General features: G+C 39.7%; 2 protein-coding genes across 2 annotated transcripts; one reads left to right on the top strand and one right to left on the bottom strand.

Annotated features, from left to right (window-relative positions):
- Positions 1–9,860: 9,860 nt before the first annotated feature.
- Positions 9,861–22,732, top strand: elapor2a (endosome-lysosome associated apoptosis and autophagy regulator family member 2a). Its single transcript, XM_031737300.2, has 22 exons — positions 9,861–10,156; positions 11,744–11,864; positions 13,160–13,349; positions 13,429–13,576; positions 14,274–14,363; positions 15,012–15,117; positions 15,220–15,372; positions 17,122–17,210; positions 17,318–17,498; positions 17,597–17,725; positions 18,150–18,240; positions 18,359–18,461; positions 18,548–18,685; positions 19,274–19,537; positions 19,625–19,798; positions 19,892–20,075; positions 20,347–20,443; positions 20,531–20,632; positions 20,741–20,867; positions 21,267–21,445; positions 21,765–21,933; positions 22,022–22,732. Exons 1-22 carry the CDS (start codon positions 10,061–10,063, stop codon positions 22,088–22,090), a joined length of 3,000 nt encoding a protein of 999 aa, XP_031593160.1. The 5' UTR covers positions 9,861–10,060; the 3' UTR covers positions 22,091–22,732.
- A 4,488-nt stretch (positions 22,733–27,220) lies between these two features.
- On the bottom strand, positions 27,221–67,135 carry grm3 (glutamate receptor, metabotropic 3). Its single transcript, XM_039614480.1, has 14 exons — positions 67,079–67,135; positions 63,431–63,496; positions 57,339–57,398; positions 48,004–48,541; positions 46,863–47,006; positions 43,135–43,404; positions 42,041–42,644; positions 33,534–33,776; positions 33,240–33,429; positions 32,613–32,922; positions 32,308–32,501; positions 32,017–32,149; positions 30,154–30,331; positions 27,221–29,241 (listed from the first exon to the last, which is right to left on the bottom strand). The coding sequence occupies exons 4-14, from the start codon at positions 48,313–48,315 to the stop codon at positions 29,165–29,167; spliced, it is 2,655 nt and encodes an 884-aa protein (XP_039470414.1). The 5' UTR covers positions 48,316–48,541; positions 57,339–57,398; positions 63,431–63,496; positions 67,079–67,135; the 3' UTR covers positions 27,221–29,164.
- Positions 67,136–110,790: the final 43,655 nt, after the last annotated feature.

Raw genomic sequence — 110,790 nt, 5'->3', positions numbered from 1 at the left:
TTTGACCTACTTCTGAGTGACTGGGGGTTCATACCAGCAGCACACCCACCATATGCTGAGGCAGTGTCTGTTCAAGAGAACTTGGTCAACTTAGTAAAACACCATTTTCTTCTGTGTTGTACTCACACCAACAGACAAAATGCATTCTTTCCACAGTTTTATCCCTCATGTCTGACACAACTACAATTTAGGGCACATAACCTCAGTGCACTGCTGGAGAAAACCACAAATAAGACTCTGTTCTTAAGTGATATTCCACTTTCATGATTTGTGTTTTGGAAGAATTTTCCAATTAGTTCACTATTTTCAGTTGTTTGGGCTTTTTTTGTTCCCCAATTTGTGTGCATTAAAAAGAGGATGTGTTTGGGCTATTTTGTAACTTATAAACCAGGGTGCCTTTTTTTTTTTTTCTGGGCGACACTCCCACTGTCAGCCTGTCTGTCTCTGAGATGTTTTCTCCAGTTGTTCGGGTAACGTAATGCATTCAGCTTTTGCTGCCTTTCCTTCTTTTCCCTGTGAGTGTTCAGCCAAAGTTCAGCTAATTCAATCACTGATGGATGACTCACACCAGTGTCCCTTTGTGCACAGACACACAAGGGCCAAGCGTATGCGTACACATGCACCACGATGCTTGCCTGGATGAGGTGTGTGAGGTCAGTGCTGCGTCAGCCTCTTGGTACGCTTGTGAAATAATCGTTTCTCGCACAGCTTCACGAGCCGGCTGATGTGCCGTGATGCTGTTATATATATTTCCTGTTTCATGTTGTCTGTCTGGAAACAAACCCAGTTCTTTCACTCTCTCAAATGGAGAAATTAAAACACAATTGATAGCAGTGATCTAATTTTGACGAAGTAGGATATTTTTTGTAACCTTTTTGTGGTCCATTACTTAAAACTAATTATCAGTTTTTTCTTAATTATTTATTACAATTATTTTGGCTCTTTATTATCACACTAGATCGTCACACATTCATTTAAGTGGATAAGATGACACATTCATTACTTTCAAAGAAAAAACAAGTGTAACTCAAGCATAACAAGTGAGCAAATTAGAGACTACATGTCATTTCCCGCATGCCTGCCTGTGTGTCAGTGTTTGCATACATTTGAATGTGATGCAAGGGAGCTCATGCAAAGATCCAGATACAGTTATTTAACTGCGGCCCTTGGATGTTGTCACAGAGGCCATTATTAATGACCAAGCCAGCCAGATTTATTGAGCTTTAGTGTAGAGTTTTCCTCTTTAGCTTAATGACTGCCAAAAGGAATGAGAGCAGATGGCTTCCTTACAGTAAGAGCAATATAGCCACAGAGTTGGACAAAAGTACCCACTAATTATAATGTCTATTTTATCACACAGACCATAGACACACTACATTTATATGTCTTTGGGATATAAATCTCACCCACATATACAGTATAAACATGTGCTAACTGATAGGAAATTTGACAACTTGCATACTTTTACATATACAATTTCAACACACTCTACAAACAAACTCAAATATTCTTTCACAGCACTGACAGAACAGTTCATGTAGATCACTGAAAGGCCTCAATAACTTACAAATCATACAGGTGCAGAAACAAGACTGACAAAGTTCAACTCAACGGTGGGAGCTCAGCAAGTCTGAGTGAGAGAACCCGTATTTGTGCTTCCCATGTGTCCGTGCACTCATCTGTCTGTGTTTGTGTGAAAAAGCTGAATAAGCAGGATTTACAACATAGAGAGCAAGGCCCTTCCAACAACACACACACACAAAGAGTGCAGGAAATCAAGGTCAGTGTGACAATTGTGTGCATGTGTGTGTATCAGAAAGAGACAGAGGAGGTTCTGTACTTACATTACCCCCTGGTGCACCATAATCTCTCCCATTTTATCCTTAGAGGGTGGGGGGGTGGGGGGGTGGGGGGCAAAAGTGTGCTTGTATTGTTTCAGTTTCTCTCACTGGAATAAAACCCCCCAGTTGTTATAGACTTACATGGTACATTGTGTTAACATAGCAACTCTTAGAAAGCCATGTGTAGCAGATGGTCTTTCTTTGTGTGTGTGTGTACGTGTGCTTGTGGCACAGTTAAAGATGTTAATCCTTTAAAAGCATCTAAATCACTGTTCTGGGTTAGTAAAGCACTAAGACCACTAGTGTAGTTTGTTTAATATATTATTACTGCTCTTTACCCTCTGTGCTGGAGAGCTGATTATTTACACATAACCCCAGTGAAATGATGAGCCTATTGCATTATGTAAGCAAGTACTATAAATGCCACTTTAAACTTTCAAAGGTTTGTTTTTGTACTGTTTCTGGAACTTTTATACCGGACTGCATTGTTTTGCGATATATCTTCCAATTCCTGTTCCCAAAACTCCATTCTCTTCCACTCATCCAGTTCACGGGGGAGGGCTGGAGCTTATCCTAGCTGTCATAGGGCAAGAAACAGAGTACATTCTGGACATGTGTGTGTGTGTGTCTGTGTGTGTGCCAGCCAAAGATTAAAACAGTGACTGAAAGTTTGCATGCAAAGATAGGTTACCAATCTGTCCAGGATGGGCACAGGGTTATGATAAATTTAGAATCACCAGTTAACCTAACCTAACCCTATGCATGTCTTTGGACTGTGGGAGGAAGCTGGAGTTCCACACAGGAAGGCCCCAAGTGGGATTTGAACCCAGGACCTGCTTTCTGTGATTTGACAGTGCTAAATGTCACACCACCGTGCAGCCCGGAGCGCTGTTCCTTGAAAGAATATCAATTGGTTGTAGACAAAAAAAGACAAGAGACTGACTGCAGATGGGGCGGCCTTGGTTTGTGCATGCCAAGGCTTTGATACACACTGCAGGTCCACTGGCACGCACTCAAATTCACACTAACATTACAGCAGTTGTATGTAGGCACACAACATACACACTCAATCACATTATTACTCAGCCACTTAACTCCATCCTTTTACCTATTTGTAACCCTCCACCCCTCCCAAAGCTTTGCCCAGGGCCCATCGTCAAGGTAACCGCCAGCACTCAACTCTTCCCAGACATCCTGGCAAGGTGAGTGGACACACACACACACACACACACACACACACACACACACACACACACACACACACACACACACACACACACACACACACACACACACACACACACACACACACACATGCATTCAGAATATCTGCTCTTTATCAGTATTTACTGCAAACAGACAAAGAGAAGTCTCCCTGGTCATTCTGTAACAAACATATTAGGAAACACAAATACTTCCATAATAACACACTGACGCATTGGGGCCACAATTGTGTGAACCAGATCATTTCCTCACACGCAGTAGTAACTCTTTTCACGTATATGCCGTTTCTTTGCCATTCAAAGTTGTTTTTTCCATCAGCAGATGATAGCTCAAGGTAGATACCCCCTCCCAAATCTGTGCCCAAAAAATCAGCAGGGATGATGTGGAGGTGGAGAAGGGAATCAGGAGTAAAAAAGGAGGAAGCTTGTGTTATTTTCCGTACCTGATAACCCTCCATCCTCTGCCTCTCTGTAGTCTGACCTGTCAGACGCTGTTTCCTGGAATTCTGATTCCTGAGGGGAGTGTTTGGAAAAGGGAACACAAAGGGATACTGTCAGTCATTGTCAGGTCTTCACTGAATAACAAACATATTAATCTAATCCACATGGCTACTTTTGGCTGCTCCCTTATTGACAAGGGTTCACCACAGAGGGCAGCTCCAAATGTTAGATTTGGCAAGTACAACAGATACCCTTTCTGACGCAATGCTTATATGTGGCTTGCTATTCTGGCTCAAACTGGTGATCTCTCTCTTGTTAGTCAAATGTGTAAACTAATGCATTATGGAGCTTCTACTCACATGGCTATTAGTACAGGCCTTTAAGGGGCTGACTAAAGTAAAGTGTAGCTGTGCCACAACAAATAAAAATGAATCCAAGATTTTAATGCAATTTGCACACAATAAAGGCAAAATGGGGACTGCAGTTATGCTTATTAACATACTAAACCCTATTTTTAATAGTTGTTTATAGAAAGAACAGTGTGCCAAGCATTTTTGTCATAAAAATTTCAGGCAAACGTAATAGTTATGTGGTTCAAGGAGACTATTTAGAGGCTTTAAGTTTAATCTTATCAGCTTTATTTCTGTGACAACAAAACAAGAAATGCCTGTCTGATATTGCACATGTAAGTTTACTTTCTTTGGCTGTTTGCAGTGGTGTATTGTGAGATCTTTTATGTTCTTTGTTCTCTATTGTCCTCTTCAAACTAACCTCACTATTTGCCTACTAACACCATTCAGTAAACCTTTACTGTAAAGTGTAGTTCTGGACGTATGTGAGTGGTTGTGTGGTAGAGGGTGATACAGAAGAGTTTGCGTGATTGTTTAAAGTGGAAACAAATTTTTTATGAACCATCTAATCATTCTTCCTGTGTGTGTTCATGCACGCACGCGCATGTGTCTGTGTGTGTGTGTATTGTGCAGAATGTGCAGATATGATAGCAGTCGGCTCTGGATAAAGGAAGTGTTCCATAAACATGTCCGGCTTCGCAGGAGGGGTCAGAGATAAATGCTATGACGGATTTATCTCTCACTGATATGGGTCCACACAGACACACAGATGAAGCCTTTTGCTCCAAGAGATCAAAAGCTGCATCTGTTACACTGGAAGTCTTAACAGAAACATTAATGACTAAGTCCAGAGAATTACACCGTGGAATGACTCTACTGGGTGATCACAGTTATTCAAAAGTCACCTTCTGTTGCTCACACACTCCTACTCATTTCTCTTACTTGGTATACTGCACAGTATTCTCATTGCAGTCATAAAAGGTCATATTGTCACATTCCACTCGTTGAACTCTACAACAATGGGGACTTTATTTCATACCTTGATGGTAGGAGTCAGAAAGGCTTCTTGGTGTAAGTAGTTAGTTGTTAACTGATGGAGTAATATAGTACAATAGTGGTGCACATGATCAGATCATACCTATGGTCCGGTGAGCATGAATCTGTTGTCAAGATGAGGAAGTAAGGTGGGTGTTATGCAGACTTGTGAAAGTAAATATTGTGTAACCGCTTTCCTTTTGCCACACAGAATGAGAAATACATGCTGAAATAAAAAAGCTTTCTCATTCTCACTCTGATTCACCATACCATAGTGTATATCAACATTCCTGTGTGCATTCACAACCTTCAAATCCAAACATGCATTGTACTTTTGGCTAGTGTGCAGTTCTACTACAGCTGAATTTCGAGGCTATACAAAATCAAAAAGTGCTTTTATATGATCTGGTGAATAAGGGTGATAGTCAACTCAGCGCTTTAGTGTCGAAAAGAGAAGATTCCCAGCCTTTTGTATCACAATAACTTGCCATGAGATTTGTTTAACATAACTTAAACTTAATAGAAATAACGGCAAAAATGATCTTCAAAGACTGACAGACAGGCCATGCAGTTGGCAGTTTGCGTTTCAGGATTCTTATTAATACACCACCCCTCTTCCTTCTGGAGTTTCCATTGCTATTTGGCATTATTGATCAGAGCCTAAGGCCACAGCTTACATAATTTGCCCTCCTCCTCTTGGAACAAGATGGAAAACCTCGTGCAGTAAGTCTAAACACTGTATAAATAGCAGTTTTAAAAATGCAAAAACATGCATGTACATACACACACACACTCATAGCACGGCACAGATATATGTGTTTGAGGAGCTCAAGATACAGAGATCATGTTGAAAATTAGCTTCGGACACGTTTCACTGACACATTATCTACAGCTGGTGATGGCTCTGGTGGCAAAATACGTGTGTGTGCATGCATGTGTGTGTGGGGGTGGGGGTGTTTGTGTGTGTGTTGTGGTGGGGAGGGTAATTTTTTTAATCTGATTAATAAAAACTGAAACTTTCGTTTCTCCTGATAAGAAAGGCGTTAGTTTGATTGAGCTAGATTACTCTTTGCAAATCCCACACGGGATGAATGAACAGTTTTATTTGAGTTCTATGCCCCCTTGTGGTTATATAATTGATTACATCGATGCAATGCCCCAGCATGAAGGAAAATGAAGCAAGCAGCACGTATTTCAAATATCAAACAGTCAAAGTCTTAATTATGAACTGTGACAGTGTGGCTAGTATTATTTTTCTGTGAGAATGTGTGTGTTTGTGTGTGTGTGTGTGTGTGTGTGTGTGTGTGTGTGTGTGTGTGTGTGTGTGTGTGTGTGTCATCATGGAAAAATATGATCCTGGTGACACCTGTAGCAGAAGATACCACAAAGACGGCTTCAAGTACTTATGTGTGTGAATGTGTGCGTGGTTATATATTTTTAACATGAGAGGTTTAAGCCTACATGCATGGTCTGACCTATGAGTAATGGGGTGTTTGTGAGGGTGGCTATCTTATTCGCCACTAAATTCTTACCTCACTATGTCTGATAACAATGGAGGGTCTGGGAATGTGAGTATATTTGAGCTCCAGCTCTGGACTACACTCAGACTCCAGGTTGTCAATGTCCGAGTGCTCAGACAGGCAACGGGACAGTGGAGGTGACTCAAAGTATGGGTCATCATCTTTATCCTGCGTGTGGCAGACAGAGTTTGAGTTGGTACCATTTATTTTTCTGGTCCTGGAGTAACGGGCAGAGGTACAGCTGCCAGCCCTCTGAAGGTGTTTGTGCTCAAGTTCCTGTGGGCTGTCTGGTAGGGCTTCTGGCTGGGATATAACTGGATCTGCTGCTGGAAGTTCATGGTTATTACTGCTTTGCCTGGAGTTGTTTGCCTCCATAGACGGTGCAGGGTCAGTGTTAACATCAGCTGGATTACCAAAACAATGACCGAGAGATGAGCAAGGTAGTCCATGCATGCCGGCAGATTCAGAAATGACCAAGATAATAAATAAAATAAATCCTGGAGGCTCTAACATCACCAGATATGTAGTTTCCTAACACAGCAATAAATGTGTAGTACTTTCTTGTGGATCATCCAGCACTGGAGTCTGAGCTATTGCCATTTAGGTATTCATATCATTTAAAGGCACAAGAACAAGCCAAGTTACCAAGTTGTGATGTGATGTGTGAAAAAAATCTTCATATCCAGGAAAGGCTTTTGGTTGCATCCATAACAATTATTTCATCAATGCAATAGTGGTCCACTTTTCCTGAAGCAACCAGATCAACAGCTTATCCAAGGCTCGTCTTTAAAAATCCATATTGTGTCAGCCATCTTGGTGAATTGATCAATTTGTTAACACATTATTCTCTCATTGAAAAAAACAAACAAAAAAAGGGGAACCCCCCCCCCAAGCAAACCACAAGCAGTTTTTGACTATAAAGCAATTATTCCTTCTTCTCTTTTCTGCCACCCTGACAACCAGCATGAGTACAACTGTCTCAGGGTTTTATGTGCATATGTGAGTGCCTTGGTGTCTCATTACTCGATCAGGTAGTCCCTGGCTTGTTGTGAATTTGGAGGCTGGGGTTGGTCCACCTTGTTCCAGCTGGACTCTGGTTACCATCTGACTCAGGGTCAGTTACTAATACACTTGCCCTACACTTCACCACTATTAATTAATGAACTCATCTGATCACAGAGCAGCAGCTCAGGGTGTAAAGGTTATTGCAGCGTTACAGATGGTTGAATATGAGAGTTCAGGTTACAGGCAAACACCGTAAGTGATAGGCCTCAGATGAAAAAGAGAAAGGGGGAAAAAAGAGAGAGCTTGAGAGAGATGGATGGATAGATAGACAAATGCACAGAGAGAGAGAGAGAGAGAGAGAGAGAGAGAGAGAAAGAGAGAGAGGGTGGAGGCTGGCATCAGTCCTCACAGAAAAAGTGAGACGGTAGAAAGCCAGCTGCCTTTAGGTGACAGCTACTTGAATATCCATATAATCCCACGAAGAAAAGCTAGCTCAATAGTTTTGTTGGTTAATGATTTTTCATAGGAGATATCAATTTTAGCACTGTGACCCAACACAGGAAGTGTGTGATGTAAGCTTTATAGGCTCAGATTTCATACTCATATTTTAGACCACAAATATGTTGCATATGCCAATACAATATTTCTTATCATCTAGTTGTAATTCTGATTAAAGATAAGCTATAGTCTTCATTTGGTGCCAGCTGTATAGTTTTCTTAGTTGAAACCAAAATACTCTATACACAGGAAAAACAATTTATTGCTAAGTTTCCTGCAGCAGAATTAAATGTCAGAAAGGGTATATTCTGTCAAGCGAGGTAAAATTTCAACCCACGCGAATTTAACAGCAGGAGTCCTGACTCTCAGTGTGTGAACAAAGGGAAGTCCTAGCACTGTGGACAAGCCTTGTGACTCAGTTTAATGCAGCATGTCATAAATTATCCACGTGAGTGCCACAGGAAAGCAAGTTGATTACACAGCCTGCCAGGCATTTTTTCCCCTCTTGAAGCTATTATTATTTTATATGTTTTCTCACATGCTGTAAATTGGGGGGACAGGTTCAGTCTCATGGGAAAGATGGGTCATTTCTAAATTTCAAGTTCTTGGTGGCATTTTGGTCCTAAGTCGGTTGCACTGTTGACTGTAGGAGAAACACCAGACACAACAAATAAACTATTATGTCACCGACATGTTTACCATTTCCAAAGAAAGATTAATGTCTGATGACCAGTCAGTGGAGGTCATAACAATTTTACACACATTTTATATTTTAAACACAATGCTTTGCTTAGATGATTAAACACATTTCAAATTTCTGTCTATTAAATAGAAAATTAATAAGAAAACTGGTTAAAAAAAGAGAAGAGACTCATAATGTGCATTTCTGTTACACCTACAGGCACAGAGTTGTTCTGTCAGTCTGCTCTCCCGTGTTTTTTAATGCGGTTTGGTGCTATGGGTGTAATGCACACCCTGACAAATTGAGCCAGGGTGTTATTATGAAACATGCATGAGCTTTTTTGTGTAGGGATGTAAACAGAGACATACAGGCTTAGAGGGACTTTATAGCCAAGAATAAAAACATGCAACTAACTTATATCCATTCCATTTTGAGGTCGACATTATTTGGAAGCTTTAGAAATCTTCTCTCTGTTAGGCCTCCAGTAGTAACTGGAGTCTGGCAAACTCACACATGTGTTCAAAACCAAAAAAATGAGCACAAACCAGTTTTTCCATGTCAGACAGATCAGCTGGAAGTGCTACACTTACTATGTTAGACTTTCAGAGTTGTTTCTCACTTCAGACACAAAATAAAAAATAGAAATTTTATTGTTATTGCTCAGGCAGTAGATAACATAACACAGCTAACCAGAGCCGTCCCCACAGTAATGTTGCATAGCTTTGTTTCCCTCTGGTGGTCAGTTATGTGCATGACAGTCACTAGTGTTTAATATGAACATCGAATTGAAGCTGCTCGCAAGATCGTGAAAAAATCCTCTCAAAATGTTGTGTGCCCCAAAAATTGCTGCTCGTTCTTTGCCTTTAGCCACCAGTATTATAATTAATATGCTACTAAACATTTCGCTATATTTTGTGTATTTAAATGTTTTTATGATAGCCAGATTTTTTAAATTAAAAAACAATTCTTTATTTTATGTAAGCAACACTTCAGGAGGACCAGGAGGTTAAAAGCATGAATCAAAGCAGAAGAAAGAAAATACAAAAATACAACGACAGCAACAGAAGGCAGCATTACTTCGCCTTCAAATGAAAGGAAAACTGGGGGCTTAACTTCTGCAGTCAATATTTATGCGTTCCTAAACACATCCATATCACAAAAATGACATCATACAAAATGATGCATTTCATTAATCACTACCATCACAAATCATCAACCGTACGCACCAATCTTTATTTTGAAAACCTTAACCGGAAGCCCCATTTTTTTTTAATCCTACACTGCTTGAATCTGATGAGGCATCCCTGGAGCGCGCAGCGTAATTGCAGGTGGAAAGGCTGGGAAGCAAGAGGCGATACAAGCAGGTGTCAAGCCGGGTTCGGGTTCATGATACGTTCCTTTTTTCTCCTGGATTTCGGTTGTTTTTGTGTGTTTGTGTCCCCCCCGCCACCTTCGATGATCTACAATGCAGACCTCAGCTTGGCTCGTCGGTCGTTGCGCTCTCATCCTCTGCGCGCTCCAGCTGATGGACGGGACGAAAGGACAGAAGCAGTGTACTGAGGTGAGGCTACAGTCAATCAGTCTGAGCTGTTTATCGCTATATCAAAATAACTGGCAGTTTATATAGAAAAGAAAGAAAAGGCAGCTGCTGTGTCTGCGCATGCTTGAGCCAGTTTTTAATCTAGTGATCGAACAGTAAACACGATTAAACATTGATGTCACATTTCCGGGTCGATTTACGGTGTAGGATTGGAGTCCCACTATATAATTTGCAGCATGTGTGAAGACGCACACCTTAGCACTGCTTTCTGTTTAAATAACGCGAACAACATGGAGGAGTATGGATCACTCTTCAGGTCTGCTGTTTGTTGAACTTCAGCAGCCTGTGCTATTAAGTTATCAGTTTCCTGCATAAACTGGCTTTTCCTTCCCTCTGGTCTGGCTCAGCTCAACACGTCCTGACACTAGGCTGGCAGCACAACACACACACACACACACACACACACACACACACACACACACACACACACACACACACACACACACACACACACACACACACACAAAAACACAAACACAAACACAAACACAAAGGTGTCCCAAGATAGAGGAGCAACATTCCTCTAAGTCATTCAATGTTTTCACACTGACAAAGAGAATACTGCGGGCCTCCAGTTTGTTCCTATATGGTGGTTAAATCATTGTGCAGCCTTAGCTCTTCTGGGGAGGGTGAGACTTACCAGAGCTGATATTTACGCTGAAAGAAATTTATTCTGAAGAGGACTTTGCTGAGTCATGGTGTGAGATGAATATTGAACAGCTGCCACATCAGTGATTGACCACAGCTCTTATGGGAGTCGCAAGAGATAACGAGGGTTTAGTGTTGCACAGTTCACAATCCTGTATTATTATTTTTTTTTATCACTACAGCAGAAAAAGCAGTTTGTGTACTAATATGCTTGATTTAGCCTCATTTCTTGTGACCTTTATCAGAAAGCGTCACTGAGCTCTACCCTTAGACCCACTTAAAACCAGGAAAAAAATCACTCCGCACACAACAGCTTGCATGTGTCGGGGTGTCAAAATCTGGTTTGGCTCAAGGAATAGCATTATGTAAACTGTCAGAAATTAGGCCACCCGCCTCTGTAGACACAAGATGAGGAGAAGCTCAGTGGAATCAAGAACACTGGGCCAGTGCTTTTCACTTTTCACTCATGGGCCACAGATTAAAACAATTACATGCAATAATCGAATGTCTAAGTGAGCCTACTTGAAATGTTAAAAGCTGCTGGTAAAATGACTCAGCCTCTTTCACCAGCAGCCCACTGCTGCCATCTCCCCTACTCCTATCACCATGGAGATGGTTTGTTGTGACCAGAGGCAGAAGAATGGTTTTAGCTTTAGAGATTACACTGTGACTGGCACTCATGTTTTTCAACCAGTAGCAGCTGGATACTGTAGTAATTCTTTGTTAGTTGCAAGCAGTCTGCTTTGATTTGCTGGTGATTCTTATCTGGAAGAGATGATTCTGTGCTTTGGTTTGGGTGGAGATGTTTGCTGACCTGCCTCTGGCCTATGTTTACTCAAGTTTTATGTCCAAGCCTGCTATGTTGACTGACTTCTTATGTTTTGTGTGTCTCCCTGGCAGACCGATTACTACTTTGAGTACACGGAATGTGACAGCACAGGATCTCGGTGGAGAGTGGCCATCCCACAGATCCCTGGGGCCTGTACTGGACTACCAGCGCCAGTGCAAGGCACAGAATGCAGTGAGTTAAGTGTGCGTGTGGAAAATGACTGAAGCTGATGTGTGTATGTCACCTTCTTATCAGTAGCTGGAATTTTCACCACCACAACCTGACTGTGTTTGGACGTCGACCAACCATAGAGTGAAGCTACAGGCCAATAACCTTGGAGCAAAAACGATGTTACATAATATCTTTCTGTGCTTGCTACGAAACAAGGCACATAATTGATGGCACGTGTTGAGGCCTTCAGTTAGTGGTTGTTTGTCAGTGAGCACAGGTGCTCACTGACAAACACGTATGCTTGAGGATGTCAACTCAAGCGCGTTTGGCGCTTTTCATTGGGCCGTGTAACTAACCTTTCCAGTCGATACTAATGTATTTTTTTTTTCTTAAGTAAAACTGTGAGTCATAGGGAGTGTTACTTTTTTTTTTTTTTTGTAGTTTTTGTTTGACACTCTTATCATAATGGCGCCTAGATGACACCGTTTCATTACATGATGGAATGCTCATGTTGGTGGTCATACAAGTTTGTTCTTTATCATTCACCTGTACAGGTTTGCCCAGTGCTTTTATTCAACACCACCTCACTAATGGATCAAATTCAACTATAGGGTTCATGGATGCTTTCTTTTCTTTTACTGTTTTCAAGCCTCCATGTGTTATGTATGCATAAATTGTTTGGAAAAAATGATTTTATTTATTATTTTAATAATAATAGTGCAGTGAATTTGAATGCACTGAAGACTGAACTAACAAAATGCTTTCCATATCAGCATTGTTTTTCATCTTTTGTTATTTTAAAAACATTTTTGTTTCCTTCTTCCTCCTCAGACCAGTATATATATACACTTGTGTTCTCATAGGTTCGTCATCTAATTCTAACTCGCATATGATATTTCAGTGTCATTCACTGTATTGAAATACAGCAAAGCGCCCACTTACTGAGCTTATCTGTCACCAGTTGTTATGTGTAAGTATCAAAGTGCATGCCAGAGCAAACTATTTTTAAATCTAGCCTTGAAGCAGTTGCATGCTCTCACATTTAGCATAGAGAAGCATCACAATGCCATTAGACCAGAACAGGTATGAGGAAGAACTCTCCTCATACCTGTTCTGGAGAAATGCAGAGACACAATGGCTCAGTGAGGGGAAAACAAGTACAAAGAAACTGTGTAACAGATGTAAGAGTGAAGTTTTTCAATCACTGGGGTTACATTACATGTAATGGCTGATGCGACCATGCTTTTTGCTGTAGAATGTGAAGAAGGTTGGTAAATTCAATAACTGTTTTCTTTCTCTTTCGCTGTGTCCACTAGCCTTCTCGTGTAAGGCTGGAGAGTTCCTGGAGATGTCAGCTCAGGAGTGCACTCAGTGTGCAGCAGGAAGCTACTCCCTCGGTAGCGGTATCCGCTTCGACCAATGGGATTACATGCCTATAGGTTTTAGTAGCCTAGCAACCTCCCTGGAGAACAGCCTACCGGGTTATAACAGCCTCACCTGTAACAGGTAATTGAGTAAGACATTAAAAAAGTGAAAAAGTTGGGGAAAATACTATGCTGGATTTATTTATTTTTTTTTCTTGTAGTTCTTCCTGGGTTCCTCAGGGAAACTATCTGGAGTCCAACAGGGATGAATGCACAGTCTCTCTCATCTATGCTGTGCATCTGAAGAAACAAGGCTCAGTTAGCTTTGAGTACCAGTATCCTGACAGTAACCTGCTATTTGAGTTCTTTGTGAGTATCCGTTGCCTTTCAGTGCTGCCATCAGTTCATTATTATTAGTTGTATATACATCTATCTATGCTATTTTATTTGTAAGGAGCCTGCAAGAGCTAATTAAAAAGTATTATAGATTGTGCTCAAGCTAAAGCATAGTAACATAGTTTTCTTGCAGTTAATTCTAGTACTTCTGTTTTTTGTATTTTCCCCATTACACTTATCCTGACACAGCATTAATGTAGGTATGCATGTGTATGCATGATCATGCACAGTCAAAGTCAAAGTCAGTTTTATTTGTCAATTTCTTCAGATGTACTTGCCATACAAAGGAATTGAAATTACGTTTCACACTGTCCCATGCGTAGACATAGACAACAATAAAGTGCAGATGCACAACATTTAGGTAACATACAGGATATAACAAGACACGACCTACACATAACATATAATAAAGTGTTCCACAGTGCGCCCTGGAAAGTAGTGTACTAGTCTACTTGACGTAGTCCCAGGTTGTGGTTGGTAAGTGTTTTTGTTTTAATGCAGCATAAGACTGTAGCAGCAGTAATAGTAATATAAATAATATAAATAGTGCTAAAGAAAATACTAAAAATACTAAAAATATATAGCAGCAGGTGTGTTGTAATTGAAAATTACTGTGAAGAAAGGGGGAAGGTTTTGATCTGATGGGCACTTTCTGCTTGTGTGTGTTTAGATCCAGAATGACCAGTGTCAAGAAATGGATCAGTCTGATGACAAGAAGTGGCTCAAGCTCACCAAGCATGGCGAATGGGCAACTCATACGGTAAATGTCTCACAGAGCAAGATGCCGAGTAGACAGAAAGGGCAGGTTTTTGGCCTTGTTCTCCCAAAACAAATGTATTGTGTAACATCCACCCAGCGGATAGAAGCAGGAAGCGTGTACACAGAAAGGAGCTGGCATCATTTTATACTGTCTCCAGTAATTTTCCACTCATGCTGAAAATGAGCCTTTGCACGTACATATTTTGGTTTCTGCACTGTGAATTAAAAAATACAATTAAATGTAATATATGGATCTTCGTGAGATAGATTTCTAGTGGTGGTACTGCTCCTTGCTTCTTTTCGCAGGTTAGATTAGACTTGTTTGGTTCAAGAAAATGTTCCACATTGTTCTGCTATTTTAATTCCTTAATAAGAAAAAAAAAATATGAATTTACTTGCATGGCATTATATGCTCTGAAAACAAAACAAACAATTTGTATAAAGTTACGGTTGTCCTGCATACTTTGTAGTTTATGTTTTCTGAACTTGTGCTGTTAAGCTTTATACTTCATAGGTAGATCGCTATAGAGTTACAGCTTAGCTGCTGCAATTAAGCTGATCGCATATAATGACCTTTCTTAATTTTCAGATGGCAAATATTATTAATATTTAAACCCAAACTGATGATGCATTGACATGTGTATTCTAGGTGAACCTGAAATCTGGCACCAACATCCTTTACTGGAGGACCGGAGGTGTTACGATGGGAAAGAAAGTGGTGAATCCTGCACTGCTGAAAAATATTCATATTGAAGGTTGGTGGTTACTTTTGCTTTTTTCTTTTTCTCTTTATAAACAATGACTAAAAAATAGATCAAACAATCACTACTTCTTTCTATCTTTTCTGCTCCGCTCAGGTGTTGCCTACACATCAGAGTGTTTTCCGTGTAAGCCGGGATCTTTCAGTCGAGTCCCTGGCTCCTCCTCATGTGAACCCTGTCCTCGGGACACCTATTCTGGCCATGGTGCCAGTTCCTGCACTCCCTGTAACACCAGCACTCAGTATGCAGGTATGAATAAAAAGCTAGATTTGCCATTTCAAATCTGTTTTGAATCCTAATTGCTATCACTGCTATTCACAGAAGCACATCTAAAGGATATAGATAGAGCTTGTCCTATTTTTATGTCACAGTTGTCAAACTTTAGAAAAAGAAACACAGTGTGCCCGTGTGATCGCAAGGGAATAGCAGGTTTTGGCAACTGGGGCAGCAAAAGTAATGCTTGATTTTTATGTTAGTATATTTGCTAACATATGTAATATGATAGGAAGGCAGCCAGTGCACTAGAATCTTGAACTAGAAGTTTTGATTTTTTTCCCCAGGTGGTATGAACGAGGACTTTTCAGTTAAAGTATTGTGGTTATTTTATTTGTATGATGTATCTTGTAACATACTTTTACATACTGCTACATAATGTTAACATACTTTTTGAAAATGTATTTATTTGGATCTTTCTACTCAAGTGATTTTAAAAAAAAAAAAAAACCCATTATTCACTTTTTTTAAAAAATTGGCCTGTACCATATTAAATAGGCACATCTCAGGATAAACATTAAGGACTGCCAATAAGTTGCACCCCTTTGGATTATGAACTAAATATGACACAACCTACTCCTTGCCTGGGACAATGATTGGCCATTTCTTGTAGGTGCACTGTTGACCGATATGTATTTTGATGTTATTTTTTAATATTTTCTAATTGAGCTGTTCTCAGTGATGTGTTTTATGAAGACCAAAAGGCAAAACCAGCTGATATGGCAATACAGCTCTTCTGTGTACTTCAAACGAGTTGTTCAGACTGTTTAACCATCTAATAAAATTTAAGTTGTAAGCTGAACGAACAGACAATTCCAGAGTTTTTACTGAGGTAAACTTTGCCTTGATAAAGAATCATATAATGCATTTAATTAATTTTCTGTTTAGTAAAGTAATTTAAAAGTGACTGGATACAGCTAGATACGGTAGAGAATTAGGGCCACCGGGAAAAAAAGTGGGCACGTCTTTTTTTTCTTCTTTTCCAGAATTCTGAGAAAAAAAAGTCAGAATTTTGACTTTTTTCTCAGAATTCTGACTTTAATTTAAGAATTCAGAGAAAAAAGTCAGAATTATGAGAAAAAATAATTCTGAGGAAAAAGTCAGAATTCCGAGTTTAACCTCCTAAGACCCGAACTCTTCCACGACATGCATTTTTAATTTCTCTTTGATATTTGGGCATATTGGGGCCCGATGAATGTAAAAACAAAGAATTTCCAGATTTTTTTTTTTTTTTTATTTTTGTTTTTAAGAAAAATGAGAGCCACAAATGAGGATATTCATTTAAAATTTTGATAGAACAGTAGCAGTATAATGTCCTCGTAAGTGGATATCAGGCCCATGTAGAACAAAATTGAGTATTTTGGTCTAAATAACCAAAAATGTGATGTCCACATATGTGGACGGCAGGTCCTAGGAGGTTAATCTCAGAATTCTTTCTTTTTCTCAGAATTCTGGAAAAGAAGACACATGCCCACTTTTTTTTTTTTTTTCCCCAGTGGCCCTAGTCCTCTTCCATAGCTAGATCATTCAGGGAATAAACATATTTAATTTAGTACAGCTGCTTTTAGATATTGTGCGACTGCTGGTTTACTAGTGTTGTATCCATATAAAAGGAAATGATGGGGGGGGAAGAATCGATTCTCCTTAAAATTGTTCCTGTTTTTAAATAATTGTATTTGCATCTCCTATGCTAATATTAATACAATTTATCCCCACTTTTCCAAGCTGAGGGATCTTCCTCATGTAAGGACAGACCTCCCTGTTCCATGAAGGATTATTTCCAGATCCACACAGCTTGTGACCAAGAGCGCAAGGTGAGAGAAAAGAGGCTACCTCTTTACTAAAGAGCCTGTTGAGACTCACTCTATAATCACAGTTTGTCCTTTTTATTCCAACTCACACCTTTTCTATCTGATTTCAGACACAGGTCATATACAAGTGGGTTGAACCTAAGATCTGTCTTGAGAATGTGACTGGAGCTGTGACATTGCCTCCAAGTGGAGAACGAGAGCCCTGCCCCCCCTGTAACCCTGGTTTCTATAACAATGACACGGCCACATGCTCACCATGTCCACCTGGAACCTTTTCCGATGGCATGAAACGTACTGAAAACTTTCTATCTTACAGTCCTCATTTGTCTTTCACTTACCTTTTGTTTCATGCGGTTTCCCAATTGTATTTTTTACTGTTTGTTCCCCAGCATGTCAACAGTGTCCTGCAGGCTCTGAGCCCACCTTGGGGTATGAGTACAAATGGTGGAATGTTCTTCCTTCTAACATGAAGACTTCCTGTTTTAATGTCGGCAATTCCAAGTGTGACAGTATGAATGGTAGGTGTTTATGGCAAGATATGTTCACTTTTGCTCTTTCTCTCAATTCTGGTCTATTTTGTCACTGTATTGTGTGATGACTCCGATGAAATGACTCAAAAAGCATGGCAAATATTTGGCTACCATTAGCAACACAACACTAACCGCAACACCCTCACGACACTAACCGCAACACTGACATGACATTAACTGCAACGCTGACACCAACGCCCCCCCCAAACAACAAAAACATCACCTCCTATGACAACAATGATGCCAACAGCTCTTCCTCCTCCTCCAACAAACTAGCTTATTGTGCTCATGGGGGGAGGGGGGACGGTTTATCTTTATTTTAAGCAAATACACCAGAGTTCATGCAGTTTCCTAAATGTCTATACATTATTATACTATATTTATTTATTTATTTATTTATTTTCGTTTTCAGGTTGGGAGGTTGCAGGTAATCACATCCAGACTGGAGCCGGAAGCTCTGATAATGATTACCTCATCCTCAACCTCCATGTTCCTGGATTCAAGTAAGGATAGTTGCTTTGAGTTTTTTAGCCTCCATCACTTTTGCCACTGAGCTATTTCTTTCAGTTGTGACTAATTCCCTTCTTCTGTCTTCATATGCTTCTGTTTATTTGCCATCAGGCTTCCTACTTCAGTGTCGAGTCATTCAGGGGAAGAATTTGGTCGCATTACATTTGAATTTGAAACTTCTTGCACAGCTGACTGTGAGCTCTACTTCATGATGGTGAGAAGAGTTCCTGACATGATTGCTGCTCTGAAAAATGTTACCATAGATTTTCAAACCAGAAATTTGTCTAATGAATCTTTTAGGATGTAAACAGGAAGAGTACAAAAATAGTGGAGTCTTGGGAGAAAAATAAAACAAGGCAAACCTACACACACATCATGACAAAGAATGCTTCAGTTTCCTACACATGGGCCTTCCAGAGGACTAACCAAGCTTCGGATGTGAGTAGAAGTACACAATTACACACAGATATGAACTAATTTAAACTATATTCACTTCAAAGCTGTCAATGAATGATGTTCATTAATACTTTCCATCCATCCATTCATTTCCTTCCACTTATCTGGGGCTGGGTCATTAGGGCAGCAACCTAAGCAGAGAAGCCCAGACCTCCCACTCCCTGGCCACCTCCTCCAGCTCCCACTCCCACTAAATTATAGTTATATATAAATATATAACTCTAATTTAATTTACCTCAAATGTTTTAGTTATCTCATATCATTGCAAACCTTATTACATATCATAAAGTGCAAAACTGTAAGAGTAACAGTAACCTTTGCTTCTTCCTTTTGGTTTTGAACTTGCTTTGGTTGTTGTTGTCATTGTGTTGTAATTTGTGCAATAGCTAATAAAATCTGAAATGACTGAGTTCTTGAGCTCCGACCACTTTAGGTACACAAAGTACTCCCTTCTTTTTGGTTCTAAAGATAAATTCGGAAGTGTCATTCAGTGTCTTGCACAATATATCAACACTGGAGATTTTATTTCATGTCATCTAGCTGATGTGTATTTATCTCTCTCTACCTAAGGTACGTCAGTATGTCAAAGATGTGGCGCGAATCTACTCCATCACCGTGAGTAACGCGGTTGATGGAGCGTCCTCTGGGTGTCGGGTTTGTGCCCTCGGTGCACAACCGTCCAGCTCCGCGTGTGTGCCGTGCCCACCTGGGCATTACATAGACGCAAGTACGAGCCAGTGCACAGAGTGTCCACCTAACACGTACCTGATGCCTCACGCTGCACCAGGCCCTGATGCCTGCAAATCCTGTGGACCTTCCAGCAAAAGTGATAAGGTTTGTTGGTAAGATTGAGAAAGAAATTAAGAAAATTCTTGTTATCAGTAAGACAGTACACCAGATACCTGTGTATTTGTTTTCCAGGAGCACAGCTTATGCTATAGTGACTGTCACTTCACCTACACAGAAGGCAATGCCACTCTGACTTTTGACTTCAGCTCACTTGGGCCAGTGGGGTCACTGATGAATGGCCCAAGCTTTACCTCAAAAGGAACCAAGTACTTCCATCACTTCAATATCAGTATCTGTGGAGGAAAGGTGCGCAAAGATGAAAATGCGCAGAAAATCCTGCAATTTTAAAGGTGTTGTGCACAAATTGAATGTGATTGCAATTTTCTCTTTTTCTTTAAGGGTCAGTTGGCAGTATGTACAGACAATGTAACAGACCTATCCATCACCGACTCCCAGAGAGAAAAAGAAGGGCCCAATGCTATCACGACCTTCATCTGTCAATCAACAATAATCCCAGCTAGTGGACGAGGATTCCACACAGCCCTCTCCTCGCAGTCCATTAACCTGGCTGACACATTTGTTGGTTAGTGAGCATCAAACACAGACGGTGGCAGTGAAGAGAATTGAATTTAGGATTTCTTTTTTATACCCCTATTTTTATTTTAAAAGAATAAAATAATTAATATGTGATGATAAGTAAAAGGTCCTTTTTTTTTTTGTGGGGATCATTACTCATATAATATGAAAGGTCTTTTTTCCTGGTCTTTAAATGTTAGACTCCTGTCATAGAAAAGATTAAAGACAAATTAAAAGTAAACATATTATTAAGTCATACTTTCTATAAATATTAACAGGGGCAACTGTGGATGACAACCTTGAAGGAATAAGTGTAACACCAGATCTGTTTCCCAAGACCTCCAAGAAAGTCCCTGATGTCAACTTTTACTACAGGTGCCTATCATTACAGGCATTATTTATAGAGTGGAAAAAAAAAATCAGTGCTTTAAGCTTCTTGCTTTCTGTGCTTTGTGGTGTAAGGTCTTTGGAGACAACTTCATCTTGCGAGTTGGGTCGGAGCGTGGTGGTGAGACTTCGCTGTAACCCAGACAAGAGCACTACGGGGGAGCTCTCAGTACCCAGGTCTTTCTTATCTACGTCTCTCTAATTTTCATGTGTTGCATCACAGTTTGTAACTGTTCTGTACTGTGGTCCAGCTTACTGAACAAATTGTGCCTTTGGCTATTTCAGTCAGTGCCCAGCTGGAACGTGTGATGGTTGCACCTTTCAATTCTTATGGGAGAGCTCAGGGGCTTGTCCTACATGCACAGAAAGAGACTACCATCAGATAGAGGGAGTCTGCAAGGGAGGAAATCAGGTGTGTTTGTGGACATATACTTGTCTATGAGTACTAGATTTTTTTTAAAGGCACGTTTAATGTGAATTAAAACAGACTGTTTACTGCAGCTTTCATTTGAAGTGGTTTATATTCACCTCAGATTTTAAAATTCTTATCCAATTTTACAGCCAGTCAAGCAACCAAACGGGTTATAATTCCACAACTGTTCATGCTAACAAGCCTAAAGGTTGTTAGCATCCAAAATATCCATGTATGTAGAAAAATCCCCCAAAGCTTAAAGTCAGCACTATAACAGTCTTTGTTTCACTTAAAATGCAGGTCGCTGGAATGAAGACAAACCTATTAAACACTTCAAATTTCTATTTACACTTACCAGTGTATGCTCTGTCCCATTCATATGTGTATATCCATCCTTAGGACTTGTTGTATGTGTGGAATGAACCAAAGCTGTGCATGGGTGGTGTGACCTTGCCTGCTAAGAAAACACAGGCCTGTGAGGGCATTGAGTTCTGGATCCAGCTTGGTGCAGGACTGGGAGCTTTCACTGCAGTTTTGCTCGTTTTCCTGACCTGCTATTTCTGGAAGAAGAACAAACGGTATCTTTAGCTTCTTGTTCTTTAACTTCCCACATCATTATTTAATTAAATTTTTTCCTCCTTTTTCCCCTTAACTCCCCTTAATAGTCTCCCCTTCTCCATTTCTGACCTTCTTCCTCATCAATGCTGTAAGATTTTAGCTTTGCATGTTTTGTTTTTCTCCTTTTTTCTTTCCTTAACTTTGTCTCTTCTTCTCCATTATTACCGAATCCCATCTCTTGCCATTCTCTCTGTCACATCACAGTATTTATGTGGAGATTCTTCTTCTTCTTCTTGTAAATTTCTGCAGTATTGATTCTGTCACTTGTCTCTGTGCAAGGTTGGAGTATAAGTACTCCCGGCTGGTGATGTCTGCTAATAAGGAATGTGAAATGCCAGTGGCTGACAGCTGTGCTGTGATGGAGGGAGAGAATGAGGCAGACATGGAGGATGAAGTTGTATACACAAAACCTTCCCTATTTGGAAAACTCAAAGCCATAGCATCCAAGGTGAGAGACACAGTATCACTATACTTTTACATATACTTTTAAAACCACATACTGTTGCCATATAATTCTCTTTTCATTTTCATTTTAGAGAAATGGAGATAACTATGAAAATGTGCAGCTAAACTCGGCTCATTCCAAAACACTGGTGTGGAGCTAGAGTGGAAGTACAGTGAAGGGGGCTGAGGGAAGAAATCAGACCCTCAAGAGACTTTTCCCACTTTGTGACCCCTAGCTAACCACCCCCTTTATAAGCTTTGATACCTGGAACACCAACTGTTTGTATGTGCACACACATATAGACACAACATCAGAGCCATGTTCAGACGAGTCACACTAACCTGGTGGCCTTAAAGCTTGGTACGATGGAGCTGTCCAGTTAAAGACTGTGAAGCAGGTGTGTGACTGACACTTCCTGATAATTGTCTGATTCTAATTTATTTCAGGAAAAAATTGATAGAAGAGCTCAGGGTAAGACAAAGACCTATTTAAGATGTCCTGTTTTGCAATTTTTCTCTCTTCAGTTTGTGTATCGTCCAATATTTCGTTGATGCCTGTGGTATAGTTCATCTTCAGGAAAGCTATGATTTGCCTTTCCGTATCCCACAGATGTTAACACAGATTGGTTTATTCTTTTCATGTACAATCATTATCTTCTCATGTTTTTGTTGTTTTTTTTATTTGAAATTATATAATGAGGAGAACTACTGATCAGTTGAAATTTGAATTTGCCATATTCTGTTTGGGTTGTGGTGTGGACTGTCCATGTACATCAAATAAATCATGATGTATTTATGTATAACCTGAATCAGTTTGATTATCTCATTTAAAAAGCTGCTGAGAAATTAAGCAATAACTACATGTGACTTGAGGTCAAGTCAAATGTATTTGTTCAATACTATTTAGACTCAAAGTACTTTTGCATGCTTTGCAGACTGAAAAGGGGAATACAAAGAGACATTTAAAACATCTGTAAACATATGTATATAAGCTTGCACAAACAGTCATTATTAAAATATGAAGAAATTTCACAGATGTCCAGTTATATACATCTGGTGCACTTGCTTCTATTTAAATGGGATCATCACCAAAAATTCAAGTTGTTTCTAATACAGCCTTAGTAAAAGCTACGTCAAATCGTCAGTAACACTATGGGGGGATCCATAAAAAATGGAACTGCCAAACAATAATGTAACTCATGAAGAAATATGCACTCATCAACTACTTTGTTAGGGGATCCTATTGACATGGTCAAGATGACCTGCTGAAGTTCAAACTGAGCATTAGAATACAGAAAAGAGATCTAAGTGACTTTGAATGTGGCGTGGTTGTTGGTACCTGACAGGCTGGTCTGGTTCACACACAACCATCCTCAAGGTTTACATTTCCCCACAGAGGCAGTGCTTTGTGGGGAAATGCCTTGTTGATGTAAGAGAAGAATGGCCAGACTACTTTGACCTGATAGGATAATGAGAGTAACTCAAATAACCACTTATTAAAACCAAGATATGTAGAAGAGCACCTCTGAATGCACAACATGTCACAGCTTAGAACAGATAAGCTGCAGTAGCAGAAGGCCACGTTGGATGTCGCTGTTTTCTTTATCATGACAGTGAGTTCAACATACTCATTTGGCCTCCACAGTTACCAGATCTCAATCCAATAGAGCACCTTTGAGATTTGTGCAATGCCAGATGCAGGAGATAGTGCTACATTGCAGTGGTGATGTGTTTCAAATAAGGTCATTTTGAATTTGATGGGAGCAACATATCTCCAAAAAACTTGGGACGTTAACAGCATCTCATAAATGTGAGCAAAGGAGACCATATGCTGGAATTTTGGGAGAGGTGATAATGGACTCACTAGCTGCTCACCAGTCCTGGGTCTTCTTTTTCGTATTTCTGGTTTTCTGGTGTGAGAAATATTTGACCCATGTTATCCTAAAAAAGAATTTCAAATTTAAAACGACCAAACCACAAATGGGGATTTCTATGTTTTCTTAGTCCAGTTTAAATGAGCCTTGACCCAGAGAAGACACCTGTTTCTGGATTATGTTTGCAGTGGTTTCTGGAAGTGTTCTCAAGCCCATGCAGCGATTTCCATTACAGAATCATATTTGTCTGTTAATGGAGAGCTACCTGATGGCCCAAAGATCACGAGCAATCAGTACTTATTTTTGGCCTTCTGCCTCGCTCAACAAGATTTCTCCAGATTCTCTGAATCTTTTGATGCACTGTAGATGAGGAGTTATTGAACATCTTACATTAAGGAAAATTATTCTGAAATTGTTCCACAATTTGTAGATGCAGATTAGTGAACCTCTGCCTAGCTAAGCTGCTTTTTTTTTTTTTTTTAACAAAAAATACAGAATCTGTTACTCACCTGTTGCACAATTAATTTTGCACAATTGCAAAATGTTCCTCCAGATGTTTCTTTTTAGTAATACTTACATTTCCAGCCTTTTGCTGTTGAAATGTGTGGCTGCTATCAATTTCAAACTAAGCAAATATTGTTCAGGAAATAGTTAAATGTCTCAGTTTAATGTTTATGAGATTTGCAAATGATTGCATTATGTTTTAATTAAATTTTACAAAGTGCCCAACTAGTCATCACAAAACAAGTTTACAAATAGGGCAGAACTTCATTCCCTGGTTTTGGTATTAGGTTGTTAGAGTGGAATGAATGGCATTCATCAATCAGAAGATTTATATCGTGGCCTGAAAGCATTCAGTATTTCCAAACCCCTCTGGCACTTGGCTTCAAAAGTAATATGATATCCTACCAACGGAGGGCACAATATTACCTTAAAATGATATATTACTTTTTAAAGTTACCATTGCACAAATCATCATGCTGGCTCAGAAGTGGCTACCTTTGACTTACTGATATACAAAAATCCCCCTCGCGGTTAGAAATAATACATTCGATGAGACAATTTTTTTCCCACTTTTTTCCTTAGCAACTCACCCAGGTCTTCAATGGCATTCACTATATCGTCCTGCAGAGGTCAGTCAAACATTAAGATTTTAAAAGGTAAACTCATGTCGTTTAATTTAACGTACTCTCTGATTTTTTTCCGGGTTTTTGCTTCCCTACAAACATAATTTTTCAGTACAAGTTTCTGAAAATTTACCTGTACACGATTCCCGAGTGTCTAATGCGGCTGGAAAACTCCTTGCTGTAAACCGCAACACACTAGGGTATGGTGGGCTTAAGTGTAATTACAGAAGCTAACCACTGGAGGGCGACCCCCACTAGTATACAAAAGAAGAGTCCAAATCCTGTTTTACAGAACAGATAACGATAATGTAATCTTGTAAAAAATAATAAAGTAAAATAAGATAAAATGAATAAAATATTAGAAGATTTTCATTTCAACAGTTTCACATGTCCCTGACTTTTCTGAAAGCAAAACAAAACAGCTTCTCTAACGTACGTTGTGTCAAACTACAAGCTACTGACTGCAGTGTAGAATGGAAAATTACCAAAAGACTGCTTCATCTTTATCTCTCTTTTTTTTTTATACACACTTTTAAAGTCTTACTTTCAGAGACTGAACCTTCACACTGCATTTACCAAAAACACTGGGCTCTCTGGTAGATGGTTTAACAAGAGTGCCTTCATTGGGGAACAGATGAGGCAGAGTGTTAGAGCCATCTTTCAACATTTGGCAACACACACGTTGAATAGAGCCCATGTGGATATGAAAGTGATGTTGAGAGGCTGTTAGTGTTGCTGGAGAGACGAATGTATCTGCACTTCGACACACATTTTAGCTGCATTTATTGATATTTTTCTGAGATGAACAGAGAGAAGGATGAGCGGACAAAACCAGCATTTTTTCCTTGTTGTTATTTTATTATGATGTCATCACAGCCTTATTATTGCACATACCATAAACACGGAACTATTGCTTTTGTGGTTGACCAGTTCCAGAGTCCCTTAAACCTCAGCTTCATTTTGCCTGCAGAGATCTCATCTTGTTTCAAAGAGGCCAAGGACACATTCTGCTATATAGCGGGGGCTATAGCACAGAGATCTTTGTGGAGCACACAGCAGTTGGCAGAGGCTGAATAGAGGAACAATGTTTATAATGGATGGCTGCTTGTAAAGGACATTCATGAGTAAAGCCAATTAAAGACGCTTCCCGAGTGAGTTACTTGGTGCATGACATGGTAAAACTCGGAAAGGTGAGGCATTTCAAAGTAAAGCGTTTCCTCTACGTCTCAGTTCCAACAGATTTTCCCATACACCCGTTAAACCCCTTTCAAACCTCCTTATGCCTCGACAGCATGCCTGCAATGGGCTCCCAGATCTAAATGCTTCAGTTCAAGTATGGCCTAGCAGCCTGCTGGTCTTGCTTAGGTGGTCTTGGCTGAGACCCACCATGTAGCAAGTTTCACACATCGAGTGGAGATGAGGTGGACAAATGTGGCAAGGGAAAGGTTGAAGGGGTGAGGCAGACTGTGAGAGACGGGGTCAAAAGAAGAGTGTGAGATTGTTGTCAGAGACTGGTCCCCGGACTAAATGAGTGGAGAACAGGGTTAAGTGCTCTATTTGTGCAACTATTAAAAGCTGGGAGTAGGGTACAGGGACTCGCAGAGCCAAATCTCATCAGTCACTGCCAATTTGAATCAGAACCAGCAACTCGTTTTTCTTTTCCTCCTTTTTCGGCAACTCCTCACCCCTCCTCTTCATGCGGACAAACAGACATTCCAGCAGCGGATGTGATGGTGGTTGTCCATAGCAACGTGCCATGCTGGGTGTATCTTGTGGGAGCAGGACCACTGAGTGAATGGCTAAGCCTTCTTCTAACAAAGACTGCGAATCTCTGAGATGCTTTGAGCTTCCATAGAAGCACTGTGACTTCTGGGCTGTGGGAGTGCTTTACATAATCCAGCAGCAGCTTCCCTCTGCTCTGCCACAGCGCTCTCTCCTGCTGCTCTCTGCACCTAACACACACGCCCCAATGTAGGTCGGCTCATCTTGGCGCATCCTCTGAAATTCTTTCAATCTATCATTCAGTGTGATAATCACAGGGTGCTCTTGGAGACAGGCAGCGCAAAGGTGTAGACCAGTCATGAGATGAATGTTCAACAGTTCTACCCACATCTGCTGTATGAAATTTGAGAGAATAGTTTGAAAATGCTCGACCGGAGGGGAGAAATGAGTGATTCCGATCACATATTTTGCTGGAAACATCAAATATAACAGTCACACTTTATTCTAGACAGCATATTATATGTAAACATTTAAGATCAATTTATTAATAATTTACTACCACCTTAAATGCAATAAATTATTGCATGAGTCACTTGTTTAAAAAGAAAATATGCTAAATTACTCTAATATTTAGATTTTCTCGCAACATTCATTTATTCCACCACCTCAGAACTGTCACCCAGCAGCGAGTCTGCAACATTTCCAGCTTGAAACAGACAGTTTGATGTGTGTGGATGTTTTGATAAATTTGATGTACTTTATGGATATGAGTTCTTCTCTAACATCCTTTTGTTAGCTGGGATCAGCCAGCAGCTGACATTGTGTGCTCTGCTTCCTTTCGTGAGCCTCTCTGGGACTGCCAAAGCCAGCTGCTCCTCTGTGCCTCTCAACATCAACACATTTAACACAGATATCTAAACTGCACACTTCAATAACTCAGTGAGTCAAAGACTCAATCTTAATGGTATATGAGCTCCTCTCCCCCTCCCTCATTTTATTGGAGATGCTATGCTGTAAAAATATATGGGTATATATATCAGAAATACCCTTTCCCTTTTAATAACAGACTGGGAAAGATATGGGTGGTAGGGAAAGCCATTTTAACCCAGGGATTCCTCCGAGTCGCCGTTTCAGTAATTCAGGTACACAATCAGTGGCAGAAGGCTCGCTAGGAAATAAAACTATCTGCATGTTCTCTATAGTTAGCCCACTTTTCCAGTCACCAAACAGGGATTTGCAGCTGGTAATGTAAAATTGATCTTTTACAACTTCTACCTGGAGAACTATCAAACATTACATTAAGGCACATAGCCATATTCAAAACATCACCACATACTGTATCTATGGGGCACAGAAACATCAGCTACCATTCCCCTCTAGCTGGAGAAATTCAGCATGTATTCATGAAAGCAGACCATTTTCCTCCATTAGCGTTTGAGTCATTTGAGTACATAAAGTTCATAATTACAGGGTAAGACACCAGTTTGCTTTTGCCGACACAACTATTGCTGCACTGTCTGTGTTGACAGTTTTGAGGCAGAAAAAAAAGGTGTTTGTTGTACTGTATCTTTTCAGCCCTGCTATTAGTTATTATTAGCAATCCATTACAGAAATCCTCCATAGAAACAGCAGTTTAAGAGTGGGAGTAAAATACTGTTGCTTTGGTGAACACATGTCTGGAACTATGGCCATTAAGATAAAGGGATTCCATGATTAGAAATAGAAAAATGAACATTTGTATCAAAAGCAAAACATACCTTCCCGCAAAAAACAACCACATTAGGTTCTTAAATAGATCTAGGATGCAAAGCACATCTATCAAGATGTGAACGGATGAATTCTCAAACTGAAAGTTGATGAATTTGAGAGATTTTTTTTATGCATGTCCATTCCAGCTGTTCTAACCAGTCCAGGTTATGCTTTAGTCCACATTCACTCTAGGGTTGTAAGACCATCAACATTGTGCTGTTTGAACCATCAGTAGCATAATATACAAATGTACAGATACACAATAGAAATACATACATAATTTGTTATTACAATGAGACCTACAAAAAAGCATGAGAATAAAAAGTCTGTGGGGTATTGCAGGTGAGGCAAGCAGAGCCACAAATGTGCATCCAGACTGAGGGACACAGCCCCTCCTACCATGAGTAAGCGCATGTCTATTTACACTGCATCATAACAAAGCTATCAAAAACAAAGGCTCCAAAAATTCCTCCTAAAAACTTTTTTTGTTCTTTTGTTTCTCTACATACAACAATTTTTGATTTCCATGTATATACATCCCTAGAAAATAATTTCCATATAGTTACACACTTTCTACATATGTGAAACGATACAGTTCTAGTCCACAAGGAAGGTGTCTGCTTGTTTGTGCGTGTATGTGCACATATGTGAATGTTTATCTGTGAGCGTTGTGTGTGTGTGTGAGGTGGGCAAAGAAGAGGATAATGTTCATCAACTGGCTAACAGTCGCAGGGGGCAGATTTGGAGAGTTGACTGGATGTGGTCACAGAGAGGAAGTAGTGGAGTCTACAATTTCTCTCCCATTGCACACAGTGGGAACATAGTGGGCGCTGACAGAAGCTAGAAAAGGAAAAAGGAACAAGGGGGTTAAAAGGGAAAATACAACTACACAGACAGAAAAAAGCATAGTTAAATATTCAATTTTGTTGGTGTCAAACTAGTAAAAGAAAAAAAAAATCTTTGTCATACAGAATGACAAGATACATAAATATTCATATTTTGCAGTAGAAATGACCCTGCAGCAATAAAAAAAACCCACATTTAACATATTTTACATTTTTACTAAGTCTTGAATTACTCACAGGAACTTACTGACATTAGGAGTTGTCAGGTGAAAACAATTCTCAGCTGAATAAGCCCTGTGGAAACACTCACCAACCGGGGTGATCTGGAAATAAGCTAATTGGTTTGGGTATCTACAATTCAAGGGAGTCTATAAATACAAGTTCTTTTAGTTTTAGTTTCCACTATCCAAAATACCATTAAGCAACGTGAGTTTACAGAAACTGTGGAAATCAAGACAGCATCTGAGAGAAAATGTTCAGATAAAACTGCAGGTCTGCTGGGCAGGAAGTCTAATCAAAACCACCCACTACAAAACAGTTGCTGGAAGCTTTAGCTAAAATAGGCGTGGTGGTGCGCTGTTCCACTGTGCAGCACTAATGCACAAACTGGGTCCCTACATCAAAGAGTCATCAGGAATAAAACATTACCTATGACCTCATCACTAAAATCAGTGTCTGATGTTTGCAGAGCAACATCTGGATAGGTCAGAGATGAAGCTTTTTTGGCCACAATCACCAGGGATTTTTCACCAGGGGGAAAAAGAAGCACTATTTCATGAAAACATGCCAATGGCTGCCAACTGTTAAGTAAGTAAGGAGGTTGGGAATATTATAAATAGCAATAGACAGGAAAATATTGGACTTTTTGTTGAGTACAGAATGTTGCGCATATAACCAAATGACCTACCATGAGATGCATATGAGGTGGCAGCCCCGCTGACACTGAAGCGATTAAGGTTAAGCCTATGGCTGGTTACATTCTTTTGGGGCTGAAACATGATGATGTGGACCTTGGGGGCAAACATGCAACCCAGCACCACAAAGCCACTCAAGCTGACTGAGATACACATGGTAGTAGTCTGAACCTGCAGAGGAAACAGAAGAAGACAGTAATTAGTAGCCAGGTTAGCACAAGACCTATCAGTTGCCCATCCATCCATGCATCCATCGATCTAGCTATCAGCCACACTGTGAGCAGTTTGCAAGTCTATCACTGTCACATGGAGTAAATCGTTTTTGCTAACATTTGCAGCTGAGACTTGCCAGTTATCCTAACATGCATGCTTTTGCACTGTTTCAGTTGCTATTACAAGCTAATTTAATGATAACAATCTATAATAATGAAAATACTTCAAAGGCACATTTGAGTGCTTATGACAAAGTGCTTTGAATAGAATTAGAAATGAAAGCAAATGCTGCTAAAGACACTAAAGAAATGGATCCCTGTGTCTGCACACGCTGCAGATAATCATGCATGTAAAGTGAGAGTCTTTGTTAGCATACTTTGTTAGCTTATAACACTTACTAGAATCTATCAATAAAAGACTTAATCAACAGAGACCACAGTGGCCAAACTGAAGTCTCTCACTGGAGGGAAGCTTTAATTTTATTCTCTGTGAAATCAATGCCAAGTAAGTACACTCTTATTCTCTCTTGATTCCTGATCTCCAGCATGCAGCAGTGCGCACTATAAGTTGCTGTATCCCGCCATAATTGTTATCATAAGTGTTACAGATGTTTGAATAACAGCAATTCCCAGTGAGATCACAGTACATTTGAGCATATTAGCAATAAACCCTTCAACGTCTCCTCTGAGTATGTATGTACATACTTATGTGAGTGGGCGGGTATGCATATTGGCGATGTTTTTCCCATATCTGTCTAATCTTACAGTAACATTACGTCAAAAAATACATATTTAGAGGGGTGGAGAGGAGAGATAGAGAGAGTATGAGAGTGAGCGAAAGATGGTCATTTATTTGACATTTTACGGGGATCAAATGAGCAGCCCTGGCATCAGCACTCTATCAGCACTCCTCTCTTGCGCCCTTTGATACAACGTGTGCATTTGTGGAGTGTGTATATAAGGTGTGTGTGTGTATGCCTAAGATTTGTATGGCTCAGGTGAACATTCACTCCCATTTGCTGTTAAATCTGAACATGTGTCAGCAGTTTGACAGAGCTCGTCAAGTGTCACTCCCAGTACTGCACAGCTGGGACATTTGCCAATAGGATTAGGAATTGTTTAAGTTGTGACTACACCTATGTGATTCCTGCTTTGTTAGCTGTGACTCTTTAAAAAAATCATGTTGAGAAGATAAAAACTGCTCACATAACCGCATTACATACTTGAAACACCAAATTGAGTCAGTTGCCATAGACTCCCATGGTAAAACGCTCATCTTTATCACAGAAATAAAAAAAACTTTTAAGGTGGAACATGAAACAGCTTTCTACTCTAACTGAGCACTCAAAGCTCTTTATACAACATATAACATCAAAATGTCTACATATAACTTTTGCAGTCTATGGGAAAAAAACAGTAAATATGAAACTGCCAATGGTTAATTTAGCACAAACAGCCCAGAGTATTTAATTCAGCTTTTTATTTGGACCATAAGCATACCATCACGAGTGTGATATCAGTTGTGCTGCAGCTAGATAGTTTTTAAGGTTAGGCTTGCATCTTGTTGGGCTAGAGTCAGTTCAGTGTCCTCCTTAAATACAGAAACACGCACTCGTGCATGCATGTGTATGTTCAAAACCATACCCTGTAGTCACTGGATGTAACATAGAAGATAGGAAGAAAGGCCAGCCAAATTATACAGGTGGTGTACATGGTGAATCCAATAAATTTGGCCTCATTGAAGTTCTCAGGGCACTTCCTGGTCTTAAAGGCATACCTAGAGGAGAAGAGAATCACTTTTTTAAGTTGACAAAATACTTTTTCATTTCAGCAGTTCCTGATTTGATGTGCTGTAGAACATAAACTACTTTATATTTTATATAGTGCCTTTTGGGTAATAATCAATGTCTGTGAGTTTAGCTGTGACACACTTACACAGTACACAAGATGACCAGGAGCACATCATATCCCAGTGACAGCAGCATGCTGGAGTCACGTACATTACACTTCAAGATGACGGTCTGTCGTCGCTCCGGCAATGTAAACCGACGCGTGCCGGGGACTTCCAGCAGCAGCCATACTGACACCATTACTAACTGGACAGAGATTAGACTCAGACAGATGAACACCTGGAAAAAAAAGGGAAAAGAGGAAGTAAGGTCATCGAGATCTACTGTTTGTCTATCTATCCATCCATCTGACTGATGCAGATGGATAGACATGATGCTGCAATCACTCACCTGAGAGGATGGGCTAATGAAGCGTGGCCTCACGGCTCCCGCTCCGTCTTTCACACCATTGAAAATCCTGGCGATTCTGTTGGTTTTGGTGAGAAGGGCGGAGTAGCAGACAGCAAATGATGTGCCCAGGCCAAGGCGGCGCAGGGCACAGATGGCAGGAGAGGGTTTGGCCAAAAAGAGGAAAGTCATGGCGTAGGACATGAAGACTCCTAAGAGGAGGATATAACACAGTTCTCTACCTGATGCTTTCACCAGTGGTGTGTTGTTGTGTCTGATGAACACCCAAATCACCAGGCCGGTGCACATGAATCTGGGGACAGGGAGGAAGTTGCAGCCAGACAGACAATCAGTGTCATGAAGTCACTGCTTATATGCTGTCACACACATAAAGCATGGCTATAAATATCAAAATTTACTTAAACAATCAACAAAATATTCTGATATCAGTATATGCTCATGTCATTGTCTGTGCATAGCTATGAAAAATTTCTGTATCTGTTTGACGCTGAGCCTAGGCTGACCATATGCTAAGTTCTTCCCCACTTACTTATTGTTGTGAGCTACTTCTGTCCAGTTTTCTGTGTTTGCAACAGCGATTCGTAGATTTTCAAAATCCCTGTCACTTACCCTACACATGCAATGGTAATTGGGCCAATAGCCCAGGCATCTTCCCACATAATATAGTCCTCGGGAAGGTCATAACAGGATGTCAGGTCGTCAGTGGGCCACTGGCCAGGAGCGCAAGGCGAGCAGGTAAACTCATCAGCCAGGTATTCATGAGGCTCACAGGCTGTACAAATCCAGCAGCAGTACTCACCTGGGAAACAGGAATACGAACAGTTTGTGGCAGATTTTCCAAAGGTGCTGCTACCTTGACTGTCACTACAACAAAGACGAAATTAATGAAATTCACCGTCCTACCTGCCTGCATTTTCTTCATCTCATTGCGCTCACAGGGGTCGCTGCACTGCGACGTGGGCACTACTTCTCTGGGCCAGCGAATTAAATCACTGCTCAGAATTAAACTCTCTGCCCATTCACCTACTGGCACGTAACCATAACGATCGCCAGAGTGCTGGTAGCTGAAGATGTTGTATCGGCCCATGCCATCCCCCTGGGTGTCAAACTTCACTACTGTCTCGCTGCCTGAAGGAGAAAATGGGGCTGAAGAGAGAACACAGAGACAAAGAGTGGAAAAAAGGCGATAAACCCAGTGGGAAAGGAGATCAAAGCTTAACAATCACAAACAATCACCTTATTGAGGTCTCATTGATGTCTTTTAAAAGCAGCAGTGAAGAGAGGGACAATAAGCAATGGTCAGTAAGCCTTAGGAGTCCAAAACAGATAGTGAAAGGCACTACAAAAGTGTTTTCATTACTGAAGACCAGCCAGTCACAAAAGTGTTTTCTAAGAGGCTATAAATGCCCAGTATGCTTGGTGATGTGTGTGTCACTGGCCTCCCACCTGTCCATAAGGTCACCTAGGGACAAAATTGCTGTCCTAAAATCAGATCTGACAAAGTTTATTACCAGATGCATCATTAACAAGCTGCCCATAAAGCCATATAGGCATGGAAGCAGAGAATTGAATCCCTTGGTAATGCTATAGCTACCCACACAATGATAGATTTAGCCTCTGGGTCTCTTCTGTGAGTGAGGTACACTGCTGAAACTGCCAAATTGGTTTGTATACATGTTGTTATGAAAGGATTACCATCTACCCTGAGGATGTGGGAACAGAAGAGATTGTAAAATTGGCAGGATGTGCGGTCACCATTAAAAAAACAAATAGAAAAGGGCTATGGACTGGGAAAACAGTAAGTTATTGATGCTTTGCAGGCAGCGCCGGACCTGACAGTGCTGAAACTTGGTTGTTTTGACACAGACAAAGTGTATGCCACTCCTACGGTGCCATCGCTGTCCTTTACAGCAGAGCAGTCAGCTCTGTATTGCTGACACACAGGCTTGCGTGTTATACGGTGGTGCCTTGTCGAAAGATGATGTGACTAGAGAAATCACAGTGTATGCTGGGTTTATAAAGCACCGTTCTTCAATTTGTAACAAGGCTCTCGGTCCTCACCGTGCAGCATGCTTTGATGATGCTATGCCGCCTTCCTCATATCTCTTTGTCTTTGGGTAACTGAATAAATCGTGGGCCAAATTCATTCTCCATACATACAGCCTGGGATCAGTAGAGTGAATCAGGATACAGATTGCGAATAAGCTGTTGGGCTGAAAAGTTTGCATGTGTGTACGGGTAAGGATGTGCACACAAGATTGAAGCTCGATTAGGTTTTGCTTTACAGTTTGATGGCTAAGGTATTGCTCTGAGCGCTGTGGGAGGCAGTGCTGACAGAACCAAAGCTCTGACCCTGCTGTTAGCTGTGTGTGTGTGCGAATGTGTACGTATGTGCACGCAGCACTGACAGGGGCTAAAGCTGTGCTATTGTTGTGATAGTTCAGTGTGCTCAGAAAAGAATGGCGTGTCAGATGGCAGCAGAGGGGGTTAGGGTTTATGAAATCCATAAATCACAGAGACAGCACAACTCTCTATCTTTCTCCTCTCTCATCTCCCTCTGTCACAGGAAATTCTAACTGTCAAGTCTTCTTTGGATTTTGCAGCTAAATGTTTAGGTGACAGCTAAATGAAAATGATTTCAATAAGAAGGTGCTGATAATATCTTGAGATAAAGGAGATATATGAATCCATTATGCTGCACGTCGCCAGATAATAAAGTCTGCTAATATCAGCAAGCAATAAGGCAAGCTGGGCCCTCCTCCTTTTAAACACCCATACACACTGACAGAACACGTTGCCAATGGCTAATTATCATAACTGCACCTTATTAGGACCTTAGATATGTGCTGAGGCCTAATTAGCTGCATGTGGTAATTACGTGTAATACAGACAAAAGAGATAAGAGTATTGGCCTACAGAGCCATTTGAAGGTGCTGTTTTTGTCCTTGACATCCCGCTAACACATCGCATTCAGGCAGCAATAGACTCAGAGGACTGGTGATTCCTCCTTATTTCCAACATCAGTGACCTCGCTGACATGACAGAATGGCTTATCAAGAAAGTGGATGAGGGTGCAAGTTAGAGCTACCGAAGGCCACCAAGACTCAACTGACTGCAGAGAGCGGAGACATGCAGCTCAGGTTATTGACTGATGGACAAAATTCTCTCTCTTCATCACTGTCCTGGATTGAACTAAAAAAAAAACTAAAACTAAAACAACAACAACAAAAGGTTTTTGTTTTGACAGGACTAAGCATCTATGGCCATAGACTCACTGAATCAAACTTCTGAGCATGCTGAAATTTTGAGACTGGCCATTTAAATAGTAGCTAAAACGATTAATAAATATTTGTCAGTCCACATCTGCAGTCTGTTTTGTTGAATTTTTTTGGAAATATATTTAGGATTTCCTGATTTCCCAAATAGTTACAATTATCTCTCTCTCTATATATACTGATCATGTAATTCACTTGCTGGGCCCACGTCCTCATTTGAGGTTTGACAGCATTTTAGTAGATAAAGGTGAATGGCTTGGACATGAATTGAGCCGTGGTTTGGGGAAGGCCTCGAAGGGGACTGGTGGCGGCTCCTGGGCCTGGCAGATCCCCATGCACTAAATAGAAGTGAAAAAATTAAAGAATTGAAAAGGGTAGGTACGGTGGGGCGCGTAAACGAGAACAAATAGCTTGTAGAACTGGGGGAACATATATAGATGAGAACCGGAAGGAGCGTGTTTGGAGGCGTAGTCCTGAGCTTGAAATTCAGATACTATCTCCAATTACAGCAAGTTAGGGCACCACAAATGTGCTTTTACTATCAACAGGTTAGCCATATTATACCAACTAATAGTGGCCATGTCCTTTAAATATAGTCTTGGTAAACATCAACACATGCAACTCTAACGTCAGCGATACTCATCGAGATCTGTTTATCTTATGAAGATGCACGTATTAAATTCAGTTGCACTGATGGACCGAACAGGGAACCAGTCTCTGCCCAGTCTGGTGATGGGCCATATGTCCAATTATGAGCCGGTCTGTTTCATGCATGCGCAACACATGCTACACGCACAGCGGGGCAAGCAAATAGTGCACACTCATAACCACACATTAACATATTGTTAGCATGGAAGCTCTTCAGAGCGCAGTCATCCCTTTGTCTTCAAAGTTTGCCAAAGTAAACCATGTGTGGACAAGTACGAAAACATTTGTAACAACAAACCTAATCAGGCACTTAAATTACCCTCACCCAGCTGAATACAAACATTTTAAGCCACCAAAGTGGCTAAAGCTAAAGCTATCCAGTGCACAGAGTCAGCCACACGCCTGCAGCCTCTAAATGAGCCTCGGTATGAGCAACAGATCAAAGCACTTATGAGGAAAATTATGGAGACAAATGAAAAAGTGGTTGATGTCCTGTTATCTGTTAAAGTTATAAACACACTGGAAAATGATTCAAACACCTTAAATTAACATTGTTGTATGAGTCTGTTACACCCAAATGCCAGCTGAAGATGGGTGTACAGCAACTCATTTTCAGTTAATTATTTGTATCTCTTTCGGGTAGTAGAGCACTTATTTTTCAGTTATTTAATTCAGACAAGGTCCTGTAAGTTACTGCAGTTTTGGGGGAAGTGTAAAGTTTAATTTGATCATTTCTGTATAATTTATTTTATTATAAAATAATATTTTGCAATGAAAAAATGTAATTTTTATTTGCTGTCAGTTATTGTTCTTAGAAAGAAAATCAGAACTGGGAAAATCAGCATAGGCAAGTCACATTTAGGAAAAAAATCAGAATTGACAAAGAAAACTGAAATCTCTAATATCAAATAAAGTTAGACTCATTTAACCAGCTGGAAACCACAACAAAACCTCAGCCTCTTTATAGTAAAGCTGAAGCACTGTGACAAGTCTTTGTGTTCAAGTCTGCAAACATGCAAATGATCTTTTTTGACCTGCAGTGTTTATGAAACAGTGCTGCTTATAAAATGCTTTTTAAAAGCCTGTTCATATCATTTCCTATGTGCACAAAAGCCTGTTTAACCTTCTTAAAAAAATAGGGTATTGGGGTATCCCGTTAGATGACATCTGATTTATTTGGACAGTGTGAAAGTGTGACTCTGAAAAGTTAAAGGGATTTAGATTTCCCAACCCTGAACTGTAACACACTAAGTTACTGTGATTCATCTTCATGAGAATATGAATCTTTGTATGAGATTTCATGGCAAATCACTTAATAGTTGTTGAGATATTGCACTTAGGACCAAACTGTACACTCACAGACAGGCTGACAGACTGACACTGCCATTTGCTAGTGTGGTTGTAACCATAAGTGAGCAGTGTGGCTAAAAGGAACTTGATCTATCAGCTACTTTTCTACAACATGTTTCTGTTACATCAGAGCAACATGCTGAACAATAAACTGACGGAATGATTTGTAGCGATGCTTCCTAACGGCGGCTCTTAGGTTTCCATGTGTAACGGATCTTTTAACGCAACCTAATGCAGTGTTATAGGTGATTCTGTGTCACCTCATCCACACTCCAGGTGACTTTTCATGCCTGTGAAGTGTCATCAGCAAACAAAAGACCAAGCCTCACTCGCTGACATCCCGCAATACTGTCAGCCAATTCATGTTTCATGTGGTACACTACAAGTGCACTAGAAACTGTGGCTCACAGGTTGGGCGAAACATAGAGCATGCTTTGTCCCGACCAAATCTAAATATACAACTATCTTACCGCATCGGCAACAAACTCGTTGATTTTTGTAATTGCACTTGATTAGACAGCTGGGAGAAATTAAAATTAAACAGAAAAAATACAAAAAAAGAGGGAAAAAAAGAAAAAGCAAATCAACTTAAGCAAGACAAACTGTAGTTATAAGGCAGGCTAACCAGAACCCTAATTTTTGTGAAACACTTAGCATTCCCACTAACTTGAGAAACACCTTATTATTCTAGCTTAATTAGAAGCATGGTGAAAACAGGCTTTTCATTCAGAAGCTGAGAAATTAATTATGTTCTCGGCCATGTCGGGCTAAAGCAAAGCCCAAGGGGGATTGTGGGTATTAAAGACAGGGGGAGAGAGCGAGAGGAGGCAAAGGCGGCTTGGGATGAATAAATAGGAATAAGTCATCTAAAAGCGGTGAAAGTGAAGTGTACAGATTCATGTGGAGAGGGTAAATCTTTTTTTTGTTTTTGCTTACGTGACTTCACACATACAAGCACTCATATCCCCTCAGTACATACGGATATGTATGCAGGTATTCACTCACATGTCACAAATTCACACACAGAGGGAGCACATTAGTTATATTTGTTCTCCCTGTGGATTTGGTCCTAGGGGATGGAGGCGCTGACTGGGTCACAGAACAACAGGCCACAGGGGAACAGAGGACAGATAGCGTAGAGAAAAGGGAGTCTAGAGTAAGGGACAGAAATGTATAGGAGGTAAAATGTAGCGGAAGAGAGCTGAGGCTTGACTGAAAGAAAGGTGGTGAGATAGAGGAGACAAAAGAAAGAAATGGCAAGAGAAAAACAGAAGGTGCTGGGATGGAGGATGAGCCAAGAGACAAGATAAGGGCAAAGAAAGGAGGGAAGTGACAAGCGAGTAGAGGGAGAAGAATACAAGAGAAAGAGAAAGGAGATAGCAAAAGTGAAAAGCAAGAAACTGATGTCATGGTAGCTGAGATACAGGTGGATGGAAAGGAGAGCCTTTAGAGAGAGGAATCAACAGAGAATAGGTGAAGGCTGGATGGACAGATGAGCAAAGTGAGGGAGAGGAGTGGAGAAGCAGACTGGCGCAGAGAGGCAGTGGAGGCAGGAGAGCAACCTTGTGAAGTCTGAGTGGGATGTGCTGTTTTTGAATGTAGGAGAGAGTAGGACACTTTCCGGGTGAGAAAAAGAAAGGGGACAAGCATCTAGAAAAGACGGAGTGATGAGGTGGGAGTGAAAGAGTGACGGAAAGACAGACAGCGACAAAGACAGAGAGACAGGAAAAGAGACTGAGGGAAAAACGAGGGAGAGAAAATGAGTGAAGGTTGTTCTCTAGCATCTAAACGTTGCAGCAAGCTCAATATGGCCCTGAAGGCACACCGCCTCTGCTAACACAGACATATCACACACACACACACACACACATAGAGAGAAAGAGAGAAGGGGGAATATCACATCTATCACCACTATTTGAACAGAAGACTGCATGCATGTGTGTATATACTGATCTGTTTGCTGCAGATCGGGGAGGTGGGTGGGTGGGAGTTGAATGATGGCTTTGAGAAGTGTGTGGGTTGGGGGTGTCTGCAATTTCATGCTGGTAGAAAAACAAGCATTTCAAGCCACCTCATTGTAAAAAAGACTGTTAGGAAGGTGTTTATGTGCCTCTTGTGTGTATGTATGTCTACGTTTTGCGTATGAAGCATGTTGTGAGGCCTCATAAAAATGCATAAAAAACGCCTCTGTGTCTGTTACTAGTTGGTAAGGAGCAGTTCCCATGATCTAGCGGATCACTTCAACAATTGGCAATAGTGTCGGCTTCATTACCATAGCAACTAGCAAGACGAGATTAGATGAAGAGAGCCGCATATGAAAACACTGCTTTTAACACAGCATAGTGCATTAGGGCACCACATACAATGTCAGTAAAAGCTAATAAAACAACAGTCTTATTACATTTAAGAACACAGTCCTATGGGACAGTGGGAAGCTATAAGGAAGCTCCGATTTTGATGCAATGCAAAGACTGTGCAATAAACCTGCATGTGTGTATAAGAGAAGGCGAAAGGAGGGAGACAGAGAGCACTGAAGAGCGTTGGTTTTCCGTCTGCTACAGTTCAGACTGAGAGCACTGCGGATGGTGATGCTGCAGTATTCATACCCCACATTCAACCTCAACTCACCTCAGCTTCTTCCTTACATACTGTAGTCGGAAGGATGTATATGTACAGCAGAGAGCGAGAGTGAGTCATTCTGGGCGAACCAATACCTCAAAACAAACACTGCCGCAAGTTCCCAGTTTAACTGTACCGTCTTCCACGTAGTTTGAGCTCTTATCAGCACAGTTTCTCTGAATGGATTTTTACCAATACAGCTGCTTGTCATTCTGTCAGCACTGTCACTGTAAAAGGACTCGGGTTGTTTGTATTTGCTGTTCTTTCTTACCAGCTGAAGAATAAAAACATGCAATTCGCAGACATACATCAGTTAGAGGGAGTGTATTATCAGACATAGAGATGTAGGAAAGTCACAGAGGGATTCACACCTTCTCTCTCATCTGCTGTCCTCTGCTTTTCCCTGCTTTTCTCTCCTCTGCCCCAAAACCCACTCCAGAGCATTTGTCAGCTTCCCGTGTGTGTAAATCTGCATATCTTTCCCATCTCTCACTGTATGTACTCTATAATGGAGTGGGATCATCGGTGCAAAGTGGAGGATGCAACTGCAATTGCTTTGACTGTTTCTTCACTCTCTATCTTATACTCGCTCTTCTTCTCAGACAGAAATGCTCCACTTTGATTTGTAGCAGAAATGAAGATGGGGAATTTCAAAGAGAATTCTCTTCTTCTGCTGACGCATGCCGTCCCACTCCGGAATTGCCTCGGTGCTCACTTGTTCTCTCCCTCCTTCTTTCCCTATCTCTTTTTCTGTCTTACGCTCTCTTACCTTACCCCAAACTCTCTTTTCTCATTTTAGTCTGCCTGTCACTCTTATCTGTAAGCTCCCTCCCCCCCTCCCCTCATAGGTGATGCCATTTTCTCATCCTCCATCCATCCTTGCTGCTCTCTCTCCCCAGCGTCCCATGGCAAATCTGCCGTGTTAGTGTTGTTTGTCTGGCTGTTTTGATGTCTGCTCCTGGTCACGGTTGGTGGAGGAATAAGCACCTCTAAACCTGTGTCAGTCCCTGAGACACAGCAGTTTATTTATAACGCTTCCTTTGTACGCCATCTGTCAGTCAAGCCAATCCTCTGTCTCTTCACTCCCAACTCTACAGAGACTGACAGACAGACAGGCAGCCTGCTATAGGAGCTATTATAACACACACAATCTCATTAGTGCAAGAGAGAAGAATATGGCTGACGGATTAACTGAAGCTCTCATTCCTCAAAGCAACTTTCAAGTGTCGTATCAATTACGCATGGGTAATAGGTGTCAATGGCAAGCTGGCTCTGACAATACATAGCAATTAAGTGGATTTGTTTCAGTACTTTTTATGTTCGCGGCTGTTTTGGCTGAGGAGAAGGACAACATCCCTGTATTGTTTCACAGAGGATTGTTAACTAGGGACTGAAAATTCCCATCGATGTCCTGCTGTCTTTCCACCAGCTTCCTCTCCAACATTTACTTCTTATTCTTCATAAAACCTCAACACCTTATCGCTCTTCATTCTGTTTGCCGTGCTATAGCTCTCTTACCTGCAAAGCTGACATTAAGGATGTAATCCCTGTAGAGTCTGCGCCCATCCAAGGCCTTCATGCTGTCACACAGCTTGGTGGTGTTAAAGCACAAGCTACGTTGCATGTTATGTAGGGCGTAAGCCATTGCATACACGGCATTCACCACAAACATGATCTTGGACTCGGGTTCAAAGTTATTCTTGTCCATCGCCAAGTCCTTGTCACATGGTGGGGGAGGTGTCTCTCCCAAGCCCACTCCGCCTCCTCCCCCAAAAGAGCACTGAAACCGCTGCTCCCAGAACTCCTTGAACCAGGGATTACGATGATTTTTGACAGGGTTCAGACTAAGGAAGTAGCGGTTGAATTCTGGTATGGGATTGGCTGCCAATTCAAGCGTGATGGCTCCTTCAGCTGTGACCTCATTTCCCTTGACAATGCTTTCCTGCGCACCCCAGCCGTCGCTGGCCACCCATATGAAGGAGGTGTTGAGCCTGGCAGCAGCTGCCAGCAGCTCTCTGGCATCGTCACTTCGCAGGAAAAGAACAGCCACGCGGGCGTTTGGCTTCTGGAGGAGCTGACGGATCACAGCTTCATAGGACTTCTTTGCATTAGACCGTCCCACCTGGACAAAGAGGAGACATGCTGCAATTTAATGAGAGACATACTGTACATGCTCCTCCTGCTTATGTTCCCTATTCGTAATTATTTATCACATAAATCATAGGCGGAAACGTGACAAAAAAAGATATATCTCACAGTCTCATACCAACATGCATTTCTGTAGCAAATTAGATGAAAAATGTGACTGTGAAAGCACCCGGAATGAGTTCTTGGAGATAAGCTTTCATTTTCTGGTTCACGACTGATAACACCAGTGTGATATTAAACCCTATTTGGTGTAGGACGAGATAAAACGTAAAGACAAACTTTTATAAGCGGACAAATTTAGCACTTTGCTTATTGTTGCTGGTGCAGCCGTAGGCCATACATCAGGGTGACATTCCACATGGAAGTTTTGGCTTTGTTTGTTTTGTTTAGCTTTTCTTTCTGTTTGCTCCTTATAGCCATGTCGATTTGACAACAGAAATGTGCAAATGAATTCTTTTTCCTACCTTCTCTGAAGTGGCAATACAGATGTTTCTCATGCGTGCCTCTTGTTCAAAAGCCTCGATACCAGTTTCCCCGTAATCACCCTCGGATGCGACGGTGGACACATAGGTCCAGTTGAAGAACCGCAGGATCTCAGCCATGGCTTTGGCCTGGTAGAAATCAGGGGGCACAGTGCGGGCAAAGTAATCGTACCGCGTCTTGTCACTGAGTTTGGCACTCGTTGAAGCGTAGCTTATCTGAGGGATCTGGAAGAGCCTGAGAAGATTGGCAACCTGAGGGAACACATAAATCAGGTGGAATAATTCTGAGCCTGCTGTTGTAAAATTAAGCTATCGCAACTGCTTTAAAATTAGAATCTTGACATTGATTGATATCTTTTTTTTTTTTTGTTGGATTTTCATAGCCCATGCTATGCCCATGATGAAATATATTTTAATATTTTAACTTTAATATTTTGCTGCAGATAACACTGTAAAGTTATTGAGAAGAACCAGGGATAAATGAGCAAAAGGAGATTTCCCATAATTTTTTATAAATTATATTTTTAATGTTATGTATCCAGAGCTGAATTAGAATTGACTGATTATACTCTTATGGATCAGTGTGAATACAATCTAATAACTCTGAATTTTATTAAAATATTTTCTATGAACTTGATGATTTTTTTTCAGGTGATAGTATAAAAAGTATTTTCTTTAGGAATGATTTGACACTTAGACTGAACGTAGTCAATGTCTGAAAGGTAGAGTAAAAAAATTAAGAGCTAAAACATGTAAAACTTAACATTTATAGTAACTTTTATTATTTTCTGTCATGAATATATATATGTGAAAAAAAATCTAGGCAGCACAATCCCATTATTCCAGAACTTGTAGAACCACCTCTAGCACTAATAACGTGAAGTAATCATTTTCTGTTTGACTTCATCAGTCTCTCACACTGTTGTGGAGGAACTCTGGCAAACCTCTTTACAAAGGTGCTTCAGTTCACTGAGGTTTGTGGGCATTCATTCATGCACAGCTCTCTTGAGGTCCCACCAAAGCAATCAGGTTGCAGTTTCAACTTTGACTGGGCCAACGCAGCACATTGATTCTTTTCTTTCAGTCATTCTGTTGTGGATTTGCTGCTGTAGTTGGACTCAATGTCCTGTTGCACGACCCAGTTTCAGTCAAGCTGTCAGTCAGATGGCCTCAAATTTGTCTTTTGAGTATTCTAGTATACAGAGGACCTCATGTTCTACTCAGTGACTATGAGGTGTCCAGGTCCTGTGGCTGTAAAAAAAAAGCCCAAATCATCACTCCTCCACCACCGTGCTTGACAGTTGGTATGAGGATCTTATGCTGATGTGCTGTGTTTGTTATTTCCAGATGTAATTTAGCAAACCTCAGCTGTGTTGCCATATTCATTTTAGAAAGAAAAGGCATAGATTACAGATGTGGTTACATTTGCTGGTACTCAGTTAATCAGGTGTATTTGATAAGCACCACTAGGCTGCTACTTACACGTTTAATTCGTATGGAAGCAGAACTTCCACAGGAAGTTGTGTTTCGCTTTTCACAGGACAAACAGCGGATAAAATGAAGGGCTGTACCAAGGCTTGGCAGAAGAAAGGGAATGGTAAAGTTAAAACAAAGTGGAACTAAAAAGGAACATAATAGGCAAGTTCCCTTTAGGGTTGAAATATATAGAAACAATAGCATCAGTTTGAAACTGCTAAAGCTTCTTGCTCTTAGTTATTTAAAGTTGGTGTAAGTGTTTATCTGTTGCAAGTGATCTTTAACCTTTGACTGCAAGGCAATTAATCAAATATTTTTAATAAAAGCTGAGAAAAGAATTTTTTTTCCATAAGGAAAATGGCAACATCTACTGAAGATCTCTGCTTGTAGAAGTTACTTCTTGCGTAACATGAAGATAAAAGAAAACACAGCAAGTACGTATGCACATGGTGAATCATTTATTAGTGACGGGTGTCTGATCTCTAGTAGCGTCTATATCGCATTCCCTTTTACTATTGATTGGGCTATGGTCATGTTCTGTTTATTGCAGTTTCAATCACAGGTGTCACACAAACAGTAGAGATACGACTGGAAGACATCCTCGCGCTCACGAAGACATGTAAACATACACAATCAAACATGCACAGGCACCCACAAATAAACACAAACTACACAGCCATTCTGTTCCCGCCTCAGTTTAATCCTTTTAGAGCGCATCAGTCTGTGCTTTTCTATATTTCATTCATAGCTCAGCTGATGAGCTGTTTTGACAACATGTCAGAATCTCATTAGACTAATAATGCAGAAGATTAGAGCACACGCTCAAATACATACACCGATGTGCGACGGAACAGGCCGACACTTACGCCAACACCTGCGCTGACATACACTAGCACGCACACACACGCACTGATGGCTGCTTATAGTTCTTCAGGCAGGTTTTATGGGTTTAAGATGGCACTTGACTTAAATGTCACGGAAGGTCATGCTGCAAAATGTAACCGCATTGCTCCATTACCTGCCACTGAACAATGACCAGCTACCTAAGAGGGCTGTGTGTAGGGACACGGAGAGTTTACTGTGTTAGCGAAAGCTGCCTTCTTCCCTTGTGAGAGAGAGAGGGAAGGGAGAAATGCATAGGAATGGGCTGAATGTGGATATGGAAAGAAATGAAAGTAAAGGACAGAAAAATGGTGCAGAGGAGGGGTTCTGTGCGTTTTCTCCTTGGAATGCAAGTCACACACATGCACACACAGAGACACACACACATGCGCATGCAGAGACATATACAGAGACATGAATGAGTAGAGGGGAGGAATCATGCTCGCTAAGTAAATGCCTTCAAGGCACTGGAGTTTAGTTGTGCATGGTTAAACATAAAATAATTCCCTATTACTTCATTTGGAAGCCACAGACAGACTGGCCAAGTACAAAGGCATGAAGGAGTAGCTGGATTAGCTTCACTGGCATTAGATCACAAAACAGCACACAGTTCAGGTCTTGTAAACACGGTTGCTGTTTAGATAAAAACCCCCCAAAACAAAACGATAAAAAAACCCCAGCAACAAAGGCCAACAAAAATGAGCCGCAAGAAAACAAAGCATAATTATGTCTGATGAAGGACAAGAGGCAGTGCAGATGTGTTAACAATGGCTGCCCCAGGAAGGAGGAGGAGGAAAAGAAGGGGGCTGAGGTCAGCATACACTGAGATCTCCCCAAATAGCCGGGAGGGATGCCTCAGAATGCATATAAATATGGAGGGGAAAAAAAGGGAAGCAGGAAGTTATGAGAAGTGAGCGAGCAAAGATTTTGAGGAGAGAAAAAAAGCAATATATAAAATGGAAGAGAGAGAAAAAGACAGGGCAGGGTGAGAAAGAGAAGACAGAGAGACAGTTTCAGAGATTAGGGATTTAAGGACTGATAGGAGGAGGCTTTTGTGCAGTCACAGAGGAGTAAGGGAGAAGGAGGTTTTATGCTAAACTATGCAAATTACATAGTTCTATGACAAGAGCTACAAGGGCTGGGAAAACACACAAGAGCGCACCGATGGAGCTTGATTCTAAGAAATAGACATACACATACATACACAGTCACATAAATATGAAAACAGCAGAAACGGAAAATGTCACTTTAACCCTTGGTCATGGGAGAATAAGCAAAAAGTTAATGAGAAAGTTAAAAGTAGATGATCACAGTGATTGTTGTTTGTATAACTACTTCTGTACTTTTGTTACCTGTATAGAGACGCTGCTAAAGGATCCTCCTATGACTCCTGCGATTGCAAGCGGGCTGTCGTCCTGCAAAGCATATGATCCATCGGGACAGATGAACTCTGTGTCGTCCACCTTGGTGAGTGAGGCTCTTACGAACTCCAGAGCCTGGGCAACACAGAATTATTTTTGCTGTAATGAATGTGCTACATAAATAAAAGTTGAATACTTTGAGGTTATTTTTTAATGCTAAGTTTCTCTCTTTTTGAATGGACAATAAAAATCTATTGCTTCACACATGAGGTTGATTCATTTCAGTACAGGGTCCAAATTGTAAATTAACTCATACAAGACCAAGGCAGATTATACTGTATTTAAACTGCTGTGGAAAACAAGCTATAAATCCACAACCTGTTTAGAGAAACCAGATGTCAACAATTCAAGGTTTATGCAATCAGTCACAGAGCTCATTGCGTAAGATCACTAGATGCATCATACCTAAATAGCTCAGCAATAAGAAGATTTTTTTTGAAGATAACAATCCTTGAGGGGAAAGTGCCATCCTTTCTTTTTATCTGGCTCATTTCCCCCATCGAAAATAGCTTCAATCTATCTTTCTCATCACGGATTTGCTGTTATCATTCGAGGCAATATCCTTTTTCCTTTGTGAATAAAATAGAATTTTGAGGTATATTTACTTCACCTGAATATTACCTTTTAATGAGAGCCTATAGTTTTACTCAATTTAAAATGGAAACGTTGCACATTTAACTTCTGAGGCCACAAATTACTTAGATGAGCAACTTTTTAAAGACAAAATATAGCAAAAGTTCAAGTCGCCCAGGAGCACAAAACAACTAATTAGATTTTAACTGTGCTGTACCTAAAAAGTTAAATCAGCATTCACATGGATTATCCCGATATTTCACCAATGTGCTTTTGTGGGGATTTGATTACTTTCAGTGCTGTCATGTGTTTACTTTAAATGTCCTTTAAACTGAGTTTGACTTACATTTGTAAGATATGATTATGATGCGATCTGATTTTGTGGTAGTGAGACTAAATTTTAGGTGTGCAGGGAAACTACCATATGGCAGAAAATTAAATTTGTACACTGTCTAGATTCATCATCTCCCATTGATGCACAATGGCAATCTCCACCCACCTGTTCAAGTGCATAGGTATCTCTGGAGCAGGTATCAAGAATGTGGACCCCAAGGGAGACCCCTGGTAGCAAAGCTTTGTCCGTGTTGATTCTGTCTATGGCAAACAGCATGGCCTCCAGCCTCTGGATCCCTCTGTCCTCATTCACACGGCCACATTCCTCCATGCCAGCTCCTTTTTCATGCACTGGAAACAGGCCGCCGAGCACCAGGTCACCCTCGATGCGGATCTCCCGACGTGACTGAGGTGGGTCTGAGAGCAAAACGCCTTGACACATCATGACCAAAACAAGAAAGGGAATGCGGGCCACCATGTTGTGCTCAGGGAGGATTGTCAGAACGCAAGAACAGGCGTGACAGAGAGCGAGACGGAGGGAAGCGAAGGGCTAAGGGTTAAGGTTAGGGGTGAGGGGTTACGAGTGAAGTGGACAGTGCTCAGTGGGGTTGAGTCAGGCAGCGGCCGTGGATTCTTGGGTTGTTTTGTGGCCCATGAAACGGTCAGGGAGAACTGAACTGGACCACACCATCTGGGCATCAGTTCTGCTTGCAGAAGAAGGGAGAGGAGAAGAGAGGAGGAGAGAAGAGAGAAGGGAAGAAGAGTAGGATATAAGTTTGTCAGTCCACATGCCACAGGGCAAATCTAAAAGCTGAAATACTTTTTGTGGTACAGTGAAGTAGAAAGACAGCAAAGTAGACATTTTAGTGGAGTTTGGGGACACTGCTAACAAGGGCTCAGTCATTTCTGCTTTACAGGCAAAGCAAGGCCATGACTAACAGGGATATGGAATTGTTTGGAGATTTTACCCCACTCTTCTCCAACCTCCTCCTCCCTGACATCACCCGGTAAACTTTCTTATTGTAAGTGTGCACATGTGTGCGCGCGTATGTATGTGTGTGTGTGGTGTCTGCCCCTGGTTGTATCAGGATAAGCCAGCTTAGATGGCTGGTTGATACACGAGCCAAGTCTTCTCATGCCACAGATCAGAAAAGCTTCTCTAATCTCATCTCTGTTCCAACAATTCTCCGCTTGTCCATGAGTTTATACCCCTAAGTATATGTGTGCATGTGTGTGTGCGTGTGTGTGTTATCAGATTTATTGCTCCCCCTCTCCCTTGCATAATTACAGAGTGAGGGCTGAATGCATTTTACCATGAAAAAAGCTGTCTGACAACAATGAGGCCAACAACAGCTGATGCTACTTACTCATCTTACGACTCAATTAAAGCTGTGTTTTGACTGTTTTCTTCACTAATGTGCTCCACCTCAATTTTTTGTCAAAGTCAGCCTAAAATATATGAAATATATGAGCTAAATGTTAAAGATGTACTCTTCAGATTTTGCAGTTTACTTGTTTGGACAGCACAACTTAGAGTATAAAGGTAAGATTTATACAAGAGCTTCTGTAGCTCTGGAGGGGGTTGTGTCCTGTAAAAATGCTTTAGCTTTAGCAGAATCCATGCATTGCAAGCTGAAGTGCAGAGCTGTGGGCATTTGCAAGGGAAATATTCTGTTGAGGGTCATTAAGGTTAGTGTACTGAGATCAGTATTTGAATGAGTTAAGACAAGGCACCTTGATACATTATGTGTACTATTATTATTACAATGCATCACTATGGCCTTTGCATTTAGAACAGGTATCTCGTCATCTTAAATCTTAGTATATAATAATGTATGCCAAGTGTGCTGTAATAGAGCAAATCAGCTTTCCTACAGCCAGGCAATGTCTCTAGCTTTTTTTAGGGATAATCAGAATATTTGGAGGAACTCTTCGTTCCACAATAAAAAACACTGTTTATAACTCATCATCAATTTTTGCTAACCAACCTCCCTCGGGTGTGTGGGAAAGCAATTTTTTTCCAGCAAATGTCCAAAACAACATATTTTATGTTTCAAGATCAAGTGAAAAAGCTCATACAGTAGCCATAGTGATAGGAAAAACAGCAGGTGGTACTGACTTGGTGGATCAGCAAAACATTTACCACAGTTTGCAGTTAGTTAATAGTCAGTGTTGTTTCTTTTAACCACAACCAACCACATTAAGTTGCTGATAAATTGCTTTTGTTTCTAAATCTTTATGGCAGACGTTGTCACATGTCACCAGTACAAAATACTGTATCATATCAGAAGTATAGAGAACATTGAATACTATCAACACTGAAAGGCCTTTACAATTATTGGATGGATTTCCCTAGTGCTAGTAGTAATTAACTAGTGCTGCTACCTTTGAGGTTGACATTTTTGGAAAATGAATAGTCTGAACTAGCAGATTAATTGATATAAAATTTCACAATTTAATGTTCTTTTTTATTTTTTCCAGAGGAAGCACTATAATACCTTTGATTAGTATTTAATCTACTTAACAAATGTTCATATGACAAACACTCAAAAGTAACTTGTTTAGCATGGTATAGAACTCCTAAACATCAGCATGCTGGTTTTATAATAACAGCACACAGCCGTGCTGCTGGAGGAATCCAACAGGGTGGGAGGAGGTTGTGGGATGCTCTCACTCACTTGTTTTCATTTCATATGTCACTGCTATTTCACAAAACGAATGGCTGATTTCATGCCAACATCCAGTGCTCAAGGAAAAAGGGGACTGAACCTCACGTCTGAACCAGCTCTCAAAGGATACAAAGAGCCGTTGTATGTTGTTTTCTGTTCTGGGTTCTTTACTGACAGGTCAATGTCTGCTTATTTTAACTGGTCTTGTACTATGGCCTCCCACTTCTGAAACAGCTAAAGAAAAAGGAGCAGGTTATTCCACCTCTAAGATAATCCCCTGTGTGAGATGTTGCTGCAGAGGCACTGAATGATCTGTATGGAGCCATTAGCACACAGGAGATATTCTGACTTCTGTAACTTAAAATCTGTGCTACCAAAACTTTTTCTGCATTTCACCTGCATAACCAGAGGCAAAAACCTCACCTTACTTTGGGAAATCCAACTACCTGTCAGTGCTCTTGCTTCATGCCTACAAGCAGAAAGTGAAATGCTTGCAGCCGACTGTGAGGACAATACAGCCAAGGCCACATTAAAGCAGCATGGGCCCCAGGGCTACAATTTTTTCAAGGTTAGTGAAATGGTCAGTGACTATCTTAAATTCTTTGTGAATATCCATATTCCAGTAATACTCGTTCTTACCCAACAACAACATTTAATGCATGTGCAAATGTGTGTGTTTGTATGTGTGTGTGTGCTTATTTGCAAAGAATGTACCACTAATTTTAAATCAAGAAATAAGTAACATTACCAAATATCTAGGTCTATCAAAACCTAGTGTAGCTATCAACATCTGTGCCTCTCTCCCAGATGAGTTTAGCAATTTTTATACGAGCTTTGAAACTCACAACTTAGAGCCAGTGGCAGCACCCCAGAGCCCACCCAATGAGACTGGTCTACAGGTGACAGAGACGGATCTTAAAACTGTTCAAAGAATTAGGACTCATAGATTTGTTTGCATTCCCGCTATCCTCCACACATTATTTATTATATTATTTACATACTGTTCCAGGTGATGCTATATCATTTCCTTGCACGCTGCTTTAGTGTACCTTGAAATCAAAAATACATAAATTACATTTTTGTTTATTGATTACAGCTTTGCTTTCAATGCAATTTTCTGGGAAGCAGTTCCTAGACTGTGAGAATAGGTAAACCATTCTCATCTACAATGCATGCCTTAGGGCTGCTCTCTCAGTCCTCTAGAGTATAGTCTGTTTACACAGAACTGTGTTGCCAAATATGACAACAACAGAATCATAAAATTTGCAGATGACACCACAGAGATGAGACTAATAAGCAACAGTGGTGAGAGGCACTATAGAGAGCAAGTGGAAGACCTAACCATATGGCGCAAAGAGAAAAACCTCTCCCCAAATATCAATAAAACAAAAGAAATCATTTAGAAAGATCAAAGAAAATCATATTCTTATTTCCATCTGTTGGTCATCTCTTGTGGACAGTTTTAGATTTCTAGGTTTACACATCACAGAAACCCTCACATTGTTGCTCAACATTAACTGCATTCAATAAGGCACAGCAGAGATTGTATTCTGAGGGTTTCAATAATTTTGGCATGAGTACCAAAGTCTTGTGTACTTTTAACGCAGTGCCATCGGGAGTGTCTTGACAGGCTTATTCGTAGTGTGGTTTGGCAAACTGACAGCTCAGGATGGCTGCCTGAAAGAACCGCAAAGGCAGTAGCAAGAATGGTTTGGTCTAACTTCATAATGATTAAACCAAACAAGAAAAGACCCAAACTTTACCACCAGCAGTGCATTTTACATTTTTGTACTATCTTGCCCATTGTATATATAGCCTGTGTCCTTTGCCTTAAGGGAGTCAGGCCATAAAAATGTGATTGTATGACTAATTTGAATGAAAATAATGTTGAACTTGAACTTTATAACAGATTGAAATGATAATGTTTAGCTATCTCGCTACGATGCTATTTAGATGTCCCAGAATTCCAAGTTTCATCTGTAAGATGAATAGTTCTTATGCTACTGCCAAATATTTCGGCCAATCCTTAAACATCATGAACAAGAAACATGATTAATTCACAAACCAATTTTATTTAGACGATCAAACATACCCTGGGAGTGGGTATCGGTTTGTGTAGCGCCGTAGCATCCAAGCACAGTTGCTCCACTGCAGCCTTCTTTTCCCATGGATAACACGCATTCTACGGGCATTGCATTTAATAAGTGTTCAACTGTCAGACTGTCATGGCAGCAGGAACAGTAAAGGATTACAGCGAAGGTGTTTACAAAATGACGCTAGCAAATTTAGACCGTATTTAAATGATGGAGGTAGCTTCTTTCTAATATCCAGTCTCGGGGGATATTACAAATCTGTGCTAGTGACAGCGCCTGTATATTTGAGGTCCACTGGTTTATTGACTAATGTTAGTTAAGCAAGCAGTAACTGCTGTGTTATCATATGCTGGTGCATTCTGATAGGTTCTAACAGTATAGGCACATGGGAACAAGGTCACTGGAAATGTTAGCTGCTCTATTTATTAAGACCTAGCATGTGTAAGTTAGCAATAATGTACGCAAGAGTAGGCTAATGAGACAAAACTTGTCCTGCTTTTAGAAGGCTGGTCTAGCGGCTTGTGTTTTATTTCAGATATTTTTTTAACTTCATTTGAGAGGGGCTTGAATTAATATTTTGCATCAGAGCACTTTAATCTTCCCAAGACCTGTGTGAAAAAATACTACACAACAGTAAAAAGAAATTATGCTTACTTGCCTACTTACTTACTAACTAGCTAAATGCAAATTACTTTGAGGGGATAATCTGAGTGAGATATTTATGATGATTTATGGCTAAAACACCTAAAAAATACTTATGAAGTTATTTCAACAAACTTAGATCCTTGTGAAGAATCTTAAAAAGCATACATTGTCCCAGAATAAGCTGGCAGTTTATGATTTCATTGCATAATGCAAGTGTCACAGAAGGTAAGACCTCAAGAAGATTTTCCTGGAATTCTTCCACTGAACAAAAAGACCGATTTGTTCACTTAAAAATGTGTAAAGTGTTTAAAGTAACAGATAATTTGCTCATGAACCCATAAAAGTATCAACAGGATACAGGTTACAGGATTCTTGATGTGTTGGTAGCACAATTTGGAAATACAAGACTGTCAAAAAAACCTTAGATGCCTTAAATAAATTACACTCACCTGCTACTTTATTAGGTACACTGAATGAGGCGGTAGGTGCTATTATCAGGTTGGACGCCCTTTTGCCTTTAGAACTGTCCTAAGTCTTCTTGGCATAGATTCAACAAGGTGCTGGAAACATTTTTAGGTCCATATTGACATGACAGCTTTATGAAGTTGCAGTATATTTGTCAGCCACACATCAGTGATGCGAATCGCCTGCTCTACAGCATCCAAAGGTGCTCTGTTGGTTTGAGATCTGGTGACTGTAGAGGTCCTTTGAGTATCTCACTGTCTTGTTTAGGAAACCAGTCTGAGATGGTCTGGGCTTTGTCACATGGGAGGTTGTCCTGCTGGAAGCAGCCGTTAGGATAACACTGTGGTCATAAAGGTCATAATGAACATTGGTCGGCAACGATCAAGTGGACTGTGTCATTTAAATCAAGCTCAGTGGGTAGTAAAGGTCGCAAAGCGTGTCAAGACAATATTCCCTGCACCTTTACATTTGCAGGTGCAAATTATAGCCTCATATTCCTGTTGTTAGCTAACAGAAGTGGCACCCGGTGTGGTCTTTTGGTGCTGCTGGTTACCTAACAGCTCAGGGCAGTCTGGCCATTGTCCTCTGACCTCTGGTACAACAAGGAATTTTAAACCTAAGAACTGCTGCTTAATGGATATTTTCTCTTCTTCTGATAATTCTTTGTAAAGCCTGGAGATGCTTGAATGGAAGAATCCCAGTAAATCACTAGTTTTTGAAGTACTAAGACCATGTCTAGTTCAAAGACACTAAAATCACCTTTCTTCCCCATTTTAATACTTGGTTTGAACTTGTGGAGGTCCTCAAGATTTTAATACACTGGGTTGCTGCCATTGATTAATAAGCTATTTATGGTAACAAGCAGTGGGACAGGTGTACCTAATGCAGTGGCCATGAGTGTAGAGCATTTGTTTATTTGTTCAACTTATACACTCTCATCAGGCTGTTGTTTTGCTGACTTGTCAAAGTGCCAGACTGTATCGCTGATGTCTATTTTGTCCAGAGCAATTGTTTTGAAGGTATAATTAAAAGATATATAAGATCTAATGCTTTTTTTCTTCAAATGCAGTGAAATTCCCCATCAGTAAATGAACAAATACAAGCAAGCAAACAGAATTTTGTGTGCACACACACCTTGACCCCATCACCAGGATGTCTGATCTTAGCCAGAAATGTTGTCAACCCCAAGAAGCAATCCCTCTCTGTGTTGTTGAGTTTGCATTTGGCTACTAAAAAGTCACTCATAAGGCTCGAGTAAGACATAGCTCGCTTCTTTTAAATTCTGCCACTCGTGCCTCTCCTGCAATCCTCGGGAGAGATAAGACAGAAGCTGGAGGTTGACGTTGTGACTAGAAAAATCAATCTAGACCAAGGAGCAAGCTCATGGTAAAATTTCTCTTGATTGCTACTTTATCTGTGTGTGTTTATGTGCGTGTGTGTGCGCGCGCACATGTGTAAGAGAAAGCGAGAGAGTAAGTCTCCCCTCTTTAGTGGGCAGGTAGGAGGATGAAAGCTTCTCTTAGATGCAGGCAGCTCAAATTTTTCTTCAGGCGGCTGCCATACCTTTACTACTCTGCTCTGTAATATCACACACATACAGACGAACGCACACACCCAGACAAACACCCACCCACACACGTGCACACACACATGCACAAACACACACCTCTGCTTCTCTGAGGGGTTGACCTAAAAGCAGACTATTTCTATGTCTTAGCTTCCTTCTGCATCAACCAACAGAGATCTGAATGAGTGTCGTCAGGAAGCACGTAAAGGACACACAAAATCAGGTTACATGATACAAAATAAATGCTTACTGTAGGCAAGGCAGGAGTACTAATACATAATTTGAACTGTAAAATTTATATCATTTATGTGGGCATATATTATTTATATAACTGTGATGTTCCTGTCAAACTCTGACAGGAGATTACCTGACATGGAAATTTAATTCCACTTAATTTCTATATTTTGGAGGGACATGGGGGATGACATTGATGGTGTCAATGAAAGATTTATATCAATTCTCAAAGCCGTCACACATCCTTGATGTGTGTCTTTATTGGAGAAAAAAATAGATCCTCCTTGAATGATTTCCAGTATTCCCCTGAAAAAGCTGGAGTCCCTATAAATATAGCCTCCAAAAATTAAAATTGATAATAATACTACTAATAATAATAATAATGAGAAGAAGAAGAAGAAGAAGAAGAGTCAGAATATCATTATTAGTAATTATATTATTGAGTCTAAAAAAAAGAGAACACTGTCACGAGATTAGTTTTGAGGACAACACTGCAAGAAGGCTGCAGATGTGGCTATGTGTTTGTTTTGAGGGTGTCTTGGTGTAAGCGCATGCTTATGGATGTCTGTTGTTGAGTTTAAAATTGTATATTTATGGAGCTAGAACTATAAGAGTTCCTCCAATGCACTCCTTTGAGACCATGCTTTGCTATAATTGGCAGCTCTTGAGGTCAACTTCCCAGAAATGTGCCAAATAATATCTCCCAGCACTTTTACACTCTCTCATGGTGTCCGCTGAAATTGAATGTTTGCTTCATTATAACCTCTTGGAAAGTTCCCAAACCCAGCTTCCTTTCTCAAGAGCAACTGTGCAAGTGGAGCACACACTGTGTAACAGAAAATCTTTTTGTCCCTTTTTTCATTATTGAAAATGTTTCCAAGAAGGTTAAAGTACAGGACAAGAAGCCTTGGGTTTTTCATGCAGAGCAGTGACAGAGGCTGTATTAAAAATACTTATTTAAAATGCTCAGTAGTTTTGACCTCAGCTTGTTTTATTGGGGGGGGGGGGGCACGAAAACACAAACTGGTACTAATCTTTATAGAGAATGAAATAACTCTCACCACCACTACATCACAAAACACACCCTTTGCCACATTAGTGGTTAACAGCTTTTTTCCTTTCTTTCTTTTTTACTGCATGGTGCCGTTCTTTTGATTGATCTTTGGTCCTCGCTACTCTACAAGTTGAATAAACACTCTTACTAGGGAATGTAACATTTCTCCAAAGACACACTTTGACATTTGATGATTGACAATTATTGTAAAGTAAAAGTGAAATCCAATCAGTTGTACATCCAGTGTGCCCTTCGCCAGGATGGAATGTCATGAAATTGGCACATCGAAATGTGACGAAGACCGTTGATTAAATTTTTGTTTCTGAATGATTAAACCCCTAATTAGGCCCATGAAAGTGCACATCAAAATGCTGTCTGTCCCATCTGCTCCATATTTAAGCATGACCAAACAAAACAAACAAGCAAAAGTATCCTTTGCCACCAAACTAAGTCCAAGGTAACAAACTTGCCAAACTACTACCAACACACATTTTACTTGTTTATTCTTGAGAAATAAGATGCACCCGTACACTATTTAAAGCAAACATTTTTTTGGTTTGTTGTGGTTTGTTGCTATGTGCACTATGTGCTGTGACTTTAAGCAAGGGAGACAAGAAGTCTTTGCATCTGCCCAAACAAACAAACAAACAAAAATAAACAGGATATGTGCTCCCTGTAAAACCACAACCTCTTTTTTTACAGTTAATTCACAGACTGACATGCAGACATCTACCTTTGCATTACATAGGCACACATAGCTATTAACTGCCTTACCTGAATTGAAAAGGATGGGAGAAGACACCAGCTGGCACATAGCAACATCATCAATGAGCCCTATTAGAGAGAAATGGGGGAGATACATGAGGTGAGTAAAGAACAGGCAGAAAATAACAGCACTGTTAAAAAGAGAGAGCAGGAAGACTACTGACCCTTCTCCCTGGGAGCTATGATGCAGAGTAACATCTGACAGACAACCCTATTTCACCTCTGACCCTGCTCAAGTCAAACCACACTCCTCTTTTGCTTCTCATGTTACATCCTCTGGTTGCTCCAAAGCAGCTTCCCTGCATCCCTTCCTCCACCCCCCTCCTTTGCTGGTACTCCACTCTTCCCATTTATTTCCACCTCCCTTACACCCACCGCAGCCCTCACTCTCTCCCTAACAGGCAGGGCTGCTGTGGATGACACGTATCCAGCTGAGAGCAGCCATGCAGGGTCGATGGACCACGGTACGCTGAGAGGAGAGATAGCCCCACAACCTGTGTGTTTCCACTGACTGTGTGTGTGTGTGTATGTGCCTGTTTATCTGACTATTACAGATCTGACAGAACTGAAAGCTGCTCCAATGACATGAATCTCACAGTATGAGAAGACACTGTATGTATGTGTGTGTGTGAGTGAGGTCTTTCTTTCTTTCCTTTTTAAGAGAAAGAGAATGGATGTAGCATCAGAAGCTTTGCTGCTGTGTGCTGAACAACAGACCCCTTAGAAGACGCCGCACACTGTCAGAGCTTTATCAGTTAATTCATCAGTGGCTTTGTGTGTTTCAGCCTCCTTCCATCTCTTTCTCCTTTCTCATTCTTATCTTTTACAGCCAAGTAAGAACAGTGGTACTTACTACTGTTAAGTGAATGTGAATTCAAGGTGTATGAATTGTTAAAGTCGGGGTGCGGCGTAGCCTTTTCAAATTGTGTGAAAAGTGTACTTTTTATTTTCCCACTCACAAAACAATGACCTGCGTGTGTGTGTGTGTATGTGTGCGCGCGCGTACATATGAGTGTAGAACTGGTGTCCTAGACTTCTGACAGTGTAACGGGTGCAATGGGCTGTGACCATTAATTATTTACAAAGTGCGTTTTAGGCAGGAAAGACTGATGATCCATAAATAGGACAGAAACATCTCACAAAATACAACAACCAAACAACGAGCAAGACATGATGCACAACCCTCCAACCCTTTAGTATTAGCGCATAAATCTACATGGTTTTTAAAAAAAGTCTTATAAATAAGTTTAAATTAACTAAATTTTACCTGCATTTTATAGCTCTGCTTAGTATGCCATCTTTTATTACCATTTACCAGTTAAAATCAATAATCAGGTACTCAACTCGGCCTTCCTGTATTGATCAATCGGTATATTTCTGACCTCCATTAGGCTCCAAGGTTAAAGGTCGTATCATGTTAGACATGACATAGAAATGGACCTTAGAGATAACTTGAATTGCAAATATTAACCACACAGCCTCTGAACTCTGGTTTTTCATAATAGAATGCACAATCCTCCTTCTGTTACATACTCGGAAGTAAATTTATAATGAAAATAGGTTTAACCCGTATAGAGCACTTTAGAGCTACACAGGCTAGACTTTGCTCTCATGTGCAGTGGGTACTCCAAAAGGATCCTCCACTAAAAGAGCTTTTAACCTTCGAGCACCACAAAAAGTCTGCAGTGGGAGTGCTTAGCGCTCTGTTTTTTGTAAGTTGCGGTACAGCGAGACCTCCAAAATGGTTTGAACTTAACCATGAAAATGCATTAAGTGACAGAAATTGTATTAATAGTTTTAATTTCATTTCAACTCCGCTTCGCTCGAGTCTCGTGTCAAGTTACAATGTTAAACAAGGTGTTCAAACATATAAAATATGCACATTTCTCTATGTTTTTTCTCTGTTTTATCACTGTAACTCCAATATGTTTGAGTTTTTGATAGCTGATTGCAAAGAAAGAGCAACGTCACCCAACATCTGAGAAACTTTTACATTTAATTGACAAAAATAAAACAAAAAGAATTGAGAAATTATTCTACATTGTGTTGAAAATCGATTAATATTTTATCCTTTCCCACTAAGTTTCAATCAGATGTCTCTGTATGTGTGCATTCCCTGGGTTTTGTGATCTCCAGCACGTCTGACTGCATGATTTAAACATTAAAGAATGTCTGTTCAACCTAAAAACAGAAAAGGGTGGGGAAATGTGTGAAAGCATCCATCAGACCTGCAGTTTATCACTATAAAAGGCAGTGGACCTGTCAGAAGTAGAATTACTCCTCAGTGGATTGCATCTATCAACTTAACTGTCATGTAATGACCCTGTGAGACATCATGACGCATCAGTCTAACTCACCATGGCACAGATCTTGTGGTACCCTACTTAATTCATGTTCACACAGCTTGCCACTCTGTCGTCAGCATGGTCGATACATGAGGTGCACAGAGCTTTAATAGACAGGTAGAGAGTAATGGAGTGTTGACCACAGTATAAGCTATCTGAGGCTGTTAGAAGAGCACATTTAATTGAGTTGGACAGAGACAAAAGCCTTTCAGATAGGAGCAAATGTTGGTTGGCTTTGCTTGATTTCGGTTAGGTGGTTATGTGCAAAAACCAATTACCGCCGACATTCCTCACTAATTATTAGAATTTAAATGATGTACTAAGTTTATGATTTGCCCTCCCACATTAGCCCTGGAATCCTCATCATTGTAATTGTAAAATTCATTGTTCCCACATCAGCACAAAAAGTTCAGTCGACTGAATTTAAACAGGAACTCTTTATTTAACTATATTAAAAAGCTCCGTTTCGTCTTTCAGACCTGTGAATATTATATTAATTTTTATGTTTTAAAGCAAGGGAGGATTTTATTTTTACTTTTTTACTATGAGTGACTATCAATATCAAACAACACAAACCCCCCCCCCCCCCAAAATGCATACCCACTCAAAGAGTATATGCACAAATGTATATAAATAAGACCTGCAGGGAGAATTTTTAAGTACTTAGTGCAACATTAAGTGTATTGGGTCATATGTGAGAAATTACAAAAGCTCAAAAACAAGCTGACTTGTAGGCAACAACCATAAAGCATATGCACACAGACCACTTTAGGTACACCTTGCTCCTTGTGGTCTTGGATCCCCTTTGGCCTGCAAAACTGCCTTAATTTGGTGCTTGAAACATTCCTCGCAGATTTTCTCCCAGCAGAGATCAAGACTCATCATATCAGGCAACATTTTTTATTTAATTTTGGTGCACCTATGCAAATTAAAGTCTCAGTTCTTAGCTGACAGGAGCGGTATCCAGCGAAGTCTTCTGCTGCTGTAGCTCATCTGCTTTAAGGATCGATACGTTGTGTGGTCAGAGACGCATTTCTGTGTAGTTGGTTTCAGCTAGAGGTTATATGAGTTGCTGTTGCTGTCCTATCACCTCAGCATAGTCTGGCCATTCTCCTCTGACCTCTAGCATCAACGAGGCATTTTCATCATGAGAACTGCTGCTCACTGGATAGTCTTTCTTTTCTTTGTAAACCCTAGAGATGGTTATGTGGGAAAATCCCAGTAGATCAGCATTTTCTGAAATACTCAGATCTGGCACCGACAACCATGCCTCATTCAACTCACTTAACTCACTTTTCTTTCCCATGCTGACGCTTGGTTTGAACTTCATTATGTCATCTTGACTAAGCCCGCATGCCTAAATGCTTTGCATTGCTGCCATGTTATTGCCTGATTGGACACTGTATCTGCATTCATGGGTGGCTGAAGAGGTGTACCTAATGAAGTGGCTGTCACTGTTGTAATACTAGTTTTCAGTTGTTGTGCTTTGCAGAAGACATTTATGCAATATATTTAAAATTAAATCTAAATTCACAATTGTCCAAACTACAGTTTCAACTTATGGCACTATGCTGCACCTACTATTATTTATTGATTACTTCACAATGACATTCACAGCTCTCATGCAGTTCCCAGGTGTGTGCCAGATGCCCGCACAGCAGTGAGCAAGGAAACGCTGAGTGGTCGGATAGAGAGAGTTTGACTTGTGCAATATGGGTGAATACTGTACGAACAATGTAGTTACTATACCTGATGCAACAGGGGAGGAAAGGTTACTATGACTGTAATGTGACCAAGACCTGAGAAAGAGACGCTTTACAGTACTGGACGATTCTGTGTGTGACTGGAAGTTTTGCCTGGTTATGACATACAAATGAAAGCAGAACTACTCGGTATTTCACGCAGTAGTCATTTACCTATCCCAGTTGATAAAACACTGCTGACCAGTGACATGAGATAAAGAAGAAAACTGACACTGTGTGTGCTCCTCACAGGTTTAATTAAAACAGTGATAAAGCCATTAGCTGAATGCCCTCCATTTTAAATCACATATTCACAGACAGAAGTAATAAAAAACTCAGTTGCATGCCACTATCACACTACCAAAGGGAATATAAAACACTAACATTTACATACATAATGACTCGTACTGCTGTTTTTCCATTTTCAAATTGCCCATTCCAAACACTAACCCAGTTCTGGATCTTCATCTGGTTATTATGCTGTGTATTATCAGCTATCAGTTAAAACAACCTTTAATTGGCATCAGATGAAAAAGGTTGTAATCCAGCAATAAAACATCTGGAAATGTCATGACATCTGCACCATGTAACTTTTGTTTTGTATCGATAGCTGCTACTGCATGACCAGGAAGCAACCCCTCACTATGCATTTCACACATTCTCTCACACACACAGTTTCCCTGCTCAAGATCATAATTTATTAACAAGTCTGATCTCTCTCTGAGACACACCATCACAGCTGTACATCCCACTGCCCTTTCGCTCACTGCCTCATCCCCTGAGCATATGTATGCATGCGTGCATGTAGTGAAAAAGGGATGTCAGTGAACAGACATAGCAATGTGCACGCAGTGTATACACGTGCATGCTGGTAAGTGTGTGCGCAGCTCAGTGTATGCTGTGACTGTAGTTAATGATGAGAGGTGAGCTGTGGGAAGCAGCAGTGATTTCCAAACACTTCCCTGTTTCCTCACTGGAGCATAACAGTGAAAGGATCATGTTGAGCACAGCAACAGTGTTTCTATAAAAAAAAAAAAGATAAAACCTTCAAAGAAAGAACTTCAGGAGGCCTTCGAGAACGGATGAAGGACCTATTTTTTGTGTTAATGACTACTCCCTACATGGAATCACTAAAAACGGCAATTATCCACAAAATGAAACCATTTAACAAAAAAACAAAAACAAAACCCCAAAATGATACATGCTAGAAAACCAGAATCTTTATACAAATATGCCAGTGTAACTTTTTCTCTGTGATGCTTTCTCCTGCTTTCTGGGATTCCTTAATTTAGGTCACTCTTATAAACATTATGTCCCATCATTTTTATTTGTCAATAACCGTCTTACAGCCAAAAAATATGCCAAATAAACATTTTGTGAAATTTAGACATGCTGCCTTTTGGAAGTCAGTGTAGGAATGATATTCAAATTATCAGTCCTTGGTACAGCCAAACTCTTAAATATCATGTTTAAAAAAACCAACAAGACAATCAAGTAGGTGAGCCCAGACACCGATGTGGCAAGTTAGCAATGTGCAGAATTAAAGTGGGGAAACTGGAGATCTATTCATTTGGAATAAACTTCCATGTGTTTTTTTGTTTGTTTGTTTCTGCGATGAAGCTGCCATGAAAGTGATAGTGCTGTCTTATTATGATGGTACAGTACATAAAGCTGAATGCAAATATGGCTTCATGGAATGATACCTTCTTTAACAAAATATTGGGCTGTTGGGGAGCAGCAAGTTATTGCATTTAATTACTTCAATAGACACTCGCTTATTCTTTTAATGAGTGGCAATGCCACTGGTCATAAATTCATCCCATAGAGACAAATAACCATTCATACCTATAGCAATTTAGAGGCAGCTGTTAACCTACATGTCCATGCAGGATAACACACATGGAGCAGACTGACGCAAGCAGAAACAGAACATAGTTCATGTCCATATTTGTTCATCAAAGTGGTTCATTTGTTCTTTGCATGAAACAAGTCACTGTCATTTTGATCGACCTACCTGTCCGCTTACTGTGTTAGACTCGTCTTGGCTTTACACTGAGATTCCATGTTTTCATCCCCTCATCTTCAGTGTTGATGAACACAAGAAACCAGAAAGAGAAAGAACAGAACAAAAGAGGAAAAGTCATGATTCCACATCAGCGTAACAATTGTGAAAATACAGTCTCGTGTGATGTTAATTTCATTTATGCCTTGTAGGTATGAGACTGCCTACAAAGACTTCAAGTCATGAAGAAAATAAATTCAGCACCAAGGACAGCGACATAAAAAAGCACTCTGCTGTCCTCAGAAACACCTGGGCATCAAAAGTATGGAGACACTGTTGACCAGTTTAAATGAATATTGCCATAAAATAGGAGCAAAAGCTGGTAATTCACTGTCAGTGTCATCTTTTTCTATGCTTCAGTTTTAGTGACCTATGCTTCATCAAACATTTTAACATGAAAATATCCTTTTAAAAAGTGTAACATACAAACGAGATTTTTAACATATGCACAAACGATTAAATAAAAAAAATTATTCAAAATTATTTATACTCCAGTTAGTCACACTTAATCCTCTTCACTGGAGCTACACACACATCTCAGCAATATTTCAAATGATAATTATATAATGTGATTGTTTCAAATAGTTCTAAATCATGCAAAAATATTTGTATATTTTCCTCCTTGTCTATTAAATTTTGCTCAGTTTTGATAGTTCTTTAAATGTTCTCATCCTTTTATACTCTGTAAAATTATGTTACGCTTTTAACTGGCTAGGACATTAGTCACATAGATAAATAAAGAAATAAATAACACTACATGGAATATCCATATTGCTTTCTAAAATCCCACAGTCCCAAAGCCACTGCTTAACAGATGTTCTGTTCAATATGTACTGTATGCCTTGATAAGATTTAGTAAAATACCAACATCCCAAATTCAAGCTTTCCTGATGCCTGTGTTATGGTTCCAGTATATTCTCGTCAGATGAAATACAAATACTTCATCCAAAATAATTCAAATGTCCTGAAATCACCTCCTATTAGAGGTTTCTGTAAAAAAAAAAAAAAAGTTTGTTCCTTGTTAGCAGTGGGTGACTTTTAATTGAATATAACAAAAATATATAATGTCTTAAAAAACACTCTTGCAGCAAAATTCCCCTTTTCCTCTCTCCTTTTTTTCTCAGCAGTTAATGTACATCCTGCCATTGGTAACATATAGTCACCAACTTATGATTAAACACACCTCCGTCTCAGCTGTCACGCACAATCCTGTCAAGCTGTTGAGCAGGTGCATTTCAGGATGTTAGAGCTCCCCACAGCACGTATGGCTATAGCTGCAGAAAAGAGGTCATGATATAGGTGGCGTTCTAAAAATTTCTATGGGTACTTTGTTATATTTCTTTTACACAAGTTGCTTTTGGATTTAACTGCTATTAACTGCCACTGTGCCCCATGAATAATAAAACTTTTTAAATGTCCTATAAAAGCTCAAAGAACTGACTACAACATAAATTCTCATCATAATCTCTCATTTATGGCTCTAGAAAAAGGACTTTGGCTAATACGCCTGATTTATAAGAAAAATATATAAACTAATAAAGTCAACTTGTCATCGCATGACAGAAAACATCATCCCATAATATGTAGTGGTCAGCATTTCTTCTAAAGTCAGAATCTATGTTACAACACAAGCATGCACATACACACACTGTGAACTGCTCTACAGCAGCTAATGATGAGGTTCTGTAGTACGTCCAGTTCAGTTAGGTGTAGTGTGTGGAATATACATGACCATTTCTACATATATAGTACATACAAACAAATCAAAATCACAATCAGAAGCTTGTAAGCACATTTGATAACAAAATACATCCATTCAGCAGGAGAAATTTTCAGCTGCCTTACCCACAGATTAACATCTCCTGACACAGAAGAACGCACATAAATACATTTACACATAAGCATGTAAACATAAGTTAAAGTCTTAACATGTCACTACATCCCCACCTATAGTTGTCATCCTCGCACGCACATGCAGAGAGAGTTATTGATGTGCGAACTCTCTGTACAATTGTGAAATTAAACTTAGTTATGCAACAAGTTTCACAAAGAATTTACACTCAGAGATGTTGCTTTATATCAATAAGGACATCTCATCTCAGCCTAGTTAATCAAATATTACATTTTTACAATATACATAAAAATCCATAGTCATAGAAACATGAATATTTTATATTCATATATATTATTCTGAAAAAGCATGTAGCTGTCATTTTACACAAGCAATGATAACATGTTCACGTGGAGGAAATACACTCGTATCTAATTGAGCAACAAAGTTAATTTAAAAATTCTCATTGCTCTTCATTTAGTAACCTTATCATTTGGATATTGCATTTCTAATACAGTTAAAAAACACAGTATACGATTATCACAAATAGACATTTGATCATGGTTTGGTAAAATTCTATATATTCATCTAGTAGTTCCCACTTCAATACTGTAACTCCATTATAACATAAACATTATTTTATCCTTATCTACTGCATATCATTTTAGTAAAATATGACAATTTTGGTTAAAATTGATTAAGAGTAACCAAAAGTCTTTCACTGACTAATCAACACATTGATGCATGCTTCAGCATGGGTGGTGTGGGGCAGGAATGATATCTTTTCTGAAGTGTGTCCAAAATGCACCTGAATGGGTACACCAGTAAGAATTAAACACGAAAAATACACACACCTAAAATGCATTGTTTTTGTTTTTATGTTTATTTTTAAAAGACAGCACATTATAGACCCCTAATATATTAAAGCTAATTACAACCTCTCTCTTGGGGCTTATAAAAACGCACCTGCTCTACATGAATTCGGACACGGGCCATGATTTTTCACTGTTTATAAAACTGTAATTTGCAGTTGTTTTTCTAGTAGAGCGCAGAAGATTAAAAAGAAATGGCCAGTAATAACATGTGGGTTTGGCTATATGAATCAATATGTTTATCCAGTTATCCACTAAGTTGTTTTACCCCTCTGCTTGTTAGTGAGAAATATAAGATTGCTAGTTAAAGCCAGTATAGCTCATAGACAGCAACTAATGTGGACATTCCCATTTTGTTGGTTCTACCTTTAGTGCAGGTCCACTTGCCTTTCCTCTAGCGCAAGGTGTGAAGTGGATCCTTAGATGCAAACGGAAAGTAACACTGATAAACAATAACCAGATCCAGATATCGGATCCACCTGTATGCCTCTTTTCAAAGACTACCCGCCCATCCTTCCCTGGGAAGCCTAAAGCCGAGGGACATGCCTCAGTGCGGTTTGTCTGAACCCAAATAACTTCTCCGCGCGGAGTGAAATACGCAACTGCAGATAGTCTTTGTTTCACCTTCTGTATCTTTATCGTGCATCTGCTGCAGAGATTAGCAACCATTTTTCCCCCGCTGACACAACCCACAGTTACTGAACGTGACTGAAAGGAAACAACAAGCACGTTTATGCAGTACAACTGGCTTTTTAAATCCTGCGCAAAGTTCAAAGCAAATTGCTCCCTACAGTAGGATTGGCTGACGCGCGCTTGAACGCTCCCGGACTGTCAATTCTTTCACTGCACTCTGACAACCACTGCCTACCAGTCAGGAATGTGTGAGATTTGACCTACCTTGACGGCTTCGATCCTTGAAAGGTTGCGCACAAATCTCAAGCTGCTGGAAGTTTGACTTAGTCTACTCCTGATCCCTCGGAGGAGTCGCACTGAGAGAGAGGATGGGCGCCACTGCTCTGCGCGCCAGCTCCGTGGCTGTGTGTGTGTGTGTGTGTGTGCCCGTGAGCGCGCGTGCACGAGAGAAGAGAGAGTAAGTGAGAGAGGGAGAGAGAGAGAGAGAGAGAGAGTGAAACAACAGACGAGCAGAGCTGAAGCCCCTTGCCAAAGGATGCTTCAGTCTCCTAGCAACAACAATCGATCTGGCAAGGAGACATTTTTATTGGATAAAAAGAAAACTTAGCCACTCACCCCCCCCTTTAGCACATGTTTACCACTCAGAACAACAACTCCAGCTTCAGTGAGTGAAGACAGAGAGTGAGAGAGTGAGAAGAGAGGTGTGTGTGTGTGTGCTGCTCCAAAATAGATGTTTTATGTGTGTAAAGGTGCAGAGTGACACAGAATTTGTTCGCATTCATCTGTCCTTGTAGCCCGGCTCAAAACACATAAGCAGTGGTGTATCGATAAAAATCCTTACCCCTTTTTTAAATTTTATGCAGACTCTATTAATGTTTAAAACACATTATTACAGTCAATTTTGTCAGCATGAAGAACAGCACTAAACATGCAGCCCATGCTTCAGATAGCTCAGGCATATTAGAAGAGAAGGGCATCCAACCCTGGAGATGTGACTAGAAGTTTACATCATGCGTCACACTAACAGGATGCATGATATTTTTCACAAGTTAGGTGTCAGTCTCTCTTACCTGTGTATTTCCCATCAGGAGAACAACAGAAGGTGGCATTCAGTAGTGTGTGCGTAGGTATAGGTGTGTGTTTATGTGTACACACGTACGCATCTGAGTATCTGTACTAGTACAATTATGCATATGGAGTCATTAGAATGCAAGTATGCAAGTGTGCAGCCCCTATTGAACAGAAAATACTCTTCACGCATGATTGAGTCACACAGCGTCCTCTTTCTCTACTCAACACCAATACACACAGAAATACGTAGTACAATGCACACACACACACACACACTCGAACACAGGCACTCATTCGACTAAGGCTTGATTTTTGTATTGTAAAGTTAGTCAAGTGCATAGAGATAGCCTGTCTGAGGGCTTGCTCAGAGCTGTTTGTGATTGCAGCTAAAGGCCACAGCATGTTGTTTTGCCTGTTTTATATGGAGATTTATGACAGGGAAGTTTCTAACTAGCTTGGACGTTTTTCCATACATGCAATGCATGATGTTACCTGGCATCAGAAAACTCTGAGATTAAGCTTTGGTTGAGAAGAGATTTCTTAGTTAACTGAAGAAGAAAGGGTAAGAGCATCCACTTCACACCTCTGTGAAACACACATGCATGGGAAAGAGGTGGGAAATGCACACACTCTCACTTGTGCCCAGTGTCAGTCACAGCTTTCTCGGACTTCCATTCCTCATCCCTGCCGTTCCAGCTCGGAGATGCTGGCTACTCTAATAAAGGCCTCATTGTCTGGATGGCATGCATATATGCAAAAAGCCTAGAAAGCCAGCTTTGTCCCATAAGGGTCACTCAGCTTGAGAGCTTTGTGGCAGGCCTTTCCCCACAGACAGCAGAGTCAAAAAAAAAAGAAAGAAAGAAAGAAAAAAGAAAGAAAGAAAGAAATCGAGAGAGGAAGAGAGCAACAGAGAGAGAGAGAGAGAGAGAGAGAAATGAATGAGATAGATGGCAAATGTGGACATCCTGAACGTCACTGTATGAAACTACCTCATACTGTTATGTGTATTTGTAGAGGAATTTAACGTTTTGCCTTATCATGGTGAATTGCTCCAGCTCATGCAGCAGGAAATGGTTCCGCTGGGATTATGTTTCCTTCTTCTTTGATTCCCCACAGATTGTTTGTGTCCATGCGCTAATAGAATTAACCATGCTTCATTTCCCATGGTCTTCTGTCCTGTCTTGGCCTCGTGATGGATGGAGCTTCACACAGAGGAGCGAGTGTGCTTAGAAGTGTGCCCAGTGTTGGTCAGACAACCGGGCTAGTTATAAACACAAGCGTACATTTGCTTTGGTCAGTGTGGTCACTTGTGATGTTGCCAAGTGGACAAAAGAACTCCTAAAAACTTAAAGCTCGAGGCTATTAGGGAAATTTCTGTCTGACATTAAAAAAGTATATTTTTTAAATTGAGTCTTATGGTTAGTGTTGTTAAGTGTGTCTGTTTATTCAGATGTGTTGCTGCAAACTTAAGCATGTTGCCATGTTCTTTGTAGAGAGAAGAGGCTTCAAACAAGGCTAACTGTACAAGTACTGACTGTATCATTTAACATGGTGCGATGTCCACTCCCGGGAAGATTGGCAGCTGTCTAAAATGTTTTCTGCTTGAAAAACATGGATTATTGTGAATAATAATAAATGAACAATATAATAATAAGAAAAAGTAAATAATCTCTGTTACTGTAGAATGATGGAGTTCAATTTCTTTGGCGATTGCCTCATAACAGTTCCCAGATAGATATGCAACTTAGTTTTTCACACATTACACACTTACACATTTTGGCTTAAATTTTTTTAATAAATAATTACATGATTTTGTTCATCTGAGGTGGTCTGTACCTGATGTTGCAATTTTAGAACCTGCTAAGTTCTCATATATAAAACCCTAAAAATGTAGACATTCTTTTACACATGACTGTAGTTCACATTTTTTGTAAACATGCATTACAAAAAACAACCAAAACCCTGTAACCCAGGTTTTTTTGTTTGGTTTGAATACTTCCTTGATAACATTGTCTTCTCTTGCTAAGGCTCAAAACACTGGAATGGTCTGTTCAGACTAGATGCTGTCACAGTCGCTACTCCACACAAGTCTGCCAGTGTGTAGCTGGCATTCGAAAACAATGTTCATATTTGGAAATTAAGACGCATATCAAATTTGCCCTAAATTTGTTTTAGATGAATAGATAATAATGTGTGAGTTTGGGATTGTGTATCAAATGGTTAATGTTGTTTTTGGCTGTTTATGGCTCCTAACAGGGGGTTGGGCTCTAATTATCCTGGTTACAGAGGCATGGCCAACAGACTGTGGGCCAAAAACACTTCACAGGACGTGCACTGACCTGTCTCATGTTCGTCTGCTCATCAGTCACCCCCCTCCATACACACATAAACGCAAAAAAAACTTTGTACTGAATACTTTGTCACTGAACAGTGACTCACCTGGCACAGCCTCAGTCTGCCAAGTTTTACATCTAAACATTATTTGCTGCTATGCAAATATGTAAATTTCTAATAGAGAAAAAAGAGTGAAGAGCAAAAACAAGAATTGTAGTCTGTGTTTCTTTTTCCCACTGTTTTTCTCATTGTGTTTTATGGTTTATTGCTTTCTAATGCTATTAAAATACCAAGGTCCCCCTGTTTGCTGGTTGTTAGCTTTACAGTTCAAGCTACCCCAGAGCCCATCCTGGCATCCATGGTGATCGATATAATTGGGGATGGAACCAAGAACTAGCTTTTTTCCAGAGAACTGGTTCTTGTTAGTTCAATCGCTTGTAATTTTTAGTCTGCTTACCTATCAGTTCCACTTATCAGCTGAACTTGCGCTACAATCAGCCGATTTCAGTTTGTGTGCAGGGGAGGAAATTAGTGGCGCAGTCTAGAGTGTGGATTTTATTTTTTATTTTTACTGCACAAAAAGACAAGAGTGTGATAGTGAAGTAGAAACTGTATCCAGGACAGAAACAACTGCATTATCAACTTTCGGTCATTGCAAGCACCTGCACAGATTGCATGCTAATGCTAAGCTAGTGAAGGATCCAGAGTGATGTTGAAGCTGGATGAATGCACACAACGTGCACAAACAATTGATCACACAGCATGCAGTTAATTTGCACTAATGTAATGTCTTTGATATGTTGTTTAGCGGTGGTGGTGACTCTCAAAGCAGAACCAAAGAGAACCCAATGAGGATAGATAAGAGAACTGATAAGTGATATTGATAATGGGATTGGAATCACTACATCCCTACATACTGCCACACCTTTTCAGTGTCACATGGAGGCTGGGGATGGTATCTGTGTAGAAATGGTTAGTGGACTGAGGGTTTACTAACAGAGTATCGTACTGTTCAGCCTCCCCCAAAAAACTTTATTCCAAGGTGCTGAAAAGGAGGCTGTCACTTGGAGGGGCAATATGAATCATTTCCAATCTAAACGGTTTTATGGATTTGAGTTGGCTTATGGCCATGTCCCCTAAGTAATTGTACACTGGGTTCAACACTATAATGGAGTATGAGGACCCCTTGTTGAGATCCTATTTTCATTCATATTTCATATACGCATAGATTTATGAACAGAATTTCAAGGCAAAGTTGGGATGATAAGTGTGTCCAGTCCAGCCTCTGCTTTTTGCAGTTGATATGCTTCTTTTAGTTTTGTTAGATCACAGGCTTCACTTCCCATTTGGGACTGTTTGAAGTTGAGTTTCATGAGAGTTAGCACCTCCAAGTCTGAGGCAGTGGTTTCCTGCTGGAGCAGGGTGTATTGTTCACTCCAGGCAACAAAAGGACTCTTGTGATGAAGTGGGAGCTCAGCTGGAAGTCAAAAACCTCACCTCTGGTCATGAGCTCTTAGTGTTGACCAAAATATTTAGATTGCAGAACAGTGTGACATGGCTCAACCTCTGGGGTATACCTGCTGCTTCTTTGTGTCGAAAGGAGTTGATATATAGCCTGGGAATGCCTCGGGAGGGATTGGAAAATGTTGGGGAGAATGGTGTCTGTAATTACTTCCTCAGCCTGGTGCAATCACAGCCTTATGACAGTTCATAAAAACAAATAAATGAACAAACTGCCAAAAAGTATCTGTTTTTCTAAAAAAAATCATATAGTGAAGAATATATAATCAAAGAAATCAATATAAGAAAAACCCCAACCTAGAAACAAACAAACAAACACAGAGGGGAATAAACAAAAACAAAACAAACAAAATGCAAATAAATAATGACCCTTAATTACTTTTAATTTTAGTATTATTGTGTAATTTACAAAAATGTAATTTACACATACAATCGCCAATGGAAGCAGTGAGTGTTTTCAGGTATATGTATACAAACACACACACAGACTGTGTATAGTATCTGATTTGGCCTATCCTCTGAGCTTTCTCACCACGACCACAATTCATTAGTAATTGACCGCAGCAGCCTCACTCATTAAACATTAACAGGCTACTGGTGAATAATTGATTAATGATATGAGGCGATCTGCAGCAACATTCTGACAATAAGAGTGCATAGATGATAGAAGAAGAGGCCAAATCAATGTAAGTCAAAGACTCTGACACAGGATGCAGATATGTTCAATTACCTACTTATTCAATTACTTATAATGCAATTAACTCGTGATTCAACTACAATTTAGTTAGGTTTTTGTTTCCATATAAACAAACAAATAGTGCATGCAAATTTTAACAGGATTTTGGATGCTGGAGACAGTTGGAAACAAACAGACTATTTCTTTTCTTAACTGTCTTAACTGGTGATCAAAGAAGTGTTACCACAGTTGTAGTTTTAAAGCTAAAGCCAGTGTTACAGAATTTTTTTAGATCTTCATTTTTGAATCCTAATTTTGTTGAGCAAACACTTTGAACTCTGTCAGCCCTCAACTGGTGCAGTTTTTTATTAATATTGTGGCCGGGATATTGCAGTCTGCAGTATTTTTTAGTATATCTTTTGGAGAGTCTGGCCTTCCTGTCTTTAAAATTGAAAGGCTGCAGGACTGATTCACACTTTGGTGTAAATCCTCCAGATTAAAAAACAATCTGATTTTTTTTTTTTTTTAGAATTACAGTCTGTGCTTCCTGATATGCTGTTCTTTTTGTAAGGAAGATAAAACTTGCCACTTACGTCCAAAACCGCTAATATTATATGTGTTTTAAAGATAAAGTCATTTTCTGACACTTCTTGTTAGTTTTAGGCACAAAAAATGACTTCGGTGGTATTCAAGTTTGTGGGACCAGTTTTTAGTGCATACTAAAAGATAAGATATTATGCAATTTATCTGGACCACTGGACTTGTGGGTCATAAAAGTGTGGCGGTGCTGTGTGCTCTTCTCTCTGTTCTTCTTAGTGTATGTGCATGTGTCTGGGTGTGGGAGATGGGAGGAGTGGGCGGGGAGAAGAGGGGTGTGTTTATTTGTATGTGTGTGATTGCATGCGTGTGTATTTTGTCTTTCTCCTTTTATTTTTCCTACACAAGGTTCCACTTTAAAACAAAAAATCATGCAGCTACACCTGTCTGCTACCACTTTCCCACACATTTTACCCTCTGTTTTGTGGCACTCGTTCTAATTTTTCTCACACTATATCACAGCTGCAAATTGGAAGTGGGACACAAATACATAGCTTTGCCTCAGAGGGTGGCTCAGATACTTAAATACAAAATGATTGTACTGTTTTTCTAAGCTGTATGTAGCATGAATGTGGCATAAGAGCTACTATAAATACTTTAAGCCCGTCATGATAGGAACGAAACTTGATGTCTCTGTTTTCTTAATGAAAAAGGTGACTTGGAGCATAAAACAGTGTAAAAAAATTAAGGTAGGACACAGTATTTTCTATAAGGCTTGGTAGTGCTACTCAAAAAAGAATTGTATTAATTACATTAATCGCTTACTACTTACAGAAAGTAATTTGTTACACTACCTGTTAGATTACCTTTGGGCAAGTCCAGACCTTCCCAAAGTGTGGGGCCCGCCCCCTAGGGGGGGCGCAGAGCCATTGCAGGGGGGGCGTGGTATGAAAAGCGGGAAAAAACAAACAAACAACGGTTGGACACTGCTAGCACGGGGTGCCCACACAAACGCAAAGCAGGAGATGAAGCATTATGGGCTCAAAGCATCGCTGAATATGTTTCCAAACCAACTTCATTCTAAGCCAAAGACTAGAAAATAGTATGAAGCATATCTGCCCTTTGGTTTCACCTGCACAAGTGCCAAGGTAGGTCTTCCCTGCAGCATTGGTTTTCCCTGCATCGGGAGCACGCGCTGGGCTCTCCAAATCACGGACAAACAGTATCCCACATTCTTGATTTTTAGTTCACAAACACTTGTTGTAATGACTAACTACTCCTGACATTTTGGAGATGTTAGCTCTTTATACAGTAAAGTTACAGCGGGATACAAATAACATCAGGCCGATCCTGCCATGATTTGTTCCCTCTGTCTAAATCACAGACAAACAGTATCCCACAGTTTTTTATGTTTTTGAACCCATTTTGCACAGAGAGGCATTTTTTGAAAAATGTATTAATAGCAATGTTGAATATTATTACACAGGAAAAAAACAACTACATGTAAAATAATTACACCGTGATGCCTCTGCCTTTCTAAATGGAGGGACAGTAACTGCGTGTGTATATGTAAGCGTTTAAAATCTGCAGATAGTCAGATTAACAGCATTTTGTCTCTATCTGTCATTCTGCAATTCATCTCATGTAAACAATAACGTGGCGCATTTGCTCAATTGTTTACTAAATGTTTGAGGTGTGAAATAAACCGCAATGGAGCAAAATATGGCTGTGTGTGTTTGGAGGATGTGTTTGTGCGTGTGCGTGCGAGAAAGGGGCGGGGGGGCGAACATTTTTCTTGCAAAACAAAGGGGGGCCCAGCAAAAAAAGTTTGGGAACCACTGGTCTACATAATGGCTGAAGATGCACTGTCACAGGTAACTGTATAAAATTTTAGGCTAAATGCATCCTCTACTTAGTGTTCAAGCATTAACATAATTCAACTTGAATCAATTCAATTCACTTCAACTGACATAGCAATCAATAGGTGAAGGACTTCTATAGGCCTGTCCAGCTGTTGTAGATGAACTGCCTGTCTCCTAGAATCTCTTCCATGCTCTTGAGACTGTGCTAGACACAAAAACCTTCTGGCAATGGCAGGTATTGATGTGCCAGTAGGAGTTAGACCACCTGTGCAACCTCAGAAATGTCCAGGTATTGCCTCATGCTACTAGTAGTGACACTGACCCTAGCCAAATGCAAAACTAGTGGAAAAAAAAAAACAATCAGGAAAAAACAGAGTGAAAAATGATTCCTGCTTTGTTTCATTGTTGCTCCTCTAGTGCACGTGTTATTAATTTAATTAACAACAAAGTAGCTAAAACTAATTAATAACCCCCTCTGCTACTTAACTTAATATTCTAGTTACTTTGCTAGGAGTTGATGTAGGTGTGGGTGGAGTTTGCAGTTTTCCACTACAGTTTTTTCCCTTTCATGCAACAAATATAAAGAGAATATCTCTATTCCTCAAAAGATGCAGATTGCTATTCTATTTTTCTTCTCCCTCCAGGTGAGTTGACAGGAACAGAAGAAGAATAGTAAATGGACAGGTACTTGTACAGGGCTTTTCTACTCTAAATGAACACTCAAAGCACTTTTTAGTACAAGCCATTCACCCACACATAGGAACACTCATACAGTTTTTCATGTGCACACTCACAATTTCAATGGCTGCATCAAGGGCGACTCGAGATTCAGTAACTTGCCCAATACTTCAACATGCAGAATAGTCAGGAATCGCTCTGCTGACTTTCCAATTGATAGACCACCTATCTCCTGAACCACAGCCACCCTGAAAGAAAAGGAGAAATGCTTTGTTTATCCCAAAAGTTGAGAAACCCCTGTGGTACAGCATCTAAATATTATGCAATAAGGAGCTTAAAATGAGTGAAAGAACATGATTGATGATTTGTTTAAATATCAACCCCACATGCAGATTTCTGCAGACTAATGCAAGTAATAACAGATTAGTACATCTAATGTGATTACTGGATTTATTATAGCAATGTATTACATTAGTTTGTTACAAAAAAATCACAGAGGGGATTACACTAGGGGTTTCCTTTGGAAGTTCCAATGCTACTGATACCATACAATTAGTTATTGAAGTTTGGTGCCTGCATCATCCCGAGAGTCTTACTTTCTGGCTTTCCTCATTAAAAATATTCAATTCTTGAAATTGAGCATTTTCATTTTAGTGGTCCTAAACATAAAGTTTAAAGATAGAAAAAGTTATGCTTTTTAAAATTAATAAACATAAATTGAGGGTTGATAAGTAATTGTGCCTCTCAGAGCATACAGTTGTATGGGTTGGATGTCAGAGAGGTTAAAACAGCAGAGGAGCACTGGCACTGATATATCTGAGGGCAGAAATCTGAAGCTTAGATAGACCATAAAATTAAGGGGGCTCATCCATCTATCCATCATCTTTCTTGTTTCTGGGTCTGGGTTGCAGGAGCAGTAGTTTTTGCAGAGATGCCCAAGCCTATGTCTCACCAGCCACCTCCTCCCATTCTTCCTCGAGATGCCAAGTTATTCCCAGTCCACCACTGTCACATCATGTGTCTAGTGTATAATGGATCTGGCCTCCTGGGCTGCTCTCAGTAAGATATGCCAGAAACACCTCATCTAAGAGGTGTCCTAGTAAAATGCCCAAACCACCTCAACTGGCTCCTTTAGTTCTGGAGGAGCAGCAGCTCTGAGATCCTTAAAGATGACCAAGCAACTCCCCCTACCTCTTTAACTTGCATCAATGATTTAATTCTTTCACCACATGCATAACCATAGGTGACATATCTGAGGTATCTGTGTTTTGAGACCAAAGGAGAGGAATGACTTGTATTTGCAATCTTGTTCTTTCTGTCAGTACCTAAAGTTCTTATAGAAGATAAGAACGTAGATACACATGTTTACTTGTGTGTTTATTCTATTTATTATCACTTAAGAGAGTATTATGTGAACTTACATTTATTTCTTAGAGACTAATCCTAACCTGTACCTCACCTCTGTTTGGTGATTTACATAATGAGGATTTATTATCTGCTCCCAAAAGGAAGGCGAGTCTCCATTATGTGACTGTCTAAACAGATGTACGTCCCCACCAAATTATAAAATTATAGACTCACACATGTAAGTGCTGAAAATCACAGAATGAGCATTAGGATAATAACAGGGTTCTAGCATCCAAAATTATAAAAGGCTGCTTCCTTAAGGATGTCAGGCTGAGAGAGTATAGAGTGAGATATGCCCACAGTGAGTGCTGATAAAACTCACTAGCACTTGGCAGGAACGAAGGTGGCAAAGGTGCTCTATAATGAATAAGAGGCAGACTTACTCCTTTAAATCAACTAATGGTGCTTGTATGCCTGTACTCATAGAAGTGTGTCTTATCTGTCTTGTCTTCTGACAGCAGTAAGGCAGGCAGACCAGTTCATTATCACATGTTTTAATATTTAATTTTGAGATTTGATAAAAAAAAAAAGATGATTCTTTAATGAGGTGATCCATCCCTGGCTATCAAGAGTCATCTAAACCAGGGCAGCTCTGCGATATCAAAACTTCTTCTCATCTTTGGTTTACTCTGAGGTAAGGCATGTTGTTCTGTCTTCCACATGTATTTATAGTTTACCTCCTACTGAGTATTATGTAGCATGCGATTTTGATATATGCTTGTGCATGCATGCTTTAAATAGCGCAGAAATCATTTTATCCTTGTCCATTAATCTCCCATTTGGTTAATTATCACTTTCACTAATTACAAACCTCTCAACTGAAGTAGACTTCCTTTGCCTGGTTCTTCCCTTATTCTTCCTCTCCATTCCTTCTCCATTATTTTCTGTGTCACAACATTGCAGCACATACTGTCAGTGAGAAAACTTTTAATAAGCTGCAACTAGAGCTATAATGAAATGATTAAAACATCATGCAGCATGCTCTCATTTCAGGTGATCTTAAGTACAGAGCAGATAGGGACACTGAATGAATTTCTAGGTTTGCCATTATCAGCCCCCCTACTTTTTTTTAAGTGGTTGCCTTGGTTGGAACTGGTCACATTTCTCCTTCCATCGCGCTGCTATTTCTGCCCATGCCAGTCGCTCCAGGATGGCTGCTCTGAGAGGAGTGCTTTGAAGAGCTGTCCAGGTGAGAGCTTGGCAAAGGCAGAGCTTTTCTGCTCTTTCACAACACAGAGTGCCCTTCAGGGACTCAAATTGCCCTGCAGTGTTATGGATAATACTCCTAGCCACACAAAAATCACACACACAGACACATGCCCAAGAACTCCATTTACAGCTTTCTCTGCATGTGCACAAAGGATATGCACACACTCTTACAAGCAGACACTTACTCATACACACGCTTAGTTGTTCATATATTAAAATAGCAAGTTGGACTAACAAAAGAGGAAGACAATTACTCTGGCATGAAACTTTCCCTTGGTACCATTTCAAACCTTAAAAAAATATAATAAAAAAAAAGAATTAAGCACTCTAACTGTTTAATTTTTCTCTCTGGACTTTAGTTCTTCTCTCCACCTTTCTTCTCATCTTCCTTTAATTTCAGCTCCCTTTCCTAATCAGCGGAAACATAACCAGGCTACAGACCATATGAGACCATATGTTCCAGTGTGTGTATATGTGTAATTATGTGTGTCCAATTTGGTGTGCTGTTCTATTCAAAGATGCTGAGGAGAGGCAATGATGGTGCAGAGAAAACTTAACTCATCTCTTGACAGAACCTTACAGGTACCACCACAATGCACTAAATGTTAATTCCAAAAGCTGCTGCTCTCTCTGCTCTCTTTCTAAATGTCTCAAATGACAGATGTGTGTCTATATGTGTGTGTGTGTGTGTGTGTCTGTAAGGACTGACGTTATCTCACAGGACAAGGCTTTATTTTCTATGCCCCTGCATGTCTCTTCTTCTAACAGAAGAAACCAGCTTCACCACAATGTTAGTTTTTTTTAGTTTTTTCCCCCCATAATATTAGAAAGTATGGGAAAGTGTTTGTCTCTGTAATGAAACCCAAGCTGCTTTCTTGCTTCACAAAACTTTGTAAGCCACCAAGTCAGCTATGGCTATTTATACTTTGTATATCTTGGTAACATTTTGATGAATAATTCTACATGTGCTTTGATTTGTTTAACGCTACAGTATTTGTGATTTCCTATGCATCTTGTGAAAAGCTTTGTCCAAGATTTGTGTGTCAATCCTAAAAAAACCCCAATAAAATACAAATCCTATGCATTCAGTGATAGACAACAATAGCAGACAAATATACAAGAGTAAATGCAAATAAGCACACCTACTAACAAGAGCACCCAGAGAGCGCAGCTCACCTTCGAGGGGGAGCTGTGCTCTCTGGCATCACTGGGATGTTGTAGAGCTTCCTGTTAAAAAAAATAAAATGTGTGTTGTACAGCTCTCCCTATGCCCTTTCATATGATATATTACTCTTTATGGTTTCTTTAAAAAAAAAATTTCCAGGTCAACTTTGATCTTGGGTGCTAACAATGAAGGTCAAGGTCAAATGCTTAGCCAACGTAATTACTCATGTCCCCCAAGGCTTAGTATATTTTTGTGAAGTTTGAAGATCAATATAAAAATTGTGGGTAATATAAAATTTAGACACATTTTCACATTCTGTTTGACCTTGATCTTAATTTGACTTTTACCAAAATGAAATACGTATGTTCCTAGGACTACGGTCTTCTGGACAAAGATCTCGGATGTTGTCCTGGGAGCTACTTGCCTAGCTGGGTGGTCACTGCACTGAGCACTCCGTTTAGTTGCTTGTCATCAGACTGGATGCTGGGCATCAAAGATTCCAGAGGTCCCACATCCTCTTCCGCTAGGGTTACTTGCATAGTAGCAAGTAACAGCCCCCAGCTCTGTTTCCCACTTATGCCTTCTAGTTCCAGTAGCCCTCTTCTCAACAGTGTGTCCTGGTTCCTCCACACCTGATATTGGTTCCTCCACACCTGATGCAGACTATATGTATATGTATATGTATATGTATATATGTATGTATGTATATATGTGTATATATATATATGTGTGTGTATGTACACACACAAACTGAAACAACTTTCAGGTGACCACATATAAAGTCAGACATGTAGGCATTTACATCCTGTATTCACACAAACAAACATGTGGATTGCCTTCACAAGTTTACCAAAGTAGGTAATAAATCATTTTCTGCATGCTTAATCTCACAGATGACAAACCATATATAACTCAGAAAGCATTTGTTCATGTTCTGGTGAGTGTGTGTGTGTGTGTTTGTGTGCACGCACTGGGTAAAGGATATGTGTGAACTGTGGCATAGAGCCTTGGGGGTACAATTTCAAATCACAGCCTTAAGGTGGCCTCTTCACTTATCAAGTTAAACAAGCCAGTTACTGTGGTGCACCAGGTGAGCCAGTGTGAATAGAAGATATGATTTATTGGTTGCAGTAAATATTGGTCCTGAATGTGGAATAGATGGTTAAGATGGGATTGCTGATGGGATTGCTTTTATTTACTAGTGAGAGTCACTGCTTAGATGCTTTTAATGGCAAACAGAAGTTTATCTTGAGCGAACATTTTCTTTTATATTTTTATGTATTTGTAAAGTACTTTTTACTTTTCACCAAGCTTTCTTTTGTTTTAATTTATTAATTTGCAAAATCTCATATAAACACGATGATTAACATGTCAGCCCTGTGGCAGACTCGCGACCTGTCCAGGGTGTACCTTCCCTCTGGTCCTGTGACAGCTGGGCTCCAGCCCTCCCACAACCCTGAACTGGATATGTGGTTAAGAAAATGAATAGAAAGACATCTGGATAATTAGCATTTATATGTGCACCAGTTTATTAAAAAAGTAAATACCTCTTCAATAAGACATACAAATACTGAACCTTATCAACTTTTATATGGCAGATATGCAGTATGGTGGATAGTTAAACTACCCAGAAACAATAATTCTGAGAATATATATTCTTCTTGTTTTTATATATTCTGCAAACCTGGGATCCCACTGGCTAGTTTGTGTAGTCTCAGGGCATTCCATTATAGCCAGTGGACATCAAGCTCAGATTTCTTTTCCTGTCTGCAAGTCAAAGCTATATTGTTGTCAGAAATATTCAGTGTTTATCTAATGCATTTCAGCAATTGCCACCCCTCTTTTGGTATATCATGCACCATTTACCTATATGCAACCAAAGCCTGCTGCAACCTTATGGTCAATAGCACTCGGACTGCAAATTTAAATCAGATGCAAAGAATCTTGTCCATTGCCTACAGATTTATTAATTTACATGCCAAATGTGTTTACAGAGATTCTTCTTCTTCTAACGTCTGCAGTCAAAGTAGCAAATGGATGATTTGTGGTTAATGCTGGGTTTTGGCATGAATATATTTTGCATGCAAGCACAGGAGCAGATCTGAAGTCAGTTTCATGTCTAAATTAGAGCACTCTGTAGCAACACATTGTAAATGAGTCTTAATGAGTTTCCCAGCCTTTATTTTCTGCACTGTTAGACAGCCCTATGGCAGCAGTGAGATGTCTGCCGCTCCTGCTGGGGCTAATATCCTCTAGCCATCATGATGACACTGCCACCAGTCATTCACATACACACAGGTAATTGCATGCTCCAGGCATATACTTTATATATATTTGTGTGTAAGCGTGTATATCTGAGACAGCTTGCTGTGTTCACTATAAGATACTGCTGGAAAGTAAATCCAACAAAATGAAAAAGTTCAGTCTAAGTATGCAATACTGCATGTGTGTGTTTCACAATGTCTGTAGATACTATTTACAACCCCTCTGCAAGTCTTCTTTTGGATACACATTTGTATCATTTTTCAACAAGACAAATGTTGTTTATAATGGATTTTAAAAGCATTACAGCCACAGGAAAACCCAGTAAAAATACATGTCTTTAGTGTAGAGTAGAAGATCCTTTTTTGGCGCGTAGTATGTCAGCATATGCGTGTGCGTGTGTGAATGCAGCAGTGATCATCTCGTGACTCATCTGAATGCTAAATCTCTCTATGAGACTTTCATGCACAATGTCTCGGATCCTCGTGTATGCAGCTAAACTCAAAAACAAAAATCATGCTTATTTTTGCATTTTTATTAAACTGCTGGCAGCATCTGCCATGAAGACTTACAGATCTGTTAACTGAATATGTGGGACAGCATACATTAATCATAATGATATTGAGTGGAGTGACAGATAGTCATATCAGCATTTACACAAACAAGTGGAACAGGGTATGAATCCAAATGATGTACCATGAAGTATGGATGATGTCAGACAAGAATTTACCACAATTGCTGAAGAGCATGGACTAACTGACAATCAATCTGACATCTCTAACTGAGCGTGTGTCTGAGGATGATTGTCTGCTGATGGGTTTTTTTAATGTTTTGTGAATGTAAAAAGAGGGTGCTTTACCATTCGAAGATTTAGCATGTCTATATTTAAAGGGAAATAACTAATCTGTGCGTGAGTGCTATTGTAAAATGTTCAAGGGACGGGAGCCAATCTAATAACACTGCTAAGGATGTGATGAATACAGCATCACAACAACTATAGGCACTCTAATCTAAGGGTGTTGCATCACCTCATACAGCTAATCTTCTTATGGTAAAAAAGGAAGCAACAGAGATGCTGCTTAGCTGGGCAAAGAGAAAACACATGTTTGAAGAAATCAGACTCAGTGAATCAGAGTTTTTTTTTTCTTTTATCCGTGTGTCTGTTTTTTCACCCTTATGTCAGTCCATCTGGCCTTTTCTAACATATCCACATGCTAGTTCTTCCAAAGCTGCATGGCACTTTCAGTTTGTCCTTCAGTTGGTTCAGAGTGAAATATTTCATCACTGGTTGGATTACCACGAAGAGGTTAATCAGCACCCCCCTCAAAAACAAGGTACCCCCCAAAATAAGAAATAATAATAATAAATAAATAGCATGGTAAAAACAGTGAAAATAACACCTAGCATTTCATGTTATGAAATGTAATGCCAGGGGAAGTTGCAGGGGGAAGCTATTAAGGAATCTGATTGCTTGTGGATAAAAACTGTTTGATATTCTGGAGGTCCTTGCTTTAATGGATCTAAACCCTTTCCCTGATGGGAAATGATGTTGGAACAGGTGAAAAGAGTCGATGAGGATACGTAGTGATTGCTGCAAACAGCGGGCGGTGGAAAAGGTTGTAATATCGGGCACCTCTGTCCTGATGATATTTCCAGCAGTTTTAATAACCCTCTGGAAGACTTCCTGTTTTGCCTTTGTACAGGTGAACACCCAGGCAGCCAGACAGTATGTCAGCACACTTTCTATTACACATTGATTCAAACTGACCAATAGCCTCTGTGAGGTGTTGTTGGGGTTTTCTGATGGCCAAGGATGTGTTGTGGAGTCCCAGGACAGTTGCTCTGTCACTATCAGGTCTTTAAGTCTGATTTCATTAGCCATTTCCAGGTCCAAACTCTGTTTCAGATCCAAAAATCAAACCAACACTGCAACACTGTCTAAATTATTTCTTCTTTAATAAAATGATCAGTGTGGCTGCTCTACCAGGTGTAACAATAAGTTTAACATCCAGGCATCCATGAAAACAGAATTTATGAAGTTTAACGGAGTTCGAAGTTAGCAGGGAGTTCTAACTGAGGAATTTATGAAAAATGAAAACGTACAGCTCTGCTATCACTTGCAACATAAATGAAGAAAGAAAACTAAACAGCAGTGACGTTTGTAGGGTTACTGAAGTTGGGCTAGCAGGTAGTTTAATGATGGCCAGCTACGCAGCTATGGTTAGCATAATTTAAACACATTAGCACAGTGAAGCTGGAGGATGAATGCTAACTTTTTTCTACTCAATAAAAGTTAAAGTGAGGGTTCGAGATGGTTAGGGGCAAATGCATTTGCATGGCAGGATGCTGAAAATGGACCAAACTTCAGTCAGGAGAACAACTGAGATAATCCATCCACAATATGAGGTTAGGCAGTTAATATACTGCTGCATGGGCTGGGTTACATCATGAAGTTTTAAAAACTGAGCTTTAAAACATGCTGCCAATGAATTGTGGTAATAAAAAAACGAATGAGGCTGACAGTGATCACTGACTTTTTTTAGGGACTTGTTCAGATTAAATAGGACAGGATACACAGCATTAAAATATGTTATGAACACAACAGCCTTAATAAACACAGAGTAGTTTGGACCCGGAAGCAGGGTTCATAGGTCATCACTTAACAACTGGATTAGCTCCTGCAACTTGAAGTTGGTGACATGCTCCAACTCCTTGCCTTCAATGCAGAGCATTGGGTCGTTGCACTGACCTGCCCTCGACAATCATCTCTTTTGTTTTGCCGATGTTCAGGGAGAGGTTGCGGTCGTAGCACCAGACAACCAATCTATAAGCAGACTCATTGTTGATAAGTACAAGCACTATGGTATCATCTTCAAACTTGAAGATGTGGTTTGTCTGGTTAAGAGGGAGCGCAGACATATATGTAAACAGTGTAAAGTAATGGACTCTTGTATAAAGTAATGGACTCTTTGCATACGATCTTGAGGAATAGCATTACTGATGCTCAGAGTTGAGGAGTGGTGTTTGTTTTAAGCATGTTTGAAAATGGAGCTACTTCCTGCACATTTCACAATAGAATCAATGGTGAAAAAGTTCAAAGATAAACATGCACTTGCCTTGAAAGAAACTCTGCATTCTATGTTTAAAAGCAAAGGCATTGCTTTCTGCTTATTGCAACGTGTGCAACATGCTTTTGTTTTAACAGTGAAGGTACTGTTCAGTGTATTGTTCTTTGTTTTGGTGGAATTTTCTGTTATCAAAGTGCAAGAGTCTGCACCAAAAGAGGTCTGTAGCTGGACTGCCTTGGAGGAACGTTCATGCTATCCTATGTGCTAGGTTTCTCATTCTGATGTTGAGCATGTGTGTGTGTGTCTGTCTGTGTGTATTTCTTTGTAGCCTGAGGGGAAACAGCAGTGCAGGCTGCATAGAATAAACATAAAGCATCAATATTAGTCAGAGCAAAGGCAAAGATGTAGCTTGTAAGATGTGAGCAATTGATAAATTTTAAAATACCAGAGTGCCAATACATAAAATTTCCTACACTTTTTTTCCTCTAAAGTCCCTCAGGTGTTATTGTATATTCATTACACTGTATCACTCTGTATGTACACATAAATACACAGATACTCACATTTGCTGTTTGTGTAGCGCTGTAGTTTTGGTTGTTTGAATCTTTTTGGCCTTGAATAGATGTAGTTTATATGCTCGCCAAACAGCACTACCTTGTCTTTCCCTCCCTCTCTTCCCCATCTCTTCTTCACCTCTTCCTGCTTCTGCCCGAGCTCTCATTCTTCACTCCCACCTTCTTCTTCCTCCTCGCTGAGTACAGGGCAGGGTAGCAGAACTGTCTCGTCTTTGAGATGTGAGGAGTTTGATCTTCAGAAAGTGGAATTTAGATAGCATGTCTTGCTGTGCTTTGGGGATCTGTACGTGCGCATGTGCATATGTGCACGTCAGTGTGCATATACACCCACATGCGTGTCTACCTTACATTCCAAAAGATTAAAGTGCTAACCCTGACATTGCTCAGTTATGCTAAGTAAAACAACAGGAATAGTTTACAATTTTAGCTGCAGAAACCTGACTTTGGCTTTATAATCCTGACAAAATACATACATGAGTCATATTTACAATAGATCATCATTCTGTTATATATACACACATACGCATCTAACAGTCTTTGCTGTATCACTGTGTTATTTTCAGACTGATAACCATAAATCGTCCTTTTCTGATAGAAGCATGAAATTCATAGGAAGATTTAATGTATGATACATCAAATGTAGGCAATAAAAGACAATGATTTTTTTTCTTACAAATGTTAAAGAACTAATCATTTCATGTGTTAATTTATTTATTTAATTGATTTGTTTTTTAATAATTCTAAAAAAAAAAATCAATGTATGTAGAAAGAACACATTTTACATTGCACTTCTAATGAAAAATAATTCAAGTGTTAAAAGTGTCCTTCTCTTTTTTTTCATTCTTTATTCTGCTTATTTTTTTTATTCTGTGGCTAGCAGCATAAATCAAAGGCAATGTTTGGCCTTGATTTTGTCTTTTCAAGAAATTATTTCTTTCTGCTGCCCATAGAGCCCTCACCCTCTCTTCTCTCTGAAACGTCTGACTGCATACTCGTATGTGTGTGTACATCGATTAAGTATTTCTTGTATCTGGGAAGTAAGTTTCTAGAGTGGCTTTGTAGCTTGAGATGTGCTGTAAAAATATTTTCAGGGGACCATGACCTGACCATTTGACCAACACTCACCATTTCTTAAACACATGACAACATTTTTCTTAAAGCCTTACCACCCACAGCCAACCACCCAAAGCCTTACCATCCTTTGAGGATAGGTTAGATAACCAGCGTGTTTCTTCTAGCGTCTCATTGGAAGACACAGTTCCAAACAGGTGTGGCATTTATAAAAAAGTGAGTGAGTGTATTTCTGGGGGGCTGTGTGAGCAACTCACACATCTGTATGTGCATTTGTGCCTGTGCACATGTTCAGGGAATAGGTGATGTGTGTTTGAAGTGCAGAAGTACCAAGCCAAGTGTTACATACTCTTGGATGGCTTTGTTGCCAGATGAAACAGAGAGCGAGAGGGAGGGAAACGGAGAGACAGAGCTGAGAGACAGAGCTGAACTTAAGTAACCCTCCTACAGCGTATCACACTTTGAATCTAGCAAGAATTTAACTGAAGAGTTTAACTTTCCTGATGTCACTGCCTGAACTTCTGTTGAACACTCAAGCTATGTCAGGATAGAAGTAACAGCAACTTTTTGAGTCCTTTACCTCAACAGTTTCAAGTAAACACCACTTTCAGTGAGCCGGGGAAAAACATTATGCTTATAGATCAACGCATGGTAACAGTGTGCTGTGTGAATGATAAAAACATACACACATATATATACAGTAATGTTTTTTTCACAGCAGCTGCTTTCTTTTTCAGTATTTTTTGACTGTATATGAATGCATGCAGCACACTCTTTTTCGCGTGCCGTGAATCTTTACCAGCCAAGACAGCTGATAATGTGCAAAATGTGATTTAATCTGCATGTAACTATACATGTACTGAATGCAGTCTCATGGAAGAAAACACAGATTCCAGCTCTAGATGGATGGAAAAATGAGGTATCCACTGGATAGTTTAGCTCACAAAAGAAAAGGTGAAGGTGAGAGGAAGATACTCTTATTCAACTGATTTGCTTTCCCCACAGCAGTGCACACTTTTATGCACAGTGGGACTCTTTTAGCATAACCTTGATCCATGATTGAGGGACTGACTTCACTCCGCTGTGTCAGAGCTCAATGTGTTGCACAAGCACTTTCTTTATCCAATTTTACCACACATTCTTCTCACTTTTGTAGAGGTCTCTAACCTTATTTGAGCTTCAGAAATAGTTCATTCACACAAGACTAATCCCACCTAGGGAGAGCAGTAATTTTGTAAAAAGTGTGAAGATAGTGATTTTAATTCCATTGGAATTTAACATCGGAATGATTAAAAAAAAGAAGAAGAAGAAAGCTTCCAGCACAAATGATCTGATCTGTCTTTCAAAACATTAAAATATGTCCACGTTACTAATTTTAAACAAACAAACAAATAAATAAACCAAAAAATTAGATTTAGATCCTGCCACAGCACACTAACAGCTGCATTATACTCATTATACTGTAACATTGTTAACATAATCACATTGACCATAATCAGTCTATACTAAATGAGAAGCAACATAAGGAAGCTCCTTTCAAGCCATTCTGGTCTCATCCTGGTTCATTATGGTTTCCAAACACACTAACTGCGTACACACCACTGCAATGAGGTGTGGTCCTCTGTTGCAATGGTATACATATTGTAGGTGTACACTATTTGTGTCTCTGTTTGTAGGTGTTTGCTCTCTCTCTCACTCTCACAGACACACACACACACACACACACACACACACACCACCTGTTTTTACAAAGTAATTGAGTCACTTTATCCATCTCTCCCTCCTCTATGTTTTTTTTTAAAGTTTACTTCACTAGGGTGGATGCTAACATGTGGATGGCTACAGTGGCGGGGGTGAGGTGGATGAATGAATCCTCCGGTTTATCACTCTCAGCATGTGTCCCTGTTTTATAGGCAGTCTGTGGGGGAATTCAAATCGACTCCACTCTGGCTCTGACTCTGAGTTTCTATTGTTAGACCCGAAGAGATTTGGTACCTTTCCTTTTTCTCCTTCATGCTCCTGACTACATTTTACATTCCTGTTCTCCACTACTCCCTGCTCATATGAGCCTGTTAAAATAATTCTTAAATGTGTTTATGCAAACATTTGAATGGATGAATGTCTATCATCAAAACCCTCGTAAATTTGTCTGTTATCTGAAAAGCATTATATCATCTCTGTGTGAAATGACAATTCCAAAATGGTATAAACAGTATTTTCACGCACTCTTGTATTACAAATATTTATAAAATCCTATAAATAATGGGTTTTTTTCTGTTTTTGTAGGTTTTGATTATTTTCCTATTGATGGATTGTCAACAACTGTGCATTCCTCAAAGAAACAATCAAAGTATTAATTATGCATTAATAATAATAATAATAATAATAGAAATAGTAAATATGAAACAAACAAGAATAATGAAACCATAAAACGTAAACTGAAGTCAATGTGTTCCTTCTCTTATTCGGTGATATTGATAAGAGCGGCTTTAAGGATTCACAGTTTTATTAGCACGGATAGAAATCTTGATTACCTCACTTTTCTGTTATCTGACCTTGGAAATGTAACAAAGTGATGGAGTCACATGAAAGAAACGGGGTGTCTCATCATTCAGAGAAAGAGACTGACAAAGATACTGTGAATATGGAAAATAATCCAGATAATCATTACAGCTTATTGCAAAATCCTCAAAAGCACACATTTATTTAATAACAAATAATCAACAGTTAGTCTCTGTTTGAGTTGTGTAGTCCTGTTCTGTCTTTTTTTTTTGTCCGAAGTGGGAAATGTCTGAAATGATTTGGTAAGGCACTGTCATGTGTAAGTGACAAAGATGACTTGGGTCCTAATGGAGAACCATACTGTATGGCCTGATTCACATTAAGAATTTAGCCCTGAATATCTATTAATCTGCACGATAGACTCCACAAGTCAAATATTTATTAGCTCTGATTAGGAAATTCATATTTTAGATATGACTGTGTCTCATTCCTCTCAGCTCATAAATATTCACATCATTTCAGATGATAACCTCAGAAGATTTCAGACTAGACAGAGATCCTCTGTCAAAGATTCTGCTGTCCAGACATGTAACCATATCTTTAAAAGTTTCTTTGAACTTTATATCATTGAAGGTGGTGAATGATTATGTGGGACATGTATTCGCATCCAAGTTAAACCACGGTGCGTTTTCTGTCTTATGTTGTTAGATGCTTGATAAATCTGTATATAATCTCTGTGGTTATATTTTAGTAGTGGAGATAAGTAGGCCTGGGAATTCTCTCAGGGACAGATGAAATCTTCAGGAGAAGCAAGAAAAAGGGAGCAGTGACAGAGAGCATGGCGTTTGCCAAATTAGCCTGAGATCAGATTAGACTGACTGAAACTGGTCTGTGTGTGGTCACATCATGTGTTTTATGCGTGTGTGTGTGTGCGTGAGAAGGAGAGTGATTGTGTGAGTGCGCTCGCTGGCAAAGTGGTGTCTTTACAAGTTGAAGAGACCTCCTATTGGACTGTATGGGTCATGGGAACCTGCTCTCTCAGGGTCTCCATTGGCCATCACACACAAACACACACAACAACATCAGCGGTTGTAATGTGACGGGGTGCTTCTCCCAGTTGCTCTGTCTTCCAGTATCAACACTTGCCCCTAGAGCAGATTAGCACCACTTGTTTTTGCCAACTAGTTTACAGCTATACGTGCCTTAACCTGCAATCAACACTCAGAGGGACAGTAGTCCCACACTCCTAAAGGGAAAACAGGTTCACGCATACTCTGAATAGGAAAGACACAAATGTTTAATTTTATGGGACACTGTTCCAGTCTACAAAAAATGGTCAACTTTTGAGTCAAATAATGCTTTAATCCTTTAATTTGTACTTTGCACTTGGAAAGTGCATTTGGACATTTGTCTAAGGTCTAAGGCTGACTATACTCCCCCAAACCCTCTGCTCATTATAAACAAATGGGTAAAAAAAAGACAAAATGTTTGAAAATGACATTAGAAATGATTATCCTTCTTACATCAGCTGGCAATATGATGCATTACTTCAATTAAGCTCATTTTGGGGGGTCGGATGATTTGCAAACCATTAAGCAATATGCAAATGGATGTGTTTGTTTGGGAGGTTTGGGAAGGAAAGAGGCAGGAGGGAGGGGAGTGGAGGGGTGTTTGGAAGGAGAGGAGAGAATTCAGTGCAATTGGCCAGACTACTATCCTCTGCTGTGGGCTTAATGAGGTATACACACAGACAGGCACACACACATTGCAAGGAATTTCAGATGTCATCTGTGATGGTTGTTTGGCCATTAGCATGCAAAAGTACTTTTATGCCTAATCAATAAAATTGGACAGGGAAAAGTTTAAGGGGCGTGGGGAGATGTTGTTCACGTTCACCCCTTAGTGTATATCTTTAACTGTGAGAAAAACTAAAAATATTATTTAAGTCCATCTTATGTTGCAAAATGTTGGACTGGGCTGGGACCTGCTGATACTGTAAACAGAACAATGATTTGCAGGGATATCCTGTAAGTGATATCTAATTTTGAAAGTGAGAAATGTGATTGTTTTGGAAATATGCAAGTTTTTCTTAATTAGTAAGAATAACAAGTGGTATATATTACACATTATTCATAACTTTTCTTAAAACTAATGCAGTATTTACTTACTGGAAAAAAGTAATTTCTTACACTTGTTTTTAAATTGCTTCTTTTTACCTGTATGTTCAGGCTCTGGCTGCCAGGCTGGGGTTGGCATTCACTCAGCTTTATCATTGCTCTCGATTCTTGGACATCTTCTTGTTAGCATGCTGTCTGTAGATTCATTGCGAGGGGGCAAAATTGTATTAGCACTATAATTCAGCTGTTTCTGTACTGGATGCAGTTTGCGCTCTTGTCCTTTTGTGCAATAAAAATAAAAGTAATGTCGATATCTCCATTGTTGACCGTTCTACCATTTAACTCCTCGAGCTAATTGTAGCGCAAGTGTGCAGAAAACATGTTTGTTCCATGGTTTTTTTTTTCTTTCCATCCATGCTATGCAGAGAACTGAACAACCTCTGTAACACAAGTAACAGCATAATTCTAACTCTAAAATTATTCCTGACCTTAGTACAGTTATAATAATGCTCTTACTGAAAAATGTCATGTCATGTCATAACGAGAAACTGTCATAACCAGCCAAAACATTAACGCAAGTTAGCAGTTACTTATACTAGTAGTTAGAGACTTAGTTAAGAGTGGGCACACAAGAGGAAGGGCTCAGGTGATTTGCTCAGGGGATTGGCAGGTTAAGGTTTACCTTTGCCAGGTGGAGAGTCAGAGAGTGGGCAGCGAGGGGAAATTCACCCAGAACAGAAAGAGGAAACCAGAGAGTGTTCTCCAGACAACAGAGGTCTGAGGGCCTGACACCTGAGGAATCTGAGACAATATAAGATGAATCTAAGTAACACAGTTAAATTACCTGACATCTAAAGAAAGCCTGAAGTGGTCACCAAGCAAGTAGATTTTAGAATCTGGGAAAGATGAAGAACTAATCTTTTTATACACAGATGAGCAGATGAGTTGCTCACTTGCCTACATTGCCTACACTCACAACAGAGGAGAAGAGGCAACAGGTGAGAGAAGGGTGAGAGAGAGGAAAGAAAAATAAAGGGAAGAGGAGAGAAGGGGAAGCCAGAAGCTGCCAGGGATCGTGACAAAAAGAGCAACCTAGAGCCTGGCTTTCAGACACAAGTTCACCACTCTGTGAAGGCAGATACAGCAGGTCAACAATAAAATCATTTGATCAAGAATTTGTGGATTCTATTAATTATTTTATATAATAACGATAAATCTCTGTAAACCAGGGACAAACCTGAAAAACAATATGATCTTTGATGCCTGAGGTGTAACTGAATTAAAAGCAAATTGATTGCATGGAAACAACAACACTTCTGAAAACTATTGTTAGTGAACACAGATCACTGACTTTATACACAAAAACCAACCAAAAAAACCCCCCAAACTGGTCTTCTTAGTGCTAAAATACATATTCAGAGTGTGTTAACAGAAAAATAGATAAAAAAAATATTTTCACTTCACACTTGATTTGTTATATTTGTACTTCTTTATGCATGAAAGCTTTAAAGTTTTGCAAGTCAATATATTCTGTTTTTATTGGCATTTTGCACAACTTTTTTGGAATTGACTTGTATGTGTAGATTCGTTATGCATTATTAAGAGCAAACAGAGCGTCTTACTTCTATATATTGAAATTTATTAGCTCTGCTGATGCCTCATAAGAAAATGAACAAACAAAAGAAAAGAAGAGTTAAACTGATTTGTAAATCAAAAGGCTGCACTGAGAACATCACCTGGCTGCTCTTTGGATTTTTTTCCTGCAAAACCAGAAAAAAGAACGTGTATGACCTGTAATAAGCTAATCTGTGTGCAGCTGTGGTCAAGCCTGCTTGGGGAGACTGTGTTCTTTCAGGCTGAACCATCACTGTCGCCTCTCACTTAATGACTTTCTGCTTCATGAAAACTTGTGCGAAAGAGATTACATATAAAAAAAATAGAGAGAAAGAGTGAGGAAAAGAGAGAGAGAGATAAATGTGAGTTGGGGGTGGAAAGAAAAGACAAAGAAAGCAAAAAAAAAGAGAAAAAAAAGGTATATGGTGAGCACTGAAGCATGCCAAGGTTGCGTAAATTGGTTCAGACTGGTGTTGATCTTGATTACTGATCCATCTTGGTTCTCTTCTTCCCAAGACGAGAAGTTTGAACTACCACACAGATTGTTTGCCTAATCTAACCCAGACGAGTGTTAATTCCCATACTGTTTCCTGGAAATAGAGCAGATAGTTTTCATTTCTGCTGGTTTAGGTTTACACCATATCTACACGTCAGAAGTGCTCAGTACCCAGTACACAATCAGTGCATAGCAGCCGGTTTTTTTTTAATGTAAAATGCTGGAAGTTAGACTTAAAGCATAACCATATGCTTTAAATGTGCACGTATAATAAAAATGTGCACGTATAATAAACGAATAGAGTTAATAAGATTTTGCACTTTTGAATTACAAATAACTCCAGAAATGGTCATTTTTACTTTATAGAAAGTACAAATAGTTAACAATAATTTAACATATAATTTTATCACTACTTAATTAAATTATTGTGTTAGTTTTTATTTGATCAGAAACTCTTGCAAAAGTGTTTGTTTCGGCAAGATAGGCATTAACCTAACATACTGTGTCATGCAAACTTATGGAAGAACATGCAGACTCCATACAGAAAGGCTCAGAGCAGTGCCGCAACTATAGGAATAACCCCGTTAATAAATCAGCAAACGACAGGATTGCATGCTGTCACTTGCAGATATTTCTCACAGTCTGTCTTTACAGTATAGCTAATTTGAAAAAGATTTTGTTATCAGTATTGTACAACTGTTGTGATTTGTTGTGTCAAATGAGAACCCATATCTATTGCTGATGCAAATGTATCATCTTACCTGAATATGAAGCCCTGCAAGGCAAGGCCACCGTGATTTCAATATCAGATGGCTCGGTCTAGCAACAATGCCTCTATTATGCAAACAGATGTTCTTTACAAAAATCTGTCCAGTTACAGGCAGCATTATGAATGTAATGCTTATAAAATAAATTAAATAAAAGTTCCTCTTTCCCTCATTGTCCCATGCTTCCTTTTTCCCCTTGTGCCAATTACAGGCCGAGTGGAATTTGTTCTGTGTCTGTGCATCTCTCTTCCTGTGACCCCTGGGCTCATTCTCATGCTAAACTACTTTTCATTTGCTAACGACGTGGCACGGCTTCAGTCGGCCCATCTGAATATGTATGGGGGCAGTAAGGAGAGAACAGGTTTTATGGAGATGTGGATCCATCGCTGTCGCGTTCTCTCGGTTAGTCTGCTCCATTACTGATAACCCTGCACTCATCGCATACAGTAGACAGTGTTTTTTCAAGTTTATTGCAAGTTGCGTGTGTATTAATGTGTCTATCTGCATAAGTAACTGTGTGTTTGTGTGTGTGTGTGTATGTGTGCGGTAACCTCTCATTTAGTCACACCTCATTCGGTCATTACGTCCACTAATGTGGAATATGCATGGCTCTACTCATAATCACACTTCTCTGATATGCAAAACGAGCACTCCACTGCACCTGGCATCCAGACACACACTTCTCATCAGCAACAGTCTCCTCACCCTAATTTGCTTCCTGTTGAAATGTAATAGGAAACCACTCATAAAGGAAAATGGTTTGTTTTGTCTGCCTTGATAATAATGTGTTAAGGGTTTTTTGCTGAATGGGAATGTGTGTATTTGTGTGGGACAAAGGTTGTGTTCAGCTGCAGAAAACAACAGGAAATTGTAAATAGGAAAAACCGCTATGAACTGAGATAATAGAGTCGCTACAGGTGTGTTGAATTTTGTGCATGCTAACATTGGGATAATAATTGTTCTTTTGTCTACACCAGTAATGAACAAATCAATGCTACACTCATGTAAGCCACACAGAGCAGCTCGGACAACTCATTGCTCCGGTAAATATATTATCTGTGCAAAATCATTTCCAATACATGTGATAATTAATCATACAGTGACGTTTCTATTATCAACCGTGTCCTCAAGTGTGCGTGTGTGTTCTCTTCTACCAGCGTGCATGTGTTTACATGTCTATGTCGGCAGCAGACAGAACAGAAGGTGTGAAAAGTGGATGTTAGCACAGGCTGCAGATAAGACTGTAAAGCCTGTCTATCCAGACTGCTCCTTTCTCCTTTCTCCTCTCCTTGACTAAATCTAAATAAGATCAGTTGGGTGTTTAAAGTCCTGGAAGCAGCCAGGTCCTCATTTCTTCTCCTAATGGATTACAAATGCCTGGCGTGGGAGTTCTACCTTGTTATGTACCACCTTGTGGGGTGGAGCGAGGTGGACAGTTCAAAAAAAAGAAAAAAACTTTGAGTGAGCAATATCTAAATTTCTGTAAATACCTCAAAGGGAAATGCTATTTTAAAATTCAAATCCCTTCAAGGTTTGTTTAGGTTTAACATCAAGTATTTTATAAGCTTGGGCATAAGTTTAGCTCATCCTCATGAAGTGAGGGCAAGGAAGTTTTGAATTTTGGTCCACATATATGCTGTGTACTTGTTCACTGAACCTTTAATATGTTATGACTTCATGGTAGCTCTGCATTATGTGTGTCAGATTGCAAAGAAGGAACAGACCCTGCATACCTATCTAAAAAAAGGTTGGGAAGGGACACATCACCATGACAACACAGGGAGGAGTAGAATGTACGCCATTAAAAAATGCCAAGCTATGCCATGTATCTCGCTAGTCAAAACCATGCAGACGAACCCCCCCCCCCCCCCCCGAAAAAAACATATTTGTGTGTACGGATAAATTAAAGCATGCTCACATGCACATGCTTCCAAACCCACACAAAACATAGTTCACTCAAGCACACACACACACACACACACACACACACGCACGCACACACACACCCATGTCTTGTAATCCATTTATTCAGTCCTTGCCTAATTTGCCACAGCAATGACAAACTGAAGTAATTTCCTGCACATCTTTTTATTCCAGTTCAGTGAACTCTTAAACAATTCAGTTTGAACTTTGATTACTTGCTCCTCATTTGCATACTCTTAGTTTAAGACACTGTGCCCTCACACCAGTGGAAATGAGGTGACCTTACAAGGCAAAAGTTGCACATTTATCCCCTTCATGCCTACGCCGCTTTGCTTGTGTTTGATCAAGGTGTGTTTCCTAACATGCCACAATAAACAGTTGTGCTGTAATTATCAAATCAGTTTATCATTTTGAGACAAGTCTAGTTACACATTCAGGGAACTGTGTTAAAAAGAGCTGTCTACACAGATTTGGCAAGTGTTATCTTTTGAGAGCCAAACAATGACAGCAAGCAGCATGTCTGAGTGGAATTCGACACAGAGATAATAGTGACATCTAGTGGTCGCTAAGGAGAATTCCGGCGCCTGTGTGTTGAGCTGTGTGCTGATGACAAACAAAGCACTGCTTATTTCTCAGTGTAACAATTTTTCTCCCAAAGGAAGAAGAGGACTTTCTCTCTGCCGTGTACCATTTCAGCTTTGATTCTTTGTGTGTTTTTAACTTGCAGGCGAAAGAACCTTTTCTTGTTTTTCAGAATGTTTCTCTCTTGGGTCTTTTATCCCTGCATGCACAGCACACATATGCACCTACAAACACAGACTCACACACACACACACACACACACACACACACACACACACACACACACACACACACACACATAAATGCACAAACCCAAGTGAGATTCTAGGTCTAGGAAGGCTGTTTTTTCTGTGTGACACCAAATTTATTTAATCAATCCAGCACAGCCCCAGCTGTCCAACATGAAGTGTTTCCCAATTATCTTAATGTGATTTGCTCCCTGCTGTTGGCTGCTACACTACTGATTACGGTGTAATAAGATGCTGAGTGTACACGCGCAGACACACATAAATATTTTTTTTGTCCTCTGTGTTCTTGTGTCATCAGATAGCCAGTGTGAGTTATGACAAGACAAGCTGCGACAAATAGGGGAAAAAGAGACATAAACCCCAGGAGTGGAGGAGTGGTGGGATGGAGGAACAGGGTGGATGTAGGGATAAAAAGCAGACAGACACAAAGTCTGTAGGCCCCAGCAGAGCATACACCAGTGGTTCCACTGTCATCAAATCAAAACAGAGCGCCCTGCAGAACGACAGTGCAGACATCATCCTAACAATGTGGTGACAGGGCAGACGGGATTTTAAATACACATTAGGAGGCACGCCCCAACTCCTACAGGGAACAGACCGACAGTTGGAATATAACAAGACAGAAAGAGATGACAGAACAGTATATCAGTGTTTGGGGCCTCAGAGGTCTCGTGAATCCCAGCGGGCAACTCTGGCTCTCTCGGTCAGTCCCTTTGGTTTAATCCTGAGAGGTAGAATACAGAAGAAGCAACAGTTTTGGTGCCAAAGTGACTTAGTGAAGACAGTCAGATAATTAGATCGAATCTGGGAAATAGTGGTTCAGAGGTGTCGAGATTTGAACCTTCTGGCTAGGGGATCACACAACTGACAGTGTGAGCAGTGCAGTGGGTCTGCTGTCAGCAGCGTGGTTCTCTGACAAACGAGGGGAAGGAAGGTTAAAAGAGGCAAAAATTGTGGTTCTCTTGGGGCCTCTTTGAAGACCAAAGCCAAGAAGATGTTCTAAGCCCTCGGAGCTGCAACCATGATTTTGACCTAGCTTTTATAACTTGGACAAGAGAGAGAAATAAAAGGAGAGAAGAAGAAATTTGTCTTGGTTTTGTTTTTAGAACCTTGAGAATTCACAGAGGATAACATCTCCAAAGGAAACAGGAAACAGTCAGAAAAGGAAATATGTTTTATTATGTTTCTATTAGATATTATACGTTATTACTTAGTCGCAAACAGATTGTCTGTAAACTCTGGCTTAGTATCTAATTTGTGTTTAGTTGTGTTGTCCACAGGGTGTTGAACATCATGAAATATGATGCCACCCTCTGAGTCTTTTGAAATCAATAAGACACTGTTTCACTCTGTTTATTTTGTCAATCTCTGCCCTCGGTACACATGCTTGCACTTCCTCTCTGATTTTGTCAAATTGCTCTTGAGAAAAAAATAATCTTTAGTCTTTTCTCCTTGACTTTAATTATTTGTCTAATTGATTTCATGCCCATTTTCCACAACAAAGTTTCATATTTATGAGTGCAACTGTGGCCAAGCAACAGCTGTGTTGCAATTTCATGAACCACTTGAATGCTGGATGCTCTAAGCTCAAGCATTTTAAGGGTAATTACCTCTTTGTTCAAGTATCACTTATTGTATTGCCTAAATGAGTTTGTGCAGTAAGCTTCATTCCAGCGGTTCTAAACATTTCTGTATTTATTACATTTTAAAGCTGACGATGATGATGAAGAAGAACAAAAAGATCATACTTTACGTCACATCTATGAGGAACAGTACCACGCTGAGTCATTGCTTTGCAGGTGTCAGAGATCTTTACTTGGGACTAGTTGCCTGTATGGGGACTCTCTGATTATGCTCTAATACTATTTGAAAGTAAGAGTACTAACATTATATTATTATCCATGTTTTTCAATTTCACACTCAGCAGCTTCCATGTGGTCAGGCCTAATTGGGGCATCATCAGGGGAGTCTTTTCAATCTGCATACTATATGTGTGTGTGTGTGTGTGTGTGTGTGTGTGTGTGTGTGTGTGTGTGTGTGTGTGTGTGTGTGTGTGTGTGTGTGTGTGTGTGTGTTTGTGCACTGTATGAGCTATATACACAGAATTCCCACTGTTTTACTGGTCGAGAAACGTTGCTAAGGTACTTTTATGACTAGGACAAAAGCAGCGTTGTTTTTTTTTTTCTTTACTACTGCTTTATCTTTAGCATGTATACTTAGCATGCTCTTAAAAAGAACATCAGGGAGTATCTCCATCCAAAGACGAAAACCCGAAGTTAACATCTGGATGTGAAAACAACAAAGCAGCAGGACTTCAACTCTGGTTTCTGCATTTTTGAGTCCGAGGCTATAAAGTGTAAATGGTAAACTCGTGCTTATTAAAAACAACAAATACAGCACTTGTCTACTTTAAAATCTGGTAAGTAATTTGACTGTCCTTTGGAATCAAATACAGAAAATATATGAACGTATATGTATTTGCAGAATTCTTTAATAAAATATCTATTTTACAGCGTTCAAAGTGTATCCTCCGAGTTTGACTGCATGCTCTGAGTTTGACCTGACAGGCTCAGCTCAGCTCACCGACATCAAAACACATCAACCTGAAGCTCTATCACTAACCACACATCAAAGGATTCAGTTCTTCCTGGGTCCATCTGTCCTTTCATTCCTTTTAGTCACTCCCCAGGCCCAGAGAAACATTGCCACCTCTTCGGGATAGGCAGTCAATAGACCATTTCCTTTTAAAGGTAAACATAAAATTCATTGGCCTAAGGAGGAGACCGAGTCCATGAAAATAAGTTTACAACACTGACATTCACTGACACAGTCTACAAAGCTTGTGCAGCTGAAATCACCAGGGGTGCTGCATAGATATTTTGTCAACAGCCCAAAGACGGCTCTAACACAACAGAGCTCTATAATCCTTGACATGTCCTGCTGGGAAAGGAGATGGGGAATCATTTGTGGACTCCTCCCCAAAGACCTCTGAAAGTTACTAATGTACCATACCGTGACAGTATTTTCTTTACATTGTACAACTTGGCTAATAAAAAGAGCTTCACCTCATGCAGCATATCATAGCAAATGCTTTCACGACTTTAAGAAAGCAGTATAGATATAATATACAGACATTCATAATATGGATAACCCATGTGGTTTTAGGTTTAAATTGTAGCCAGGGCAAAGGGTAAACATTTGTTTTTGATAAACTCTAAGTTTTATATAGGAGTAAAAATTCTGTGCTGCAACTGCCAAGCTTCAGTTACACGAAATCCATAGTTTAGACTGGCTTACAAGTGATGCCATTTTTTAAATGCATGATTCATGGCCACACTTAAATATACTGATCTAATTTTTTGTCAGCTTTTTTAGATTCAACCACAAAAATATTAGTGCCAGAGCTAACTACATGAAAAATTGTATCTAGGCTTTGAAATTATGCCATGAGAGATTTTCTTTTCTTTCTTTCTTTTTTAACCAGCTGATCAATTTAGCTTGACTTCAGAAATAACATCTATTGTCTGCTCTGTTCAAAAGTACTAACAGTTTCTCTCTGTAAATCTCACTAGTTAGCGTATTTTATATTGTCTCTTTAATTAGCTCAAAAAAGATTTATCCATCCATTTATCATGCAGTCCAAAAAGTTGAAAGAAGGCAGCTTGTGTGTCATATTTTAAATTTCTCAAATTGGTCTAAGTTTGGCTCAATGACAGCATAGCAGAAATATTGCTAAAAAGTTTAATGCGATAGATACCTGGAATGGTTTTCATACTGCAGCAACACATCTTGCAGTGTGGTTTGTGCTTAATTTGGTTTTCAATGGACAATGACCAGAAAACACACCTTGAGGCTATGTAAGAAGAGTAAAGGAGTGCTGCATTAGATCCCCTGACCCCCACAATCACCTTACCTAAATCCAGCTGAGATGGTTTAGATGTAGGAAAAAGCAGGCAGCAAGTGCTCAGCATATGTGGAGATAAACTTCTTCAAAGCTGAAGTGTTGCTGGTAACAACCCCCAGAGCTGCTTGAGAGAATGCCAAGAGTGTGCAGAGCTGTAATCAAAGTAAAATGTGGCTGAAATTTAAAACATATATTTGTTTTGTTTACACTTTCTTGACTACTGTTTGACTACTATTTGTTTTATTTCATAATTTCGATGCCTTGAGAATTGTTCTGCAGTATAAGAGTGAAAAATAAATAAAAAACCCCTTGAATAACTGGGTGTTTTCCATAATTCTGAATGATACTTCACTATGTGACTCAGAAAAAGGATCTGTGTTTTTATTTTTTTTTAACCTTATTTTGGACAAGTGAATTGATGCGTGCTTTCTCAGAACTGCACAAGACCTGACGGTAATGGAGACATTATGAAAACAATCTGCTCCAAAAGCACATAATGTATATATTTTCTGTATAGTAAAGAAGTAGGATGAAAGGAAGGTGTGTCACATGCAATGACACGGTACATTAACCATATCTACCCATTACAAAAGGCTACTCAAAGACAGCTTAAGGGGAAAGGACGAGAGGCAGACAGAGGGTTAGGGTGCTTCGTACACATAGTTATAAACAGCAGGAGAATATGTATTTACAGGAGGCCTTCCTCTTTCATTTAGCTGATGTGTCAGTGGAACAGGTGTGGTGTATCAAGCTGCCTATGACTTAACATGAACACTATAATTAGTCCCAGAGCCATTCTCTGAGAAAAACACGCATATTTCCCTGTATTTTGGACCTGTATAGTGTGTGTGAAGGCAGGAAGCTAATCAACTGAAGTGCATTCCATATTATTGTGATATATTACCACTGTATAGGCTAAATATGATCTTTCACACCAGTCAGTACAGGGAATTAATCTATTTCAACTCTAAATAATGACACACGCCACAGGGCCTAGGATGGGTTGTTTTCTTCTTCGCTGACAGCCTGTGTTCTTCTGTTTTGCCCTAAGGGATTGTGGGATTGAAGAAATCGGCTCTACTTTTACTGTGAACTCTAAAGGTGAATACTGTCTCTCATGAGACTACAATGTGCTTGGGTAATGATTTTAAAGGATTAGATGACACTATTTTTGCATCTACGTACAACAGCAACCTCATCCAAATTTTAGTCGTAAAATGCAATTAAAAAATGCAAGAATTTACCCAAAAAATGCAAGAATCATTGACATTTAAATTGGAAGCAGCGCTTTTGAAAGTAAACCGAAAGTAAGTGAATAAAAGAGTGTGCTGACACGGAGAAGAAAATATGAAACATTTTTTCCCCTAGATTCCCTGTTCTGTCAGAGGAAGAAAATGGTGTGAAGCTGGGAGAATATCAGCTTCCTATAGTGCATCTAGCTGTCAATCAAAACATTGCCACTAATTGGATAGTGCCATGCTGTAACCTAGGAAACAAAGGGTCATATCACATTCACAAATCACAGGAATGAAGGTCATGGAACAATAATAGTTTGAGCAAGAAGCATTTTTCCTGATACTTTATTTCTGTCACTATGAGGTCTACTATCAAAATAGGTCCGAATTTCAGTAAGGCCAAACCTAACCAGCAGTTGCCTGGCAACACAAATGCTTTATCCTACTCATTTTGCTATTTTACAAGGATTTGACAAGATCTTGTAAACACAATCCTAAAAATTAAGGGATTAAAACAGACCTAGATACAAAAATAAGCTGGAAGCAATGACTGCTTTAAGCATGCACAGACACACATGCAGGTGACCTCACACCAGACACCCAATGATTGATTACTACCCTTGGGCTATCCCTCTATCTGAACTTCCTGGTTTTTAAGTCTTGCTTCCTACAGGGGTCATTGTTTTTTGTGATGTGATTAACTAACAAGAGTGAGGTCATGATTCATGCTCTGGTCTTCCAAGAGGTTAGACCACAGAGTAGAGACAGTTTCTGAGGTGGTCTGACTGAAGGGGTGAAGGGGGCAAAAGGTGGGGTTGGGTTGGGATAGGTGGAGGAAATTTACCACCACCTATGTTTGCCATGGTTTATGTTTAGGCTATAGGGTGGATTTTTACACGTTTCCAGTTTTATATCCTGTCTTCTGATCTTATTGGTAAAGTAAGAGATATAAAACAATTCATTTAACTCTCAGCAGAACGTTATTTGTTCTTGAAACTAAATAGGTTTATCCTAATAGTTAGACATATGTTTAAAGTTACCATACTTTAAACATATGTGTATACCATGCCATACCAGTCTCCTTGCTTTCTAATTTCTTAATATTTGAGAAACAATTAAAATCACTTAGCTTCTGTCTTCAAATAAACATATAGAACCCACAGTCTATTGTCCTTCGGTCTTACTCTTTTCTGTCTGCATATCTCACCCTTGAAACCCAGTGCCTTCATGTGACCCTTTTAGCTTTCTAATCGAGTTTCTTCTTTTAACAGCCATATGGTATTGGTTTCAGTTCTGCTGCTCCAATCTAATGAGCTATACCCTGTGGAAAAAAATAAAACCCTTTAGATTTATTTAACAGTCTCCTTACGAATTCTAAGAAATGACCCTGTGATTTGAAAGGTTAAAAATTTATTGCAAGCTAGCACAAACTCAGCTAACGACCATTACTGCAGATGAAAAGCAGATAAGGCGTTTCATTTTCCAAACTTTATCACTGTGTTTCCCTTTCTCTGCCCTCCTCCTACTTCTCTCCTGTCTCTTTATTGCTGGTTTTACTCTTAATGGGTGTCAAAGTCAGGGAGTGTACTGTCATTGACTGTCAAAGTGTTAGAAAAATTCACAAAGAGGATCCAGTTAAAACAAAAGACATTACAGAAATTGCTGGTGGAATTCAGGTTGAATTCATCTGTTGAAGTGGTAAGGATTTAGCTGTTCAGGGTTATTCACACAAAGTATGTTTTTCCACACAGTACTCCATCTGTGTTCATGCAATGAACCGTTAGAGATTATTGTTGCATGACACAATTTGCTGTTACCAGTCTGTGACGGTGTGAAAGAGGGAGGTGTGCTGACATAGAGCAATAGGGGACTGGTACCAGTGAGTGAAATTCCATATTTACAGCACTGGGCTGCCACTGTTGTCTGTCCCATACACAGTTATATGCACAGCAGCTCAACGGCTACAAGCTGCTTCCTGTTTCACCACCATCACCCTGCAGGTTAATGAGCACTGCCACCACTCCTAGCATATATCTCTGGCTTGTCCCATTGCCACTTCCAAATCACAGTGAGTCATTGTGCCGATCGCTCCTCATTTCCTCTCCAGTGACGGCGTGAGCTGTGTGGTAGCAGGCAGAGTGCAGGATCCAGCAGCCTTCAGCGCTCATAGGCTTAATGAAGGTGAGGGTGTTTTTATGGCACATTCTGACCTGTTCAGTCAGGTGGCACATTAGGCACTCTCTGAGGGCCTTATTACAAATGTCTTTACACAAATGCTTACAGATGCACACACACACACACACACACACACACACACACACACACACACACACACACACACACACATGCACAGAAAACCTGTAATTACTCATACGTCTGGCAACCTTCCACCCAACACTTCATGTGCCTCTATGCTGTGCCCCCACAGAACTGCTTTATAAGTGGCTCGACTTTTATTGATACTCCTAACTGCTGAAAATTGTTTCCAATTAGACAAAATTGGTCAGTTAAAATAGTGGAAGTAACTTAGTTACTGAGTCACCCCAGCATAGATCGTGACTATATTAGAAATGGACTCCTTGGTAATGATACAGAGGCACCACCATTATCAGAACTGGTGGTAATTGCTTAACTGCTCCTAATTGCTTTAAATTGTTTTTAGATACTGTAATAGAGTGATTTACGGATGTCAGCAGGCTAGCCAACACCAGTTATTGACACTCAGGTTCCCCAAAATGAAGAGGTAGATTAAAAACACACCTGAGATACACTTTTGGGAATTGGGAAGTTCATGCTTCACTGGCATACATATTCTCATCAATGAGTTCCTCTGAGACTTAATGAAAGTCATGTAAATGCATTCCATTGTTATAATGAAGAGGTGTGGAAACACAAGCTTAATAATGACTGTCTGAACAGAGAAGTCAGCCGTGCAGTAAAGAAGATTAGAAATAACAGCAGAGTTGATGGTGTATCAGTAATATGATCATATGGTTAAAGTTGGTCTGAAGTATGTTGGCATGTCTCTTCGAAGTTCCAGTGAAGGGAAGGGAAGGAATTCTGGTTTCTGGCATTTCTTTAAGAGGAGTCAATAAAAGGTATTGCTTAGAAAAGAAGAATTCTTAAAAAGAAAAAAAGGAGGGAGGAAAGTTGCGTGTGGTAGTTGTTAAAATCAGTGGAAGGTCTGAGGAATGAGGTGAATCCATCTCTGTTTCTGTTTCGTGCTTTTCCTCCTTTGTCTGCCTCTCTCTCACGCTCGTCCTGAAGCCATCTCAAGACAAAAACAGTGATTTAAAATGACTCATTTGGGGAATGCAGAGAGCTAACACACTGAAAACTGAAAAGTCGCAATGCAACCTCACTTACCACACACCCTATAATACTGTTTAGTATCATGTTTACTAAACAGGCTACACAAATACAGTAAACATGAAACAAATGCATTGAGTATGTAGACAGATGTCTCTTCCATGGAACCTCCCTAAATTCAAGAAATATTGTTTTATTGCATTCCAAATGTTTCCTCTAGGATTTTTACATCCATTTGTAGGGTATTTGTTCGCTAAGGCCTACATCTGTTTACTCTGGCATGTCAAATATCGATTCTATCTTTATAGGGACCCAGTCTCAGTGTTTATGAATGTGGGCCTCAGGGGACAAGGCCCTCACTGAGTGAACTGTGATGTTTGATAAGCTGTGAGAACTCTGAAGTAATCCAGGGCCACAGGCATTGCTGTTTCTCTATCTGCAGCTCCCTCCACCCTCTCCTTCCCCTTGGGGTTTCTCTATCTTTAATTGCCCGAAAGGAGAGATAGGAATCACATGTGGCGAGAATGGGGAAAATGAATATTAGAGAGAATGACCTAAGAAAACCGCTTTCTACAATAGCCTCACAGGAAGTAAACGTTACATGCTTCCTATCTCCACTTCCCCTTGTCTGCCTGTGCCTGATCCCATCATCTGACTCTTTTTGATAGCTTCTGTAAACTCAGTAAAACAACAGTATTTCATGAGATTAAGTTTATTAAGTGAAAGCCTTGTGTACTGTATGTTGGCTCTGGTTCTTATTTGATTGATTAATGTTGAGTTTACTGAATATAACAATAACACAAGGGTTTGTCAGTCTTTTAAGTTTGAAAGCTATCTGGTCATTATTATGTGTGTTAAGGTAAGCAGTGCTGGGATCAGTAATTTAAACCACTCGTGTGTTTAAACCATTACTGTCTGCTTGGGATTTATTTTACAAAATACGAACAGCTGATCGGGGGCCTGATAAAAAGACACAGAACACAGCTGTGCCATATCTCACAGCTGCATACGTCAAGGCTACACTCAAACTACACAGGGGAGAACGTTGTTAAGTATGTTTTGTTCAAAGGCTTGCAGACCATCTGAGGTTGCATGTCAGCCTCCTGCCCTGAAGGTGTAATTTACACTATATCCTTCCAAGTCTCTCTCTCTGTCTTCTCCTCCTCCTTAGTGGAGTGTTGTTGTCTAATCAGATGAGTTCTCCAGATGTTTTTTCACTAGAAAGGAATGCAAAGGCCTATCAAGATCTCAGACTTCAGCTCGACTATTTAGTCTGGATGCAATGCCAAATAAAAATGACGTCTTTAGAGTTTGGCTTGATTTCACTGAAACGACATGTTAAGGTGACAAAGAAGCATTGTTAGGGTTTTAAAAATCCCCCAAATGCAGCGACGGTTCTGTAGAATATTAAGTTCAAAGTTATTATGCAGAAATCCAGTTGGGACTTTTGTCAAAGTCGATTCTGCTGATGAATTTCCTTTGAATAACATTCATTTTTACAAGTCATTGCAAGATGACAGCCATTCATTTCCTAGGACAGTCACTCCCTTCCTAATCGGTACTTTGCACCTCTCTCCTCCACAGAAGAGATAAATGTTTGGGAGAAAGTGCTGCTGATATTGGCAGCTCTAGAATTTACACTGAACTACACCATTTTTGGAGTACCTGAGCAAGTTGTGGATTCCTTTTGGTTATTTCATGCAAAAATAACCTCAATTTACTTCTTGTTCACAGTGTAATATCTTGTAATAAAGAAAGAAAGGAATAAAGCAAATACATTACAATGGTGTACTTTGTACACATTATACGTTACCCAATTTAAAGATCAAAATAACTCATGACACTATTTTATATATTAAAGTATTTATTTTACAACATGTAATGTTGTAAAATAGTATAGCCATAATACGGAACAAATTGTGCTTCACTTCTGTCCTTATTTTGAAATATGCTCTTCTGCACTTTTTCTTTAGTAAAATACCTCTCAGTGTCTCAAATATTCTCCCCTGTGCACTTCTTCCAGCCGCCATACAGCCCACCTGTTTCTACTTTCAGGTCACTTCACTCCTACTGTAGAGACTGTCGCGCTGTCAACCACAAAGCTGCATGTTCCTGTTGAAAATAAACAAATGATCCCACGCTTAGACACTTGCCAATCACTAACAAATTCAGAACACAAAATAAACAGAGTGCAGACAGGAAAAAACAAACTAATTTCCTCTGTGTACTCACTTTCTGCCTCTGAAGGTATGTTTTTGCTACAGTTTTCAGTCTAATGGGCCTACTTGTTTGTGCGTTTGGAAAACGGTTTTAAATGGACTGTGGGTTTATTGTTTGTTCTAGACTCTGATATTTGAAGCTGTGATTGTTTGACTCTTAGCTAGTCAGAAAAATTCAGTCTTGTGGTATTTTACTGGGGTTAGTTTGTGTGCATATGTGCGTGTGGTCTATGTATTATCTGTGTTGTGAGGACCTAAATCTGTTTACTAATCAAATCACTTTATGGTGATTGGACTTCAAAAAGCGAGTCTCCATAACGATGATGTGTCGTAAGTCTCTGTAATGTCGTCTAAAGTCATGGATACATAACTCTGTGTGTGTTCTTGGATTACTCATGATATAGATCCGTTTACACAGTCACACAGTGGGAACAAAGACAAGTAACAAAAAGGAAAAGAAAAACAGTTCCCTTGAAATCTAATGCAGTGAAAAAGTTTCCCTGAACTTTTTAAAAATACTATTGAGTTATGATAAACATCTATTGGAGTGAATGGAATATATTTCTGAGAAAATGGTTCATAGGGCCTAAGTTTACGGTCACGGTAAAAAGAAAGTACACCTTCTTTCAATTTAAAAGTTTTACATATTAGGACACAGTAAAGAGAAAATAAATTCTGGACTCTACCTGGTCTTATTATGTAAATGGAATTTCAAATGAACAACATGATACATTACACAGTGTCATCATTAATTTTTGTTATTTTTTAGCAAATACTCAGAAAACATGTAGAATCAATGTGTTAAAACACCGTTACTGCATCCATAGGCATTAAAAGGGTAAGTAACAGCCTCTTGTGCCTCAAATGCACTTGATTACCTGATGATCAGCAAATGATGGCATCTAGGGCTGTGCAATATGATCAAAATCTCGTATCCCGATATAAAACATTTCTCATCCTGATAACAATATATATCACAAAATAGTACATCTTCTGTAAATGTCGGGCAACTTGACTTGTGTGAAGTGTTTTCAGCTGGGCGTCGTGTACCTGGAGTCGAGTGTTTTGAACGATGTATGAAACTATATACTTTTAGATATGAGTTGTAACAGCTGCCATTTTCTTTGTGAGTATTTATTACATGGCATGCTGCGTGGAGAAGCCTGTTCTAAAGTTTGAGTCTAAGGTTTATTTTGAGCATCTGACGGTTCTTTGTTGCTTCTCATCCGTAAACTCTCTCCACACATGTCATTCTTGCATAGGTGGTAGAAGAGGTTTGTCGTGTTTAAGTCTGTGGTGGGGACCGGTTTGCGGCATAATTTGCAGATGTTTCATAACCAAGCCATGTCCATGCTACAGAGGTAGCCCGTTGTTTAGGAATAGGGTCCTCGATTTGTTTTGACTGGTCCTTTTTTTTGGAGCTACCTGGTTCTGCCTCGTCTTTACTGGCCATGCTAGTATTCTCTGTTCGATGAAAAAATATTGCCGTAATCAGTGTATTTTGCGACACCACAAAACGTATAATATGAAACGATAGATGTTTTATTTTTGTCATCCGATATATTTTGTCATATGACGAAAAATTGAAGTTTTGGCAGTGTGTTCATCAACACCAACAAACCAGCAATGATCTTAAAGAAGTACTTGTTGCTGGCCCTCAGTCTGGGAAGAATTATAGGGCCATTTCCAAACATTTTGAAGTGAGAAAGATTATTCACATGGCTGTCCTAGTAAATTCACCCAGAAGTCAGACCGTGCAATATTCAGAGAAACTGCAAAAAAACTCAAGTTGCATCAGGCGTCAGTTAGATTCAACAAGTATGACTTCTCTTTCCAAGAGAAAGCCTCTTCTCTCTAAAAAGAACATTCCAGCACAGCTTAGGTTTGCAAAGATGGATCTGAACAAACCACAAGACTTTTGGAACAATGTCTTCTGGACAGACAAGGCCAAATAGGAGATGTTTAGAGAAAACCAAACACAGCACAAACACTTCATACCAACTGTCAAGAAAAATGGTTGAGGGGTGATGATTTAGGCTTATTTTGCAGCCACAAGACCTGGGCACCTTGCAGTCATCGAGTCGATCCTGAACTCATCTGTATACCATATCAAGTGTTCTAGAGTCAAAAATTTGACCTGAACTGGGTCATGCAACTCACAGTAATCCCAAGCATACCAGCAAATCTGCAAAAGAATGGCTGAAAAAGAAAATCAAAGTGCTATCAAACTAAAATATTACTTACCTGACAAGTGCTTTTGGAATGCAGCATTAACCATAACTCCTTCTCTAGCTCTCCAATCAGATTTTGATAATAAGTCGCACCTGCACCTCATTGTTCAGGCTCTCTTGGCTTTTTGGTTTCATTCTGATTGCAGTGGTTGTTATGGATGTGTTGAAATAGATCCTGTATGTTGAAAATAGATTTGATGTGTTTAGACAACCTCTTTCTAGTCTGATCCTAGTGTTTGTTGACTGGACCTATGTATTTGGTGGCTGTATGTGGCTGTCCAATGCCTGATGATGGGGAGTAAAAACACAGTATTAAGACTGCAGACCAGACTTCGGATAACAACCATGATGTTTTTTTGCTTTGTATTTTAATTCTAACTGCCTTTCTTTAATTTGTTTCTCCTTATTTTCTTTCTTTTAGTAGGTGTAGATTCAAAGATTCTAAGTGTTTATTGTCATGTGTACAGAAGAAATAGCATTTCTCTGTGCAATGAAATTCTTCCTTTGCTGTCCATACACAAATGCCAAGTTAGGTAGGGTTGAAGGAAAAAGATAAATAAGGATAAAAATAAGACAAGATATTAAGATAAATAAGGATAAAAACTAGTGAAAGATAAATAAATAAGTACAAAAATAAGTAAATGAAGACAAGTGAGGTATGCAGTTGTCAATGTAGGGACATCATGTTAGGTGAGGTTCTCTCCCCACACTTACACATGTGAATGAAAGTGTTGGGACATAAGAAAATGCAGTGAAACACATTTGACAAGGACTTAGTGGCACCCCTGGGCACTATAGTTTGCCTCCCAGATAGTTGTATAGATTTATTTATTGGAGCTGATATTTTTATTTATTCACTTTTTAAAATAAATAAATACATTATAAAGTAATATCTAATATCCTTTTTGGTTTTAACTTGTTTATTTATTTGCAGCTTCAGGCTTGTTTTTAACTTATTGTCAGCTAAAGAATTGAAAGTAACTTGGCTTTTTTACTGCCAACTGATTATGTAACAAAGTCATTAGATTAATAATTCCAAGTATCATTGTCGGTTCTCTTTCTTCTCTTGTAACTGCCCTGGCCACAAACTGAATCATGGAGTGTACTTAGTTTTTCACACAATGTATCTGGATTTTAACTCAGCTTTTGTTTCATAATGACATGGTGTACTACATCATGTCATGAGATTTTATTTTAATAAGTTCAGAATCTGATATGGCCCATATTTCTAATTTTTGACTATGTTCTGTATGTGAAACCCCGAGTTAAGAGGGTGTGCTTTGTTTTTAACTACACTGCAATGATGCAGCTACATAGAAACACCCATGATGAGTAACACACGTTCGTAATGTGATACAGCAGCCTTGATATCTCGATGGAGTCCTAACATTTA

The sequence above is a fragment of the Oreochromis aureus genome, linkage group 7 (genome assembly GCF_013358895.1).
Source record: "Oreochromis aureus strain Israel breed Guangdong linkage group 7, ZZ_aureus, whole genome shotgun sequence".
In the NCBI taxonomy this organism is placed as follows: Eukaryota; Metazoa; Chordata; class Actinopteri; order Cichliformes; family Cichlidae; genus Oreochromis; species Oreochromis aureus.
This window is presented reverse-complemented; position numbering and strand designations above follow the sequence as displayed.

What these genes read in the sequence shown, in the direction of transcription:
- elapor2a (XM_031737300.2), top strand. Translation starts at nt 10,061, where the DNA reads ATGCAGACCTCAGCTTGGCTCGTCGGTCGTTGCGCTCTCATCCTCTGC. An exon ending in ACCTGCTATTTGAGTTCTTT is followed by an intron (nt 13,577 to 14,273) that starts GTGAGTATCCGT and finishes GTGTGTGTTTAG; the next exon opens with ATCCAGAATGACCAGTGTCA. An exon ending in TCAGTATCTGTGGAGGAAAG is followed by an intron (nt 19,799 to 19,891) that starts GTGCGCAAAGAT and finishes TTTTTCTTTAAG; the next exon opens with GGTCAGTTGGCAGTATGTAC.
- grm3 (XM_039614480.1), bottom strand. Translation starts at nt 48,315, where the DNA reads ATGGTGGCCCGCATTCCCTTTCTTGTTTTGGTCATGATGTGTCAAGGC. An exon ending in ATACCTATGCACTTGAACAG is followed by an intron (nt 47,007 to 48,003) that starts GTGGGTGGAGAT and finishes TGTGTTGCCCAG; the next exon opens with GCTCTGGAGTTCGTAAGAGC. An exon ending in GTATTGCCACTTCAGAGAAG is followed by an intron (nt 42,645 to 43,134) that starts GTAGGAAAAAGA and finishes CTCTTTGTCCAG; the next exon opens with GTGGGACGGTCTAATGCAAA.